The sequence below is a fragment of the Salmo salar genome, chromosome 18 (genome assembly GCF_965601325.2).
Source record: "Salmo salar chromosome 18, fSalSal1, whole genome shotgun sequence".
In the NCBI taxonomy this organism is placed as follows: Eukaryota; Metazoa; Chordata; class Actinopteri; order Salmoniformes; family Salmonidae; genus Salmo; species Salmo salar.
The window spans coordinates 9,322,640-9,466,818 of NC_138308.1; the positions used below are offsets into that span (position 1 = coordinate 9,322,640).

Below are 144,179 nucleotides of genomic sequence, written 5' to 3' on the forward strand. Positions count from 1 at the left end.
AACACAACACTCAAACAAAAACAGTCATCTCAGGCAGAAACAAACTCAGGAAGCGGGATTCCTGACAGGTGCATCCTGTTTCCATTGAGATATTTCTACAACTTGAGTCCACCTGTGGTAAATTCAATTGATTGGACATGATTTGGAAAGGCACACACCTGTCGATGTAAGGTCCCACAGTTGACGGTGCATGTCAGAGCAAAAACCAAGTCATGAGGTCGAAGGAATTTTTTGTAGAGCTCCGAGATAGGATTGTGTCGAACAACAGATCTGGGGAAGTGTACCAAAACATTTATGCAGCATTGAAGGTCCCCAAAAAAACAGTGGCCTCCATCACTCTTAAATGGAAGAAGTTTGGAACCACCAAGACTCTTCCTAGAGCTGGCCACCCGGCCAGACTGAGCAATTGGGGGAGATGGGCCTTGGTCAGGAAGGTGATCAAGAACCCGATGGTCACTCTGGCAGAGCTCCAGAGTTCCTCTGTGGAGATGGGAAAACCTTCCAGAAGGACAAAAATCTCTGCAGCACTCCACCAATCAGTCCTTTATGGTAGAGTGGCCAAACGGAAGCCACTCCTCAGTAAAAGGCACATGACAGCCCACTTGGAGTTTGCCAAAAGTCACCTTAAGCCTGTCAGACTATGAGATACAAGATTCTCTGGTCTGATGAAACCAAGATTGAACTCTTTGGACTGAATGCCAAGTGTCACGTCTGGAGGAAACCTGGCACCATCCCTACGGTGAAGCATGGTGGGGGCAGCATCATGCTGTAGAGATGTTTTTCAGTGGCAGGGATGGGGAGACTAGTCAGGATCGAGGGAAAGAGGAACGGAGCAAAGTACAGAGAGATCCTTGATGAAAACTTGCTCCAGAGCACCCAGGACCTCTGATGGGGCGAAGGGTCACCTTCCAACAGGACAATGACCCTAAGCACAAAGCCAAGACAACGCAGGAGTGGCTTCGGAAACAGGTCTCTGAATATCCTTGAGTGGCCCAGCCAGAGCCCGGACTTGTACCCGATCGAACATCTCTGGAGAGTCCTGAAAATACCTGTGCACCGACACTCCCCATCCAACCTGAAAGAGCTTGAGAGGATCTGCAGAGATGAGTGGGAGAAACTCCCCAAATGCAGGTGTGCCAAGTTTGTAGTGTCATACCCTAAGAAGAAGACTCAAGGCTGTAATCGCTGCCAAAGGTGCTTCAACAAAGTACTGAGTAAAGGGTCTGAATTCTTAAGTAAATGTGATATTTCAGTTTTTTGTTTTTAATACATTTGCAAACATTTCTAAAAACCTGTTTTTGCTTTGTCATTATGGGGTATTGTGCGTGGATTGATGAGGGGGAAAAAAACTTTAATACATTTTAGAATAAGGCTGTAACGTAACAAAATGTAAAAATAGTCAACAGGTCTGAATACTTTCCGAATGCACTGTACAGAGTATATAAAACAGGAAAATCTAGGTTTTTACTGCACTGCATTTGACACCAACACCAGGGTTATTTTACACTAAGGAGTGTTAATTTAACACCTGAACCTACACTAGAAATGTTACACAGAAAAATCAACTCTAGGCCAATTTGCTGTGTATCATTCAGATCATATTTTTTTGTGGGAATTAATTATGACTGTAGAGGTTTTGCGAGTTCTCTTTCAGGGAAAACTGTTTGACTGACTTCCTAAAACTATCCGTGGCATTCTAAAGATAGTATAGATAGATGTTGATGAAGACACCAGATTAGAGTTGGATGAGTTCTTAGAAAAGGACAATAGAAAATCAGCATTATGCATTCCATGTCATATTTCCTTCTCTACATTTCCTGCTCAGATTTTCCTTGAGCGTGTTCTCCCCTACCTCTCTGTATGTGTTCCTGAGAATGTGATGCAACAGAAAGTTGTCAGGGCAGAGCCCCCACTTATGATATACCATGCTGTAACAATAACTCTATGAGATCTCCTCTTACAAACCATACAGACATTATAATTTACAACACACATTCCCCCCCCCACTAAAATATGCAATGAACCCCAAAAATTATACATTTTGAGTTAGTTGAAATGTTGATACATAAAGAGAAATAACATGTTAAAAGTCATATCATGAGACATTATAAAGGATCATACATGCTTATAACAAGTTGCAATGCTTAAAGAAAGTGTTACCGATACTCCTAATATCCAAGTAGTTCTTAAATGTATTCCTGTCTTTAGAACTGAACCGAAGAGCATGGGTCTGGTTCTTTTGTAAGGGGTGTGTTTGTATGTGTACGTGATAGCGTGCGAGAGTCGAGAGATTACAGAGCCCTTGCGTGTTTCTCCCGCTGCGACCTTGCCAATCCAGTTTGCCGTGTTCCATTCCAGCCTGACACATATTCCATTACCTGGTTACATAACAGAATGTAAACTACAAAGAATGTAATGAGCCCTCCTGAAAAAAAAAGGCACTCTGACACATTCTATAGAGCACAAGACTTTTATTAATGGAAACACAAAGTGGGAAAGTATTTTGGTCGCACCATTCATAAATCCACCTACATGTACACAACTATTAGGTAATGTAATCCTGAGCAAACATGGGCCCCTTTAATAGCTGAATATAGTGTGATGAAATCACTGAGCTCTCAGTCATAGTGCAGCCAATAAACATGCTACACAATGAATTGTAGACTATTTTCAATAAACTTTAGCAATAAGTGCATATAGACCAAAATGTAATTGGAATAAATTCACATACACACACACACACGCACACACACACACACACACACACACACACACACACACACACACACACACACACACACACACACACACACACACACACACACACACACACACACACACACACACACACACACACACACACACACACACACACACACACACACACACATGGGGCAGCCTAGTGGTTAGAGCATTGGACTAATAACCGAAAGGTTGCAAGATTGAATCCCCGAGCTGACAAGGTTAAAATCTGTCGTTCTGCCCCTGAACAAGGAAGTTAACCCACTGTTCCTAGGCCGTCATTGAAAATAAGAATTTGTTCTTAACTGACTTGCCTAGTTAAATAAAGATTTAAAAAAAAAATCACAGTGCATTCATGACAGCTTCTCTCTCACCTACAGATAGGAGCCAATCTAAACATTCGGATAGGAGCCAATCTAAACACAGAGACACACACACACACACACAGTGCATTCATGACCGCTTCTCTCTCACCTACAGATAGGAGCCAATCTAAACACAGACACAAACACACACAGTGCATTCATGACTGCTCCTCTCTCATCTACAGATAGGAGCCAATCTAAACACTCGGAAAGGAAGCCTATGTTCCTAAGCATTTAATGTTGTCTGGTGCTGTCACCACACATCAAAGCCTGCTGAGACAGAAGTAATCCCAACTGACAGGCCAACCCTCACCTCCATGCTGGAGTACCAAAGCCATGACAGTCTCTTTATTTTCCCTCTTACTAATGAGAAACAAAACAATCCCATGCAGCACAATCCTTCTTGGCACAACTCTACACACCTTGTTAACCTTAGCAACCACCACAGTCCTAGAAATGAATGGAAATTAAACTGTAACGATAATTGGGCCTGTTAAAAGCAGACATAAATTGAGAGTTTCAAATTTGTCCCTAGACGTAGAGTGCTGTCAGGTGGAGTAGGTGGGTTTTGATTAGGTACTGTAGGGGTATATTGGGAAGTAATGGGTGAGTGTTTGGGGAGGGTCTTGCAAGGGGGTTCCCTCTCCCTTTAATGGGGCCATGCGAGGGGGGCCATGCGAGGGGAGCTGTGTTTATCTTCCTTGCACCCTATTCTATCGACCCTTCTGTCATTCCAGGGGAGAGAGAGGGAGAGACAAAACAAAGCAGAAATCTCATTAGAGATATTTCCAAATTATTAGAGCATGTCTCTTTTTGTGGCTTTGACTGTTAGGAAACCCAAACAATGGCCGATGGTCAACTTAAGTTGGCCTTTCACTAGAAGGAGACATAAACATTTATGTTGTGGATTGGTCATGAATAATAACTTAGGCCTATAGGCTTTGAATAGATCAAAACTGTTGAATAAAATAATGTCCATACATATGGTTATTTAGAAAGAAAACCAGAACATTTGTTGGGTGTCACACCTGCACCCGCTCCCCCTCTCTGGCGCCTGAGGGCGTTAGGCTGCCCATCATTACGCACACCTGTCACCATCGCTACGCGCATCAGCGCTTCATTGGACTCACCTGTACTCCATCACGTTTTTGCTTGCCTCCCCAATATCTGTCTTTTCCTCAGTGTCATCCCCGTGTTAGCATTATTGTCGTTATGTTTCCCTTGTCTACACGCTGTCCTTGTTTTGTTTCATGTCCGTTATTCATTAAATGTTCACTCCCTGTACTTGCTTCTCGTCTCCCAGTGATTTCATAATTGGAGATAAAACAATTCCTGATGGATAAATTCAAATTCTGTAAGTATATACTCTAAGAATTTCCATGCCACATTCGACTTGGTATGCGGCAGTTTTCTTGTCATGAGAGTAGTATTTCCTTTGACATGTACCATTACACAACAAATTACATCATGTTTACGGATACAAGCTTACTGTGCCAATAACATGTGGTTTAGTTTAGTTTCTTAGGATCCCCATTAGCTACTGCACATGCAGCAGCTACTCTTTCTGGGGTCCACATAAAACATAAAATTACATGACAAAGTACAGAACAGTAATCGACAAGAACAGCACAAGATATTACATTAAATTCAATGAATAAAGAGTTATAAGAAAGCTTTAAATAGACCAAACTTGCTTTGGCAGAGCATTCCAAAATGACATGTCTCTGTAAATATTTTCTTAACTCTTCTTGAACTGCACTAAGTAAACATTTCAAGGTAAGGTCTACACTTGTTGTATTCTACACTTGTTGTATGTGACAAATAAAGTTTGATTTGATTTGATCTATACATAACTGAGCGATGCATTAAATCTCTTTTTTGTTTGGGTACTGTGAAGAAACCCATAGTGGTGTGTTTGGTCGGGTATGTCTGTTTAAAGTGTATGCAAATAGATTATACATGCATTTTCAACACGCAAATCTTTATTAAAAAGACTAGAAGAGAATAAGTACATTTCTCCTCATCCCTCACCCATGAAAGACTATCATGCATTTTGTTGATGTTAGTTCTGTGTGTGCAGTTAATGGCAAGGCGTGCTGCTCTGTTTTCAGCCAGCTGCAGCTTTGCTAGGTTTTTCTTTGCTGCATCTGACCATATTACTGGACAGTAATCAAGATGGGACAAGATCAAAGCCTGAACAACTAGTGCAGTTGATCTCCGTGTCAAAAACTCAGAACATCTTTTCATAACAGACATACCTACTCCCCATCTTCACAACAACTTTGTCAATATGACTTCACCATAATAACTGACAATCCAATGTTACTACTAGAAGTTCTGCTTCTTCAACTTGTTCATTGGTCCCACCCTTTATACACAACTCCAGTTGAGGTGTAGGTCTAAGATAATGCTTAGAACCAAATACAATGCTTTTGGTTTGAGATGTATTTAAGACCAGTTTATTGTTAATTACCCATTCTGACACTGACTGTAACTCCTTGCTAAGAGTCTCAGTGAGCTCACTGGCTGTACTGTAGTTGCTGATGTGTAGAGTGTGCAATCATCAGCGTACGTAGTCATTTTAGCCTCTTGTAAGACAAGTGGCAAATAATTTGTAAAAATAGAGATGACTAATTGCCCAAGGCAACTGCCCTGAGGGATACCACACTGTACATACTGTATCTGATGTTAGAGTAGCTTTCATTGAAGAAGACTCTGAGTTCTATTGGATAAGTAACTCTCCAGCCATGTGATTGCAGGTGATGTAAAGCTATAACAAAGGCTGCACTGAAATCTAACAATACAGCTCCAACTATCATCTTACTATCCATTTATTTTAGCCAATCATCAGTCATCTGAATCAGTGCAGTACAAGTTGAGTGCCCGTCCCTATATGCATGCTGAAAGTCAGTAGTTAACTTGTTCTTTAAAAAATAGCATTGTGCAGTGAGCTCCAAAAGTATTGAGACAGTGACAAAGTTGTTGTTTGGGCTCTGTACTCCAGCACTTTGATACAATGACTATTGGGTTCATGCGCAAACCGTCAGATTTAATTTGAGGGTATTTTCATCCACATCTGGTGAACCGTTTATAAATTACGGCACTTTATGTACATAGTCAATTTTAGGCGACCAAAAGTATTGGGACACATTCACTTATATGTGTATTAAAATAGTAAAAAAATCAGGATTTGGTCCAATATTCAAAGCACGCAATAACTACATCAAGCCTGTGACTACAATTTTGTTGGATACATTTACTGTTTGTTTTGGTTGTATAAGGGCACAAGGCGAGACCCAAATGCAGACACAGGAGGCAGATGGTAGAGCTCTGATATTTATTATAACAAAGGGAGTAGGCAAAGGCAGGTGGGGGACAGGCAAGAGTTCATAAACCAGGTCAGAGTCCAAACAGTACCAGGCGATAGGCAGTCTCGAGGTCAGGCCAGGCAGGAGTCAGAAACCAGATCCGAGTCCAAAACAGTACGGGAGAGGCAGGCTGGTAGTCAGAACAGGCAGAGTGGTCAGGCAGGTGGGTTCGGAGTCAGGACAGGCAAGGGTCGAAACCAGGAGGACTAGAAACAAACAGAGACTGGGAAAAATAGGAGCTAGTAGAAACCCTGGTTGACTTGGCAAACAAGACGAACTGGCACAGAGAGACAGGAAACACAGGGATATATACACCTGGGATAATAAGCGACACCTGGAGGGGGTGGAGACAATCACAAGGACAGGTGAACCAGATCAGGGTGTGACAGGTTGTGTTTCAGATTATTTTGTGCCAATAGAAATGCTAGGTAAATAATGTATTGTGTCTTTTTGGAGTAACTTTTATTGTAAATAAGACTAGAATATGTTTCTAAACTCTTCTACATTAATGTGGACGCTACCATGACTAAGGATAATCCTGAATGAATCGTGAATAATGATGAGTGAGAAAGTTACAGACGCACAAATATCATACCTCCCCAAAAATGATAACCTCCCCTGTAATGGTGAGAGGTTAGCATGTCTTGGGAGTATTATATTTGTGTGTTACAGTATGAACTTTAACCTTGTAGTCATTGTGTCATTTCAAATCCAACGTGGTCAAGTACAGAGCCAAAACAACAACAAATGTGTCACTGTGCTAATACTTTTGGAGCTCTCTGTATTTGTTTAAACACAATTCTCTCCATCAGTTTACTAAGAACAGGCAGGAAACTGATTGAGCAGTGGTTAAAGCCAGCAAAGGGTGCTTTACTATTTTTAGGTAGTGGAATTACTTTAGCTTCCCTTCAAGGTGGACACACACTCCTTTAGGCTTTGGTTGAAGATATGGCAAATAGGGGTGGCAATACAGTCTGCTACCATTCTCAAAAGTTTCCCATCTAGTTTGTCTATACCTGGTGGCTTATCATTATTGATGGATAACAATAGTTTCCCATCTAGGTTGTCTATACCTGGTGGCTTATCATTATTGATGGATAACAATAGTTTCCCATCTAGGTTGTCTATACCTGGTGGCTTATCATTATTGATGGATAACAATAGTTTCCCATCGAGGTTGTCTATACCTGGTGGCTTATCATTATTGATGGATAACATTAGTTTCCCATCTAGGTTGTCTATACCTGGTGGCTTATCATTATTGATGGATAACATTAGTTTCCCATCGAGGTTGTCTATACCTGGTGGCTTATCATTATTGATGGATAACATTAGTTTCCCATCTAGGTTGTCTATACCTGGTGGCTTATCATTATTGATGGATAACAATAGTTTCCCATCGAGGTTGTCTATACCTGGTGGCTTATCATTATTGATGGATAACAATAGTTTCCCATCTAGGTTGTCTATACCTGGTGGCTTATCATTATTGATGGATAACAATAGTTTCCCATCGAGGTTGTCTATACCTGGTGGCTTATCATTATTGATGGATAACAATAGTTTCCCATCGAGGTTGTCTATACCTGGTGGCTTATCATTATTGATGGATAACAATAGTTTCCCATCGAGGTTGTCTATACCTGGTGGCTTATCATTATTGAAGGATAACAATAGTTTCCCATCGAGGTTGTCTATACCTGGTGGCTTATCATTATTGATGGATATCAACCGTTTTTCCACCTCTTCCACACAAACTTGACCAAATTCAAAACGGCAATTTTTCTCTTTCATTATTGGATCTTCAATGCACAAATATGATGGTTCACTGTTCAATGTTGTCATTTCACTTCTCAGTTTGTCCACTTGACGGGTGAAATAGTTATTGAAATGATTGGCTATATCAAAATGTTTTGTTATAAATTACCCATCAACTTCAATGAATGATGGAGATGAATTTGGTTTTCTGCCCATAATATAATTTAAGGTGCTCAAGTCTTTTCCCGTTGTTTTTTTATGTAATTTATCTTGTTTTGGTAACACCATTTCTTCCTTTTTTTAAGTTTAGTCAAAACATTTCTCAATTTAAATTATTATTAAAAATATATATATTTTACCTTTATTTAACTAGGCAAGTCAGTTAAGAACAAATTATTATCCACAATGAAGGCCTACCCCAACCAAACCCGGATGACACTGGGCCAATTGTGTGCCACCCTATGGGCACCCAATTGACAGTATGATAACCAATCAGCTGAGCAGCCTGACTTGTTTGCCACCTTCTTTGCATAATTTCTTTGAACCATGCCATTTTTCAATTCATCATCAATCCAGGGGGCTCAACAGTCCACACAGTTAGTTTCTTAACAGGTGTATGTCTGTCAACAATTGGCAAGAATAATTTTACAAATACTCTAAGTGCTGCATCTAGATTCTCCTCCTTATACACATCAGACCAACATAATGTTTTTACATCCTCAACAAAAAAGAGAACATTTTGCATGATCTCTTATGAATAACATTAGGCCCTGCCTTTGGTACTTTGGCTTTCCTTGTTATTGCCACAGTGTTATGGTCACTACAGCCAAATAAGAACTGATATATCTTTGGAGCCAAGCTCTGCAGCATTGGTGAAGATATGATCAATACAAGTGGATGTCACAGGTCCAACACTATTGGTATACCGTCTAGTTGGTTAAATGATAACCTGAGTCATGTTACAGGCATTTGTCAAGGTAAGAATCTAACTATTGAGAGACCAACTAGATGATAACCAGCCAATGTTCAGGTCACTAAGAAAATACATTTCTCTTCTAGCATTAGAGACCTTATCTAACATCACACACATTTTCCAGATACTGACAATTTGACCTTGGTGTCCTATAGCAGCACCCTAATAGAAGAAGCTTCAGATGAGGCGGATGAACCTTCAATCACAGCATTTATACTTCATTTGTCATGAGATCCTCGCTGAGCTTTACAGGAATATGGCTTTGAATATATACAGCAACACCTCCCCCGTAGACATTACTGTCTTTTTAATAGATGTTATATCATTGTGTTCCTACTGTTGTATCATCAAAGGTGATGTCTAAGAGAGTATCAAAAATGGCTAATATATTAATATTTTCTGAGATTAGCAAATTAATAATTTCATTAACTTTGTTTCTGAGGCTACATATATGCATTTATAGGAGCTAACTTTAACATTGCCATCAAACAATTAGTACCTGTGTGAATTATATTATGTTTGGCCCCATTTAATTGGTTGCTTGATATATTTTTTAAAGGCACTTGCTGTTGTTGGGAATCATAGCTTTCTGACTAGGATGCCAGGGAATAGCAGTTTCTCTCTGGGAAATTTCCCTTTGGAGTCACATAAAATGAAGGCCATAGGGCTCTCTGCCTGTGTGCTGCTGTTGTGGGCTGTGGTGTCTGGTGTGATGGTCTTTGGATGGAGTGGGGTAGGGACCACAGGTGGCCTTTCGTTGTCTTCCTCTCTCCTGAGGGTCCCAGCATGGCTCCACTGGCATGGTGTTCTGGGGCTGGGATGTGAGGATCTTGGGGAGGTCTGGTCAGACGTATCTGACGAGGGTAAAGTGCTAGTGTGGGAGGAGTTTTTACTGGGTCTGGTTACTGATCTCATGCTGAGTTTGTGTGCGTTACGGAGGTTCACTATGAGAAGCAGTGTTACTGCCGATGAGGGGATGTGAGGGTTGTGGTAGTGAGGGTTGTGGTAGGCTCCAGTTGTTCTCTTGGACTGTGGACGGTGGTGTCTCTGTGTTGTAGCAACTCTATGACTGCTCACAACTCTCTTTGTAGCTCCACCCTGGTGTCAGCTACCGCTCTCCTCATGATGCTCTCGACCATTGCCAGTTTCTCTCTCAGCTCCTCCTTATCCTGCCTCAGAGCTGTCACCTCACCACAAAGCTCATTCACCTCTACCTCCAGTATCTCTACTCCCGAAGGCCTGGGACAGCTGGGACTGGTTGTCACTCTCCATATCTGCTAGGGTGACTTGGTTAGTTATGAGGGTGGAAATTATAGATTTATCACCAGGTCTGTCTTCTGGTTGAAGTGCAGCAGTTAGAGTGGCATTCTCTTTCAAGGTGTCTGCTAGCTCTTTCAGTGATGTAAACTCATGTATATAGAGGATAAGTCCAGGTTCCAGGCCTTTAATCATTATCGTGCCATTTTTGTAGGTGTTAATGGTGAAGAGGTGGTCTTCCTGAAAACTGTAAACATACGCACCCTAATTACCTGAAGACATGAAATGCTCAGCTTGGAACGTGGAACATTCTCTCTCCCAAGCAGAGCTTCACAGATTTTACATATTGGGATGTGATAAAACATTTCAGATAGAGAAAAGGGCATTTTAGTTCTTGTTTCATGCAAATTCATTATTCAAAAAAACATGTGAAAATGTGATCAGTTAGGTTTCATGAGAGTTTGACATTGTAAATATGTTACCAGCTTATATGCCTCCAGTAATATTTACAGTTGAAGTTGGAAGTTTACATACACCTTAGCCAAATACATTTAAACTCAGTTTCACAATTCCTGACATTTAATCCAAGTAAAGAGTCCCTGTTTTAGGCCAGTTAAGATCACCACTTTATTTTAAGAATGTGAAATGTCAGAAAAATATTAAAGAGAATGATTTATTTCAGCTTTTATTTCTTTCATCACATTCCCAGTGGGTCAGTTTACATACACTAAATTAGTATTTGGTAGCATTGCCTTTAAATTGTTTAACTTGGGTCAAATGTTTCGGGTACTCTTCCACAAGCTTCCCACAATAAGTTGGGTGAATTTTGGCCCATTCCTCCTGACAGAGCTGGTGTAACTGAGTCAGGTTTGTAGGCCTCCTTTCTCTCACACGCATTTTCAGTTCTTCCCACAAATTTTCTATGGGATTGAGGTCAGGTCTTTGTTCTGATCACTCCAATACCTTGACTTTGTTGTCCTTAAGCCATTTTGCCACAACTTTGGAAGTATGCTTGGGGTCATTGTCCATTTGGAAGACCCATTTGCGACCAAGCTTAAACTTCCTGACTGATGTCTTGAGATGTTGCTTCTATATAGCCACATCATTTTCCTCCCTCCTGATGCCATCTATTTTGTGAAGTGCACCAGTCACTCCTGCAGCAAAGCACCCCCACAACATGATGCTGCCACCCCCGTGCTTCACTGTTGGGATGGTGTTCTTCAGCTTGTAAGCTTCCCCCTTTTTCCTCAAAACATAACGATGGTCATTATGGCCAAACAGTACTATTTTTGTTTCTTCAGACCAGAGGACATTTCTTCAAAAAGTATAATCTTTGTCCCCATGTGCAGTTGCAAACCATAGTTTAGCTTTTTTATGGCGGTTTTGGAGCAGTAGCTTCTTCCTTGCAAAGCAGCCTTTCAGGTTATATCGATCAGTGGCGGTTCTAGACCATTTCAATTGGGGGGACCAAGATGGGGCCAGTTGTACTGTTAGAGGGGCCAGTTACATTAGAAGTTATTGTTGTCATATCGTTTTCTTCACTGCATTGCAGGCATTAGCAGGCAAAAGACCATGTTCATAATCATCATCATTGCCACTGTTTAATAACGGATGTAAAAAAAAGAATGATAGCAAAAATTTGTTATGTAAAAATTATTTCATACTCCACATTTAGGGGGGCCACAAGGGGGTCCAAAACTGTTGTCACAGGGAAACTGCCCCCCCCCCCCCTGCACCCCAGAACTGCGAGTGGTGTCGATATAGGACTCGTTTTACTGTGGATATAAATACTTTTGTACCTGTTTCCTCCAGCATCTTCACAAGGTTCTTTGCTGTTGTTCTCGGATTGATTTGCACTTTTCGCACCAAAGTACGTTCATCTCTAGGAGACAGTATGCGTCTCCTTCCTGAGCGGTATGACAGCTGTGTGGTCCCATGGTGTTTATACTTGCGTACTATTGTTTGTACAATAGTTGAACGTGGTTCCTTCAGGCGTTTGGAAATTGCTCCCAAGGATGAACCAGACTTGTGGAGGTCTACAATTTTTTTTCTGAGGTCTTGGCTGATTTCTTTTGATTTTCCCTTGACGACACTGTTTGAAGGTAGGCCTTGAAATACATCCACAGGTACACCTCCAATTGACTCAAATGATGTCAATTAGCCTATCAGAAGCTTCTAAAGCCATGACATCATTTTCTGGAATTTTCCAAGCTGTTTAAAGGCACAGTCAACTTAGTGTATGTTAACTTCTGACCCACTGGAATTGTGATACAGTGAATTATAAGTGAAATAATCTGTCTGTAAACAATTGTTGGAAAAATTACTTGTGTCATGCACAAAGTAGATGTCCTAACCGACTTGCCAAAACTATAGTTTGTTAACAAGAAATTTGTGGAGTGGTTGAAAAACAAGTTTTAATGACTCCAACCTAAGTGTATGTAAACGTCCGACTTCAACTGTATATTGGCCGAGCACAATTGGCCTGTATGATTGCTTATAGTCATGTGTCAACTAACTAATTTAGAGAAACCAGAGAGAACTACAGGGCTACAGCTTGTGTTATGTTCTAACATTTTGCTCAACTTCAAATTATAAGTCCCCTCCTATTGTGCTAGAAAGGTTTCCAAACAAAATATTTGTACACACCGGAAAGGTGACCAAAGTAGCTCATCAATAAAGACATTTCAATAACCTTAAAAGCTTTGATCTGCCGGGACCCCCAGTTTCCCCCTTATTCCATGTACCTCATTTTAAGGAGCTGTGACATTCTACTGATGTTGTGGCAACATTGTGAGAATGTTATGCTTGAGGAGTCACTCCCAGTGTCTCTCTGTTCATTTTGGCCTTTCCATGTGTGGGGCTGATTGGCACGGCTTCCTCCCCACACTACAGGGGAACACAAGGCTTTATTGGGTAATAAATCCAAGGACTCAGAGGAGGCCCTCCTTGGGTACCGAGTGCCCCAAAGTCATGCACCTCTCCCTAATCATACAAACATGATGTTGACTCCCATGCAATGGTGGTTCTAAGGGGCAAATTAGAAATTCAGTGTTACTTTACCCTTAGGGCCACTGTACCATGACCTTTCAGGATATACATTTTGTAAGAGCTTTGTGGTCTTTATTGAAATGCTTCATGTTATAATTCACATAGGTGTCAATTATTGTTGACATCTCCTATACAAGTTGGGTACATTTCCTTTTATGTGTTTTACCTTTTGGGCTGCCAACAGTTCCATAAATATATTGTACTATAAAGCGCATACTACTCCAGGGTAAGCAATATTGAATAAGGACCGAGCACGCCCCCATTCTCATCGACCGGGCTGTAGTGGAGCAGGTTGAGAACTTCAAGTTCCTTGGCGTCCACATCAACAACAAACTAACATGATCCAAGCACACCAAGACAGTCATGAAGAGGGCATGACAAAACCTATTCCCCCCCAGGAGACTGAAAAGATTTGGCATGGGTCCTCAGATCCTCAAAAGATTTTACAGCTGCATCATCGAGAACATCCTGACGGGTTGCATCACTGCCTGCTATGGCAACTGCTCGGCCTCCGACCGCAAAGCACTACAGAGGGTAGTGCATACGGCCCAGTACGTCACCGGGGTCAAGCTTCCTGCCATCCAGGACCTCTATACCAGGCGGTGTCAGAGGAAGGCCCTAAAAATCTTCAAAGACTCCAGCCACCCTAGTCATAGACTATTCTCTCTGCTACCGCACGGCAAGCTGTACCGGAGTGCCAAGTCTAGGTCCAAGAGGCTTCTAAACAGCTTCTACCCCCAAGCCATAAGACTCCTGAACAGCTAATCAAATGGCTAACTAGACTATTTGCACCCCCCCACCCACGCTGCTACTACTCTTAGTTATTATCTATGCATAGCCACTTTAACAACCCTACCTGTATGTACATAATTATCTCAATTACCTCGACACCGGTGTCCCTGCACATTGACACATTGGCTCTGTATATAGCCCCACTATTGTTATTCACTGATGCTCTTTAATTATTTGTTTTTCTTATCTCTTACTTTTTTATTAATTTTTATTTTTTAGGTATTTTCTTAAGCAAGGTTATCAAAGCTCAATGATGTTGAAAACTCACAGTTTGAGCATATGCTGTATTTTTTTGGTGGTTCAACACTGTATTTACTTCTTATGTTCAGTACAATTCCCAGTCTCAACTAGTATTCCAATCGCAAGTGAGTTTAAAGAGAACATCTATGTTCACAGAACAAATTACATCCACATGTGTGTTCCAAAGGCGTCTCTCACTGAGTTTATTAAAGAAGTGACATTTATAGACACAATAACTTCAGACCTTCTTGTTATACAAATCATTCCTAGATTACGTCTACTCCACTTCAAGTTTATGGTGATTTTGAAACTTACACTAAAACCAGTGAGATCATAAATACGCTTCAGAGGATTTAAAATAGAACAAACATTGTAATGCACAACAGTACTACCTGTAGCAGTTCAACACATAACTATGACATCTTTGGTAGATCATTCAGAATGATGTTCCAGCCCTAATCTAACACACTTGGCTTTGTGAATCAGCTGTTCATCGGCACCTTGATTAGCAGGACTGTGCTAGGGGTCCGTGCTATCCGGGATCCTTGGGATGACCCTACCCCATTGAAGTTGAAATGTAAAATGGTTAAGGTAAGGGCTAAGGTTAGGGTTTGGATTAGGGTTTAGGGTAGACCTATCCCAAGGATCCCAGAGAGCACTGACCCTGTGCTAAGTCAGAGAGTCAGGTCAGAGTCAGGTGCCTTTGTATTGAGCTGGAGAAAATACCTGCATACTCAGTAGCTCTACATAAGGAAAGTTCACCTCCAATATAATGAATGGCCTTACATTGTTTCAGCCATAATGTGTCGCTTGGCTATGTTCCTACCCCTCTAACTTCTTCACCCCTCCTCCTCTCATTGGAGTAGCCCCACTGGGGCTCTTTTTATTACTGTCAGGAGTTTCCCCTCCACCCAGGGATGTGGGTGGAGGGGAAGTGCCTTGTTTTTCACTGTGTAAACTGGGATCTACTGAGGTGGGTGGCATTATGCTAGGATGTGTGTGTGTGTGTGCATGTCTTGATTGCGGTAGAAGTGGAGGGTCATTGTCTGACATTGTTTACTATGCAGCTCCAAAAGTCACACAGTTTCCTTCCTGTTGGGACAGGGGGTGGGTAGCTGAGCCATTTTGTTGATATCAACATTATATTGATCTGGGGCCACATTAAATAAATGAACAAAAGACCCCTCCGCTCCTCCAGTCCAATAATGCAAGAAGAGTAGGACAACAAAAATATCACCACAACAACAACACTACAAGCTACCTCTGAAGTCTCAGAGGTCTGCGATTGACCCCTGGCCTAACGGAAGTTTGACCTGAACAATAGCTTTAAGACTACAGGCACTCGGTAAACACTAAGTCTGACCTAATCTTCCACCCCAAGATGCTATCTGATCAACTCTGAATGCCATTATCAGCAGCAACTAACAGCTCAGAGGAAATACCAATCCCTTAGTGGAACAATAAGCTGAGAACATGCAGTACCTGAATGGAGACAGGCTGTCAGCAGGGAGCAGTCTCTTCAAGGGGGTGGGTGACTTAAAAAATAACCAGTTTTCCCTTCTGCTTCTTTACATTTACATAATTTAGCAGATGCTCTTATCCAGAGCAACTTACAGTTAAGTGCATTCATCTTAAGGTCGATAGGTGAGACAACCACATATGACTATGATAGCAACTCAGGAAGAATTTTGGCAATGATGACATTTTACATTTACTTAATTTAGCAGACATTCTCATCCAGAGCAATTTACAGGAGCAATTAAGGTTAAGTGCCTTGCTCAAGGGGACATCAACATATTTTCCCCCGGTGATTTGAACCAGCAACGTTTCAGTTACTGGCCCAATGCTCTTAATGAACCGCAAGGCTACCTGGTGCCCACATCAAGGTTTAATTCAAAAGCAGCACTGTTATCTTTGAATTAACTGATGTCAAAGAAATCCACTGTATCTGAATAATCAATGCAACCATAAGTAGCCTACACATTGCTAAGCTTCCTATCAACACTTGTACTACGCAAAAACTATTCGGAGTTTGTTAAACATTTCACACAGGATTCAAAACATGAATTCCCCCGCAAAAAATGAGCTGGAAGAGACAGAATATTAGTAATGACAATGTCCTGATTGTCGAAGGTCCTCAGTCAGTCGATGCATTTTCCACGCCCAGTATGACCAAAGCAGAGGATTAACAATGAATCAGTAAGCTCTAATATTTGATTTAATATGGAGGTACAATTTTCCTCTCCAATCCCATAAAAAAATCAGCAAACATCTGAGACGGATATCAGAGACCAGATCATGTACTATCACAGGGTCGTCACCTGTATTGTTACTGAGAAGTTGGACGACTCAAAGAGAGTTTGAAGTGAATGTCCCTGGAGTGCAAAAACGCAAAAATACATCCATATCATCCAGGGTGCTGTTCTGAAATAACAAAATGGATTGATGTTATTCCTCTGAATGGGAAAGGAGACCTTCGTTTTCTTCCTCTAGCTCATAGATAAGCAGACCACCATACTAAACCAATGTCACCAATATTGGCTTTCCGCACAGATGATCTTGCATTGATGGCTGCACATTTTATACAGTGTTTGTTTTCACATGAATGGCTAAGTAAGTCACAGTTTACTGCATCAGTAGATTGACATTGTGTCTGTCTGGATGGGTTTCTAAATCCCTAAAATAACTTAAAGGACAAGTTCATAATTTTTCAAACCAAATCTCTATTTTTTGATGTAAATGGCCAGACCCGTTTTTGGTGATTTCACTCATTTTTTTAAATAAACTTACCCCAACCAGCTATAGACTTTCTCATACTCGTTCTGCAGTGCCAGTGCACTGCTAAAACATGAACAAAAGTTTTTTTTAAACACCTTAATACGTCATTTTAGAAACGGCAACGCTCTCAGTATAGTGGTGTTGTACACATGAAATTGTGTCATTCCGAGATTTATCCGCAACGTTATATTCCATTTTGTTGGACTCAAGCGATACTTCTCCGTGTGTGAGCATGTGCGTTCTTTCTCGTTCCCATTGTGGTGATACAAGAAACGAGTAAGAATGTACGTGCTCGCACATGGAAGAATATCGCTCAAGTCCAACAAAATGGAATATAACGTTGCGGATAAAGTTCGGAATGACACAATTTCATGTGTACAACATCTAAAGACCTGCGTCACTCTACGTGCGTACAATATAGGTTGGAGAAAGAAAAAGTTAGATAGATAATGTGTAAATGAAGATGTTCATGTTTTAAGTTTGTTTTTACTGTTTTATCCCATACTGAAAAACCTGGTGCAAACACTGGGCCTTTGTTTAAAAAATATGATAGTATCAAAATCATTTTTGGTAAAACTTTCTATGAAGTACATGCATATTACGCTTTATAACATCCATTATAATGTGTTATAACACTGACTATAAGTGTCCATAATAACTCATAAGCGGGTTGATGTTGTGTAGATAACTAACTACAATGGCTTATAAGACTATAGTGAATAATGTAATATAGCCATAGTAGTTTGAAAACACAGGCAATACCGTTATTACACACATTGTGCTCTTTGGTACACTTTTACAATAGCTCATAATATATTATAAAGCTTTAAAAAGCACTACAAACAACTTTCTCATCTCAAGTACACTGCAGATCGGATCACAGACAAGACGATGCACCACCTTGATTGACTTCCACCTTTGCAGGCCATGGCAGATCGGTCGTGACTGTCCGTCATCATTACCTGCTTGTAAAAACACCAAAGATGGGCCTGGTTAGGGGGTAGAGGAAGGGAGGCTTAGCTTCCCTTTGAGCGCTGCTTCACCTCTGACCTCTCACAGGGGGAGACAGATAAACAGAAGGGGGGAGACAGCTAAGCTTCAGTGACTTTTAATGACAAACTCAGTTAGGGTTAAAATAGCAACACTGTCATCATGCAGAGCCTAGATATGATTAGGGCTCATCAGGCACACTAAAAAGCCTCTCAGTTGCCGTGGAACAAGTTTCTGTGTGCAGAGACGTTAAAAAAGGGTAACCTGCTACGGAGTAGATGTGTAGGTTTTTTATTTCACTTCAAATGGAGTCTGGGGATATAAGCTTTCATAAAACAGGTTTACTGAAATTTGGCTAAGGGCCAAACTAAGATAATTTGGCCTGTAACATTTTATTTGTCACATGCTTCGTAGACAACAGGTGTAGACTAACACCATGCACAGACCAGAGGTGCGCGGGTGCGCCATCGTGCGCAAATTGATTTTGTCCCCCCACACCAAACGCGATTACGACACACAGGTTGAAATATCAAAACAAACTCTGAACCAATTATATTAATTTGGGGACAGGTCGAAAAGCATTAAACATTTATGGCAATTTAGCTAGCTAGCTTGCAGTTGCTAGCTAATTTGTCCTATTTAGCTAGCCCTTCTGTTGCTAGCTAATTTGTCCTGGGATATAAACATAGAGTTGTTATTTTACCTGAAATGCACAAGATCCTCTACTCCGACAATTTATCCACACATAAAACGGTCAACCGAATCGTTTCTTGTCATCTCTCCTCCTTCCCGGCTTTCTCTTCTTTGGATTTTATATGGCGATTGGCATCTAGTTTTCAAAGTATTACCACAACGACTGACCGACCTTAATTCATCACCCACGTGGATATAACCAATAAGGAGATGGCATGTGGTTATCTGCTTCTATGAACCAATGAGGAGATGGGAGAGGCAGGACTTGCACGGCGTTCAGCGTCACAAATAGAACTGAATTCTATTTTAGCTCTTGGCAACATAGACGCTCGTTGGCACTTGCGAGCAGTGTGAGTGCAATGATTGAATAACATATATGTGTAAATGTATTTTTCAACGCTCGCACAAGTGACGAGAGCGGTGTGGTCAGCATGTAACAGTGAAATGTTTACTTACGTGTCCATTTCCAACAATGCAGACTTAAAGAAAAAGAATCTAAATAGTGACACAAGAAATAAATACACAGTGAATAGCAAATAAAAATAACGAGTTAAAAATAACATGGCTATATATAGGGAGTAGAAACCAATATGACTATATAGAGGGAGTACCAGTACCTAGTTAATGTGCAGTGGTACAAGGTAATTGAGGTAGCTATGTACTGTACATATAGGTAGGGGTAAAGTGATTAGGCAACAGGATAGATAATAGACAGTAACAGTAGCGTGTGTGTGTGTGTGTGTGTGTGTGTGTGTGTGTGTGTGTGTGTGTGTGTGTGTGTGTGTGTGTGTGTGTGTGTGTGTGTGTGTGTGTGTGTGTGTGTGTGTGTGTGTGTGTGTGTGTGTGTGTGTGTGTGTGTGTGTGTATCAGTGTAAGTATGTGTGAGTGTGTGGGGAGAGTCCAGTGTGTGCGCATTGCAAAAATGGGTCAATGCAGGTAGTCCGGGTAGCCATTTGAGTAGCTATTTAGCAGTCTTGTTTAGAAGTCTTCTGGCTTGGGGGTAGAAGCTGTTCAGGTTCCTGTTAGTTCTAGACTTGGTGCACTGGTACCACTTGCCGTAGCAGAGAGAACAGTCTGTGACTTGGGGGACTGGAGTCTTTGACAATTTTTGGGGCCTTCCAACACCTCCTAGTATAGAGGTCCTGGATGGCAGGGAGCACGGCCCCAGTGATGTACTGGGCCGTACACACTACCCTCTGTAGCGCCTTGCGGTCGGATGCCAAGCAGTTGCCATACCACACGGTGATGCAGCCAGTCAAGATGCTCTTGATGGTGCAGCTGTAGAACTTTTTGGGGGCCCATGCCAAATCGTTTCAGCCTCCTTAAGAGGAAGAGGCGTTGTCTTCAGGACTGTGTTGGTGTGTTTGGACCATGATAGATCCTTGTGATGTGGACATCAAGTAACTTGAAGCGCTCGACAGCCCCATCGATATGAATGGGGGGGCGTGCTCATTTCCTGTAGTCCACGATCAGCTCCTTTGTTCTACTGACGTTGAGGGAGAGGTTGTTGTCCTGTCACCACACCTCCTCCTTATAGGCTGTCTCGTTGTCATCGGTGATCAGGCCTACCAACGTTGTGTCGTCGGCAAACTTAATGATGGTGTTGGAGTCGTGCGCGACCACGCAGTCGTGGCTGAACGGGGAGTACAGGATTCAGTTGCAGAGGGAGGTGTTCAGTCCCAGGGACCTTAGCTTGGTGGTGACCTTCGAGGGCACTATGGTGTTGAACGCTGGACTGTAGTCAATTAACAGCATTCTCACGTTCTCCCCTGCATTCTACCCTGCATTCTACCCTGTATGATAAGTACTTTTTTGTATCCGACACCAAGCTAACATTCTAGGAAACTGACATTCAAGGAAAATGTAAATATTACTATATTAGCTCAGACTGTTTCATACTAACCTGACTTTATTTTCATAATCAGTTCACAAAGTACATTTACAAAACAAAGTAGTTCTGATCTCATTAGGACCTCTCTTCCATTAACTCTCATTAATCTCTCTACATAGATCTTGTCAGTGTTTTCTAGTAGGACAATAAAAACAATGACTGATGGTAACAGCGAAAAAAGGATCAGTGAGGACACAGCTTTCTTAGTTGACGTGTTTTCAAAAGCGCAATCATGCAGTAGAACACATTCTGTGGCTGGGCTCCCATTCTTCCCAAAGTACCAGGAGTTCAACCGGTTTCCACATACTTGCGACAAAGGTTTTTCCTCCAGTAAAACAAAAGTCTGCACGCCGATTCAGAATTCAGGGGTAAAATGCCCTTTTAGTGTGAGGATGGAGGGAGACGCCTTCACGGGCTGCTGACTACGCTTTGGCAAGGGCCTCAGGAACAGTTGGCCAGACAAAAAAAAAAGACCACGCAGATAGAGGTACCTCAATGAGCACTCTGTTAATCCGCAAAATCATTAGGATACGTCGAGCACTCATTAGCATCGTTCTCTTTTCATTAACTTGGGTAAAATCTGGATTTATAGTCTTCTGGGAAGCTTTGAGGGCGAGCGGGGGTGTTGTGGGGCACTTTGACATGGAGTCACAGGGGTCATTCAGTCGTAATGAGGGGCCGCTGAGCGGGCGGCTTGGCCACCGACTCGTCCCAAGACTAACCTCAAAGCGGCAGGTTTCTTTATCTAATAGGAAGCAATTCACATCTCTAATGGGAAACAATTAACAGGATGGGCAAACCCACTTTGAAGACTGGGGCAAAAATAGAGGCAAGAGAAAGAGAGGAGCAGTTGTAATTGCACTGTGTGTTACAATATGAGCCTTACATCTCCGATAACAGTGAAATTACCTTCCAATAAGTGTGTAATTTTAACAAGCCAACATGAGTAGAAAAGTACAAAGTAAACCACATGCAATGATGTCAGAAGTAGTTATAACTTGGTTACATTGCTTGAGTAGGTACAGAAACACATGCGTTCAACGGTGATGTGGGATACCCTAAAGGTGTATAGGAAATTCTATTAACATGAATGCAGAGCATTCCTACAAGGTAATCAAGGGGGGAAAAAATTGTTTAGGACATCCTTTACCTTTACAATGGAGCATGTGTCAATCTTCAATACACTGCCACCCCAGGTTTAAACAAGAGCATGGGGAGCTCTGCCCAACACATACAGGTTCTTCGTTTCCAGACGTTGCAAGTTGACCAGTTTTATTATTGCCTTGTCCAAAATCCTAGAGTCCAAAACTAAATCACGTGTCAGCCTGGCCAAGACTGTTATTAAATAATCAAACAAACGAAGATACAGGTTCTGGTGCAGATCCGAGGGAAGCACTAACTAACATTTCAACTTAAGTTTTATCGTATCCATACACAGGAACATCAAACAATACCGTCAAGCTTAGCCAGCACTTACCAGACACATGACAAACACTTCCCTCTTACCAGCACCTTTCCCCAGGTGGCTGCACCTTAAACCCCCAAAAGTACAGCGTTTAAAGGAAACAGTCAGCCAAGGAGAATTCTGAATCAATCATTCAACTAACAATGCAGAAGCGTGCATGATAAGCAATTGAGGCTTTTGTCACACCTGTGACACACGCACCAAGGAGGACATCCGGTTGGGGAGAACCCCAGGGGCATCCATAGCCTATCATTCAGGATCCATGACATGGTCAAGCAAAACCAATGTATCCTGTAAGCATTATGTAACAAATTATTTTCATTCAAAACATTATTACACATCTAAGCTATAACTTCATGTGCACATCGACACCAATTTCCAATGCATTTGTGGCCGTAAACATTGTTGCGATCTTAACCCAACATCTAGCAATCTCAAGAGGTTTAGATCTCTTGGTGTAATGGCTAAGGTGTTGGGTTGACAGTCGCCGGACCCAGACTCAAGTCCCGATCCGGTTGCCCCTGAACTCGCTACAATATGTTTGCCAGTTTAGTGGGGAATGATATATACTGTATTTTATTATTTCTCACCACTAAATATTGATTGTATTCCATAAGGCCATGTAGGCTATCCCATGCCTATTTCAACTTGTCTAAAGTGCAGGCTTTTTCAATTGCTGAGAGTAAGCCTACGACATAAGAGTATTTTACCATGACCAGTCTAGTCAACGCAATTGCTCAAAAGGATACAGTGACATTGTATTAACCCTGGCAACTCCACACAACATAGCCCGACCTAGCAGCAGTGTGTTTTAGGGAGGTTGTCAGCGTCTTTTCCCTTTCAGAAGACACCCCCATGATGAACTGCATGTGCGTGACAGCTCCACGGCTGTCCCCTCTGCTCTTGTTTCCCCCAGAAGTTCACTGCATCGATTGAGAGATGAAGATAAGCCTTCTCTAAGCACGGTAAAAGTGTACACCTCTCTTCCTAGGGTGCGTGTACACTTCCACTAATTACTCACATAAATCAAAGTAATGGCCCTTTCTGTATTTTATTTACTGATCATGTATCTTGTTCTCTGATTCAATATAGGCTAGACCAACAGCAAAACAGATTTTTTTTTGTGTGTGTGACATAAGTGACACAAGCCTATAACAAAAGCCAGCACCTGAATATATTAAATGTACGAGATATTGACTTTTTAACCTTGTAACTTGAAGTCTCCCAGCTTAGTGTGGGTCTTGTCATTGCTTGCAGTTCCTCTGGATTCCAAGCACTCCTTCACACGCAATCTCAGCAATAGAAACAGCGAGAAGAAGAAAAATTGACTGTTCTGCATCTGGTGACCTAGTCAGGGTGCGGGTGCTCCTTTAATGAAATGCTGACAAAAGTCAAAACAATTCCTCATAGGCATTCCTAGAAAGATCAGTCAATTTCATTTAAAGGGGCAATCTGCAGTTCAAACAATAACAAAGCGCTGACTTGCCTCTGTTTTGGTAAAGAGCTGAGAGTTGGGGCTGGAGAAATGCAACCGCTCTCAAATTCATAGACAGAGCTATGGATGCAAGGACTGACCATCCATGAGATCGCAATTACTTAAACCATGTTTTGAGCCTATACAGTTTTTGTTTTGAATTACATTGTTTAAAAATGATGGAGTAAAACAACCTTACATTTTGGGTTCTGATGGAGTACGACAGTTGAATAAGCTCACGAATCATTTCTAAGTTATATTCTTGAAGAATCAATGGGTATATACTGTATATCAAAGTCCAAAAATGGATGTAGACGCTATAGCAATTTGTCTCTTAAGTTAAAATAAATAATCTTATATGCATTTTGTGTGTTTTGACACAGAATAAATGACTATAATAAATGATTATGAACTCACTTTCTTGTTCTATCCCAAATGTGCAGATATTAATTTGGCTTTCAAGTATGTGTAGTGAATATGAGCAGTTTTGTCTTTAAAAAAGTGTCTGTCTTTGTAACACGGTGTGTAAGACCGCCTGTGTATCTCTGCAGTGATTGATGTGTTCGTGTGAACATGTGGAGGAGGGAAATCCTTACATGTCATGTTGATTTACTGATGTTGATGTGAAAAGTGGAAGTCTGATTGATCTTCAAAGCCTTTCACAGTAGATCAGCTCAGCACCTGTGTGAAGCAGTCTGTCCGTCTGCAGTCACGAGGGGAGGGACAGACTAGCCAGCCCAGGTATGGGCCAGAGAAGCCACTCAAACCAAATCTCAGCTCTGCATCCGGTCCCTCTGGTCCTCTCCTCTCCCATCTCACTATCATTTCACCAAAGGCCCGACTGTAAGTTTACCTGGTCAGTGGATTACCTGCACTTAAAGGGCAATTGTGCCACTTTTCAACCTCATATTCATAATCTATAGCAGCAAACCAGTGTCTGTGGTTATTAAAAAGATAAGAAAAAAGGTCCTACAAAAAATTGATTCTCTGTGACATTACGGTGTGTGATTAAAAGTAAAAAACTGTGATTTTCAAAACCTGCAACGAGTTTCTAGCCCAAGGGAGTGTGTTTTCTTGCTCCTCACGCCACCGTGGATCTCATAGTGTTTGAAAATCACTGTTTCTGGTAACGATATACTGTGACTAAATATCCACAACTCATTCATTACACATCTCTATGCATTTCATGAACGTGTTATATATAACAGGTCCCAACTGCCTTATTAACGGTAATGAAATATATCCATAGCATATCTATAGCGCATTCATGTAATGCTATGCAAGAGCTCATATTTAAGTATCTTAATAGATGCATTACAATGACAGTGAAGTGTCATCATTATGGCTGTTCTCAAAAGTGTGCTTCTGCCATACCAGTGTTACTGACTATGCCCAAAGGCCAAACCACTTTTTTTAAAGTGAATCCTCAGGGTAAATTTTACGGATCAAATCGTGTAGTTGAGGGTCAAATCATAACTCTTTCGTAACTCATTAACAGCCCTCCTCCACATCACAATTAAGTTGGCAATACTGGTCAAAAAACGCACAAATAAAAGGTACGAATTCTATGCAGTCAAAAGTAAAGTCAAATCTATGTTCCCATTTATAAAGAAAGCATTTATAGCTAAGCACTTCATGGTAATTAACTGTGGCGTTTGCCACTCTGATTTATAACACCAACATTAAAGGTCTATGTATGAATTCTATTAAGTCAGAGTAACGTCATTTATATTTTCCCATTTATAAAGCATTTATAAACATTCCTCACTTATCAAAAGATATGTTTTGTGCACAAAGGTGATGATTGTCTTATTAGGAATTTTCAAATCTGACTTCTCTACGTGGCCGTCTATGGACATTGTCTGTCTGGGCCGGGCGTCAGTTAAACTGCAGTACTGAAGAAAAACTGTAAGAGCAGTCGAAACCGTGCTTCTAGAGTGGAAGCCTAGCCCCTTGATGCAGCTACCCCACTGAGGTATAATAAGAACTGGAGACTGCGTCCAAGATGTCCAACCGTTGTTTTCAAGGTAATATGTTGGCATACGTCGATTCATGGACAGTCTACGGTGCCTTCGGAAAGTATTCAGACCCCTTGACTTTTTCACAAAAAAAATACGTTACAGCCTTATTCTAAAATGGATAAACATTTTTTAAATCCTCAGCAATCTACACACAATACCCCATAATGACAAAGTGAAAACAGGTTTTTACACATTTTTGCAAATTCAGAAAAGATAAAAAAAACAGAAATACTTTATTTACATAAGTATTCAGACCGTTTGAAAAGAGACATGAAATTGAGGTCAGGTGCATCCTGTTTCCATTGATCATCCTTGAGATGTTTCTACAACTTCATTGGAGTCCACCCGTGGTAAATTCAATGGATTGGACATGATTTGGAAAGGCACACAACCGTCTGTATAAGGTCCCACAGTTGACAGTGCATGTCAAAGCAAAAACCAAGCCATGCGGTCGAAGGAATTGTCCGTAGAGCTCTGAGACAGGATTGGGGGGAGGGTACCAAAAAATGTCTGCAGCATTGAAGGTCCCCAAGAACACAGTGGCCTCCATCATTCTTAAATTGGAAGAAGTTTGGAACCACCAAGACTCTTCCTAGAGCTGGCCGCCCGGCCAAACTGAGCAATTGGGAGAGAAGGGCCTTGGTCAGGGAGGTGACCATGAACCCGATGTTAACTCTGACAGAGCTGTAGAGTTCCTCTGGGGAGATGGGAGAACCATCTCTACAGTACTCCACCAATCAGGCCTCTATGGTAAAGTGGCCAGACGGAAACCACTCCTCTGTAAAAGGCACATGACAGCCCGCTTAGTGCTTGCCAAAAGGCACCTAAAGACAATCAGACGATGAGAAACAAGATTCTCTGGTCTGATGAAACCAAGATTGAACTCCAATGCCAAGCGCCACGTCTGGAGGAAACCTGGCACCAACCCTATGGTGAAGCATGGTGGTGGCAGCATTATGGGGATGTTTTTCAGTGGCAGGGACTAGGAGACTAGTCAGAATCGAGGCAAAATTATGCTAAATATACAAGCAGATACATTTTCTCCAGTCTCTGAAAGACTACGAGGCGGATACTAACAATAATCCTTTGGGCAAAACTGAAAGAACTTCAAGTGATTCCTCTCATCAACACGAATTAGATGATGGAGCATCTATTAGCTACATGGTAACATTCAACCGTACATGTTTAAACCGGAATATAGCAAAGAGGATTCTAAACAATGAGTTGGATTTAGCTAACGTTAGAAGCTCAGCTACACCCAAAGCCAGCACCCAGAGGGCAGATGACAAATATGGTGCCTAGCTAAGTAAGTTATTTTTCCTGCAAGCAACCTAGCAAACTTTAGTTTATCTACTGAAACCCATATTGTGTATTGCTGGCTAACAACCTACTGTGTTATTGTGGGGGGATCTAATAATTGTTCTGTTTGCTAATTTAGCTAGCTAGGTAGCTAGCTAGGTAGCACAACTACCGGTATATTTTGTATCTCAATTGTAAAATCTCTTCTCTTTTTAGTCGTAGATATGGCTAGCTACTAAACAGCAAGCTACAACGTTACAACCAGTCACCTAAAGCTAGGTTTACCAACAAATGTTAGCACATGACTGGAGTTGGCTAGCTCATTAGCCTGGCGCCTGTTAACTTATGTGCCACGCCTCGCATTTGTAACTTGCTAGCAAATGTGTCGCATAAGCAACTGTAACTAATTTACTAGCTGGCTACGTAACATAATTGACGAAGGTTGACGTTGGTTATGATTATGACCTAGGATGCATTTCAATCACAAAATCATAGGCATGACACAATATAGGGTTCTGAACAGATGTAAATAACAAGTATTGCATATCCAGCAAGCCAGCTAGATAAGTTTACTAGCAAACAGTGATGAGAAACAATAATACAATAATTTACTGTTGTAAATCTCTAAAACTGAACCTGGTTTTAGTATACAAATATTTGCATAAGCATGCCTGGTATTCATGGTTGTAGGTAGATACTGTCTGCTTTCTTACCTAGGCTCATTTGTACAGTCTGGTCACTGTGCAAAGGTTCAGGGTTATGCCCTGTTTCTTTCTATTAGGCTAGATATTGTTGTACATGTAATCTCTGTGCCTCTGCACATGTATGCATGTTCAAGTAGTCTATCCTAATGTTGCTGTAATGCTGGCATGGTTTAACTGTTGTTCAAACAGTACAACAGAATATAATGCTGTTTATTTTTTGTCTAACAGCCAATACCATGGGTGCCTGGGCTTCTTCCTGAAGTGGATTCTAGATACAGACACTGAATTCCTTTGCCTGTGAGTGTCATTGTAGTAGAACTGTATCCCATGAACTGTATCCCTCTCGTGGGATTAGACATTATGCTCGATTTCAAGCAGATGACTCATGAGGAACTGAATGGCAGTATGATCATAACACTCCTCCCACAGCTCCCAAGTACTCCCTGAACTGTCTTTGGAATGGCAATTTCATCATGACCACCTCTCCCATCATCTGCTTATCAACAGATTGTTGGTATCTATTACTGGGAGTTACAGGATAGGTACTGTTTGGTGTAGCACAGATCATTTTTGACCATGGTGTTACTTGTTTTGTTTTTTCCATTTATATTTTGAGGTTGCATTTTAGCACGTTAGCATGTAGGGCACAGCGATTGGTGTCACCTCATTAGTCAGTATGTGTTACACCTGTGCTGGTTGCCATCTCGTAAGTGGGTGCTACTTAAGAATGGCTGGCCCAGTGCTCCAGTGTCTTGAGAGATGTAGAGGGTCAACACCTTTAGTTGTCTCTCCCGATTTGATTTCTAGAAAACCCAGAGTAGAGGAGCACTGGGTCTTCTGGCAGGGTTTCCAAACTTGGTCCTGGGGACCCCAAGGGGTGCACGTTTTGGTTGTTGCCCTAGCACTACACAGCAGATTAAAATAAACAACTAATCGAGCTTTGATTTTTTGAATCAGCTGTGTAGTGCTAGGGCAAACATCTAAATGTGCACCCCGTGGGGTCCCGAGGACCGAGTTTGGAAAACGCTGGCATAAGAACGTTGTTACGCAATGGTGGACTGACTGGGGAAGCTGAGACTTTTTGTGCTTATGGCGATGGTCTTGTCGTGTCTGCGGTGAATGACCAGCTGGATAAGACTGCTTAAAGTGCTGTAGGGCTTCTTAACCACCAACTGTTTGGTCCTCTTGCAGAATATTTGCTGGTACTGCACATCTTCTGGTAAGACATGATTGTGGTCTTAGTGCAACAATACAAAACAATACACAATTGAACCCCCCCCCCCCCACTAATTGTATTGATCTCTATTAGACTGGCTAGCTAAGCATACCTAACATGGATTTCAATATTTTCAGGTTGCTGTTAACTAACTCACGTCACTAAATTGGCGTCAAGACTGCTAGCCAGCTGACAGTGGCTGAGAACCAACCAACCATAGACGATATATACACATTAATTATTGCTACCAACACACAAACAGAGAGTGACTTAGCTATATCTACAATTCTATTTTTGGTAACGGAGTGTTTTCCAGACAAGGGTGGAATAGATGACTACCAAATTGAGACTTGTTTTTGGTAACATTAGCTAGTTTATGTTAGCTAACATCTGTCAAAGGGAGAACATGTCACACCCTGATCTGTTTCACCTGTCCTTGTGCTTGTCTCGACCCCCTCCAGGTGTCACCCATCTTCCCCATTATCCCCTGGGTATTTTTACCTGTGTTTTCTGTCTGTCTGTGCCAGTTCGTCTTGTTTTGTCAAGTCAACTCCGTGCTTCTGCTTTTTCCTTTTCTATGTTTTTTGCTAGTTCTCCCAGTTTTGACCCTTGCCTGCCTTGACTCTGAACCCACCTGCCTGACCATACTGCCTGCCCTGACCTCGAGCCTGCCTGCCACTCTGTACCTCCTGGACTCTGACCTTGTTATGATCTTTTGCCTGTCCACAATGATTTTCTTGCCTGCCCCTTGGATACTAATAAATATCAGAGACTCGAACCATCTGTCTCCCGTGTCTGCATCTGGGTCTCACCCTGTGCCCTTATAGAACAAACATGTTTACTCTGCTGAAGGTAGCTACCAGTCAAGCAGTGACTACAATGGCATTGGCGAAATTGATTGACAGTGTGCATACCAGAAAAGATAGCTATATGAGTTAGCTATCAGCACTGTAACGTTAGCTAGCTAAATTACGACTGTAACTTTAGCTGTTACCCATCAGTTCAGTCTGAAAATCCCTGATTATCTTTGGTCACCGCATCATTCTTGATAGCCGCAAGTAAGCCACTGGCAGAATCTGGGTGATTTTCTGGTAGGTATAACGGTGAAAGATAACACATTTTCACGTTTGTTTATACTTAGCACAGAACACAACACAGGCATGATGACAAACATTTGTGAAAAACTAACGTTTTCAACAAAAATCTTGCCTAGAGAAGTTCTTAGATTACTGTTTGTTGGTCAACACCATTATTCAAGTTTGTGAGAACGCCCCCTCTACCTAGCGGGCGGTATCAGGATTCGTTATGAATTCCAGACTTTGTGGTTCACTATGAGTGTCACGGTTGTCGTAGGAAGGAGTGGACCAAAGCACAGCGTGTGTGTCGTTCCACATTTTATTTTCACTGTGAAACTATGCAATACATACACAAATAAACTGAATGAACAAAAACAACAAACCGTGACGCAGAGTTGAAACATACACTAACTCAAAGACAATCTCCCACAAACCCAGGTGGAAAAAACACCTACTTAAGTATGATCTCCAATTAGAGACAACGAGGACCAGCTGCCTCTAATTGGAGATCATCCCAACAAACCCAACATAGAAATACAAAACTAGAACATACCAACATAGAAAAACTAAACGAGAAAACCCCCCTGTCACGCCCTGACCTACTCTACCATAGAAAATAACAGCTTTCTATGGTCAGGACGTGACAATGAGCAGACGAATACACAGGGAGTCGACACTTCCCGATTCTACCTGTGAAATGAAAATTTGCTAGTTCTAGCATGTGGTTTGGATAATTGTGATGTTTATGATAAAAGCGTAATATTGTTCATATACTAATGACTATATGCTGTGGCAGAGCCAGAGTGAAATTCCCCTTTAAACTGTCAGATTTTTACGGGGGTATTTTTTATTATGCTAATTGGGGGTGTCTCCTACTATTCATCTGCACTGACTGAAGTGGATTTAACAGGTGACATCAATAAGGGATCATAACTTTCGCCTAGATTCACCTGGTCAGTCTATGTCATGGAAAGAGCAGGTGTTCCTAACGTTTTGTACACACAGTGTATATCAGCATAATATTTTTAAGGTGGTTTGGCCTTTTGACATGTTCACTAACACTGGTATGGCAGAAGCTCACTTTTGAGAACAGCCATAATGATGGCACTACGCTGTCATTGTACTTATGCATGTATTAAGATACCTAAATATGAGCTCTTGCATAGCATGACATTAATGCGCTATAGATATTTTATGGATATATTTCATTAACCTTTAATAATGTGGTTGGGACCATTATAAATGCTTATAGATGTGTAATACATTATTTATGGATATGTAGTCAAAGTAAATTGTTACCGAATTAGTGAAAAAAAAATTTTTTCTACAAAACTGTTTTCACATATGTTGACACTGGTTTTGTGCTGGAGATATTGAAAATGCGGTTGAAAATGAGTTGCCCTTTAACTTTTTCACAACACAAGCTCCAAAGAAGATGCTATCCCTCTCAGCAATAGAGATATGACATGACTGGCCATTTTAATTATGGCATGTGGGGCCGTTTGTGGTGCTGTCTGTAGATTATGGACTGTGTGGTTGTTTTAATTATGGTTTATATCGACGTATGTTAGCTGTCAGTCAAACTGCGTAAAAATGAAACCGATATTTACCTCGACTGTTAAGTTTACATTTTTGTAAAATTTTGTTAACAGGGTTATTAACCTTAGGCATTAATTCCAAATGGTTAAGGTAAGGGTTAAGGTTTGGGATAGGGTTAAAACAAACAAAAAATGTAAACCACTGGAAATTACTGGGATTGAACCCACGATCCTCAGAGCCGTAGCTAGCGGATCGCATAATACTGCGATTGAACCCACTATCCCATTTATAGTGTGTGGGGCCATCTGTGGTGCTGTCTGTAGATTATGGACTGTATGGCCGTTTTAATTAAGTATATTTTGATATATGTTAGCTGTCAGTCTGTCATAGGCGTCGTAAGGATTGGACCAAAACGCAGCGGGTATAGTGCTCATCTTCTTTATTTAGATTAAAGTGAACACTTAAACAAAATGACTAACAAACGACAAAACGACAGTTCCGTAAGGTACAAAGACTATAACGGAAAACAACCACCCACAAACCCAAAGGAAAAAACAGGCTGCCTAAGTATGGCTTCCAATCAGAGACAACGAGAAACACCTGCCTCTGATTGGAAACCATACTCGGCCAAACATGGAAAAAGAAACATAGAAATAGAAAACTAGAACCAAAATCCCCTAGAACCAAAAACCCCAGAACACACAAAACAAACACCCCCTGCCACGCCCTGACCATACTAGAATTACAAATGACCCCTTTACTGGTCAGGACGTGACACAGTCAAACTGTGCAAAAGTGAAACTGAAACAGTTTTTGGTTAAATTTAGGCAACAGGGCATTCATTTTGAGTGGTCAAGGTAAAGGTTTGGGATAGGGTTAAAAAAAATGAACAAGTGCTTAGCACTGCGATTGAATCAGCAATCCTCTGAGTCGTAGCTCATCGCGAGCCTACTAAATGGTAATAGGTGATCGCGTTGCGGCTTGTGGACGGTAGGAAATTGTGTTGGAAATAAAATGTGTTGGTCAATGTAAATTGTCCGGTTGCGATTTTATGAATTGTTCAGCAGTCTAATGGCTTGGGGGTAGAAGCTGTTGAGGAGCCTTTTGGGCCTAGACGTGGTGCTCTGGTACCGCTTGCCGTGCGGTAGCAGAGAAAATAACTTGGGTGACTGGAGTCTGAATTTTATGGGATTTCCTCTGACACTGCCTATTATATAGGTACTGGATGTCATGAAGCTTGGCTCCAGTGAGATACTGGGGCTACCCTCAGTGAGATACTTACACTACCCTCTGTAGCGCCTTACGGTCAGATGCCGAGCAGTTGTCATACCAGGCAGTGATGCAACCGGTCAGGATACTATCGATGGTGTAGTTGTAAAATCTTTTGAGGATCTGGGGACCCATGCCAAATCTTTTTAGTCTCCTGAGGGGGAAAAGGTTTTGTCGTGCCCTCTTCACGACTGTCTTGGTATGTTTGGACCACGATAGTTCGTTCGTGATGTGGACACCAAGGAACTTGAAACTCTCAACACGCTCCACTACAGCCCCGTCGAAGTTAATGGGGGCCTGTTCGGCCCGCCTTTTCCCGTAGTTCTTCACGCAAAAGGCTTGGATCTGGGCCTGTTCCAGTGAAAGCAGGATATCCTTCTCGATGGACTCGTTAAAGGAAAAAGTTTCTTCCAGTCCGCGGTGAGTAATCGCTTTTCTGATGTCCAGAAGTTATTTTCGGTCATAAGGGACGGTAGCAACAACATTATGTACACAATAAGTTAAAAAATAAGTTACCACAAAATGCTAAAAAAATGTTTAAAGAATTGCACAATTGGTTGGGAGAATATAAAACGTCAGCCATGTTCTTCTGCGCCATCTTCAAATTGTGCAAACTATTTAATATAAATTGATGGAAAATGTGCTGACCATTGAATATTTAATATATGTTTCATAGTTATTTATTTATCAGCATTTAATAACAGGTGTTGGCATTTAGGTAAGGAGTCAATTTTGAGAGTAAAATGATGTACGCATGTTAAAATAAAAAATAGAAAGATATTTTCTAGAAGGATATACAGTACATGGCCAAAAGTATGTGGACACTTGCTCGTCGAACATCTCATTCCAAAATCATGGGCATTAATATGGAGTTGGTCCCCCCTTTGCTGCTTTAACAGCCTCCACTCTTCTGGGACGGTTTTCCACTAGATGTTGGAACATTGCTGCTTCTTGCTTCCATTCAGCCACAAGAGGTCGGGCACTGATGTTGGGTGATACGGCCTGGCTTGCAGTCGGCGTTCCAATTCATCCCAACGGTGTTTGATGGGGTTGAGGTCAGGGCTCTGTGCAGGCCAGTCCGATCTCCACACCGATCTCGACAAACCATTTTTGTATGGACCTCACTTTGTGCATGGGGGCATTGTCATGCTGAAACAGGAAAGGGCCTTCCCCAAACTGTTGCCACAAAGTTGGAAGCGCAGAATCGTCTATAATGCCATTGCATGCTGTAGCGTTAAGATTTCCCTTCACTGGAACTAAGGGGCCTATCCCGAACCATGAAAAACCGCCCCAGACCATTATTCCTTCTCCACCAAACATTACAGTTGGCACTATGCATTCGAGCAGGAAGAGTTCTCCTGGCTACCGCCAAACCCAGATTCGTCCGTCAGACTGCCAGATGGTGAAGCATGATTCATCACTCCAGAGTCCGCATTTCCACTGCTCCAGAGTCCAATGGCGGCGAGCTTTACACCACTCCACCCGACGCTTGGCATTGTGCATGGTGATCTTAGGCTTGTGTGCGGCTGCTCGGCCATGGAAACCCATTTCATGAAGCTCCCGACAAACAGTTCTTGTGCTGACGTTGCTTCCCGAGGCAGTTTGGAACTCGGTAGTGAGAGTTGCAACCATTTTTACACACATCCTATGACAGAGCCACGTTGAAAGTTACTGAGCTCTTCAGTACAGGCCATTCTACCTCCAATGTTTGTCTATGGAGATTACATGGCTGTGTTCTCGATTTTATACACCTGTCAGCAGGTGTGGCTGAAATAGCCGAATCCAGTCATTTGAAGGCGTGTCCACATATTTTTGGTCATGTAGTGTATATTGAATAGTGAATGTATGCTTTTGCATTGTATTTCAAGTGAGTGCTCATTAACAGTTATGAGAATGAAATTAAACTACCCATTTCAGTTTTTGATTCCAAACTCAAAAGCATTAGGTTATATAATTTAAATATTAGCTGTCGAAAATAAACACAGTTATCTTGTATGCGCTGTCCGTGGTACTGAAGTCTTAAAACTATAGCCAAAAGGTCCCAATAAAAAAAATGTATAACAAAACAAAAAAAATAAGTGACAAATCTCCTCATTCTGACTAACACACTTTCCACATTATTGTGCTGTGTGATTTGTGAATGGTGCTGTGAGATGAGATGCTCAACAGTGAGTAGAATGGACATAAATCCACAGAAATGTAGTGATGTGTGTTATGCACTTCTCCTGGCGCCGAAGACGTGGATGTCGATTATGTCAGCCCCCCCCCCCCCCCCCCCCCCCACCTCTCTGATTCAGAGAGGTTGGGTTAAATGCGGAAGACACATTTCAGTTGAATGCATTCAGTTGTACAAATGATTAGGTATCACCCTTTCTTTCCTTGAAAATTTTTTTTACAAATAAACAATATGCCTTTATCTCAATCATTCTTATTTGGATTTTTGTGTCAACAAACTTGTAAACTATTATTCCAATAGCTTGTATTCCAAGATAACCGTTCAAATACATGCGTAGGGAAATAGATAGAATACAATTGTAATACAATGTCTTGTAATTAGTGAAATTAAAAAATAAAAGGCATAGGGACAGTCTCCTCTTGGTGGTATACATTGGACATGCAGCCTAATGAACAACGTTTGTCTAATGAACAACGTTTGACAGGCCTATCATAATTTCATATGCTTTGAGAAAAAAAAGACCCATTGACAAATATTAAATATATCAAATGTAAAATGTTTCTTAGATTAAATGGAGGCGGGACATGTGGGGAAACGAACATGCTATGGAACAACTTGATATTTACATACAGTTTACTCTGTGTCCTGCCAAAATTCATGCAGATCTGTGTAATAGCCTAAATGACAAGTTATATATAAATTAAGCACCTATGTTTTAAGATATAAAATATACTTCATCAACAGTTAGTAAGTGATTGCAGGTATGCTTGAAACCCAGCTCCTGTCACGTATCAGGCCTCGATAACGGAATAAAGCATCAACTAATAATGAGGAATAATAAGTCTAATGTTTTATAGACCTCTCATAATTAATAATTCATTATAATTATAAATTAAAACGAACAAATTTTACTTGTTGGAAACTGTATCCCGTAAAGTAAGAAATACAACTATACCAGAAACACTCGGTCAATCTACAAACACGTTTATTTCTATTAATGTGCATGATCCGCACTAGCCTTTATGTAAACACATTAAAGGACATAAAAAACACATGTTGTTAGATCCATTTGGGGAATAATTCACGAAATATAGCATAGCACCAGATAATTCTGGAAAACGTGTCCCCAGCACACACATTCGTATAAATCCTTAATAAATTGCAATATCAAATAATTTGACAGTATGAATGAGTAAAAACACGATTTATTTGCGTAAAAGGAATAGAAGTCGAATAAAGTTCAAATGAAACAAGGAAACTCTCATTTGCTGCATGATAAGACCCACTCTATTGAATTTTAATAAACCATAGGCCTACATTTCCGCAGACACTAATCATCATTTATAAATTAAATTCAATACAATACTATATCTTATACTTTCAAGGTGTAACCGATAATAACTTTATAGTATAATAGTATACCATTTCTAATGATAATTCGAATAATATTAGGTCAAACAAATAATAAATACAAAAAACTACTACTACTACTACTAATAATGTTACATTAATAGTAGTATGGTAGTTCTGTCTTCTAGTATTAGGCTGCTAAAATCATATGATCTTTCATTTTTATTGATATTTCATCATGGTTGTAGTTATTGTTAGGCTATTACCATTAAATCTAAACATATAACCATCTACATATGAGGCTATAGCCTAGGCCCAAATAGAGGCATATTTGGTGAATGGTAACCAAAACAAATGAATACGTTGATTTGATTGGACATCCATAATTCTTTGACAAAACCTATCCAGCAAAGTATTGAGTTTCTAGTGGCTAGTGGTGATTGCATTCTGCCTCCAATTGCAACGAGGGAATGGACAACACAAACAGTTTGACAACAAAAAGTAGGCGCGCTGTGTTTCGATGAGAGAGGGGAGGAAGAGAGAGTGCGAGTGAGCGCGTGCGTGCGCGCGCGTGCGCGCGCGTGCGTGTGTGTGTGTGTGTGTGTCAAGGGGAGGGGGGGAGGGGAGCAGACACCCCTTACAACTAACCACGACTCAGACGTTGACGAGCTATAAAGCTATTTGACACTTCTGTTTGTGATAAATCATTTAACTCAGGACAGCAGAAGGCTATTCACATGTGGAGAGTGGAAGGTCTAGAACTGCACCAAATGACAAATTAAGTTACTGGACGTATAATGGATTACTTGCTTGTCTATTGTGCAGGTTATGAGGATTTTATTCTCCAATAATCCTTACTTTCAATCACTGGATCCGCTATATAAAGACGTGACCTATAATTACCGCGCTTCTTGCATTTATATTAAAATGTAGTCTTACCATCGGCATCGACGGGACAAAGGACAGGAGCTTATTCATCAAAACGTCTATTAGTAACCGACAGACTACAATTAACATAAGGCTGTTCTTTACTTGGAAGAAGCAACGAATTGACTGCAAGGTGGTGTATTTTCATTCCCACTATTTGACCCTTTAAATATAGGATATGTTGTACCATATTTTGTGCTGTAATATTATTACCGCTATATTCTTGATTTTACTTGTGTATTCCCCTAGAATGAGTTAATATTTTTTTTCCCAGAAATAACTTATTGCTTTCTCTCAATATATTATAGGCTTCATAATGGACATACAAAATATATTCGAGGAGATGACCTGGCCATCGCCACGGAGTATATTATTGGCGTCTTTGACTGTTGTCTTTGCCGTGCACCTGTGGCGCAGGATCAGGCGGAACTGGGACGTGTGCAGCCCGCCTGGACCCTTCGCTTGGCCGGTCATTGGGAACGCAGTAGAGGTTGGCAAAACTCCTCACCTCTATTTCTCTCGCATGGCACGGAAATATGGGGATGTCTTTCGAATCAAACTTGGCTGCCGGGACGTTGTGGTGCTGAATGGCGACGCAATCAGGCAGGCGCTCATCAAAAAGGGATTTGATTTCGCAGGCAGACCGGACTTTACTTCTTTTCAATATGTTTCCAATGGCGATGGCATTGCTTTTGGAAAATTCAGCGAATGGTGGAAAGTGCACCGAAAAGTAGCCCAATCTACTGTTCGTATGTTTTCCAACGGCAACAATCACTCCAAAAAGACCTTCGAAAACCACGTTGTCTGCGAAGTTAGGGAGCTGCTCCGTCTTTTCCTGGGAAAAACGAAAGAGCACAAATATTTCCAGCCGATGACATACTTGGTGGTATCAACAGCTAACATAATGACCGCGGTGTGCTTTGGAAAGAGGTATTCCTACGACGACGCAGAGTTTGCGCAAGTTGTGGGACGAAATGATCAATTCACCCAAACAGTAGGGGCTGGGAGCATCGTTGATGTGATGCCTTGGCTCCAGTATTTTCCCAACCCAATAAAAACAATTTTTGACAATTTTAAAGAGCTCAACCGGGAGTTCAGTCAATTTATCGTTACTAAGGTTGTCGAGCATCGAAAGACCATTCAGCCAAGCACAATCCGGGACATGACAGATGCTTTCATCATGGCATTGGACCATTCTCAGGACAGCTCGCCCGGAGTCTCACCAGGCAAAGATTATGTGCCACCTACTATTGGTGATATTTTTGGAGCAAGCCAAGACACACTGTCTACTGCACTGCAATGGATCATTCTGATACTTGTGAGGTAATAGCCTACGTATTCATTTTGAATCAGCTAAAGTGTAATTAAAGTACTCTTTTTCCTATAGGCTATAATATGTTCTATTAACAATGCATTTTATATTTTAGTCATAAAGCCGTCGCTTTTATCCAAAGCAACTTACACTAAGTGCATTCATCAATTCACAATAGCATATATGCTTTATGTTGAGAAAACCTATGCGTAAAACAGAAAAAGCTATTTTGTCTTGGGAAAATGATCCAACCTAATATACTAGTATGCCGCTGTCTCACTATCAACATAAAACAACGAAAGAGTACTATGCTCTGCTCTTTTATTGCTGGCAGCCTACTACTGTACGTGCTCCTGTGTCCCGCACGTCAGTAGTAGAACTAGGATGTTAGGTAATAGTCTTAAATAGCAGAAGTGCCCAGGCAGGTATTGGAATGAGGGCTCCGCTCTACTGAAATTTCGCTTGAGAAAAATAAAGTAATCTCAGCCGTAGAACATCATGATGTGAGTTGCCACTTTGCGCGGGAAAAAATAAAACCGTTTCGATGGTAATTCATGTTTATTTTGTCCAGTATTTGGTACTTACTTAGGATTACTTAGCATGTTGGCAACTGTAACCATGCTACCAAATCCCCAAATAACAAATTGCCAAATAACCTGTAGCCTATATCAACCTGTTGCTCATAGTTACCCATCAAAAAATATTAATGTATTGAGTATGCCCTCAGTGTTGAAATAGAGGTTAGCTTCCCAATAGGAAATTATTATCTCAATGAACAAAGATATCTGTGTTCTGAGTGTTCACCTTTGGCCATTTCCTATATAGGTTTCCTCATATCCAGCTGCGTCTCCAAGAGGAAGTGGACAAAGTGGTCTACCGGAGCCGTCTGCCCACCATCGAAGACCAGTCTCAGTTGCCTTACGTGATGGCCTTTATCTACGAGGTGATGCGCTTCACCAGCTTTGTGCCTCTCACCATTCCCCACAGCACCATCACCGACACTACCATCATGGGCTACACCATCCTCAAGGACACAGTGATCTTCATCAACCAGTGGTCCATCAACCACGACCCCGCCAGGTGGACACAACCAGAGACCTTTGACCCCCTGCGCTTCCTGGACCAGGACAGCTCTTTGAACAAGGACCTGGCCAGCAGCGTGCTCATCTTCTCCTTGGGAAAGAGGCGGTGCATCGGAGAGGAGCTGTCCAAGATGCAGCTGTTCCTATTTACTGCATTGCTGGCACACCAGGCCCACTTTAGTCCCGATCCGGACAAGCTGCCGACCATTGACTACACCTATGGGCTGACCCTGAAGCCCAATAACTTCTCCATAGCAGTAAATCTACGGGACAGCATGGACGTCTTGGAGGAGGCTAGCCAAAAGCCCCTCTATGGGGAGACCCAGGAGGACACAGGCAACTCCAGATCAGACTGAGAATATAGTTGCTAAAAGCATGACAAAAACGGTAAATGAAGCTTTTAAGAAGTAGATTCATGAACTGAAATTCGTCCTCATGTGCTATCAGGTATCAGCTAATATACAGTTAAAAATGTATTTATGAACTGAACACTCAGGCAAAATACCCTTCATATACATTATATTTTCTTTGTTTTACCGGTAATCACTCATATGACTATGGCTCACAAAAATGCAACTTTTAAAGATTTTTGTTAATAGGTTATTGCACTGATGTTTGTATATCTTTCACTGGAACACGCCAGAACATAAAAAAGTGTGCAGTGTTCATCTGAGGGCGATGGCATGTTCTTTTACACTTTTTTGCCACTTCATTTACTGTATTTACTGGAATATTGACCAATTGGAGTTGATTCAGTCATTTTACTTGCACCCACCACCTCAGAGAGCACTGTGTGTACCTTTTATGGCCCAAATGATCTCCCAACAAGGTCAATATGATACAGAGAGAATATTGATTTAAGTAAATATAGGTAAGTAGGTAGATAGTAATACCAACCTTATTACTATTAAAAACAATAATTGTGTTTTAAGTGACATAGTGTTGGTAATTCTAATGAGCAGCCATACCCTAAATTTGACATATGCACTAAGGTTTTACAGAAAACTCAGATTATTGTGCTTTTTAAAAAATTGAGTCAACTTTAAAAAACAAAATATGGCAACCAGCTCTCATCAAGGCAAAGGGTGGCTACATTTAGATTTCTTTATCACTTTTTTGATTACTACATGATTCCATATGTGTTATTTCATAGTTGTGATGTTTTCACTGTTATTCTACAATGTAGAAAATAGTAAAAAATAATGAAAAACCCTGGAATGAGTAGGGTGTGGACAAACGTTTGACTGGTACTGTACATTTGTTAAATTGAAATGGTCATTTTTAAAATCTATATTAGAATAGCATTTTCTTTTTTATTGTCTTTTTGTTCTCTTCAAGTGTGTGTTATGTCTTCATACGCTTGAACGTTCAAAAGGCTGCTCTGCAAAAGTTCTTCATATATACCATATCATTAAGATTCTTCATTTAAGATACCAGTTATCAAATTATTTATTCTCCATGTTGTATTGAATACAGAACATAATCATAGTGTTACTGCAACTCTGATGATGCTCTTGTGAGAGTATTTTACGATATCTATCTGAACTGATGACATTGAGTTGATGAGTAAAGATAATATGTGTGATATTATACAGTCATACTAAATTAAAGGACATTTTATTCTTGCTTGATTTGTAACTAGTGTATTTATTATACTGATATGAGTTGGAGTAACAAGAGATTGCGTTTTGTTTTTATTTTAACACATGCCTCAGAAGAGGAGGTATAACTAACCAGCTTTTGAGTAAGTAGGGGATCATTCGAACCAAAATAAAAAGTAATGTGGGCAGGTAGAAAACAAATAGAATGCTGATTCTGCAGTGTTTAGGAATACACAAAGGTTATACACAAAGTCACTCAACACTTCCATATCTCAAACTCACTATGGATGAGATTTTCTATTTTTAAATGACCGGTTCAATTGTTTCCGAAAATAGAATAACCTTTAATTGTGTATTTTCTGAAATGACATAATTATTATTAGAAATACACTTTGTCTGGTTGTTTGATACAGTAGATTTCATTACTTTCTTATTTCAGCGAACAAATGTATTGTACTGTATTATGGGCACATAGCCATGTCATGTTGCAACAAATGGGAAGTGTTTAGGAGAGCCCTTTCCCTGCCGTACGTTTTATCTCGCTCACCCAGAACATCCTGTATTTCATCAGCGAGATGCTTGCAGCCAGACAGCCAGCTTGGAGTGCGTGACAAATTCAGATGAAGCCAGATGATTACTGATACGCTACTCCCTTAATGCTCACCCAACAGAAAAGGAAGAAAGTCAAAGAAAAAGATTTGCCTCAGATCTCAGTGTGAAGGAAAAGCATAGATAGACAAGACTCGGAAATTCGGCACATGTAAAATAATTGCGGGGTTGTAAGGGTTTGATTTTTGGAAAGGCTTTTTCAAAAACAAGCAAACCATATTCCAACGTGAAGGCAGAACTACGTGTCCAGGGTTCAAAGCTCTCATCAGTCCTCATCCTGCACACATGACCCTATGGATGGTCGTGGACATGTTGAATGCACCTTCAACATCATATTTGGCATGTAAATCTTGGTGGGGAAAAAAAAAAAAAGTGGGATGCATGCCTGCAAAGCCACTAAACAACACAACACTAAACAATACATTAATTGCACTATAATGGTGACAAACGGTGCCCACAAACTCTTAGAGCCTACATAAAGCTGTCCCAACAGCAGCGTCCCAACAGCAGAGTCCCAACATCTTACCACTGCTAAACCTGGCTTTCAGCAGAGCCTTGTCTGGCAGCAAAACAGTTAATTCAGCCTCATTTAGTGCCATAAAAAAAACATAGCTGATATGGCTGACTTGCTTAAATAAGGGGACGACAAGCGGATGAGGCAATCGGTGATTTCGATTAACACATGAACGAACAAGCGACGACGGACTTAGTCAATATAACTATTTCTACAGCACTTTTGAAATGTACTGTACATCGACAGAATTCAGAACATGGGCCATTCTTAACATGGGCCATTCTTAACACGGAACCCAAACCGGCTCTGCGCGTGCGCCATCGTGGGTACATTTATTTTGTCCCCCCTACACCAAACGTGATCACGACACGCAGGTTGAAATATCAAAACAAACTCTGAACCAATTACATTAATTTGGGAACAGGTCGAAAAGCATTAAACATTTATGGCAATTTAGCTAGTTAGCTTGCACTTACTAGCTAATTTGTCCTATTTAGCTAGCTTGCTGTTGCTAGCTAATTTGTCCAGGGATATAAACATTGAGTTGTTATTTTACCTGAAATGCACAAGGTCCTCTACTCCGACAATTAATCCACACATAAAACGGTCAACCAAATCGTTTCTAGTCATCTCTCCTCCTTCCAGGCTTTTTCTTCTTTGGACTTTATATGGTGATTGGCATCTAAACTTTCATAGTATTACTACACCGACCGGCAACACAGTTCGTCTTTCAATCACCCACGTGGGTATAACCAATGAGGAGATGGCACGTGGGTACCTGCTTCTATAAACCAATGAGGAGACGGGAGAGGCAGGACATGCAGCGCGATCTGCATCAGAAATAGAAAGGAGTTCTATTTTAGCCCTTGGCAACGCAGACGCTTGTTGACGCGAGCAGTGTGGGTGCAATAATTGAATAACATAGATTTCTAAATGTATTTTGCAACGCTCGCTCACGACGCAAACGGTGTGGTCAGCCTATTACAGTGTACTCCATGTACCAGTCAGATCCGTAGGATAAATAAATGGCGCATTTAAAACATAATGAAAGCTCTTACAATATTCGATGATTACATTTCTCTAAAACAAGTTATAGGCTATTTGTGCATCACCAAGTTAGAACAGTAGGCAAATTAAGAGGTGAAAATAGAGCAAATTATTAGGGTGAGGCGCATTGGATGGCGTTTGGGTCTTTGCCTGTCAAAAAAGATACATGTCATATAACACTATTTGACATGTCAAATATTTGACATGTTAAATAAGCTTTTAATTTGACATGTCAAATAACACAATTCTACTATAGAATGTTGTGTGTGCTGAATTTGCACGTGCAAGCCAAGCACCACAACTACTAACGTTATGTGTTTACAATACCACGTCGGTGGAAATAGACCAAATTATTAGGGTGAGGCACATGGGCTACTAACAGCTTACTACACAACATACACTTAGTATTACTTTCTTAGCTACATTATACATTTATCCCGTGCATATTACATCATTTATGCAGCAGCATACAAGACATTTTTGGACTCACCTTGTGAAGGTGGCGCAGCGGTCCTTTGTGGGCACATTTTGTCATAAAACTTTGTCATCAAAGTCTGGCATTCTCTGGATTTATGGTGGGAACTCGTAAAAAAAAAACACAGCCACTCCTTTGAATAGCAGGCTAACATTAGTGTTTTCTTTGCAGGCTTGCAGTTAGCCACTGATTCCCTCCAAACAACTCATTGTTGAATTTGCGATTTCCAACTTGTTGTGTAATGTTTATGTGCAATGGCCGATGAGCACAGATACATTTTATATATAATTTCTCTTCATTATTTGTCTTCATATGGCAAGGATTAAAAAGGATGTGCCAGCATATCGTCGACTTAATGACAACTGATGGTGACTGCTAGCTAAGACTTTGAAAGTAAGATGTTGACATAATCAGTCAAATCAAAGCTATTGTAGATATAACGTGATTTGATGTCATTCTATCTGTGGCCAATGACCTTGAGCCTTTTTGGGTGGGCACTTCTAATATAACTTTATGGCAGAATCCAAGGGGCTAAAGTTTTCGAGCTCTAACCTTAGAATTGGGGATGATGTACTGTCCCATGAGTGACAGAAAACCGAGCCAATCATGACAGAAAACTGAGCCAATCAAGCGCAACGCTCTGTATTTTCTGCTGGCTAGCCCCACCACAGAAAAAACTGAGCTAGTGCTCAAAACAGTGCTCAAAACAGGTGGGACTCAGCCCCACCTGCTCTGAATGATGGGTCGCCATTGTCCCCAACAATGTCAGCTTCAGGGTTATTACTGGATCACAATACAGCCCCTGCTAACCCCTCTTGGGTTACAGGAAGGCAGGCAACACTCTACTATTACATTATTACCCACACAAGCCAGGAGAGAGGAATGAGTGTTGACCTGGCAAATGAAAGACGAAGCTTTACACCTCTGAAAATCCAGGCCACTTCCTGAAATGATCACAAACATCTGTGAGGAGGGTGGGAGTCATACAAATCAAGAGAGCACGTGGGTTGGGTGTGTGAGGGATAGGGCACATGTAAAACAAAGTTCTACAACATGATAAGTCCTCTTCTCCACTGCCCACCTCCAGAACAGCAGAACAGCGACTGACCATCTTAAGACTAATACTTACTTAAAGTGCTTTCATAAAGTATTCACACCCATTGACTTTTTCCACGTTTTGTTGTGTACAGCCTGAAATTAAAATGGATTAATTTGAGATTGTGTGTCACTGACCTACACACAATAACCTACGTCAAAGTGGAATTATGTTTTTCAACATTTGTACAAATGAATTCAAAATGAAAAGCTGAAATGTCTTCTGTCAATAAGTATTAAACCCCTTTGTTATGGCAAGCCTAAATAAGTTCAAGAGTAAACATTTGCTTAACAAGTCTCATAATAAGTTGCATGGACTCACTCTGTGTGCAATAATAGTGTTTAATATGATTTTTGAATAACTACCTCATCTCTGTACCCCACACATACAATTATCTGTAAGGTCACTCAGTCACGCAGTGAATTTCAAACACAGATTCAACCACAAAGACCAGGGTGGTTTTCCAATGCTGAATGCAATGTAATGTTTGGGGCAAATCCAACACAACAGATCACTAAGTACCACTCTACATATTTTCAAGCACGGTGGTGTCTGCATCATAGTATGGGTATGCTTGTCATCGGCAAGTACTAGGGACTTTTCTTTGCCAAAAAATAAATGGAATACAGCTAAGCATAGGCAAAATCCTAGTTCAGTCTGCTTTCCACAGACACTGTGGAAAGCAGTGTCAGCATTATAAATGTCATCCATTTTGAATTGGCTGTAACACAACTAAATATGGAATAAATCAAAGGGTATGAATACTTTCTGAAGGCACTCACTGTATTTGTTATTTTATTAGGATGAATAATTTCATAAGGATGGATGTATATGGGTGGGGATTTCTTGGAGCACTTGTCACACCCTGATCTGTTTCACCTGTCCTTGTGCTTGTCTCCACCCCCCTCCAGGTGTCACCCATCTTCCCCATTATCCCCTGTGTATTTATACCTGTGTTTTCTGTCTGCCTGTGCAAGTTCATCTTGTTTGCCAAGTCAACCAGTGGTTTTCTCCTAGCTCCTGACTCTGAACCTGTCCTGACTCTGAGCCCGCCTGCCTGACCATTCTGCCTGTACTTGACCTCGAGCCCTACCTACTGCCCTGTGCCGTTTTGGACTCTGACCTGGCTTTGAACTCTTGCCTGTCCCCGACCTGCCTTTTGCCTACCACTTGGACTATAATAAATATCAGAGTTCAAACCATCTGCCTCCCGTGTCTGCATCTGGGTCTCACCTTGTGTCGTTATAGCACTGGGGAGGATTTATGTACGTTTTGAAAATGATAGACTGTTTGTGATTTGAACGCGTCACCCAAAAAATTATAATAAAAAGTTGCTCACAAAAAAAGAAAAAGAACTGGCTTTCAGATCGTTTTTTTTTGCCATCCGAGAGAGTAAATGTTATTCCGGTTCTTCTGTTCGATTACATTGTTAACAGTTTTGTAACTTTAATGAAGCTTACAAAAATGTAAGAGTTCCTAGAAAGCTTACGCAAATCCCACTGTTGGGAAAGTTACCACTTTGTAACAATATGTAAACAATTATGTAATTAATAATACATTACAATATGTAATGTGTAAAAACGTTTTCATTAAATGTTTTATTTGCAGGGTACCAATTTAATATGATGAACAATAATGACATTTACTGTCACGGGTGGCAAAAAATAGCTATCTGAAAGCCACACCTACTGAAAATAACCTATGGATTACATTAAAAAAGACCTAACTGCTGGGTGAACTCAGCATGAAAGTGAATATAAACCAATTGACGGTTAAATTAACCCATGTTTGGGTAAACCAGACAACCCAATATGTTGGGTTATTCATGCAACACTGGCTGGATCAAAATTACCCAACGTGTGTTCTGTCCAATATTTATCCAGCGCTGGGTTAACAAATAACCCAAATTGTGTTGATTTTAACCCAGCATTTTTTTGTGTATGTGGTGAGGAATATGACCTAATCCTTGATCGCATGACTGATGACAGTTTGGTTTTGTGACTCATTACGTCACAATTTTCCATTAGCCAAAAAGACTGACAGTCGTGTCTGTGATGGCGAATCATAAACTCATGACAGTTCCTCAAAAGTAGGATATAGTTGACCAACCTCCCAGACGGGCAATATACACATTAGCAGAAGTTTTCCAGTAAACCTTACTTTCAAGATGATTAACTACCGCAAACATTTCCAGTTAGGACATTATGAGAAAGGAAAGAAGATCATTTCCCAATTATGTAACATGTAGCTACCCTATATTGTTCAGATGAGATGTTAACCCTTAATGATTTTCCCGAGCCACTGGTATATTTGTTTACAGTACATTAGGGAGAGTTAGTGATTGTGGTATGCAGCAGGGTTGTGGTTAAGACATTTTAGTCATTTAGCAGGCGCTCTTATCCAGAGCGACTTACAGTAGTGAATGCATACATTTAATTTCATGGATTTTTTTGGTACTGGCCCCCCGTGGGAATCGAGCCCACAACCCTGGCGTTGCACACACCAGGCTGGCGTTGCAAACACCATGCTCTACCAACTGAGCCACAGGGAAGGCTTAAGACATTAACATTAACTTTTTAGTCCACTTTGGAAGAGGCATTTGGTAAAAAGTTGCAACAGGATTAGCTCCACTGACATGGAATACTGTAGTTCATTGCTGTGTTGAGGCAAGTTCCATTAATTTGGTACAAATGATAAGGCTAAAGCAACTTTCCAAGGATTTATTTTGAGTTATTTTAATACTGAACAAACACCTGTGTTCCGTTAGGAGGTAATTGAATGAGTCTATGCCATAACAATAACCTGAAACATGACCAGACTGGAGGGAAGTTGGACTGAATTTGATCCAGTGACAAATTTAAATTGGCTCTGGAACAAACTACACAGTCTGGACAAAAAGGGGAATGGAAGGGGGGCTTACAAATAAAACACCACACTTTACCTTTGGTAATCAAGCAAGAACTTGCTTTCATACCTTACTATTCCATTACATTTGGACCGAGACCAGGGTAAATATTTGGATGGTAATAGAATGAAAATGTCCCCATTAGATTTTTATCAAGTGTTGCGTACAAAAATTGTTGTGTGTGCATGTATTCCAGCAACATCTCCCCTCTCTCTCTCACACACACACACACGATTCCACATATTTATTGAAAAATGGCAGACTCAAATAACATTGATCAGTAGTGTCTATAGAATAGTCGTTTCCAGAGCCATGCATTTTCATTTCTAAATACATGGCTCGCATAGTGTATATATAATATTTTATGTACTGTATTTAATTTACAAGACATTATAAACTGGGTGGTTAGAGCCCTGAATGCTGATTGGCTGACAGCTGTGGTATATCAGACCATATACCACGGGTATGACAAAACATGTCTTTTTACTGCTCAAATTATTTTGGTAACCAGTTTATAATAGCAATAAGGCACCTCAGGGTTTGTGGTACATGGTCAATATACCACAGCTAAAGGGCTGTATCCAGGAACTCCGCGTTGCGTTGTGTGTAAGAACAGTCCTTAGCCGTGGTATATTGACCATATACCACACCCCCTCGGGCCTTATTGCTTAAAATTTACTTCACTGGGCACAGACATCAATTCAACATCTATTGCAAGTTGGTTCAACGTAATTTCATTGAAATGACGTGGAAACAACATTGATTCAACCAGTGTGTACCCAGTGGGTACAATGTGTACAACACTAGATCAAACAAAATCATACATTCATATTACTGGAACATAGACAAATCTGAGGCAAAATAAATGATAGCATTCCTGTATTTCACCTCTCAGATAAAGTATGCACCAGTTAATGGTTTCCAGAAGACTTGATAGGAAAGAAAACTTGACTCCTAGGGAAAATCTCAATTTCATACTCCTCGCGTCCTTTTTCCTCGCCTCATTTTCAAAACCCATTGAGAAGGAGAAGGGGAGAGAGGACGCGATGAGTATAAAATTGAGATTTTCCCTAGGAGTCAAGTTTTCTTTCCTATCAAGTCCTTCATCTTATCCGATGGGACCATCATCTCAGTCTATGTACAAACAGTGACAGGAACACAAAACCTGCCAACCAGCAGAGCTACACTAGTGGTCCACTCAGTGCAGGTCAAAGAATACAAAAAAAATGTCCAAGTCCGCATCTGAAATGGCTCCATATTCCCTATTTAGTGCACTACATCTGACCAGAGCCCCTATTCTATATTTAGTGGACTATGGCCCTGGTCAAATGTAGTGTACTTTATAGGAAATAGGGTACCATATAGTTATAGTGCCTTCAGAAAGTAGTTAAACCCCTTGAATATTTCCACTTTGTCACATTATAGCCTGAATTTAACATTTATTTAGAGATTGAGTCACTGGCTTATTAAGTATATTTTTAATATTTTTATTTTTTTAACAAATTAATTAAAAATGAAAAGCTGACATTTTTTGAGTCAATAACTATTCAACCCTTTCGTTATGCCAAGGCTAAATAAGTTCAGGAGTAAAAATGTGCTTAACAAGTCACTGTGGTCAATAATAGTGTTTAACATGATGTTTTGAATGACTTCCTCATCTCTGTACCACACACATACAATTATCTACAAGGTCCCTCAGTCGAACAGTGAATTTCAAACAGATTCAACCACAAAGACCAGTGACATTTTCCAATGCACTTATTGGTAGATGGGTAAAAACAGAAAAAACAGGCATCAACATTTTTTTTTAAAGCAGTTCTTAGGCTAGGCTATTTCAGTGTAATAAAAAAACAAATCAATAATCATTATTGATACATATGCAGTTTACAGGGGACCATATTCATTTCTGAAACTAATAGGGTGAGTATAATTAAAATATTTTCTAGCTACAGTATTGCCTGGTCCTCCACACTTGTCTGCAGATTGCTTCAAGGTGAGATGGTAGATAATATATATCCCATTGAACACCATTGATTGACTTACATCAAAGATAGGAACAGCCATTGAAATTGGATTCTGGGTGTGTAACTGCTTGCTGATAGGTCACAACTGTCCCTTTTACCACAATCTCTTTAGCAAACAGACGTCAAAGAATTTTGATATCTGCTTTTATAAGACATCAAGATGTGTCTGTGATGAACTTGTTCTCCAGAACACTGTTCCCTAGCATGCACAGCAGATCCAGTCAATTCCAATCCCAGAGAGTATTAGCAAAAGTCAGGTATTTCAAAAATGTTGAAGCCCCCATTGAAGGTACTGTCCCATCAGTAATCAAAGAAGACATGGACTTGGATTCCATTCATAGTGTGGCTTCCAGTGAAGAGGATCATTGGGTTTCTCCCTAGCGAGAGGACGTAACCATTTCAAAATGTCCTCAATAAACACCTAGCGCAGGGAGAAGGTAGTCAAGCTCCTTCTGTGCCTCCTCATCCTTGGAGAGAGAGAGAAATAAAAAGAGACAATCAATCTCTTTTTGAACCACAACAATGACAAACGTGAGAAAACTTAGACTTTAGAGCACAAGAATAAGCCAGTGACAATACAGTCAGTACCCACCTCTTTGGAAACGGTTTCCATTGAGGCAGCAGCATCCCACATCTTCCTGGCCTGACCTTTCTGCCCCAGGTCTCTGTAACACTGACCAATCAAAGACACATTCCTCCTCCTCATCATTATCACCATCGGTGCACATACAGAGTCCTTTGATTATTGGATATACTGTAGATTAATCTAAGATGCAAACATTACAACAACATGGGCAGTCCGACTTACCTTGGCTAAAAACACATAGTTTAATTTGGAGTACTTGGGACGTATCTCCTCCACCTGTGAAAGAATGAAAATATTATAAAACATGAGAAAACTGCACTTGCTGATAATCAACTCTTTCTGGAGTTCAGCTTCCTGAGGCTGGGACAAAATGGCTTCTCCTTGTCCAGAATCTCTGTATTCTGATTAAGTCATACTCTTGTGAAAAGGTAGCCCTGCATTGTAAGCACAAATCTCCCCCTCAAACCTTGAGAATGTCCGAGTTAAGTGTTACTATAAGGCCAGAGGAGGCTGGTGGGAAGAGCTATAGGAGGATTAGGCTCATTGTAATGGCTGGAATGGAATAAATGGAAGTGAGTCAAACGTGGTTTCCATATGTTTGATACCATTCCATTGATTCCATTCCAGCCTTTACAATGAGCGTGTCCTCCTATAGCACAATAACATGTCTGTATTCTTCCATTGGACCGGCACCAAAAACACAACCGCTGACAAAAACACTGCCTCACAGTTTACGTTCTAATGGCATCAGATCAGTCCAGGACAGGTACGGGGTTGGTACGGGATTTGGGCAAATGACTGCAATTGAAACATAGAACCTTCTCAGCACACACAATTACAGAAAGGACTAACCATAGAATTATTCTGCCTCTAGCCGTAGACAATTCTATTTCACTTGACTCAACCTTAAATTTGGACCCTATATAGCCTGAGCATTAATAGTACAGTGAGAAGAATACTAGGGCAACACCTGGGCACTAGGTAGTGTGTAGTCACTGTTCGTGTACTTGGTTATAGTGGTACAAGTTGTATAACAGCAGGATGTGTTTGTTGAAGCTAAACAGCCTCTACCAGAGTCCTTGCGGCCAGAAGAAACAAGTTACAACAGAGACCACTTAAATTCAATTGATGGGTGAGATACACAAGACGTGAGGAAGAGACATGAAGCAAGAGAATCTTGGCCGGGAACAATTTCACATCTCTCTATATAAACATGTGAAATGTGGGAACACAGATTAAGCCTCTAAATACTTGGGGTTTGGGTCTTTCAATCTGGGTGCAGAAGTGACCTCTGGGCAAATCCCGACTCAACACAAAACCAATAGGCTGCTGCGCGCTACATGTTCCAATGGGTTGGAGAGAGAGCATGAAAGAGAGCAGAGGATCTAACAGCAAGTGCGCAGAACACAGGGAAGAGTTTTCCGAGTTTAAATGTGCAGTGATCAGGAAAGCTGAGTTAAAGAGAGAGAACTTGGGGTGGCAGGTAGCCTTGGTGGTTAGAGCGTTGGACTAGTTAACCGAAAGGTTGCTAGATCGAATCCCCCGAGCTGACAAGGTAAAAATCAGTCGTTCTGCCCCTGAACAAGGCAGTTAACTCACTGCTCCTAGGCCGTCATTGTAAATAAGAATTTGTTCTTAACTGACTTGCCTAGTTAAATAAAACTAAAAAAAAAGTTTTTTTTAAACTTGACAGGACCGTATGATTCTAACAGGCTAAAGTATACAGTGCAGAACTATGAAAGTAACAAACAGTGTAGCTGTCCATATTCAAATCTTGCAGTTGGGCAAATGAGAAATGTACTGGTAAATTACATTTGCAGTATTTGCAAGGCCTGACATGCTTTACTCCACTAACATGTACTGCCAAACACCACAATCTATGGTAGCAAGGAGAATCCCAACACCTTGAGGAAGTTCTTCAGCGCATCTTGGACCGTGGCACTTGGAGGCTCTCCAAACAATGTAGCAGCAATTTTCCTCTCGATCCAGGACAGCTGAGCCACCTGAACAGAACCAATGTATAGAGCCCTTTCAGAACATGGTAAATCAGATCAACATTTAAAACAACACGGTGTGAACATGACTCTCACACTACAGTGTGTAAACATTGCGAGTAGCATTTAAACAAGGGGAGGGTCATGGGAGTAAAGGATCTGAAAATGACTTTTTTACATTTTTTTCACTATGGAAAGGCACTTCCAAAATACTAACCAATGTTGCTAAAGCCCCGTCACTCAGGATGCGGAGACAACATAATCCGCGATGGAAGCAGTTTCTAATCCTAACACAAACCAACCCATCACGATAAACAGTCACACACACACACCTTTTCCATAAAACTTGATTACAGGAATAAGATAATGGGCCTAATGTGATGGACTTGCTGGGTCAAACGCACGCACTTGTTCCTTCCCCGCCCCATTCATCTTAGAAATGTGCGACTGTAGGTGTAGCACTGCCTTGCCGTCACCGCGGGCCCTTTCAAAGAGGGGCCCGCTGCCTGAACGTAAGCAGTGGATCAATGTTTAACGTGAACACGGAGCAGAAAGCCCTTTAAATTCACTCTCACAAAACATCAGGTGGTGTGACTTTTTCTCCCTTCTTCTGAGAAATAGCCACTCATCTTTGACTGCAGCTAGCTACACATGGGAGGGTATGTGGACGGTGTTTGTGTGTGTGTGTGTGTGTCAATGAGCGTATCTGTGTGGGTTGACCACCACCATTGTTCCATAGGCTAATGACTCCTTCTCAAAGCTCACTTTTCAGGGAGTGTATTCCTCACTGCATGGTTGACTTGGGTTAGTGTGTGTGTGTGTGTATGTCACATACAGCATAGCACCAGCGGCCAAGCAGGTAGTAAGACATAGGATCCTGTGGTTTCAGCTCGATGGCCTTATCCAGATGATCCTGAAAACAGAAGAGGACAGACAGCATTAAGTGTTGATTCATGACACCACACATTTTCCTCTGACCTGATCTGTCCTGCTCCACATACACAGCTACCCACAACTATGCCACAAAAATCTCTCACACACGCACATGCATCACAAGCTCCTATTTGTCATGCAACCCTCTCCCTTTTCCCTCCCACTGTTCTTTTCCACTCAATCGCAAAATCATCTCTCTCAACATAAATGCTGCGTGCGGTTGCCCCAGTCTCAGCCGTTATGCAACCCATACATCTGGGTGTTTTATTTAACCCTTAATTTAGGAGGTTCTCATTAACAGCAACAACCTGGGGAATAGTTACAGGGGAGAGAAAACAGCCAATTTTAAGCTGGGGATGATTAGGTGGCCATGATGGTCAGATTGGAAATTTAGCCAGGACACCAGGGTTAACACCCCTACTCTTACTATAAGTGCCATGGGACCTTCAGTGACCAGATAGTCAGGACACCCGTTTAACGTCTCATCCGAAAGACAGCACCCGTCACATGGCAATGTCCCCAATCACTGTCTTGGGGCACTGGGATATTTTTTTAGACCAGATGAAAGAGTGCCTCCTCCGAAAGAGTGCCACTTCCAGCAGCATCTGGTCTCCCATCCATGGACCAACTCTGCTTAGCTTCAGAGGAAAGCCAGCAGTGGGATGTAGGGTGGTATGCTGCTGGACAGTGAGGGGAGTGATCTGAATAGAGCCCACAGTCAATAAGGTTAACACCTGTACAGCAGTCAGTGTATATAAGCACTGACAATAACCGTATGTATAGGACCATTTTTTGACATTTAATTTGAGGGATACCTGACCTAAATAAGACTGAGGGAGATTCTTCAGCTGTCAACTTGTGGTTGTATGACAGGGGAGGACCCTCGCCATAGCTGGGAATCAACACGGACTGAGTGAGACCACAGGGGAAGTTCTGGGAAAGCACACGCCCCGACCTCACCTCAGTTACCCTCTCTTATTACTGCTAAATTCCCCCATTCCATCTGTGTGCCTGCCACCACCTCAGGTGCTGCTATTGTAAGGTAAGGTCTGACATCCTTCAAGTACACACAAAACAAACACTTGAATCAGTGACTACATAAAAGATATGGCTTTATGTGTAGACGGTCTGTCCAAAAAAAAATCACTTACTTTGAAGATGTAGCCATTCTTTATCCTGTTCTGCACAGTCTCGTACTCTGTCATGATTCCACACATGATGGCATACCTAGAGAAACAGAGACAGAGAATTGAGAAAATTGCTCGACAATGTTGCATTGGCAATATGAATGTCATTTTGTCATGCCAATAAAGCCTTTTGAAAGTGTGAGAAAGATACAGTGCCCTCAGAAAGTATTCATACCCCTTGACTTATTCCATATTTAGTTGTGTTACAACTGAATTAAAAATGGATTAAATATATTTTTCTCTCACCCATCTACATTTACATTTACATTTAAGTCATTTAGCAGACGCTCTTATCCAGAGCGACTTACAAATTGGTGCATTCACCTTATGATATCCAGTGGAACAACCACTTTACAATAGTGCATCTAAATCTTTTAAGGGGGGGGGGTTAGAAGGATTACTTTATCCTATCCTAGGTATTCCTTAAAGAGGTGGGGTTTCAGGTGTCTCCGGAAGGTGGTGATTGACTCCGCTGTCCTGGCGTCGTGAGGGAGCTTGTTCCACCATTGGGGTGCCTGAGCAGCGAACAGTTTTGACTGGGCTGAGCGGGAACTGTGCTTCCTCAGAGGTAGGGGGGCCAGCAGGCCAGAGGTGGATGAACGCAGTGCCCTTGTTTGGGTGTAGGGCCTGATCAGAGCCTGAAGGTATGGAGGTGCCGTTCCCTTCACAGCTCCGTAGGCAATCACCATGGTCTTGTAGCGGATGCGAGCTTCAACTGGAAGCCAGTGGAGAGAGCGGAGGAGCGGGGTGACGTGAGAGAACTTGGGAAGGTTGAACACCAGACGGGCTGCGGCGTTCTGGATGAGTTGTAGGGGTTTAATGGCACAGGCAGGGAGCCCAGCCAACAGCGAGTTGCAGTAATCCAGACGGGAGATGACAAGTGCCTGGATTAGGACCTGCGCCGCTTCCTGTGTGAGGCAGGGTCGTACTCTGCGAATGTTGTAGAGCATCTACACACAATACCCCATAATGACAAAGTGAAAACACGCTTCTAGAAATTGTTGCTCATTTATTGAAAATGAAGTACAGAAATAATCGCATTTACATAACTATTCACACCCCTAATTCAATACTTTGTAGAAGAAGCACCTTTGGCAGCGATTACAGCTGTGGGTCTTTCTGGGTAAGTCTGTAAGAGCTTTCCACACCTGGATTGTGCAACATTTGCCTCTTTTTTTTCTCCCTGAAATTGCTTCAAGCTCTGTCAAATTGTTTGTTGATCATTGCTAGACAACCATTTTCATATAACTTGCCATAGATTTTCAAGCAGATTTAAGTTAAAACTGTAACTTAGCCACTCAGGAACATTCACGGTCTACTTGGTAAGCAGCTCCAATGTAGATTTGGCCTTGTGTTTAAGGTTACTGTCCTGCTGAAAGGTGAATTAAACTCAGTGTCTGGTGGAAATCAGACTGAACCAGGTTTTCCTCAAGGATTTTGTCTGTGTTTAGCTCCATTACGTAATTTTTTTTTCCTGAAAAACTCCACAGTCCTTAATGATTACAAGCATACCCATAACATGATGCAGCCACCACTACGCTTGAAAATATGGAGAGTGCTACTCACGAATGTGTTGTATTGGATTTGCTACAAACATAACACTTTGTATTCTAGACAAAAAGTGAATTGCTAAGCCACATTTTTGGCAGTTTTACTTTAGTGCCTTGTTCCAAACAGGTTGCATGTTTTGGAATATTTGTATTCTGTACAGACTTCCTTCTATTCACTCTGTCATTTAGGTAAGTATTGTGGAGTAACTACAATGTTGTTGATCCATCTTCAGTTTTCTCCCATCACAGCCATTAAACTCCGTAACTGTTTTAAAAAGTCACCATTGGCCTCATGGTGAAATCCTTGAGAAGTTTCCTTCCTCCGGCAACTGAGTTAGGAAGGACGCCTGTATCTTTTGTAGTGACTGGGTGCACTGACACATCATCCAAAGTGTAACGAATAACTTCGCCATGCTCAAAGGGATATTCGGTGTCTGGTTTTCAAATCATTTAAAAATGTTAAACACTATTATTGCACACAGAGTGAGTCCATGCAACTTATTATGTGACTTGTTAAGCACATTTTTACTCCTGAACTAATTTAGGCTTGCCATAACAAAGAGAGAAATTTGGGGGTGCTTATATTTGTCCTGTTACACACAAGTGTGCAATTGAAATGCGTTTCTTTGCATATCTCAACTTGACCCCACTCCTACACATGTCTCAGGGCACGGCCAGGGTCGCCATTTTACAGCGCCCATGTAGCAATTAGGGCTAAGTGCGTTGCTCAAATCAAAAATACCTAATAATAATAATAATTAAAGAGCAGCAGTAAAATAACAATATCGAGGCTATATACAGGGGGTACACGTACAGAGTCAATGTGCGGTGACACCGGTTAGTCGAGGTAATTTGCACATGTAGGTAGAGTTTTTAAAGTGACTATGCATAGATAATAACAGAGTAGCAGCAGCGTAAGAGGGGGGCGAGGGCAATGCAAATAGTCTGGGTAGTCATTTGATTAGATGTTCAGCAGTCTTATGGCTTGGGGGCAGAAGATGCTTAGAAGCCTCTTGGACCTAGACCTGGCGCTCCGGTACCGCTTGCTGTGCGGCAGCAGGGAGAACAGTCTATGACTAGGGTGGCTGGAGTCTTTGACAATTTTTAGGGCCTTCCTTTGACACTGCCTAGTATAAAGGTCCTGGATGGCAGGAAGCTTGGCCCCAGTGACATAATGGGCTGTACGCACTACCCTCTGTAGTACCTTTATGTCGGAGCCCGAGCAGTTGCCATACCAGGCAGAGATATAACCCGTCAGGATGCTCTCGATGGTGCAGCTGTAGAACCTTGAGGATCTGAGGACCCATGCCAAATCTTTTTAGTTTCCTGAATAGGTTTTGACGTGCCCTCTTCATGACTGTCTTGGTGTGCTTGGACCATGTTAGTTTGTTGGTGATGTGGACACCAAGGAACTTGAAGCTCTCAACCTGCACCACTACAGCCCCGTTGATGAGAATGGGGGCATGCTCAGTCCTCCTTTTCCTGTAGTCCACAATCATCTCCTTTGTCTTGATCACGTTGAGGGAGAGGTTGTTGTCCTTGCACCACACGATCAGGTCTCTGACCTCCTCCCTATAGGCTGTCTCGTCATTGATCAGGCCTACCACTATTGTATCATCGGCAAACTTAAATTATGGGGTTTGGAGTCGTGCCTGGCCATGCAGTCATGAGTGACCAGGGAGTACGGGAGGGAACTGAGCACGCACCCGAGGAGCTCCCGTGTTGAGGATCAGCGTGGCGGATGTGCTGTTACGTACCCTTACCACCTGGGGGCAGCCTGTCAGGAAGTCCAGGTTCCAATTGCAGAGGGAGGCATTTAGTCCCAGGGTCCTTAGCTTAGAGGGCACTATGGTGTTGAACGCTGAGCTGTAGTCAATGAATAGTATTCTAACATAGGTGTTCCTTTTGTCCAGGTGTGAAAGGGCAGTGTGGAGTGCAATAGAGATTGCATCATCTGTCGATCTGTTGGGGCAGTATGCAAATTGGAGTGGGTCTAGGGTTTCTGGGATAATGGTGTTGATGTGAGCCATCACCAGCCTTTCAAAACACCTCATGGCTACAGACGTGAGTGTTACGGTCAGAAGTATTTAGGCAGGTTACCTTAGTGTTCTTGTGCACAGGGACCATGGTGGTCTGCTTGAAACATGTTGGTATTACAGACTCAGACAGGGAGAGATTGAAAATGTCAGTGAAGACACTTGCCAGTTGGTCATCGCATGCTTGGAGTACACGTCCTGGTAATCCGTCTTGCCCTGCGGCCTTGTGAATGTCGACCTGTTTGAAGGTCTTACTCACATCTTCTGCGGAGAGCGTGATCACACAGTTGTCCGGAACAGCTGATGCTCTCATGCATGTTTCAGTGTTACTTTCCTCGAAGCGAGCATAGAAGTTATTTAGCTTGTCTGGTAGTCTCGTGTCACTGGGCAGCTCTCAGCCATGCTTCCCTTTGTAATCTGTAATAGTTTGCAAGCCCTGCCACATCCGATGAGCATCGGAGCTGGTGTAGTACAATTCAATCTTAGTCCTGTATTGACGCTTTGCCTGTTTAATGGTTCGTCAGAGAGCATAGCGGGATTTCTTATAAGCTTCCGGGTAAGAGTCCCACTCCTTGAAAGCGGCAGCTCTACCCTTTAGCTCAGTGCGGATGTTGCCTGTTATCCATGGTTTCTGGTTGGGGTATGTATGTACAGTCACTGTGAGGACGACGTCATCAATGCACTTATTGATGAAGCCAGTGACTGATGTGGTGTACTCCTCAATGCCATCGGAAGAATCCAAGAACATATCCAGTCTGTGCTAGCAAAACAGTCCTGTAGCATCTGCTTCATCTGACCACTTTTTTATTGACCGAGTCACTGGTGCTTCCTGCTTTAATTTTTGCTTGTATGCAGGAATCAAGAGGATAGAATTATGGTCAGATTTTCCAAATGGAGGGCGAGGGAGAGCTTTGTACGCGTCTCTGTGTGTTGAGTAAAAGGTGGTCTACAGTTTTTTCCCCTTCTGGTTACACATTTTGCACAACAGGAAATTAGGTTAAATGGATTTAAGTTTCCCTGCATTAAAGTCACCGGCCACTAGGAGCGCCACTTTTGGATGAGCGTTTTCCTGTTTGCTTATGGCCATATACAGTTCATTGAGTGCCAGCATCGGTTTGTGGTGGTAAATAGACAGCTACAAAGAATATATATGAAAACTCTCTAGGTAGATAGTGTGGTCTACAGCTTATCATGAGATATTTTACCTCAGGCGAGCAAAACCTTGAGACTTCCTTAGATATTGTGCACCAGCTGCACCAAATATACATAGGCTGTCACCCCTTGTCTTACCAGAGGCTGCTGTTCTATCCTGCCGATACAGTGTATAACCCGCAAGCTGTATGTTATTCATTTCGTCATTCAGCCACGACTCACTGAAACATAATATATTACAGTTTTTAATGTCCGGTAGGTAGGATATACATGCTTGTAGTTCGTCCACTTTATTATCCAGAGATTGTACATTGGCCAATAGTACCAATGGCAAAGGCAGATTAGCCACTCGTCGCCGGATCCTTACAAGGCACCCCAACCTCCGTCTCTTTCTCCTGCGAATGACGGGGATGAGGGCCTGTTCTGGTATCTGGAGTAAATCCCTCTCATCCGACAAGGGCACAGCGAAAGATTTCTTCCCCCACCTTGTCGGCTCTGGTATTCGAACCAGCAACCTTTCGGTTACTGGCCCAACACTCTAAATTCAAGGCTACCTTCCGCCCCTGACCACACCACCCAGGAGGGGCTGGAAGCCAACAAATCAAATTGTACACATTTAGCAATGTTTTTGCGGGTGTAGCGAAACCTCCCAGACAAGCTCCTCATTAAACAACTTGAGAAAGAGAGATAAGATCAGCTGATTTCCCTCTTTTCCGTTGTTCTCTATCCCAATTAAAGCTCCAATCTACACTTTGGGAGGCTGTTCAATGGTCATTTCAATTCTAGAATGGTTTCCAGTGTATAGCTCCAAAATATGGTCAAAACAATCTCTTGGATTTCATGGATTGTTAGTCCAAAACAAGTGAAATGTTGTGTTTAGTTGTTTATCGAATCCCAGAATGCAGCTTTAATATACAAGGGACACTGGGAACAAGGAAGGGGCTAAATAAAACAGTGGAAGATGGTGTGTTTTATCCCCAGCCTGTAGCTGTGGGTTCTGAGAAAAAATGTGTTGTGCCAACTGCCAATGTTCAAATTCTGTTGCCTGATTAGCAGGAAAGTATTAGGATTGTGTGTATGCTCTGTGTACCGGTTTTCGTATGCTCCATGTGATTCGTACATTCATATGTGCTTTAAAATGTATACCACCTATACAGTGGATGTTGCAAAATAAGACAGTGAGAAATCAAGTGCCACCCACACCACACTCACAAAAGCATCTTTATCTATTATCTGCCAAAGCATTGGTGGGCGAATTGTATATAACTGTAACAAAACGGTACTTGTTTATTTTCTTATGGCAGCGCGAGGTGCGGCTACACCACCGCTGGTTGGCGAGCGATGAGATAGCGGAGATGCTATCTGCAGCTTTTAGCCGACTGGCTTCCAATGAAAACATTCTGCTGTGTGATGATATGTTTTAGCAAGTCCTACACCACTGACCGACTAGCTACCTGTTAATGAATAAATACGGACGGTGGATGGATGATAAATGGTTTGTTTGTCCCCTATCTGACCTAAATAGATCTTAGGCATATGTATACACTGAGTATACCAAACATTAGGAACACCTCTCGTTTGCCCCAATTCGTCAGGGCATGGACTCCACACTCTACACCGCCCATGTTGACTGCAATGCTTCCACAGTTGTGTCAAGTTGGCTGGATGACCTTTGGGTGCTGGATCATTCTTGATACACACGGGAAACTGTTGAGCATGGAAAACCCCAGCAGCGTTGCAGTTCTTGTCACAAACCGGTGTGCCTGGCACCTACTACCATTACCCCATTCAAAAGGCACTTAAATCTTGCCACACATACACAATGCATGTCTCAATTGTCTCAAGGATTAAAAACCCTTCTTTAACCGTTCTCCTCCCCTTCATCACCGCTGATTGAAGTAGATTTAACAAGTGACATCAATAACGGATCACAGATTTCACCTGGTCAGTCTGTCATGGACAGAGCAGGTGTTCTTGATGTTTTGTAGACTTAGTGTATGTATTGATGTGTGGGTAAATGTCAGTAATGTGGGTAACTGTCAGTAATGTGGGTAACTGTCATTAGGACTTTTATCTGGTTTTATTCTTATTTTAAATTTGTGCAGTTCTGTCCTTGAGCCCTTCTTGTCTATTGGTGTTGTGCATCATTTCATGTTTTATGTATTGTGTGGACCCCAGGAAGAGTAGCTGCTGCTTCTGCAACAGCTAATGGGGATCCGAAATAAAATACTAAATACTGTTCCGACTTCCTACATCATGTGAGTCGTCCAAGGACAAGGAGTTATTACAGTGCAACTGAAAGTGAATGAACAGTGACCACAGCTAGACTAAGAGAGACAAAACAATGCCTTGATGATTCCAGCTGCAGTGGCCCTTCATATTCTTATTAGAGCGGGTAATATGGACCTAACCTACTGACTATTAAGGTTAGGGGAGGTAAAGTAGTCTGCCAGATGGCCTAAAAGGTCCCAACAGTTAGTATCTAAGGAGCCACGAGGGTAACACCTTTCAGAGCCAACATGCCCCAAAACCCTATAACCCATGCATAACACATTTATAACCACAAGTTGTTGTAGTGACAGTGAATAACAAGCCTGTAAAGAAGCAGTGTCTAACCACCTAGAATAAACTGTACAAATTATAGTTTTAGTCGAGGAACATTAGCGATTGTCAGGAGTGCAAACACTGTAGGGAAAAACAACAACTCTTCAATTTGTTTTTATGTAGTCCTATTCAATATAATATGATTAACAGCTATAAATCTAAAGTGAAGTCAGGGGAGTGGAGTGGAGTTGAGAAACACAGAGTAGCATAACAGAGGTGTGTACTAATCACAGTTCATATGGAACATCTCACAGGTGAGGGCTGTGAAGGAGCAGGATGGATTTCTCAATATTAACCGCAGGACATTTTTCCTGTCTCTCAGTGGTTAGGCCAAGTTAAGTATTATTACTCATCATGTAACTCTGCTCTGGCATAGCCAACTAAACTCAACTCCATGATTTACGATGGAGTAGCGACTAGCGTGGGCGGACTGGAGCTCTGACGTCACATAAAATGAAGTTAGCAAAAACTACTGATTTCTCCTCCCGAGTGGTGCAGCGGCCTAAGGCACTGCATCGCAGTGCTAGAGGCGTCACCACAGATCCCGGGTTCGATCCTGGGCTGTGTCGCAGCCGGCCGCGACCGGGAGACCCATGAGGCTGCGCACAATTGGCCCAGCGTCTTCCGGGTTAGGGGAGGGTTTGGCCGGCCGGGATGTCCTTGTCACATCGTGCTCTAGCGACTCCTGTGGCGGGCACGCTGACACGGCGGTTGACAGTTGGACGGTGGTTGCCACCGCTGCTAAAAAAAAAAAACTTGGGAAAGACTGTTATGCCAACAAAAGTGAAGGTCCGATCCCTATATACCCCTACCCCCCTGTCTTTCTGGATATGACTGTCCGATAAAGGTCTCTAGGATGTAGGTTAGAATGTGTCAAAGAAGGGTATTTGCACCTGCCATTTGAGATTCCTTTTTTTTTTTACGAGTCTGGCAGAAGCTCTACCTTAAGCCAATTTCTCAAGTAGAAATATAAGCCAATGCTTACATTTGCGATGTGTGAAGCAGCACCTTGACTCCAGAGGCAGAGATTGGGGGAGGAGAAACAGAGTGGATGCGAGGGTGAGAAGTGGTGTGCCTGGCCCCAGGGGACTGCCTCATGTTGGTTTTTTTTTTTTCTCCCCCTGCTGAAACAATATCTCCCATAACTTTTTACAGAAAGGAAGCGAGGGAGGGAGAGATCAAGAGAGGTGGAGGGCGTCACAGGAAACAGAGAAAAGCACTGTCCTCTGCCAGGATATTGCGCAAGGTTATTACAATCCAGTTCTTCCTTGAAATCCCCCACTCCACTGGCCAAAGACAAAAGGGGGGGGGGGGGGGGGGGGGGGCACGTGTCAACTGCTTGGCGGAAGCAGCAGATTAATTTCAGCCATCAGATCCAAACATAGAGAACTCATTGAAAGAGAGAGGACCAGCAGGTAGACAGCACCACAGGCTAAACCTAAACAGCACAGGGGCGGAGGAACTCTGAATCCTGGGCAACCTGTGTGTGGGAGTAGCTGAGCTAATGTTCTTAGAAAATAGCAATGGAACAAGTGGATAGTGTTTTTGTAATTTTTTGGGGGGACACCATGACAGTCGTTTTATAGTGTGAGGAAATGTAAATCCTATTTAACAAGCATAAACCAACACCTGCCAAGGGGAAAGTTTGAGAAGTCTGAGGAACGACAATAAGTTCTCACGGAAATGGTAAGTAGAATAAACAGTGTTAACCCAGATTTATAAACTATCTTGCAACACCGGAATTGTTTGGCCCTAAGTGCCCGTCCCCCACACTTACGCACGCACTGCAACCTTAAACTGGGAGCTTTATCTAATTTCCCATCTGTCCATTAAACCGAGGCACGGACCCAAACTGCTTTAAGTTTCTTACAAACTCCATTAGTGGACATAGGATTAAGCATAAAGCTGTTGTTCTTAATTAACTAAACAAACACAGAAATGTCTCCCTCTTTTACTTGACAACAGTGAGCTGTGGTATGTGTGAATGAGCTAATGCTAATTATTTCCTAACGAGCAAGGCAAACAGGACTGTTGGCTCACAGAGCAGGCACAAGGCACCCTGTGACACTTTTCCATGGGAAAATACACACAGCAATTTAAAGAGGCCAATAACATTCACCGAAGAGAGGTTTGGTTCACAAATGACAATTTCACTGGTAAATCCTAGAAAATGCACACACTGGGGAAAAGATTAGCCTTTGTAAAATAATGCGTTTGCAAGTACACATAACATACTGCAAGTTACAGTCCTCGCCATATGTATTTGTACAGTGACTAACATTTTTATTTTGTCTCTGCTCAAGCATTTTTGATTTGAGATCGAATGATTATTATTCCCTTGTTAAAGTATTTTCATACATATCTTCTTTAGACATAAAAGCACTTTATGTATTGTGGTAAACCGTGGGTTGTTTGGTTTGAGCGCACAGAGATGGACACAGAGACAGGGAGGCTCTAGTCAGGAAAAACACTCTTCACTGGGCAACATAAAATAAACGTAACAAAATAAAGTCTCCCTCCTGGTCCGACTCGGGCCCAGCGGAGACCTCTCGCGGCTGGGCATGGGTTGCACAGGCGACAGTGCGCGGAGGGCATGGACTCCTCCCGGCCAGGGCAGCTCCACGCAAGCTTCACGGCCACGGCTGGTTCCGTCTGGGCCCCATTCAGCCCCTCATCTCTCTCGGGGCCCTTTCAGCAGGTCCTGGGTGTTCTGGTGGGTTTCCACCGCAGTCAGCAAATCCTCCAAGCTTCGGGGGTCCTGCATGCTTGTAGGAGAGGGCCCGAACGTACCGATCCAGGACAACCTTATCGATTATTGGGAGGGACAGTACGTCAGTCAGTAGACAGCCCTTGGGTAAGGTGACTCAGGATCTGGCGTTTGAGTCCCTCATAATTCTCTGTCTGGTCAGCGTTCAAGTCGAAGTAGGCCTTCTGGGCCTTCGCGGAGAGGTAGGGTGCCAAAAGGCTGTCCCACTTGGGCTTGGGCCACCCTTCACGCTGCGCTGACCTTTCGAAGTTGCACAAATACGTCTCCACGTCATCTTCCTCCGTTAACTTGACCAGGAATGTAGTCGGGCTAGACTCCTGGGCCGTACCACCTTTCAGCTGGGCTACGTCCGCTACTAATCGGAGGTTTTGTTTTGGTTGACACGCTCCCCTAATTGGTGCCGTCAGCATCGGGGTGCCCAGCACAGGTTCTCCCAGCAGAGGGAGCCAATGTCGCGGCACGTACCTCCCCTCTATCACCAACCTCCGTGGGTAGACCTCCCGGGATACCACAGTATCTACTCCCCTTGTTTGACAAAATCACAAGTATTTGGACAAATTAGTGTATTAAAACCTGTTGGGGCTAGGGGGCAGTATTGACAATTTCGGAAAAAATATGTGCCCATATTAAACTGCCTCCTACTCAAACTCAGAAGCTAGGATATGCATATTATTAGTAGATTTGGATAGAAAACACTGAAGTTTCTAAAACCGTTTGAATGGTGTCTGAGTATAACAGAACTCGTATGGCAAGCAAAAACCTGAGAAATCCTACCAGGAAGTGGAAATCTGGATGCATGGGCTCTCTTCAAGTCGTTTCCTATTGAATACACAGTGACGTAGATGTCGACAGTCTTTACAAAGTTGTTTGAAGGTTCTACGATGAACAGAGCCCGAATGACAAGGAGGGGAAGTTGTTGAGGCAGGGGGTGACATCACTTCTTGGGGCGCGTTCACGAGGGTGGATCCTCCCGTTCCAAAACCTTTTTCAAGACACAGGAATCGTCCGGTTGAAATATTATTGAATCTTCACGTTCTGAAGGCCCTAAAGATTGATGTTTTACAACGTTTGACATGTTTGAACGAACGTAAATACAACTTTTTTTTACTTTTCGTCGCGACATCGTCCGCGCGCTTTCTACACTTGGAGTAGCTTACTGGACGCACGAACAACAAGGAGTTATTTGGACATAAATTATGGACTTTATCGAACAAAACAACATTTGTTGTGGACCTGGGATTCCTGGAAGTGCCTTCTGATGAAGATGATCAAAGGTAAGGGAACATTTCTAATGCAATGTTTGATTTTAGATGACTCCAAGATCTGTATAGCCTAGTGTATTTTTCTGAGCTCAGTACTCAGATTATTGCAAAGCGTGCTTTCCTCGTGAAGCTTTTTTGAAATCTTTCATAGCATTTGCATAAAGGAAATGTTCATCTATAATTCTTTGAATGACAGTTTGATTTTGTATCAATGTTTATGACAAGTATTTTTGTATATTGTGGCGCTGATTCACCGGCAGTATTTGAGGGAAAATATTTTCTGAACGTCACGCGCCGATGTAAAATGCTGTTTTTATATATAAATATGAACTTTATCGAACAAAAAATGCATGTATTGTGTAACATGATGTCCTAGGAGTGTCAGCTGATGAAGATCGTCAAAGGTTAGTGCTGCATTTAGCTGTGTTTTGGGTATTTGTGATGCATGCTAGTTGCTTTGAAAATGGCTGTGTGATTATTTTTGGCAGGGTACTCTCCTAAAATAATCTAATGTTTTGCTTTCGCTGTAAAGCCTTTTTGAAATCGGAACAACGTGGTTCGATTCAGGAGAAGTGTATCTATAAAATGGTGTAAAATAGTCATATGCTTGAGAAATTGAAGTTATAGCATTTTTGAGGTATTTGTATTTCGCGCAACGCGATTCCACTGGCTGTTGACTAGGGAGGGACGCAAACGTCCCACCTTGCCCAGGGAGGTTAAAGTAATCAAAATCTGAGTATATGGTCTCATATGCCATGCACTCAATGACTACATCACGCTTGCAACTCTACAAACTCGGTAGGTTCATTTGCCGTTTGTTTAGGGGTCATGACAAAATTGGTGAGGACCGTATAGCAGGTTTGATCGGTTCCTTATGCTATCTGTGAGGGAGATGAATAACTAGCAATATTCAGGTCAACAAAATATGATGAACATGTATAGCACACACCATTTATATTGGTGGCAATTTGTATATTTCAGCAATGCATTATGGGAAAAAACTTTACAGTTTCAGGAGAATCAGAGGGCTTAATCTAGTACAATCTACTATAGCTGTAATCCATTCGCTGGTCTATGATGAGCAGTCAAGTCCAGACAGGCCCCAGTGTTTCAGATGAGGAATGCAGCAATGGGGCCTCCACAAACACAAACAGGACCAATGCGGTTACTTTATACTCCAGAGAACTAATTAAAAGCAAGGGGATTTTTCTCTAAATCACCAAGCAAGGTGGTACACTTTTTAATCAAAACCAGGTGGGGGTTTACGTCTACTTTAGCTTTTCAGGAAGTGATGTGCCACAGAGGTGATATAAGGAGAGGTGATTCAATTTACAGAACTAATTGTGGAGTGTTCAATATAAACATCAAAAACTTTTCTTGAGGAGGACTCTCTTTGAGAAGAAGGTAGATGACATGGGAGCCACTATAAGGCTTATGAACATGAACCAATAGAACTATCACCAAAACAACAAGTATAACCACACAACATTAAATCACGCGGGTGCCATTTAGCCAATGCCTTCAGAAACTGCTCATACCTCTTGACGTATTCCACATTACAGCCTGAATTCAAAATGGATTTAATATATTTTTCTCCTCACCCATCTACACACAATACCCCATTATGACAAAATTAAAACATGTTTTTAGAAATGTTTGCAAATATATATACAAAAGTAAGTGGGCACCCCTTAATTAGTGGTTTCAGGTATTTCTGCCACACCTGTTCCTGACAGGTGCTTAAAATCGAGCACACAGCCATGCAATCTCCGTAGACAAACATTGGCAGCAGAATGGTTTTTACTGAAGAGCTCAGTGACTTTCAACATAGCTCTTTCCAACAAGTCAGTTCGTCAAATTTATGCCCTGCTAGAGCTGCCCCGGTCAAAGTGCTGTTATTGTGAAGTGGAAACGTCTAGATGCAACAATGGTTCAGCCGCGAAGTGGTAGGCCACACAAGCTCACAGAACGGACCGGAAAGTGCTGAAGCGCGTTAAAATTGTCTGTCCTCGGTTGCAATACCGAGTTCTAAACTGCCTCTGGAAACAACGTCAGCAGAATAACACTTCATCAGGAGCTTCATGAAATGGGTTTCCATGGCCAAGCAGCCGCACACAAGCCTAAGATCACCATGCGTAATGCCAAGCGTCGGGTTGGGGTGGTGTAAAGCTCGCCCCCATTGGACTGGAAATGCGGCCTCTGGAGCGATGAATCACACTTTACCATCTGGCAGTCCTACGGACGCATCTGGGTTTGGCGGTAGCCAGGAGAAGGCTTCCTGCCCCAATGCATAGTGCCAACTGTAATGTTTGGTGGAAGAGGAATAATGGTCTGGGGCTGTTTTCCATGGTTTGGGCTAGGCTCCTTAGTTCCAGTGAAGGGAAATCTTAAACAGCGTACAATGACATTCTAGACGATTCTGTGCTTCCAACTTTGTGGCAACAGTTTGGGGAAGGCCCTTTCCTGTTTCAGCATCACAATGCCCCCGTGCACTAAGCGAGGTCAATACAGAAATGGTTTGTCGAGATTGATGTGAAAGAACTTGACTGGCTTGCACAGAGCCCTGACCTCAACCCCATCGAACACCGTTGGGATGAATTGGTACGCCGACTGCGAAACAGGCCTAATTGCCCAACATCAGTGCCCGACTTCACTAAAACTCGTGGCTGAATGGAAGCAAGTTCACACAGCAATGTTCCAACATCTAGTGGAAAGCCTTCCCAGAAGAGTGGAGACTGTTATAGCAGCAAAGGTGGGGACCAACTCTATTAATGAACATGATTGTGGAATGAGATGTTCGACGAGCAAGTATTTACATACACTACATGACCAAAAGTGTCACATTTACATAAGTATTCACAACTTTGATTCAAATTTTTTAGAACTGCCTTTGGCAGTGATTACAGCTGTAATTCTTTCTGGGTAAGTCTAAGAGCTTTGCACATACAGTTGAAGTCGGAAGTTTACATACACTTAGGTTGGAGTCATTAAAACTCGTTTTTCAACCACTCCACAAATTTCTTGTTAACAGACTAGTTTTGGCAAGTCGGTTAGGACATCTACTTTGTGCATGACAAGTACATTATCCAAAAATTGTTTACAGACAAATTATTTCACTTACAATTCACTGTATCACAATTCCAGTGGGCCAGAAGTTTACATACACTAAGTTGACTGTGCCTTTAAACAACTTAGAAAATTCCAGAAAATGTTGTCATGGCTTTAGAAGCTTCTGATAGGCTAATTTACATAATTTGAGTCAATTGGAGGTGTACCTGTGGATGTATTGCAAGGCCTACCTTCAAACTCAGTGCCTCTTTGCTTGACATCATGGGAAAATCAAAAGAAATCAGCCAAGACCTCAGAAAAAAAATTGTAGACCTCCACAAGTCTGGTTCATCCTTTGGAGCAATTTCCAAATGCCTGAAGGTACCACGTTCATCTGTACAAACAATAGTACGCAAGTATAAACACCATGGGACCACACAGCCGTCATACCGCTCAGGAAGGAGACGCATTCTGTCTCCTAGAGATGAACATACTTGTGTGAAAAGTGCAAAGCAATCCCAGAACAGCAGCAAAGGACCTTGGAACGATGCTGGAGGAAACAGGTACAAAAGTATCCATATCCACAGTAAAACGAGTCCTATATATAACAAAAATTGAACTGTTTGGCCATAATGACCATCGTTATGTTTGGAGGAAAAAGGGGGAGGCTTGCAAGCCAAAGAACACCATCCCAACCGTGAAGCACGGGGTTGGCAGCATCATGTTGTGGTGGTGCTTTGCTGCAGGAGGGACTGGTGTACTTCACAAAATAGATGCTATTATGAGGAAGGAAAATTATGTGGATATATTGAAACAACATCTCAAGACATCAGTCAGGAAGTTAAAGCTTGGTCGCAAATGGGTCTTCCAAATGGGCAATGACCCCAAGCATATTTCCAAAGGTGTGGCAAATTGGCTTAAGGACAACAAAGTCAAGGTATTGGAGTGGCCATCACAAAGCCCTGACCTCAATCCTATAGAAAATTTGTGGGCAGAACTGAAAAAGCATGTGCGAGCAAGGAGGCATACAAACCTGCCTCAGTTACACCAGCTCTGTCAGGATGAATGGGCCAAAATTCACCCAAACTTATTGTGGGAAGCTTGTGGAAGGCTACCCAAAACGTTTGACCCAAGTTAAACAATTTAAAGGCAATGCTACCAAATACTAATTTAGTGTATGTAAACTTCTGACCCACTGGGAATGTGATGAAAGAAATAAAACCTGAAATAAATCACTCACTTACTTATTGACTTTATTGTCCCCATGGGGAAATGTTGTTGCAGTGTCATGTACACGTTTAAAGTGGCGTTTAACTACAAAACAAAATTGACAATACAACTTTCATAACGGTTACAAACCAATAAAAAAATGTTTTAAAGACTAGCCTGCTGGCCTTACTGAGTCGATTGGAACATTATTCTACTATTATTCTGACATTTCTTTCACATTCTTAAAATAAAGTGGTGATCCTAACTGACCTAAGACAGGGAATTTTTAATAGGATTAAATGTCAGGAATTGTGAAAAACTGAGTTTAAATGTATTTGGCTAAGGTGTTTGTAGACTTCAACTGCATATACCGATTATTCTTCTAAAATTCTTCAAGCTCTGTCAAATTGGTTATTGATCATTGCTATACAACCATTTTCATGTCTTGCCATAGCTTTTCAGCAGATTTAATTAAAAACTGTAACTCGGCCACATAGGAACATTCACTGTCTACTTGGTAAGCAACTCCAGTGTAGATTTGGCCTTGTGTTTCAGGTTATTGTCCTACTGAAAGGTGAATTCATCTCCCAGTGTCTGGTAAAAAGCAGACTGAAGCAGGTTTTTCTCTAGGACTTTGACTGTGCTTAGCTCCATTCAGTTTATTTTTCCATCCTGAAAAACACCCCATTCTTTAACCATTACAAGCACACCAATGCAGGGTTCATACATATTTTGACAGATGAAATTTCAGGACTTTTCCATTACTTTTAACCACATTTCCATGACCAATCATTGGTGGCATCTCTATGTGTATTGGTATTGACACTAGTCAATGAGTGTCAAATGATGCAAAGCTTATAACAGTTTGATTAAAATAATAAACACTTATAAATTAATTGTGGACAAGAAAACCTTAACAGATACAACAGGAAAAACTGGAGAGAAAAAAAAGTACATAACAAGTGCTTTCTTTTTATGGTCTGACAGTTGGAGTTAAAAACACACGCAAACCTGAAGAAGTTGTTTCACATTTAAACTTAACTTACTATTCACATTTTTGACTGTCCTGGATAGTGCAGGAGATATTTTCACACGCACAAACGCTGATGACACAGCATGGGGTAGGGTTATGAAAAACCTCATGCTCCTGGAACTCTCCCCCCCCCCCCCACACACACACACACACACACACACACACACACACACACCTGAACAATTTGTTTGTTTGACATTGAAACTAAGGAGCTAAAATGGAACACACACACACAATGCTGAGGACACAGCAGGGATAGGACAACCCTCATGCCCCTGGAAAACACACACGCATACAACTTTCAGTCTGATAAACTGGACACACACATTCCATAAGTGCTTTTTTCTTCTTGAATGTCCAGAGATAAACTGAACAGTATTTTGCCAGCTTAGTTCTTCATTGCTACAAGTTTCTCTGTTTTTCAATCTCCAGCAGAGATGTCTTCTCTTTTGCAGTGCGTCAGAAACGGATGGATTTTGCGATGCAAGTCAGCTTGCTTGTAGCATTTGCCTTCTCTGCATATTCCTCAACTGATTTTTCAAGAGCACTGATATCAGCTCCCAACCTGGCCCTCTTCTTGAAGTCGTCCAGCTCATCAATGATACCCTTTCTCTTCAGGTCGATGACTTGTCTCTCCTTCAGTCTTTTCTGCTCATCCAAGCACCCATGATACCTCAGCCTTGCTCCTGCGGCTGACATCAACAGCTCTTTGGTGATCTGTAGATTACTTTGTCTGTTTACAGAAACGTACTCTGTGTACAGAAAATGTCCAAATCAAAAGAGACATGGCATAAACAGTTGAAACAAACAAACAACTCATGAAAACGACAGCTTACCTGTAATTTGGTTACACCCCCAACGTCTCTGACGTGATCAACAATGAGCCTCAGAGCCACTCCTTCTGATTCTCTACCACAACCTCCTTATTGATTGAGAGTCACCTCTTCACACTAGCCTGTCCATGAGACAGGACAAGCTGCATCTGAACAACATCCCACAGCCTGGAGAAGGCATCTTTTAACCCCTGGTCTCCTACAGCAGTGTCCACCCAGTTTGTCTTGGGGTCAAACTCTCTGAAGCTGGCTTGGAGTGCAGCAGCATCACAAAACTCTCTGAACTCTCTCAGAACATCGTCACACACGAACTCCTCCACATGTTTGGCAGTAACGAGTGTAAGCAGTATTCTCTTTATCTGTGGTACGCACAGCTGTTTGGATATTGCCATCCGTCTTGGCTCAAACCACTGCATGCTTCTCACCATATGGTGGTGCACTGGAGCCTTCTTCATTACCTTCTCCAGCAGTGTGATCAGGAGCCTCTTGCAGTCCATCTTGAGCTCCAGCACATGCCTCTCTGTAATCTTTCTGGAAGATTTCAGTTGATTGAGGGTTGTTTCTGGTGCAAATCCAGTGTTAATCATTGAACTGTCCTTGCGCTGACTGTTGTCCTCAAATGGAACTTGGAGGAGCTTCAGTGTTGAGGTGGCTTCTTTCAGGGTGTTTTCCTTCACAACCGTTCCATGAGCTGTGAGCTAATGAATATTGTTCTTTAGTTTAAGCTCGGATAGGAAACTTGGATTCTAGATTGTTAAAATGTATAGGTTTCATTCCATTAATGTACACATAAAACAGCCCAAATAAATCACAATGTGACGATTGTTTGATTAATACGTTATTTTAGTAAACAGCACTAGGAATGATCCTTTCTGTCCCATGTATTTTGAAGACAAAGCAGCATAAATACTGTATCAATCGTATCACACGCATACAAAATGTGGTCAACTTGTCAATAATTATCCATATTTCTTTACCTTTCATCATTTTTAACATGTCCTCACTCAGGAAGGGCAGTATGGGTTTGTCCGTTTGGTACATGGTGAGGAAAAGGGTGATTTGTCTGGCTACGCCATTGAAGATGTCCACTTTCACAGGGAAAGCAGCACAGCTGTCATTCACTAAGTCAAAAGACTTGTACTTTGGATCGGGTAGTTCTCCTTTTCTCACCATCTCCACGTACTGTTTCCCGTGAGGCCAGAGCAGCAGTCTGCGGCCTGAAACGTTTACATTTTCTATCCAGTGCTCGCAGAACCGAAGCATGCTAGTGCTACAACCTGTGGCTCCTTCAAAGTCTACGTTACGTGCAGGGAAATCGTGAAAAAGACTTGTGTGTGTGTGTGTTCTACATCTCAGTCAGCGGCTTTGCATCCATCCCGGAATGCGTTACGCAGGATGTACAATACACAGGACCCAATGTTGATCCGTGATTTGTTGACATCTCTCAACATGTTCTTCTGTAGTATGTTGAACACCTTCCAGTTGACATTGGGACTGCCAAGTGAAAGTTACAGCAAGTTCTTAACTCCGATCTCATTTTGCTAAGTATATCAACAGCAGAGGAATGTCCCATGAATTCGGACCCAATGCATTTCGTTTTCACCTCTTCACATGACTTTTAAGAATAGTGGGAGTTCGCCACTTTCAGGGCCCACCATACGTTTGGCTGCTAGCACTTCATTCTTGTTTACCACGATCGATATTTGCTTGGTAGCAGAGGTGGTGGTGGATACGGTAGCTGATCCTGCTGCTAACTCCGGGTTGAAGAAGCTAGTGATGGGGGTCAGTGACGAGTTCGTCATCTTGCGCGCAACAGCATTGAGGTGTTTCTCCTCCCCCCCTCCATGTGGCTAGTTACCGCTGCCTTCCCCATGTTCGAAATGTACAAATCTTTACTGCACGTTGCATTTTGCATGTGCTGGGTTTTGAACTTTCGCCAGTCACAACTCTTACTTTGGCATGTGTAGCCAAGCATTGTTGAAGGAACATTTATTTACCCGGCCTGGCTAGCTAGTTGGTTTGTTAGCAAGCTAGAACTATCTACGAAGACCAGCTAGACCAACATACACGAGCGTGAGACGGGGGAAACGCGCAACCAAAAATCGCGCCAGAGCATTGATCATTGTGTTTCATTCTGATCATGTATATTTTCACTTTATTGATAAAATATTTAAAAGTGTGCCTTAATGAACTACATGAACATAAATGATTCAAATAACTCCCATTACTTTTCTAAAACTTTTGTGATATTATTTTCCAAAACATATCAAGGACTGGAAAACAAGATTTTCAAATTCCATAACTTTTCCATGACCATACGAACCCTGCCATAACATGACGCAGCCACCACGATGTTTGAAAATATGAAGTGTGGTGCTCAGTAATGTCTTGCATTGAATTTGTCCCAAACACAACACATTGTATTCAGTACAAAACATTAATTGCATTGCCACACTTGTTGCAATATGACTTTATTGCAAACAGGATGCATGTTCTGGAATATTTTTTAAATTCTGTACAGGCTTCCTTCTTTTCACTCGGTCAATTAGGTTAGTACTTGGAGTAACTACAATGTTGTTGATTCATCCTCAGTTTTCTCCTATTACAGCCATTAAACTCAGTCACCATTGGCCTCATGGTGAAATCCCTGAGCGGTTTCCTTCCTCTTCAGCAACTGATTTAGGAAGGACACCTGTGTCTTTGTAGTGACTGAGTGTATTGATACACCAACCAAAGTGTAATTAATAACTTCACCATGCTCAAAGGGATATTCAATGTCTGCTTTTATTTTTTTTACCCATCTAACAATAGGTGCCCTTCTTTGCAAGACATTGTAAAACCTCCCTGGTCTTTGTGGTTGAAATTCACTGCTCGACTGAGGGACCTTACAGATAATTGTATGTGTGGGGTACAGACACGAGGTAGTCATTCAAAAATCATATTAACCACTATTATTGCAGACAGAGTGAGTCCATCCAACGTTTATGAGACTTGTTAAGCAAATGTTTTACTCCTGAACTTATTTAGACTTGCCATAACAAAGGGGTTGAATACTTATTGACTTAAGACATTGCAGCTTTTCATTTTTTCTTAATTTGTAAAAAATAAACAATTCTACTTTAACATTATGGGGTACTGTGTGTAGGCCAGTGACCCAAAAAATTATATATATATTATAGTAAATGTTTAATTCAGGCAGTAACAAAATGTAGAAAAAGTCTAGGGGTGTGAATACTTTCTGAAGGCACTGTATACAGTGCCTTTGGAAAGTATTGAGACCCGTTGACTTTTTCTAAATTTGTTTACGCTATAGCCTTATTCTAAAATGGATTAAATAAATAAAAAAATCCTCAGCAATCTACACACAACACTGCATAACACAGAGAAAACAGGTTTTTAGACATAAAAAACAGAAATATATTATTTACATAAGTGTGAGCGTGTGAGTCCTTAAAGAGATGGGTGGGGCTAAGGCTTAAGAGGGTGTGAACGATGCTGAATGGGTGTAGACAAAGAAGAGCTCTCCAGTAGGTACACCAAAACATTCAAGGGCCATTTTCTCAAAAGTGGGGTTACAAGTTTATAAACTTTCAAAGCAGAATTACTTTCCCATTATTCCTTAACTGCATTGTATGATATATAATTTTCTTATCTCTGAATCTCTACTTTCATCCAATGTAAAAAAAAATAAACATTTCAAATTTTGCTACATAAGACCGAATCGAGGATGTAGGTCACATAGTTGGGCGGTTGCGATTGGGTTATTAGCAATTGCGGGCGGGTGAACAAACAGCTGACCCACGCACCACTAGAAGATGCATACCTATTAGGGCTGGGAATTTCCAGGCACCTCACGATACAATATAATCACAATACTTAGGTGCTGATATATATGATGTCCTATGTTTTCAGGATATAGAGAAGAAACTGGTGCAAAAGGAGACAGAAACATGAACCATCAGAGACCAAAAATGATATGATACATGTTAGATGTTATAAAATATCAGCTTCTACAGTGCAACAGGAACATATTCAGACCCCTTCACTTTTTCCACGTTTAGTTACTTTAGCTTTTTCCCCTCATCAATCTACACACAATACCCCATAACAACAAAGCAAAAACATGTTTCTAGACATTTTTGCAAATTTATAAAATAAAAAAAACTGAAATATCACATTTACTTAAGTATTCAGACCCTTTACTCAGTACTTTGTTGAAGCACCTTTGGCAGCGATTACAGCCTCAAGTCTTCGAGGGTATGACGCTAAATGCTTGGCACACATGTATTTGGGGAGTTTATCACATTCTTCTCTGCAGATCCTCTCAATCTCTGTCAGAATGGATGGGGAGCGTCGCTGCACAGCTATTTTCAGGTCTCTCCAGATATGTTAGATCGGGTTCAAGTCCGGGTTCTGGCTGGGACACTCAAGGACATTCAGAGACTTGTCCTGAAGCCACACCTGCGTTATCTTGGCTGTGTGCTTAGGATAGTGGTCCTGTTGGAAGGTGAACCTTCGCCCCAGTCTGAGGTCCTGAGCACTCTGGAGCAGGTTTATCAAGGATCTCTGTACTTTGCTCCGTTCATCTATCCCTCGATCCTGACTAGTCTCCCAGTCCCTGCCACTGAAAAACATCCAAGGCATGATGCTCCCACCACCATGCTTCACCGTAGGGATGGTATTGGCCAAGTGATGAGCAGTGTCTGGTTTCCTCTACATGTGACGCTTGGCATTCAGGCCAAAGAGTTCAATCTTGGTTTCATCAGACCAGAGAATCTTGTTTCTCATGGTCAGAGTCCTTTAGGTGCCTTTTGGCAAACTCCAAGTAGGCTGTCATGTGCCTTTTACTGAGGAGTGTACATACTTCCATCTGGCCACTCTACCATAAAGGCTTGATTGGTGGAGTGCAGCAGAAATGGTTGTCCATCAGATTCTTGGTCACCTCCCTGACGAAGGCCCTTCTCCCCCTGACCGAGCGGCCAGCTCTAGGATGAGTCTTGGTAGTTCCAAACTTCTTCCATTTAGGAATTACGGAGGCCACTGTGTTTTTTGGGACCCTCAATAATGCAGAAATGTTTTGGTACCCTTCCCCAGATCTGTGCCTCGACACAATCCTGTCTCGGAGGTCTAAGGACAATTCCTTTACCTGATGGCTTGGTTTTTGCTCCGACATGCACTGTCAACTGTGGGACCTTATATAGACAGGTGTGTGCCTTTGCAAATCATGTCCAAACAATTGAATTTACCACAGGTGGACACTAATCAAGTTGATCAGGATGCACCGGAGCTCAATTTGAGTCTCATAGCAAAGGGTCTGAATACTTATGTAAATAAAAAGGTATTTCTTATTTTTTTACACATTTGCAAAAATATCTAAAAACATGTTTTTGCTTTGTCATTATGGGGTATTGTGTGTAGATTGATGAGGGAAACAAATTATTTAATACATTTTAGAAAATAAGGCTGTAACGTAACAAAATGTGGAAAAAGGGAAGGAGTATGAATACTTTCCGAATGTACTGTATGTTATTTTGAGATATAAACACATCACTATATTATTATCGTGGCAAAACATGTCAGCTGTATCAAAATTTGCCCTCATTTGCAAGATGTCATTTTTAAGTCTTTATTAAATACTACACAGAGTGCACCAGTTTCACTAAATTAGATTATCCTCAAGATTAGCTCATACAAAATCAGACAATCTCCTGCCATGGCCTGGTGTGCTTTGGCAGCATAACGAAGACACGCACGCACACACAATCTTAAATGAATCTGTCTGGGGAATATTTTCCTGAATCTGTGGAGTGATGATTGGCCTTGTCCTATTTTAACTGGCAGGGATTGCAATGCACTCTAAACCCAGATGCTTGTAAGGACAAGATTCCGGACACACATTGCAGCGCAAAAAGGCCTGTCACCATTCTAGGGACCGCAGGACAACTCTGTCACTCACCCAAAACCATAGGCTTCTGAACTTCTGTCCTGATGCAACTCAAGCTGCATGTTTTCACTCCGTCTCATTGGCCTTTATTAACATAGGCTTTTCCACTCACAGCCTGTCAGAGCTCAGTTTCTCCGCTTCACAGCGCAGTATGGTTTTTGACTGACAGACGTTATAAACTTCAGCACCGCACATGACAAGATGCCCCTATCCCTCCCACTAATTGGGTTACTTTTGCACATTTGTTGTTGACAGAGAGGGAAATGCTGTAAATTGAGAGGAGTCAATGGGTTCTGAAAGATGAGATGTTGAGGATTATAATAAATACCGCTGACGTTATACAAGCAAAACCCCAAATGGGGTCCAAATGTGCATTTCATATTTCCAAACTTATGTCATTTACAGTATCAACGTTCATGATCATTATGTTTGATTCACAGTTACAAGGATAAAATGCGTTATAATCAAATCATTTTATTGGTCACATACACATATTTAGCAGATGTTATTGCAGGTGTAGCGAAATGCTTGTGTTCTTATCTCCAACAGTGCAGTAGTATCTAACAATTCACAACAACACATCTAATAGTAAAATAACGGAATTAGGAAATAAATAAATATTAGGACGAGCAATGTCAGAGTGGCATTGACTAAAATACAGTAGAATACAGTATATACATATGAAATGAGTAAAGCAGTATGTAAACATTATTAAAGTGACTAGTTATTCCATGTCTATGTATATAGGGCAGCAGCCTCTAAGGTGCAGGGTTGAGTAACCGGGTGCCGCCTAGTGATGGCTATTTAAAAGTCTGATGGCCTTGAGATAGAAGCTGTTTTTCAGACTGGCTGCATCACCGCTTGGTATGGCAACTGCATGGCGCTACAGAGGGTAATGCGCAGTGGTGTAAAGTACTTAAGTAAAAATACTTTAAAGTACTACCTTAAGTAGTTTTTTTTGTTGGTGTCTATAGTTCACTATTTTTTGGCAACTTTACCTTTTATTTCACTACATTCCTAAAGAAAATTATGTACTTTTTACTACATACATATTCCCTGACACCCAAAAGTACTTGTTACATTTTGAATGCTTAGCAACACAGGAAAATGGTCCAATTCACACACTTGTAAAGAGAACATCCCTGTTCATCCCTACTACCTGATCTGGCGGATTCACTAAACATATGTCTGAGTGTGCCCCGGCTATCTGTAAATTAAAAAAACATGAAAATCGTGCCGTCTGGTTTGCTTAATATAAGGACATTTAAATGATTGATACTTTTACTTTTGATACTTAAGTACATTGATACTTAAGTACATTTTATCAATTACATTTACTTTTGATACTTAAGTATATTTAAAAACCAAATACTTTTACTCAAGTACTATTTTACTGGGTGACTTTCACTTTTACTTGAGTCATTTTCTATTAACGCATCTTTACTTTTACTCAAGTATGACAATTGGGTACTTCTTCAAATCAAATCAAAGTTTATTTGTCATGTGTGCTGAATACAACAGGTGTAAACCTTACAGTGAATTGCTTACTTACAGGCTCTAACCAATAGTGCAAAAAAGGTATTAGGTGAACAATAGGTAGGTAAAGAAATAAAACAACAGTAAAAAGACAGGCTATATACAGTAGCGAGGCTATAAAAGTAGCGAGGCTACATACAGACACCAGTTAGTCAGGCTGATTGAGGTAGTATGTACATGTAGATATGGTTAAAGTGATAATGCATATATGATGAACAGAGAGTAGCAGTAGCGTAAAAGAGGGGTTGGCGGGTGGGACACAATGCAGATAGCCCGGTTAGCCAATGTGCGGGAGCACTGGTTGGTCGGCCCAATTGAGGTAGGGGGGGCACACAATGCAAATAGTCCGGGTAGCCATTTGATTACCTGTTTAGGAGTCTTATGGCTTGGGGGTAAAAACTGTTGAGAAGACTTTTTGTCCTAGACTTGGCACGCCGGTACCGCTCTACATGCGGTAGTAGAGAGAACAGTCTATGACTGGGGTGGCTGGGGTCTTTGACAATTTTTAGGGCCTTCCTCTAACACCACCTGGTGTAGAGGTCCTGGATGGCAGGCAGCTTAGCCCCAGTGATGTACTGGGCCATACGCACTACCCTCTGTAGTGCCTTGCGATCAACCACCCACTCCACGGTTTTGACTGTGTTGAGATCCAGGTTGTTGTGATTGCACCAGACAGTCAACCTGCCATCCAGGACCTCTATACCAGGCGGTGTCGGAGGAAAGCCCTAAAAATTGTCAAAGACTCCAGCCACCCATATCATAGATTGTTCCGTCTGCTACCGCACGGCAAGGGGTACTGATACACCAAGTCTGGAACCAACAGGACCCTGAACAGCTTCTAAGACTGCTAAATAGTTAGTTAATTAGTTAACCAATAGTTACCTGGATGTTCTGCATTGACCCTTTTAACTCATCACATACGCTGCTCCTGTTTATAATATATCATGTTGATCACTCATTGGGTATTTATTCCTCGTGTTATGTTTGTAAAAATTATTTTTATTTTCTTCTCTTCTCGCCACGGGGCCCGTAAGTAAGGATTTCCACAGCTAGCTGAAACCTTCGCTTGAAAAAAGTCACAATAGTACTGTTTGTCCATTTTGAGATACTATAGCCATAACCAAAGAACTCTGTCATTCATTTTGACGTTTTTGCCAACGCAATCTTAGTCGCACAATTTTACATCTAACTACTATAAGATGTTTGGTCAATGAAAAAATGTGCATGCAAACGAGTTGTCTCTCGTTGAATGACAACAAAGACTTTAATGAAGAATCACTACTGTTGGCCAATCACCGACGAAGGGGAGTAGACGTCGGATCCGAACTTCAGCTTGCCTCCAGAAAATTTTTTGTGTGCCCGAACGTCACCGATGTCCAAAACATCAAAACGTAGTCAAAATATATGCACGAACTCTACCAAACTGTTTTAGCTGGGAAGAAAGCATACACCTTTAGTCTACACCTGTTGTTTACGAAGCATGTGACAAACAACATTTTATTTGGATAAAGTTCCAGGGACACACAGTTGTTCAAGGGAGAAGGAAGACACACACAAACACTTTGGCTACTTCACGGACCATGCTTCAAATAGATCGTAACACTAGCCTCGGTTTCCCATCTCAATGTCCTTGTGCTTGCACATGGCTGCAAGTGTGGGTGTGTGCACAGTACACACCACACAGCCAATGTGGTCATGGATGGGTGTTGGAGGAAGTGAAGGCCTGGTAGTCTAGGTCCTCATGCGGACACAACATTAAGGCAACAACAACGCATGAAGTCAGTGGAGCGGACACCCAAGAAGAGGTAACAATGTTCACTCTTTGGCACTTAAGTGGCTAGACGGACATGGCACCTTGCCACAAATGACATAACCGAATGGCTACAAACTAATTGAGTTGCCCAACTACGACTGGAACATAGGTTTAAGAGGATGTATGTGTAACGTATGGCTATTAGCAAAAAAGACTCACCACTGATGACTTTCGGCACACATAGGGTTCATCTTCACGGCTTCCTCGCCAACTTTCTTCCCTGAGGGGAGAAAAGAGGGAGGACATGAACAGAGCTACTGCACTGAAACATGAGCTCAGTATACACAATACTGGCAGCACATTTGTTAACGTCATACAGTATACACAAACATATAGGAATGTACCTACATTTAACAGATGAGGAGATTCAACAGAACCACACAGATGACATGGACATCATTCAATGACACACATCACACGAAAACAAAAAGACGCCACACAAAACGAGAGAAGAGACTGGGCATGAGATGATGAACAAATAAAATCAACAGTGATATGAAAGATAATCCAGAAAGACAGCAGGGCCATAAACTTGATGTCTTTATTGCTTTAAAATAGCTAACACTGCATCGCCCTGTTTCCTTCTGTGTTTCCAAACCACTTGACAATGGTGCCTTTTGCGGAAAGCACCTGGCCAGCCTTGATTAGAGGCCCATTAATGAGGAAGTATTACTGTATGAAGAAACAGGTCAAGCCAGTCTGTACTGTTCAGCACAATCACACAACAGTCTCTGTTGAGAAAAAAGAAAGACTCTAGATGGTAAATGGTATAGTGCTATACGTAATATGCCGAGGCTCATGGCCAACATAATGTTACAGTTACACGAGACATGCAAAGAGTGTTGTGAGTTATTGTAACTCTGCTTACAAGCACTGCAGGGGATGGAGTATTTGAAAAAGGCAGGGAGAAAATAAAAGCATGCAAGCTGAATGCTAAAAAAAGTATAAAATAACTAGCGATTTGAGTGAACACCTACACTACCTTACAAAAGTTTGGGGTCACTTAGAAATGTCCTTGTTTTTTAAAATAAAGCACATTTTTTTGTCCAGTAAAATAACATCAAATTGATCAGAACTACAGGGTAGACATTGTTAATTTTGTAAATGACTATTGTAGCTGGAAACGGTTGACTTTTAATGAAATATCTACATAGGCGTACAGAGGCCCATTATCAGCAACCATCACTCCGGTGTTCCAATGGCACATTGTTAGCAAATCCAAGTTTATCATTTAAAAGGCTAATTGATCATTAGAAAACCCTTTTGTAATTATGTTAGCACAGCTGAAAACTGTTGTGCTCATTGAAGAAGCAATACACCTGGCCTTCTTTAGACTAGTTGAGTATCTGGAGCATCAGCATTTGTGGGTTCGATTACAGTCTCAAAATGGCTAGAAACAAAGAACTTTCTTCTGAAACTCATCAGTATATTCTTGTTCTGAGAAATGAAGGCTATTCCATGCGAGAAATTGCCAAGAAACTGAAGAACAGCACAAACTGGCTTTAGCCAGAATAGAAAGAGTGGGAGGCCCCGGTGCACAACTGAGCAAGAGGACAAGTACATTAGAGTGTCTAGTTTGAGAAACAGATGCCTCACAAGTCCTCAATTGGCAGCTTCATTGAAAAGTACCTGCAAAACACCAGTCTCAACGTCAACAGTGAAGATGTGACTCCGGGATGCTGGCCTTCTAGGCAGAGTTGCAAAGAAAAAGCCATATCTCAGACTGGTCAAAAAAAGAAAAGATTAAGATGGGCAAAAGAACACACACTGGACAGAGGAATTCTGCCTAGAAGGCCAGCATCCCAGAGTCACCTCTTCACTGTTGAAGTTGAGACTGGTGTTTTGCGGGTACTAGAAAATGAAGCTGCCAGTGGAGGACTTGTGATGCAATAGGCTATGCAATTGCGTGAGAAAACAGTGAATGGGCTCTATTCAACGTTAATAGAGGATCCCAGAGGATCCCATCAACGTTAATAGGCTTACTATATTTATTTTCAACTTTCCTAATATTAAGCACATTGCTTCTCTTTACAACAGGAGTATTAGCCTACCTGGCTGGCAGGAAAATTAACCACAGGGAATATTAGCCTATCACTTGTGAATGATATATCATCACCAGCTTGTGTGCAGTAAGGCAATAAACGAATACCCTTTAACAATTTAAAAAGAATCCTAGTTGCACACCTCATGTATAGGCCCATAGACCTATATGTTTTGATACGGTTTGTATCACAAATAAAGTTGCCAAATAGTTTAAAGATGTTAAGCACATTAATCCGCTTTACAACGGGTGTAGAGCCTAAATGGCATACATACGCAACACGTGAGTTTCAAGTTTGGGGAAGATAATTTCAACTGTAAAAATTAACTTTTATAATAAAAGCATTACATGCATAAATCACTTTTGCGGTCACTTTTGAGAATGGGGTTTTCCCGCTAATGGAACATTTGCGCTTACTGCCATGTGCGCATTACTGCGCTTATGTGAAGAAATAGCCTAATAGTTATCAACACTTAAAGCTAAACATTCTGATCCGTTGAGTCAACCTCATTGCTTAAAAAAGTTTTGGGATGCTAGTGGTTGTATTACTTTGGGATCTATCCCATCCCACCACTGTCCCAGACAATGTTTGTAATATTTCTTTCTCGCACAGAATAGGTAAACTTTTGTACTATGGGGGATAGTAGATTGACATAGGCTAGTGCTTTTGCTGTTTGTTAGGCCTACTCATCTTGTTGGCTGATGAAAAATAAAATGTGGACAGTTCTTCCAATATCTTTAATATGTGCAAATTGGATACGGAAGCGTGCAGTTTCGTTCCGGATGTGTTGGTCTTCACTTGTAGCCTGTGAGAAAGACCCAATCACGTGACGGAGAGCCATTTGAGTGAGAGGTGATTTGGAGCATGCAGCCGGGAGAAGGGAATTATAATTATTATATTCAACCCAAGGGCACAACGGCCACAAAAGACATGGATTTTTTTTAGGGGGAATTATCAAGTGCTTGTCAAATTGTGAATGAGAGACAGATGAAGTGTGTACAGCCTGCGCAAAAAAAAAGCATGACTTTCATGAGACTTTAAAATCATCATTAGAGTTGCATCAAGCAGCCTTAGGATGTATTTAATAAATCTAAACATACAGCCCAATGTTTGTTTCACAACTAAAGTTACATAAATAACTCTAAATTAAGCATATAAGAATGCCTGTTTCTTTGTTAACCGCTCAACACAGAATAGCCGCATGTGCGCACTCCCTCAAATCGTTTGGAGAAAATATTATTTATATTTTATTCAGCTATGTTCAATTGTATTCTTCATACTATAAAATAATGCCATGGAATTCTAAGAAAATCTTGTCTGCTAAATGAACTAGTGTAGCTCACAGCCATATGGCATAGCCAGATCAGGGCCTAACATAAGAACAACTCTGAGCATGCTATTCTGTTCTTCTGAAATAGACTACATTTCTTCATATCATGTTTCTTTTGACCTGACCAAAATAAAAAATGTATTTATTGTGATAGTGAAGGCTATATTACATGGATTTATTAGACTTTTTGTTCCAAAGGTCTGCATCAGTGGCTTGTAGGCTATGCGTGGAAGCCAGAAGATACTAAATGTGTTTGTTAATTAAACGGTCAATTATCGTGAGACCGGCAGTTATTTGATTGCCAATCACCGGCTGACAAAATTTCATGACCGCCACAACCCTATATGCCACCACAGCTGTATGGTACAAACATTATGGGCAAATGCAGTATAATGCAGATTAGTATTTCAGGTCATTGATGACAAGGTGCAGTAGTCAGTCCAATGCAAAGTCACTTAATCCCTATGAGCCCGATAGCCGGATGATGAGGGCCACAGCATGGGGGAAGAAAAGGTTAAAGTGGCGGACCTAAACCGTCTGCCAGTCTTTGAAAGACAGGTGTTTGGGGTGGGCAGGGTCGGCAATGGTCTTGTACTGGAGGCGTGCAGGTCCGTCATGGAGGGAAGGTGACAGCCGATGACCTTCTCCGCAGACCGGACGATGCGCTGCAGTTTGCCCTTGCAACAGGCAGAACCAAACCAGACGGTGATAGAAGAGGCGAGGATGGACTCAATGATGGTGTAGAATCTAACCAGAATTGTCAGAAAGATTGAGTTTCCTCAGCTGGCACAGATGGTACACATCCTCTGTTGAGCCTTCTTGGTCACCACTGATGTTGTCCTCCCCCTTGAGGTTGTGAGAGATGATGGTCCCCAGGAATTTGAATGACTTGGCCGTGCTGACGGCTGAGCCATCAATCTCGAGGGACAAAGATGGTGGGGGGAATTTCCTGTAGTCAACCACCATCTCCATGGTTTTGACTGTGTTGAGTTCCAGATTGTTGCGATTGCACCAGGCGGTCAACCTCTCCATGGTACTTGGATTTTTGTCGTCAGAAATGAGTCCGACCAGGTTGGTGTCATCAGCAAACTTGAGTAGTTTGACGGATGTGTCGTTGGAGGAGCAGTCATTCGTGTAGAGTTAGGAGAGGAAGGGAGAGAGCATGCAACCCTGTGGCGCCCCAGTGTTGAGAGATGTTTTCCCATCTTAACGTGCTGTGTCCTGTTGGTCAGAAGTCGGTGATCCACCGGCAGATGGAGTCAGATACGTTCAGCTGTGCTCACAAACTTCGCCAAAGCTCACCACAGATCCTGCCAGTTATCTTTGTGGCCAGATTTTAAATTGGCTTACTTATCAATACTAGAGTTTCACAGGTGTCATTCAGTTGCTGATTTTCACCAGGACTACCTCCAGGCCACTCCAAGGTGTGGATACTGCCAACAAGTGGGTGGCCTGCAGAACCAGTTGTGCAAATGAACATACATGTCTCCAATACCAGGAACTGTTATGGTTGCATATTTCCAGACACTGAAAAACCTGGGCATTTTGGGAAATAGAAACCTTGGCATTTTGGGAAATTTGGGGAATTGTATAACCCTAATCTTTGGTACATGCTGTGAATACTGGAGATCAAGGGGTCCGTATGTGGTTTATTACCAGTCTCTGCATGGGTCTTCTTCTGCTCTAGGTTGGTAGTGATGTCGTGGACATCCACATAGGCCCGAACTAGTCTCCATAAGAAAGTAGTGTTCTGTCCAAACTGTGAAGAAAAGAGGAGTGTCATTAAACTTCACATATTGACTTTAATTTGGAGGCAGGCTTCACCAAGTAACTTCACTGCTCAGACTTGGATTCAAATAGTATTTGTTTTGCTCTTTTGGAAAAATATAGATTTCTTCTATGCAATATTCCATCTAATTATTGTCAGCATTGAGCAAATTTCAGATTTGAGCGGAAAGTTAAACGTTGTGAGAATTCCGTGCAACCTCCAGCATGTGCTTACTGTGAACACTGAGGCTGTAACTCTTTAAGTTACAGAGACTTAAAAATAATTATGAAGGGCTTGATGTTAACCTTTTGACAAGAAGGAGATCTTTTTTACTTGGTCTGTAACAACATGGGCCAAATAGGTGAGTGGAAATCGCATTGTATTATGTTGTATGATGCAAGAAACTGCTTTACAAAATAAAAGTCATTATTATTACCATAGAGAGAATCAAAGAAAAATGTAGGCTACCCTCTGCCTATTGGCTTCTTTGCATATTCAAGCCTGTCTCAAAATACAACACAGGCCCTTTAAGACATATAAAAGCTATTTACCTGACTTGCTTTTCAAAGACAGCTAGAAATGTACAAGTTGTGTGCTCTTGTAGGAAGCAGTCACTCCCCCATTGCTGACCAATAATTAGCTATATCCTAACTGGGCAAATAACTCTCTAACTAGCAAAGAATATTAATAAATGTGCATGTGGCTCTACACTTTGACCTGAAAAGCGCATCTACTCGCAACCTCGGGTGATGGAAAGACGGCTCGTAGGCTACCCGTTAATAGAATTCTACTCTGTTGCCTTCAGCAAAGTCACCGACTCAATATTGCAAAGATTAGTTTTGGTTGATGCATTTAAAAAGGGGGATGATATTATGTTGATTCACAAGTCTCACAGGGAAACGTTGATCTAAGTATAGTGTAAAATAACGGGGCAAACTAATAAATTCAGTAATGTTTCAATATTGTGCATTTCTGGCTGCGCGGGCTGGCATTTCTTCTGTGCGGCAGTCTTGGACATTGCTTCTAGGCATAGGACATCCAAACTAAAGACTAAGGACTGTTGGTTTAAGTGGCCCACCTCTGTCCTCTTATCCAGCATGGTGCGGAGGCACTCCCTCTTGTCTCCATCCGTGCCATTGTGTAGAGCGTCCACCCTCTCCAGGAGGGCTGAGAACTCGTCCAGAGGCTCGATCACTGTCACTTCCTCCTGACTCTCATCAGCCTCACTCTTCTCTTCTTCCTCAGAGTCTGTCAGAGCCGTAATGTACCTGGAACACATGGGGAAGCATTCATTAGGGCCACAGCCTAAATTCTCAGTTTCCTTGGCATGTGTTGTCATATTTAAGATAAGTGGGAGGAAGATAAACAAAGTGTGGGTGGTTAAAACTTAAAATCCCTTGTGTGGTTGCTTCAATTCTACTCTACTGGGTTATCATATAAAATGTAGCCTATAGGCTACGCCTTAGTGTGCCAAGACAGTACAAACTGTACTGGCATCAGGCTATTCATATATAGTGAAGAGGGGTGGGAGTATCTCCAGAATAGGATCCCTCTGGTAATGACTCAGAGAGTGAGTCTTAGTTAACAAGTGCCTTTAATTACCCCCTCTCTGCCAGATGCTGTCAATAACAGATGAACATTCCCTGTTGGTTTACATGCAAACAGCAACACGTTTGATTACACAAGCTGGTTACTTAATTGTGTATAAACGCTGCCTAGCAGTTAAGAAGTCTTGACACAGATACCTGAAGGGTTTCCAGTACCGAACACAGAGACTTGTTTGTCTCTGTCATGGCGTGGCACATAATGTCCCAGCATTAGCCCCGGTTTACCGCTTCCAAAAAAGTCCCCTTTCAATTACTGTAAGTACATACTAACACCCTCAGCTAACACTTGAGTAGGGGAGGTGAAATAGGTGTGTATTAATGACATAGGTAGAAATTCAAAGAAATAGAAGACTGAAAGTGAAAAGGTTTAAACATGAAAGGCCTCCATTAAGTGCTGGCAACAGCTACATCATCGGTGGTTAAGGAAACGTTTGGGTCTGCGAGCGATGGTTCTGGGCAAGGGGGAGGTGTGTTGGAGCGGGGCCGCTGACCGGCACACCGTGGGCCCACAACAGGTGGTGGAAGCCCCATCTTAGATACCTCCCAACTCACAACACTTAGGTCAGGCCCAAATAGCTGATTACTTAAAGATGCACTACGCAGAAATCGCTCTGCCATTTCCTGGTTGCTAATTTTTTTTTTTTATAGTTTGCATAATTTTGTATAAAAAGAAAGTAAAAAACAAAACTTTTGGCTATACCAAAAGTCTATGCACCGCAAGAATATCATGGCTATAGGCCTATTTTCCCCCATTTTCCAATCTAATTGGACCACTGAGTAAAAATGGAAACCAGTCATAGAAGTGCTTTATGTAGGGATTATGCTGCTGTCAATCTCTCTTCTGCCATTTGTGTGGCCAACGAGCCCAGCATGTTAGCTCAGACTCCCTGTGCTTGTTGCTTTAATGCCGCTGTTTGCTCGAGACCACAGCTCTTAATCTGTCCACACACACCTCTCAGCAGAAGAAAGCAAACACACTGCGGCCCTAGCCAAGAATCTGGCCCACTCACTCACTCACTCACTCACTCACTCACTCACTCACTCACTCACTCACACACACAACACACAGTGAAAAGCCCGGCCGATTGATTCACAAGACATTCATTCTAAAAGGAATTATCTTGTGTTACCAAAATAGGGTAAGATTTGTTAAATACAACATCTAAAAATTCTAACAAAAATGTGGGGGCAACACACGAAGAGGGAATGAATGAATCTGACAAGAAAGACAATCCATGATCTTTATCCTAAAAAACGCAGATTACAACATTTTAATTAATAGACATAGAACCGGTGTACCACAGGGTACAGTTCACTGGCCATTGGCGTTCCTGGGATCTGGAGCTGTGGCCTTGTTTACAAACCCAGATTCCTAATCTCTGCACAGTGACCTCAGAGTAAGCTCCAAACCTGCAGGCTGGTGCTGAACCCATTTACAGAGCATTCGGAAAGTATTCAGACCCCTTGACTTTTTCCAAATTGTTTTACGTTTCAGCCTTAGTCTAAAATGTATTGAATACGTCTCTCGTCAATCTACACACAATACCCCACAACGACAAAGCAAAAACAGAAATACCTTACTTAGAAAAGTATTCTGACCCTTTGCCATGAGACCCGAAATTGAGCTCAAGTGCATCCTGTTTCCATTGATCATCCTTGACATGCTTCTACAACTTGATTGGATTCCATCTGGGGTAAATTCAATTGATTGGACATGATTTGGAATGGTACACACCTGTCTATATAAGGTCCCACTGTTGACAGTGCATGTCAGAGCAAAAACCAAGCCAAGAGGTCGAAGGAATTGTCCATAGAGCTCCAAGACAGGATTGTTTTGAGGCACAGATCTGGGGAAGTGTAGCAAAACATGTCTGCAACATTTAAGGTCCCTAAGAACACATTAGCCTCCATCATTCTTAAATGGAAGAAGTTTGGAACCACCAAGACTCATCGGGGGAGAAGGGCCTTGGTAATGGAGGTGATCAAGAACCCAATGGTCACTCTAACAGAGTTCCAGTGACAGAAGGACAATCATCTCTGCAGCACTCCACCAATCAGGCCTTTATGGTAGGTACATGCCCACTTAGAGTTTGCCAAAAAAAGGCACCTAAAGGACTCTCAGACTGTTGCGAAAAGAGATTCTCAGACCGTGATGCAACCAAGATTGAACACTTTGGCCTGAATGCCAAGCGTCACATCTGGAGGAAACCTGCACCATCCCTTCGGTGAAGCATGGTGGTGGAAGCATCATGCTGTGGGGATGTTTTTCAGCGGCAGGGACTGGTAGACTAGTCAGGATCGAGGCAAAGATGAACGGAGCAAAGTACAGAGAGATCCTTGATGAAAGCCTGCTCCAGGACCGCAGACTGGGGGCGAAGGTTCACCTTCCAACAGGACAACGACCTTAAGCACACAGCCAAGACAACGCAAGAATTTCTTCGGGACAAGTCTCTGTATGTCCTTGAGTGGCCCAGCCAAAGTCCGGACTTGAACCCAATCGAAAAACTCTGGAGAGACCTGAAAATAGCTGTGCAGCGACGCTCCCCATCCAGCCTAGCAGAGCTTCTTAGATTCTACAGAGAAGAATGGGAGAAACTTCCCAAATACAGGTGTGCCAAGCTTGTAGCGTCATACCCACGAAGACGAGGCTGTAATCACTGCCATAGGTGCTTCAACAAAGTACTGAGTAAAGGGTCTGAATCCATGTAAATGTGATATTACCGTTTTTGCTTTGTCATTATGGGGTATTGTGTGTAGATTGATGAGGGGGAAAAAATGTTTTAATCAATTTTTGAATAAGGTTGAAACATAACAAAATGTGGAAAAAGTGAAGGTCTGAATACTTTACGAATGCACTGTATGGGCAATACAGGACTTAAAATTCTGAATGGACTTGCATTTGTGGTGAGCAGCAATGGCCATTCTCCAAATTGTTGTGCATTAGTTTTTTTTGCACCTGCACACAATGTACTAGTACAGGGTTCGATACTGCGACCAAAACAGTCGTATTTGCGACAGTTTGACTTTGCAGTGCGACACTGATTTTAAGTGGTCGCAAGAGTGCCATTGAACATTTTCCCTGGTCACGTTAGTTTTTAGCTCACAATTCGCTTTTTTAATCATCATGATTTATTCAAACAGTAAATGTGCAAATGACCAAAAATAAACCAACTTTATGAAGAGGCAACAACAGTACGGAAATGCCCGTCTGTGTCAGTGCTCAACATGGGATGTTTTGGAAACCCTCCGGGTCAGTCGATCATCCCGTCAGTGGCCAGCTTGAAGAGGTGCTGTTGCTTCTTCCCCACCCTGTCTGTGTGGGTGGACCATTCAGTTTGTCTGTGATGTGTACGCCGAGGAACTTAAAACTTTCCACCTTCTCCACTGCAGTCCCTTTGATGTGGATAGGGGGGTGCTCCTTCTGCTGTTTCCTGAAGTCCACAATCATCTCCTTTGGTTTGTTGACGTTGAGTGAGAGGTGCCCTCACCGCCAACCTGTATGCTGTTTCGTCATTGGTGATTTAGCCCACTACTGTTGTGTCGTCTGCAAACTTGATGAATGAGTTGGAGGCATGCATGGCCATGCAGTCGTGGGTGAACAGGGAGTACAGGAGAGGGCTGAGCACACACCCTTGTGGGGCCCCAGTGTTGAGGGTCAGCGAAGATGTGGTTTCCTACCTTCACCACCTGGGGGCGGCCCGACAGAAAGTCCAGGACCCAGTTGCACAGGGAGGGGTTGAGACCCAGGGCCTCCAGCTTGATGATGAGCTTGGAGGGTACTATGGTGTTGAATGCTGAGCTGTAATCAATGAACAGCATTCTTACATAGGTATTATTTTTGTCCAGATGGGATAGGTCAGTGTGATGGTGATTGCGTCATCTGTGGACCTGTTGGGGCGGTATGCAAACTGAAGTGGGTCTTGGTGGCAGGTAAGGTGGAGGTGATATGATCCTTGATTAGCCTCTCAAAGTACTTCATGATGACAGAAGTGAGTGCTACAGGGCGGTAGTCATTTAGTTCAGTTATCTTTGCCTTCTTGGGTACAGGAACAATGGTGGCCATCTTGAAGCATGTGGGGACAACAGACTGGGATAGGGAGCGATTGAATGTCCGTAAACACACCAGCCAGCTGGTCTGCGCATACTTTGAGGAAGCGGCTAGGGATGCCGTCTGGGCCAGCAGCCTGCGAGGTTTAACACGTTTAAAATGTTTTACTCACGTCAGCCACGGAGGAGAGGGGGCGCAGTCTTTGTTAGCGAGCCGCGACGGGGGCACTGTACTATCCTCAAAGCAGGCAAAGGTGTTTAGTTTGTCTGGAAGAGTGACGGTGTCTGTGATGTTTTTGTAGTCCATGATTTACGTCTCGTGTCTGAGCCGTTGAATTGCGACTCCACTTTGTCCCTATACCGGCATGTTGCTTGTTTGACTGCCTTGTGGAGGGAATAACTACACTGTTTATATTCAGCCATATTCCCAGACCTCTTTCCATGGTTAAATGCGGTGGATCGCACTTTCAGTTTCAGGAAGGCAGCCATCCATCCACGGTTTCTGATTAGGGTAGGTTTTAATAGTCACAGTGAGTACAACATCTCCAATGCACTTCTTTATAAACGCACTCACCGAGTCAACGTATAGGTCAATGTTGTTCTCGAAGGCTGACCGGAACATATTACAGTCCGCGTGATCAAAAAAGACTTGAAGTGTGACTTTCAATTAGTCAGACCAGCGTTGAATGGTTCTCGTCACTGGTACATCCTGTTTGAGTTCCTGCCTATAAGACGGTAGGAGCAAGATGGCGTCATGGTCAGATTTTCCAAAGGGAGGGCTTTGTATGCATCGCGGAAGTTAGAGTAGCAGAGGTCGAGAGTATTAGCCCTGCGTGTCATGCAATCAATATGCTGACAGAATTTAGGTAGCCTTGTTCACAAATTTGCTTTGCTAAAATCCCCAGCTACAATAAATGCAGTTTGCAGATATATAGTATCCAGTTTACATATAGTCCAGTAAAGTTCCTTGAGGGCCGACTTGGTGTTCGCTTGAGGGGGAATTTACACAGCTGTGACTATAACTGCCGAGAATTCTCTTGGTAGGTAAAATGGCCAGCATTTGATTGTAAGGAATTCTTGGTTGGGAGAGCAGAAGGACTTGAGTTCCTGTATGTTGTTATGATTACACCATGAGTCGTTAATCATAAAGCATACAGCCACGTGCTTCCTCTTCCCAGAGAGGTGTTTCTCTCTGTTGGCGCAATCACAGATTACAAAAGGGAATAGACGAGCCTACCAGACAAGCTTAATGCTTTCTATGCTTGCTTCGAGGCAAGCAACACTGAACCATGCGTGAGAGCACCAGCTGCTCCCGACGACTGTGATCACGCTCTGCGTAGTTGATGTGTGTAAGACCATTAAACAAATCAACATTCACAAGGCTGCAGGGCCAGACAGATTACCAGGACACATACTTTGAGCATGTGCTGACCAGCTGGCAAGTGTCTTCTCTGACATTTTCAACCTCTTCTTGACCCAGTCTGTAATACCTACATGCTTCAAGCAGACCACCACAGTCCCTGTGCCCAAGAAAAATTACCATTGTTGCACTCACATCTGTAGCCATGAAGTGCTTTGAAAGGCTGGTCATGGCTCACATCAACACCGTCATCCCAGACACCCTGGACCCACTCCAATTCGCATACCGCCCCAACAGATCCACAGTTGACGCAATCTCTATTGCATTCCACACCACCCTTTCCCACTGTCCTTTCCCAAAATTCTGTTTATTGACTACAACTCAAAGTTCAACACCATAGTGCCCTCCAAGCTCATCACTAAGCTAAGGACCCTGTGATTGAACAACTCCCTCTGTAATCGGATCCTTGACTTCCTGACGGGACTCCCTGTTCACCCACGACAGAGTGGCCGCACACGTCTCCAACACCATCATTAAGTTTGCCGAAGACATGACGGTGGTAGGCCTGATCACCAACAATGATGAGACAGCCTATAGGGAGGTGATCAGAGACCTGACAGTGTGGTGCCAGGACAACAACATCTCCCTCAACATCAGCAAGATAAAAGGGGATGATCGTGGACTTCAGGAAACAGAGGGTCAAGCACGCCCCCATTCACATTGATGGGGCTGAAGTGGAGCGGGTCAAGAGCTTCAAGTTCTTCGGTGTCCACATCACCAAGGATCTATCATGGTCCAAGCACACCATTGAGAGTATCTTGACTGGCTGCTTAAACGCTTGGTATGGCAACCACTTGGTACCAGGCGGTGTCAAAAATTGTCCAAGATTCCAGCCACCGAAGACAGACTCCTGAACAGAATCTACCCCCAAGCCATAAGACTGCTAAATAGTTTGTTAAATAGTTAACCAAATAGCTACCAGGACTATCTGCATTGACCCATTTAACTTATGACACATCGCATATGCTGCTGCTACTCTTTACTATCTGTCACGTTATTAGATATACAGTATGTATATACAGAGATTTCGGAAAGTATTCAGACCCATTCACTTTTTCCACATCTTGTTATGTTACAGCCTTATTCGAATGGATTAAATACATGTTTTTCCTCATCAATCTACACCCAAAGCCCCATAATGACAAAGCAAATACTGGTTTAGACATTTTTGCAAATGTATTAAAAATAAAAAACAGTAATAACTTATTTACATAAGTATTCAGACTTTGCTAGGTGACTCGAAATTGAGCTCAGGTGCATCCTGTTTTCATTGATCATCCTTGAGATATTTCTACAACCTGTGGTAAATATGATTGACTGGATATGGTTTGTAAAGCCCCACACCTGTCGAAGGAATTGTCCATAGAGCTCCGAGACAGGATTGTGTCAAGGCACAGATCTGGGGAAGGGTACCAAAACATTTCTGCAGCATTGAAGGTCCCCAAGAACACAGTGGCCTCCATCATTCTTGAATGGAAGAAGTTCGGAACCACCAATACTCTTCCTAGAGCTGGCCCCCCGGCCAAACTGAGCAATCGGGGGAAAAGGGCCTTGGTCAGGGAAGAGACCAAAAACCTGATGGTCACTCTGACAGAGCTCTAGAGTTCTTCTGTGGAGATGGGAGAACCATCTTTGCAGCAATCCACCAATCAGGTCTGTATGGTAAAGTGACCAGAAAGAAAGCCATGCCTCAGGTAAAGACACATGACAGCCCACTTGGAGTTTGCCAAAAGTCACCAAAAAGGACTCTGACCATGACAAACAAGATTCTCTGGTCTGATGAAACCAAGATTTAAATCTTTGGCATGAATGCCAAACATCATGTCTGGAGGAAACCATGCACTGCTCATCATCTGGCCAATACCATCCCTTCGGTGAAGCATGGTGGTAGCAGCGTCAGGGTTGTTTTTCAGCGGCAGAGACTTGGAGACTAGTCAGGATCGAGGCAAAGAAGAATGGAGCAAAATACAGATAACCTGCTCCAGAGTGCTCAGGACCTCAGACTGGGGCGAAGGTTCACCTTCCAACAGGACAAGCCTCAATGTCCTTGTGTGGCCCAGCCAGAGCCTGGACTTGAACCTGATCAAACATCTCTGGAGAGAACTGAAAATAGCTGTGTAGCGACGCTCCCCATCTAACCTGACATATCTTGAGAGGATCTGCGGAGAACAATGTGATAAACTCCCCAAATACAGGTGTGCCACGCTTGTAGCGTCATTCCCAAGAAGATTCGAGGCTGTAATCGCTGCCAAAGGTGCTTCAAAGTACCGAGTAAAGGGTCTCATGTAAATGTCATTTTATTTTGAAAAAAAAAATACTAAAAAATGTTTTTGCTTTGTCATTATGGGGTAGATTGATGAGGGGTAAAAATATTTAACACATTTTAGAATAAGGCTGTAAAATGTGGAAAAAGCCAATTTATCGTTACTCATTGTGTATCTATTATTACTTTTATTATGTGTTTTACTTTACAATTATTTATTTTCTTTCTCTCTGCATTGTTGGGAAGGGCGTGTAAGGAAGCACTTCACGGTTAGTCCACACCAGTTGTACACAAAGCATGTGACAAATAAAATGTGATTATAATGGAGCATAATAGGGAAGCCTGGAGCCAAGCACGTTAGTGTTACGCTAAAAGAGAACTGAAAGGAAACTGTGACAATGGGGGAGGGGGAGTAGTGGGTGGTCACAGTCGAAGTGGTACAGTATGCAGGTGGAGGGTAGAGGAGGAGTCTACCATGCCCTGCAGACATACTTACTATACGTAGAAGGTAAACTGCCGGAAATTCACAGGAATGGGGGTATCAGAACGTCAACAGTGATTTGGGTGCAAGATTTTCATCTAATAACATGTAGGCCTACTTTCTAGGGGAAAATACTGCATCTCCGGTACATCAGTGACTTCCATGAAGTTCCAAATGCGAAAGACGGAGAGAGACAAAATGTGACTGGCCTGGACACTCATCACTAAATCATGACATTTTTTTATATTCGAAGCTTTTAATTACAAAAGACAGACAAGGTCATTTTTCACTTGAAAAACCTCTGTGTGTGATCAGACATGCCCGTTACTAAATAAACAAAAGTCTTCTCCTTAAAATAAGCAACTATCCAATGCCAAACGCTATCATTTTAAACACAAAACGTTATAATATCCTCTAGCCATGGGCAAACAGCATGACGTGGATAAACGGCATTGGGAACTGTTTGAGGAATGACAAGTTCCGACATGACACTTTACAATGAGACCTTTGACAGCTCGGCATACAGACTGGGAGATTGACGGGCCTGCTCGGTTGAGGTGGGAAGTTCGAGGAAGCGGTTTTGACAAATGAAAAGTGAACGGTGCAAACTGCTTGAGCTTTCCACCTTGCGAATGCGTGTTGCTAAACTGAGCAAACACAATCCTTATCAACTTTGACCTGCTCCATAATTGAGCCGCCTTCTTCGTGGTCCTTTGTAGCTCAGTTGGTAGAGCATGGTGCTTGTAATGCCAGGGTAGTGGGTTCGAATCCCAGGACCCCCTATACGTAAAATGTATAGATGCATGACTGTTGGGAGATTTAGAAAAAAACATCTGCTAAATGACATATATATTGCCACACGGTGCGGTACGGCGTATTGTCTGTACCCCATTATAGCCGCTTCATGTTTCAGCAAGACCCAATACAACCTGCAAATATATCACTGCTGGTCATGGTCTGTATATCATATATTTTTTACCCCGTTTTTCCTCCCCAATTTCGTGGTATCCAATTGGTAGTTACAATCTTGTCCAATCACAGCAACTCCCGTACGGACTCGGAAGAGGTGAAGGTTGAGAGTCGTGCGTCCTCTTGAAACACAACCAAGCCGCACTACTTCTTGACACAATGCCCACTTAACCCGGAAGCCAGCCACACCAATGTGTCGGAGGAAACACAGTGCACCTGGTGACTGTGTCAGAGTGCACTGCGCCCGGCCCGCCACAGGAGTCGCTAGTGCACGATGGGACAAGGATATCCCTGCCGCCCAAACCCTCCCCTGATTTTAGAGTGTTTTTTGACCAAAAACAAAATGTTTTTATTTATTTTATATATAAAAACATTTTTTTGGGGGGGGGATGGGCTCAGCTGTAGGACTTGCCTCTAAACTACATAAATCATTGCATTCCAAACTCCATAAATCATTGCCTAAAAAAATATATAAAAAATATCAGCGAGAATGCTAAAAAGCATGAAGCCTGCCACACCCACCATAGATAGCATGGTTTTCTAATAAAAATATCTCAGCAGTGAAGGATACAGTCAAGTGCTGTTATTTCCTACAGTTCCAAGCCACGGTGCAACAGACAACCAAAACACTTTAAATGAAGGTGATGTGAGGTCTATGAGTGTAGCTAGCACCACTGGGTGAGTACCAAGCATTCCCTAAGGGCTAGAAGCTAGAATTTGTCCATTGCACCATCACCCCCTTCCCGCTCTAACAAATCATGGGGGAGAGGGAAAGGCAATTTAATTACAGTAGGTGTGTGCGTGATTTGATTTCTTTCAAACCATAATAACCCGGGATGTAATTTAGAACATTTGATGGGGCCGACAGCTGCCACTCAAAGCAAGTTGCTGGAGCTGCTGGAGGGCAGGCTGAGGCACCATACTTCGGTTTGCATCTCTTTCTCCAACAGGGAGAAAAATAAACGAAACTCCATTGATTACAGAGTTAGGAGAACCGATGACCTGATATAACCTAGTCCTCATGTGGTACAGTAATTTATATTAGGCCGAAAGTTCCAGTCTATGCGCTTTTTCACTACAAAGATAGGAGAGTAGTACGCTTCACAATAGACCACCTGATTATTGTATCACTCAAGTATGGCCTGATTCCTTCAGTCTAACTACTACAACATACCGTAAGTCATGGCCTGAGTAAGAATGCAAATTGAAGGACCTCAAAGTCCGTAAACTGAGAGGCAAAGCCAAAGAGACAGATACACTGAAGACAGTAAAACACAAAACAGTAATTAACTACCCAGAGTGTTCAGGCTGGCTGTTAGCCTGCTTGTTATGTTGTTACTAGAAATGCGCCCAGGCGACTGCTGCTAGATTTCTGCCAGGATACAAATCTGGAGCAAACCTAACTGGGGGAGGTGCCATGATCCAGCTCTGATCTGCAGCCCATTACACTCCTCTGCCCCGCCCACTTTGCTGGGTTTGGATGCCAAGCCAGGTAGGGTGCTTCTTTTTCTTGGCACACTAATTTACGCATGCTTAGTGAAAGTACAGGAAAAGTCAATCCAGGTGATGCTCTCCTAGTCAGAGTAAAGTCCTGCAACGCTATAACAAGTTATTAATCCACAGCATTCTTGTTTCAGGAGAAGTCTCAGAACATCCCTATCGCTTTACTCTTTTTATATTCACCACTACAAAACATCAGACACGCTTTAATATGTGTTTTTCAGAGATCAAGACCATTCTGTGAATACGCCTAACAGAATAGCCTCACACATCTTTTCTGTTCTGTTTTGTGTAAATGGGACATAGTGTAAGACTGCAATTATGCTATTAGAAACCATCTGGTGGTGGCTTGTAGTTACAAAAATCATGTACGTTTATTGGACATGAAAAAGGGAAAGCCATAACTTGGATGGCCGTTAGGTCATTCTTGTCGCAACGTCAGAGTAATCCTCATACCCAACCGAGACTGTGCTGGAAGTGGTATTGGAGGGCCAGTAGGAGGCCCTCCAATATATACCAATGACCCAGGGCAGAGATTGGGATCATTGCCCTGTGTTGGGTTCCGTCTTTCAGATGGGACGTTAAATGGGTGTTCTGACACTGTGGTCACTAAAGATCCCATGGCACTTATAGTAAGAGTAGGGGTGTTAACCCTGGTGTCCTGCCTATCTATCTATCTATACGCACACACACACACACACACCACAGTTGAAGTCAGAATTTAACATACACCTTAGCCAAATACATTTAAACTCAGTTTTTCACAATTCCTGACATTTAATCAGAGGAAAAAATCCCTGTCTTAGGTCAGTTAGGATCACCACTTTATTTCAAGAATGTGACATGTCAGAATAATAGTAGAGAGATTTATTTCAGGTTTTATTTATTTCATCACATTCACAGTGGGTTAGACGTTTACATGCTACCAAATACTAATTGAGTGTATTGCCTTTAAATTGTTTAACTTGGGTCAAACGTTTTGGGTAGCCTTCCACAAGCTTCCCACAATAAGTTGGGTGAATTTTGGCCCATTCCTCCTGACAGAGCTGGTGTAACTGAGTCAGGTTTGTAGGCCTCCTTGCTCACACACACTTTTTCTGTTCTGCCCACAAATCTTCTATAGGATTGAGGTCAGGGCTTTGTGATGGCCACTCCAATACCTTGACTTTGTTGTCCTTAAGCCAATTTGCCACACCTTTGGAAATATGCTTGGGGTCATTGCCCATTTGGAAGACCCATTTGTGACCAAGCTTTAACTTCCTGACTGATGTCTTGAGATGTTGCTTCAATATATCCACATCATTTTCCTACCCCATGATGCCATCTACTTTGTGAAGGGCACCAGTCCCTCCTGCAGGAAAGCACCCCCACAACATGATGCTGCCACCCCCGTGCTTCACGGTTGGGATGGTGTTCTTCAGCTTGCACGCCTCCCCCTTTTTCCTCCAAACATAACAATGGTTATTATGGCCAAACAGTTCCATTTTTGTTTCATCAGACCAGAGGACATTTCTCCAAAAAGTACGATCTTTGTCCCCATGTGCAGATGCAAACCGTAGTCTGGCTTTTTTATGGCGGTTTTGGAGCAGTGGCTTCTTCCAGGCTGAGCGGCCTTTCAGGTTATGTCGATATAGGACTTGTTTTACTGTGGATATAGATACTTTTGTACCCGTTTCCACCAGCATCTTCACAAGGTCCTTTGCTGTTGTTCTGGGATTGATTTGCACTTTTCGCACCAAAGCACGTTCATCTCTAGGAGACAGAACGCATCTCCTTCCTGAGCGGTATGACGGCTGCGTAGTCCCATGGTGTTTATACTTGCGTACTATTGTTTGTACAGATGAACGTGGTACCTTCAGGCATTTGCAAATTGCTCCCAAGGATGAACCAGACTTGTGAAGGTCTACAATTGTTTTTCTGAGGTCTTGGCTGATTTCTTTTGATTTTCCCATGATGTCAAGCAAAGAGGCACTGAGTTTGAAGGTAGGCCTTGAAATACATCCACAGGTACACCTCCAATTGACTCAAATTATGTCAATTAGCCTATCAGAAGCTTCTAAAGCCATAACATCATTTTATGGAATTTTGCAAGCTGTTTAAAGGCACAGTCAACTTAGTGTATGTAAACTTCTGACCCACTGGAATTGTGATACAGTGAATTATAAGTGAAATAATGACTTGTGTCATGCACAAAGTAGATGTCCTAACCGACTTTCCAAAACTATAGTTTGTTACCAAGACATTTGTAGAGTGGTTGAAAAGTTTTAATGACTCCAACCTAAGTGTATGTAAACGTCCGACTTCAACTGTATATACCCCAAAAATATATGGGGGATTAGAAATGATGCAGACAATTACATTGATGGAAGCTGATCCAGCACCTAAAATAAAAAATAAAAGCAACAGTAGCCTATGTGAATAATATGAATATCAAGTAATAGGCCGGAAATTTCCCATAAAGCTTTGAGACAAGAAGACATTCTGAATGCATTCATGTACAAGAAAAGCTGTGCAAGTTAGGCCTGACTGTTAACACAAGTGCCTTGTTTTAATAGTACCTACTTACCTGTTAATATATTGTTTTCATAAAGAGGAATTTTAAGAGGGAGAGCATTTAAAAGCAGACATCTGTTGTTTATGTTATTCAAGCCTGGCGTGTGATCCAAGGTATTTGGCTGTAGATGGAGGATGACTGTGCGTGTGGCGCTAGATTCCACTCTCTGACACCCCAGGCACATTCACATACAGTACTTCTTATTTTACCACAGATAACGACTGAGCAAATCAAAAAGTCTGGTGATGCAGGGTGAGCATGTGACTTGGGCTTATTAAGATATTGATCAAGTACAGGTGGGATAGTTAAGGTGGTGCAGCTGGCAAAGAGGAAACCAGAATTTGAGTATAAAAGGCCAAAGGGTGTGGTGGATGCTTGGACAGAGACGATTAGGTAGCAAACTACAATCATATCATTATGAGTGAATATGAGTGTATCGTTGTAGGATATTTTAAATGAGATCTCATGCCAAAACAAGTCAGAGTTTTGGAGCTGTTCCATTGAACATCGAAATAAAGGCATTTCAAATACTATGAACATTTCCTTGTTTTTTTCTATGAAATCATTCTGATGTGTGAATTTCCCCCTTGTATCTGAAACAACCAACATGTGACGATGCCAGAGAGAAAGATGGGACTCACCCTCCTTCACTCTCAGCCCCCTCCTCTGAGCTTTGGCCTTCAGCTCTGGCTACTCTCCTCCGGCGTGTGGGTATAGTGCGGTTTGGTGGGCCTGCCCTGATGCGAGCCACGCCCCCCTCGGCCCCGCGTCCTCTCAGCTCATCCCTCACGTGGTCCTGCAGCTTTGGGATGGCACTCTTTAGCGCCCGCACCTCATCTTTCAGTTCTGACACACACTGGATCAGGGCTCCGAGACGATCTAGAACCTCAGCCTGACCCAGCATTCCCCCCACCACCATACTGGCTCCAGCCGCCCGCTGGTCATTACTGCTGAGGTACTGCTCACTGTGTCCACTCTGTGGCATGGCCCTCCGGCTGTTGTACAATGCCACGGCACCCAGGCTGAGGCCAGCTGCTCCAGCCAACACACCCAGGACCAGAACCTTGTTGTCTGATGACTGGGCCATCGTGCCAACCTGGAGAGAATGAGGAGGAATGAAAATGATGCATATTAATAATGAATTTGCTCTGTTGTGCAGGGACAACTTCTGATTTTAGGAATTGTTTACTTGAGTATCCCGCAGCAGAGAAAGTAGCATTGCAAAAAGTTCATCAGAGTTGACTGAGCAAGGAGCTGAGTTGGTCGGCCCTTAGCTCGTTACTTGCAGAGTTTGACCTCTTTGATCTTAAACCAATCTGCACCTCCATTCTAATCATTAACACGTCCAATGTCCATTTCCTACTAGTCTACATGACAACTGATTTGATAGTTCCTGTCACACGAGCAGCTAAATTCTCTGTGCCTATTAAATAATACAATTTAGGCCATTTGGCTAAGCTCTTAACTGTTTCCACAAACACTGGGCAAAGACCTGCGGATAAGGCCTACAGCTAAAGGGGACCTCAAGCCCATTAAGGACACTTAATCAACAGACAAATCAGGGCATTGTTTAGGACAGTATAGTAAGATAATTGATTGGGTTAGCTGTCAAATGTGGAGAGCCTCAGCTGAAAAGTCAAGCAAACTAGTTTGAGGTATAGAAATGTAGCAAAGTAAAAAGCCACTTAACTTCTGAAACCCACCAGCCAGTGACAGATTGAGAAAGTGACCTAGTGACTAGTAGCAAGCTGTCAAGATAAAGCTGGCAACGTCATGGGGAGGGATTAGTCACTCTCCTGTTGGATCCTCCCATTCATCTCAGTGTTAGACTAGCTAGTTACGTTTCCACGAAGGACTAACGTTAACAGGATTAGTTAGCTAGCTAACACTTGAACCAGTACCTGGGCTTGAAGAGACAAGATCTCATCTGACGCCCAGGGATCCTTCAATTCAAAGTCCCATCAACCAGCTCTGCAAACGTTATGTCAAAATACGTTCGGTACTCACCAGAATATTGAGTTTTGCAGAGCAACTATCGTCAATACCGCCGTTCCGTACGGGATGTAGTTCCAAAAAAAAGGTCTAAATAAAATTAAATCAATGACCTTTCGGGATTGTGGAACCTAGAGCCTTAGATTTGGCGCATGCGCACTTGGTCAAAAACAATAATTTTAATGTAGACCTTTTTCGGAAGTAACGGCAGTAATGACAATAGATGCTCGGCGAAAGTCTATATTTTGGTGAGTACCGGTCGTATTTTCACGTCATAACGTTTGCAGAGCTGAATTTAAGGATCCTGGATCTCGTCTCCTCAAGCCTACTGGTTCAGCTAACACTCAAGCTAGTCAGTTAGCGAGACAGAATAATGTCAAAGAAAGGGCATGTAATGGCATGGACAGAGCCACCAAGCTTGCGAACTAATGCCTGGCAATGGTGTTCACGATGTGTTGTTTAAATAACTACACAGAGAAAATAGATCGCTAGCTTAAGTAGCTTTAGCTCAACATTAAGCAGTGTATTTGAGTGTGGCACCCTTATGCTATCGCATAGTTGTGGACTTGACTATAGTTAAATGTAAAACACTTTAATTAAGGTTCAATAAAATAATATTCATTAAACTCCAAAAAAAGGTAGAAATTGTAGCTGTCATTGACCTTACTGCGGAGAAGCGAGCAGTCTCTGTACACCTGTAGTTTGAGTATTATTTATGTGCAACAACCAAATATTCCGTCTTATCAGGAGAGGTTGATACACCATCGAAATGTTCCGACCTCAACCGCAATGACTGTGTCAGTTTACCGATCAAGGTAGGGTGATATGGTGATACTTTTTAACGCATCAAACCTGTCAAGTCCTTTGATGATTATGGCATTTGCAATGGAACAAAGTAACAACCTGAAAACCGTACTACATGTGTTCCTCTACAATTCAGATAGAAGCGAGTAGCCACACCATTTTTATTATTGTTCACTACCCATCACGGCCGATTGTGATACAGCCGGGGATCGAGGAATCGAACCAGGGTCTGTAGTGACGCCTCTAGTACTGAGATGCAGTGCCTTAGGCCACTGTGCCAATTCTGTAAAAAAAAACATTGATTGGGTAGTCATTGGGAGTAAGCTATCCCTGATATTAAATGTGTTTATATTTAGCTGTCTGCTATATACATTTTCTGGATATTATTAACCCCAGATATCTCACATAATTATTGTATCATTCATTCAACCCACTGGACAGTGGGTACAGATGCCAGTTCAACGTCTAGTTTTGATCGAGTTACCAACTAACGTGAATTAAACTTAAAATCAACCAAACATTTTCCCATCTCATTGGAATTTGTTTAAAAGTTTGTTGAAAAAAAATACTAAATTCCCCTACATTGATGACTTTTTGAAAATCCAATCCGTTTTCCACAGAACATCATCACATTGAATTATTTTTGTTGAAATGACGTGGAAACCTTGATTCAACCAGTTTTTGCTCAGTGGGAAGGGTCCATGTGGCGTTTAAACTAACAATAATATTGTGGTCTTTGATCCTACAATGATGGACTATTGCGTTTCCAAAACATTTCAGAGGTTGAGGTTTAAAGATCTGCTGGAAAACAGAGACTGTCATGTAATAGATTTGAGCAAAAGACTAATCCAGTGGCTCAACTGAACGGCCAAAGTACACTCCAACAACAACAACCCCCATGTACCTCTGTGTTAACTAGGTTGAATACCAGACTGCACCCTGAGAACAGTCAATGAGATCAGTCTCTGAATCCATTGACAAATCAGTGTAATATTATCTTAATGAAAATAGCATTTTTACAGAATAAAGTTATTTCAGAATATAGGTTCAAGGAAGCCTACAGCTGAAATTCCATAATCACAAAAATCAGTCCCCATTAGGCCATGCTTTTTTCATGTTATTGACCAACTTGAAAAACACCCCTTATTCATTTAAACTGGATAAGAAGATGAATACATTGCAAAAAACAATGGCAACTCACCTCCAAAAGGGATTTTTGTCTCTCTGTGGGAGCTGTTCTCACACTGTGCCCAGACAGAGTGTGTACGAGGGAGGATCACAAATGCAGTTAATCTGATCAACTTTGAACCTGCAGTCAGTTCAAGCGGCGCTGTCCTCGTCAGCTTTTCCTTTCAGGGTTATAAAAGGGTGTTTAATTTCTACCTTTATTTAACTAGGCAAGTCAGTTAAGAATTAATTCTGATTTTCAATTACAGCCTAGGGTTAATGGTGGGTTCTGCCCCTGCCTTGTTCAGAATGACTGATTTTAGTTTTTTGTTAACAGATTCTTTGTCAGCTCAGGGATTCGATCTTGCAACCATTCGGTTACAAGTCCAACGCTCTAACCACTAGGCTACCTATGCGGTGCTATAGCAGTAAAATTGAAATGTTGGTATTTCAAACAGATTCTGTACAGTAGGAACATTATGTACTGTGAAACATCAGACACAACAGAGTGGTAGGATCAGATTGTAAAAAGTGTAGTATTTAAAAATAATAAAAAAAATATATATCTTTTTTTTTTTGGTGCAAAATAGCCCACACGATTGTTCTTTGTCTGTCACAACATCACTTCAGTTTGCTTATCTCCTGGATAATCTGCCCACCATATTTACATTTCACCTGCACCACGGTAATGCTGCTACAGGGCTCAAAGTACTCATTGGAAGATTTCAATCAAGCCCCTTTAAAATTATATTTACATAATACATACAGATACACAATTGCCTGTCTCAATTTGATGACTTAACCTTTTTTTAAATAATTTGAATAACATGGATTTCATAACCATAACCTTGAAAGATAATGTGCTTTGTTTAACCAACCCAAAATGATTTTGGAGGTTGTGTGATTCTACAGAAGTGGTGCAAATTGCAATCCCACCCCTACAAAAACTTTATGTTATACCCTTCCCCAGATACATGCCTATTTTAAAAAAACAGTTAAGTCTCTTAATTAGGACATGTATTTACATACTAGGTTCTAATTCAATCAAAGGCAATAACAAATATATATTTTAATTAATATAGTACAAAGTCATTGTTTATACATCTATTTTTATTGAGAGGTGTGTGTCCGAAACCCTAACTCTTCATGTTAATAAAAGATAAATAAAGCAATTCATGATTTTTGAAGAAAAAATAAAATGCATTATTATTTCAATAGATCATCTTGAGTTGTTCTATTATTACATTCAAAGATACTGATCTATTTAGTAATTTTGTATATCTTTCAAACATCTTTCTCCAAAAAATGCTGTCACACCTTTTGATGTCATTACCAAAACACACACATTAAAAGACGATAGAATGAATGTGCCTTAAGCCACACCCTTACAAATGTCACCAGGTAATGGGATTGCACCCCTTTCCAGGATGGCTATATGGTGAGTAGTCTGTCTGCAAACATTTTGGAGACAGTTAGTGAACAATTTGGTAAATCTTCATATATTTTTAAGAACTGTCACTACCGAACATTTAATATATCAAGAATATGTAAAGTACGTTGTCAGGACTAAAATATATGTTTTCTTGGATGTACAGTGCCTTGAAAAAGTATTCATCCCCCTTGGCATTTTTTCTATTTTGTTGCATTACAACCTGTAATTTAAATGGACTTTTATTTGGATTTAATGAAATGGACATACACAAAATAGTATATATATATATATATATATATATATATATATATATATATATATATATATATAATTAAAAAATGGAAAAGTGGTGTGTGCATATGTATTCACCCCCTTTGCTATGAAGCCCCTAAATAAGATCTGGTGCAACCAATTACTTTCAGAAGTCACATAATTAGTTAAATAATGTCCCACTGTGTGCAATCTAAGTGTCACATGATCTGTCACATGATCTCAGTATATATACACCTGTTCTGAAAGGCCCCAGAGTCTGCAACACCACTTAGCAAGGGGCACCACCAAGCAAGCGGCACCATGAAGACCAAGGAACTCTCCAAACTGATCAGGGACAAAGTTGTGTAGAAGTACAGATCAGGGTTGGGTTATGAAAAAATATCAGAAACTTTGAACATCCCACGGAGCACCATTAAATCCATTATTAAAAAATGTAAAGAATATGGCACCACAACAAACCTGCCAAGAGAGGGCCGCCCACCAAAACTCATGGACCAGGCAAAGAGGGCATTAATCAGAGAGGCAACAAAGAGACCAAAGATAACCCTGAAGGACCTGCAAAGCTCCACAGCGGAGATTGGAGTATCTGTCCATAGGACCACTTTAACTTCTCTAGGGTAGGGGGCAGTATTTTGACGTCTGGATGAAAGGCGTGCCCGTAGTAAACTGCCTGCTACTCAGGCTCAGAACGTAGGATATGCATATTATTAGCAGATTTGGATAGAAAACACTCTGACGTTTCTAAAACTGTTTGAATGATGTCTGTGAGTATAACAGAACTCATATGGCAGGCAAAAACCTGAGAAACATCCAACCAGGAAGTGTGGAAATCTGAGGTTTGTAGTTTTTCAAGTGATTGCCTATACAGTATGCAGTGACTTAGGGTTCATTTTGCACTTCCTAAGGCTTCCACTAGATGTCAACAGTCTTTAGAAACTTGTTTCATGCTTCTACTGTTACTGGGGAGAGAATAAGAGCTGACTATGGAATCCAAGATGGCGTAGCAGTCAGACATCTTTGTCCTTCGTCCTGTCGTGTCCCATGTATATATATTTTTATATATTTTTTCTTCACATATCTTTTTATATTTTTCTAACCCCTTACTTCAAAATACTCTCCTGCAACCCGCCTCACCCAATGTGGTGTGGACCTGCTTTTTCTCTAAAGTATTTTTCTCTACCTCTATTACTGAAATCTCCAACATAAGCTAGCCAGCTAACGGTCATCAGCTAACCGTTAGCTCGGAAAGCTCTCACCAGTTTGTACAACGCGATTCAACCAGAGCATACCGGACCTATTTTTCTCTCCATATCCCCGGATTCCTACCGCAAGCTCTGAACCTTCTCACCTTCCGACCTTCGCAGCTAACGTCCCCTGAATGCTAGCTGTCTAGAGCACAACGGACTGTTAGCTTAACGAGGCCCATTGAATACATTCCGAAGCTACTAGCTAGCAGTCAGCTATCGTTTGCTAGCGGTCAACAGCTACCTTCATCCCGGACAACTCTCGCCAGTCTGTACAGCGCGACTCAAACCAGAGCTAGTCGGACTTATTCTTCTCCATATTTCCGGGTTCCTACCGCAAGCTCTGAACCTATTTTTTGTATTTTTTACTATTATATATCTTTTTTTTCCCACCTAGAATTATAGCAGCTAATGTCCCCTGAACGCACAGCCGCTAATCCACGGCCTGCTAGCTATCTAAAGCACATTGGACTGCTGGCTTAAGAGGCCCTTCGGACATATTTCTTTGGCCACTATACATATTTTGCAAATTGGCCTGGTTTACCACACGGAGCCCTGCTGATCCGTCCGCTGATGTAACTGCATGAGAAGGCCACAACAGACTTTCCTCCGTCGCCTCGCCCCTCTAAGGCCTTTCTGTTAGCCTGCTAGCCCGCTGCTAGCTGCCTGAAGCCACGCACTGGACTCTTATGATCACCCGGCTACGCATGCCTCTCCCTAACGTCACCATGCCTTGTCCATTGCTGTTGGTTTGTAACTATTGTTTTATTTCACTGTAGAGCCTCTAGCACTGCTCAAAACCCCTCGGCTAACAATTTAGTTCCACCTCCAGCATACGCAGTGACATCACCTGGTTCAAATGCTATTTCTAGAGAAAATATCTCTTTCATTATCACTATATGCACAGGTTTCCCCCGACTGTATTCACATCCTACTATACCTTTGTCTGTACATTATGCCTTGAATATATTCTACCGTGCCCAGAAATCTGCTCCTTTTACTCTCTGTTCTGAATGTGCTAGACGTCCAGTTCTGTTAGCCTTTAGCCATACCCTTATCCTAGTCCTCCTCTGTTCCTCTGGTGATGTAGAGGTTAATCCAGGCCCTGCAGTGTCTAGCTCCACTCCCATCCCCCAGGCTCTCTCATTTGTTGACTTCTGCAACCGTAAAAGCCTTGGTTTCATGCATGTTAACATTAGAAGCCTCCTCCTTAAGTTTGTTTTATTCACTGCCCTAGCACACTCCACCAATCTGGATCTCCTAGCCATGTCTGAATCCTGGCTTAGGAAGACCACCAAAAACCTTGAAATTTCCATCCCAAACTATAACATTTTCCGACAAGATAGAACTGCCAAAGGGGGCGGTGTTGCAATCTACTGCAAAGATAACCTGCAGAGTTCTGTCTTACTATCCAGGTCTGTACCCAAACAATTCAAGCTCCTACTTAAAAATTCACCTTTCCAGAAACAAGTCTCTCACCGTTGCCGCTTGCTATAGACCACCCTCTGCCCCCAGCTGTGCCCTCGACACCATATGTGATTTGATTGCCCCCATCTATCTTCTGAGCTCGTGCTGCTAGGTGACCTAAACTGGGACATGCTTAATTAACACCCCGGCCATCCTACAATCTAAGCTTGATGCCCTCAACCTCACACAACTTATCAATGAACCTACCAGATATAACCCCAAATCCGTGAACACGGGCACCCTCATAGATATCATCCTAACTAACTCGCCCTTGAAATACACCTCTGCTGTTTTCAACCAAGATCTCAGCGATCACTGCCTCATTGCCTGCATCCGTAATGGGTCTGCGATCAAACGACCACACCTTATCACTGTCAAACGCTCCCTAAAACACTTCTGCGAGCAGGCCTTTCTAATCGACCTGGCCGGGGTATCCTGGAATGACATTCACCTCATCTCGACAGTAGAGGATGCCTGGTTGTTTTTTAAAAGTGCCTTCCTCACCATCTTAAATAAGCATGCCCCATTCAAAAAATGAATAGCCCCTGTGATATGCAACTTTTCAGGGAAGTTAGGACCCAATATACACAGGCAGTTAGGAAAGCTAAGGCTAGCTTTTTTAAACAGAAATTTGCATCCTGCAGTACAAACTCAAAAAAGTTCTGGGACACTGTAAAGTCCATGGAGAATAAGAGCACACCCTCCCAGCTACCCACTGCTCTGAGGTTAGGAAACACTGTTACAACCGATAAATCCACTATAATTGAGAATTTCAATAAGCATTTCTCTACGGCTGGCCATGCTTTCCACCTGGCTACCCCTACCCCGGTCAACTGCCCGGCACCCTCCACAGCAACCCGCCCAAGCCCCCACCATTTCTCCTTCACCCATATCCAGATAGCTGATGTTCTGAAAGAGCTGCAAAATCTGGACCCCTACAAATCAGCCGGGCTAGACAATCTGGACCCTCTCTTTCTAAAATTATCTGCCGAAATTGTTGCAACCCCTATTACTAGCCCGTTCAACCTCTCTTTCATATCATCTGAGATTCCCAAAGATTGGATAGCTGCCGCGGTCATCCCCCTCTTCAAAGGGGGAGACACTCTAGACCCAAACTGCTACAGACTATCTATCCTAACCCTGTTTGTATGCTCACTAATGCTGTGGGGTACAGACGGGTATCCCCATGAATGCACGTAACACTGATATCCTGACTTGTATCCAGTTTATGCGTCGGCACTAGGTTTGCAACGACCAGAGTTAGCATACTGCCGGAATCCAGTAGTGCTTCAAGCTGTTTCTGACAGGAGCTGTGTGTTTGTTTCGCTGTCCTGGTCCACGCAGGCCACAGGTAAGGTCAAGGATAGCAGTGTTACGTGCATTCATGGGGATACCCGTCTGTACCCCACAGCATTAGTGAGCATACAAACAGGGTTCGGTACACAAATCTGGTTCTCGGTAGGTCCAGGTCTAAACGCCAACAGGTAAGTCCAAAACAGTCCAGCTCGTACACGGTAATCCAGCCAATGTAGATTGTCTCTTTCTCTATGGTTCATAGATCCTTCCCGCCCTCTCTCTCTCTTCCTGGTTTTTCTTGACCTTTTATCTGTGGGTCGGCTCCACCTTCTGAGGGTTCCCCTTGCTTCTGGGAATTCGTCCCATTTTGTGATCTGTAGTTCTGATCAGGGTGGCCATTTTAGTGATCGGGCAGAGCCCGTTTATTAGTTCTGCCCTCACATATCTGCCATTTATCACTCGACCCCCTTCTTTGCCACAATAAATATGAACTTTATCGAACAAAACATACATGTATTGTGTAACATTGAGTCCTGGGAGTGTCATCTGATGAAGATCGTCAAAGGTTAGTGATTAATTCAAACAGTCCATTTATATATATTTTTAAAGGTAAGGTTATGCTATACATCAATGGAATGAGTGTGAGCATGCTTTCTCCCAAACACAGAGAGGAAGAAATATAGATCATAAAATGCTTGTAGTGATACAACACCTGCCTGGCACATCCTTATGGCTAAATGAATACCTCCATTACATGGCAGGCAAGTGATGCTGAAGTGATTGGTCAACTGAGGTAACCCACCTAATGTAAGTTGGTGAAACCCCAATATGTAATTCTGAGGCGGGATTTTCAACCTAAAATTTTGTGGTCTCTCACCAGGCAACTGATAGCAATGGCTGAATTCATCCTCTTATATGTATATTGTTTGACAACAGTTATGAGCCTATTTCTGTGCATGAGGCGAATCAGACTGCTTTCTCTCCCCCTCAGTGGCATGAGGCCTTGGCCAGCTGCCTGCCGTGGATGGATAATAGATGTCTGTTGACGATGGCCCCTTATCTGCAGACTTTGACCCGATGGAGGCGAGGCCACGGCTGGATGCCTCTCTTCTTATCGGTCCATCTGCGTCTGTGGGGCAAGTCCAAGGCCAGGCTTTTTTTTTACGCCATGCCTCTGAGTTTCAGGTGGGGGTTTTGTTCCCTCAGACTGGAAGAATGCAGGCTGTGGGCCTGGAACAAAACTCTAGTGCAGTGGTTCCCTACCTTTTTATAGTCCCGTACCCCTTCAAACATTCAACCTCCAGCTGCATACCTCCTCTAGCACCGGGGTCAGCGCACTCTCAAATGCTGTTTTTTTGCCATCATTGTAAGCCTGCCACACACACTATACGATACATTTATTAAACATAAGAATGAGTGTGAGTTTTTGTCACAACCCAGCTTGTGGGAAGTGACAAAGAGCTCTTATAGGTCCAGGGCACAAATAATAATAATCAATAATTTTGCTCTTTATTTAGCCATCTTACATATAAAACTTTATTTGTTCATCGAAAATTGTCAATAATTCACCACAGGTTAAAACCTCTTTGGGATAGGCGTACCGCTAGCGCCCGACCTCGACAACATCTGGTGAAATTGCAGAGCGCGAAATTCAAATTACAAAAATCGTAATATTAAACATTCATCAAAATACAAGCGTCATACATCATTTAAAAGCTTAACTTCTTGTTAATCCAGTCGCTTTGTCAGATTTCAAAAAGCGTCATGAAAGTCTGTAATAGCTATAAAATAAATCACTTACCTTTGAAGATCTTCATCTGGTTGCAATCACAAGGGTCCCAGCTACATAACAAATGGTCCTTTTATTCGATAAAGTCCTTCTTTATATCCCAACAAAGTCAGTTTAGTTGTCGCGCGTGACTCAGTAATCCATCGGTTTCCCTCGTTCAAAATGCATACAAATGAATCCCGTAAATTACCAATTAAGTTTGTCCAAACAAGTCAAACAATGTTTCTAATCAATCCTCAGGTACCCTAATATGTAAATAAACGATACAATTTAAGACGGAGAATAGTATGTTCATTACCGGAGATAAATAACGAAGTGCGCGCCCTCAACGGAACGCGCTACAAACACTACAGCCAAAATGGGAGCCACTTACAAAAACTTCAAATTCTAGCTCAGTTTTCAAAAAACAAGCCTGAAACTGCAATCTGAGAGGTATTCCTTTTATATTCCCATAGACAGCCATTATAATTAGTAGTGAGCCCCCTAAAAAAAAAATCCCGGATGGATTCTCCTCGGGTTTTCGCCTGTTATATCAGTTCTGTTAAACTCACATACATTATTTTAACAGTTTTGGAAACTTTAGAGTGTTTTCTATCCATATGCATATGCATATCCTAGCTTCTGGGCCTGAGTAACGGGGCAGTTTACTTTGGGCACCTCATTCATCCAAACTTCCGAATACTGCCCCTTAGCCAGAAGAAGTTAATGAGAATGGTGTGCTTGAAAGGATGCACATAACTCTACAATGTTGGGTTGTATTGGAGAGAGTCTCAGTCTTAGATCATTTTCCACACACAGTCTGTGCCTGTATTTAGTTTTCATGCTAGTGAGGGCCGAGAATTCACTCTCAAATAGGTATGTGGTTGCAAAGGGCATCAGTATCTTAACAAACTCGATGATCTTAGCCTTAGTTTAAAGCTGCTTGTTGGGTAAAGCTGCTAGAGCAACCATTACCAAAACAAAAATCAACATTAAAAAAACTTGATTTTAAATGTCATATACAGTATGTATCTAAGCAGCAGAAATATTAACTTTAGCACAAAGGCAGAGGAGGTGACCATTTTAGCATTACTTTGACATTTGATAGTCTCTTGATTGATGGATCAGGGATATCTTTTTTTTTTTTTTACAGATGTAGGAACTTCATTTGATTACTTTTTTGTTGCTGAGAATTGTCCTGCAGGGCATGAAATGCGAACTTGCAGCATATTACAGGTTTAAAAAGGTTTAAAAAGGAAATTTCCACTTTAAAATGACAAACTTGATTTTCCCTAATGAAAAATGTATCAAACCCTACAAAAAATGTCCATTAATTAATGAAACGAATCTGGGTTTGACGTATGCAAAGATCTTACCTATGGCAAAATGCATGGTTTTCCATCATATTTATTCACATAGATGTAGGAGTTCACACAGAGCACAGTGGGTCCAATTGTCTATGATCTTGTTTTAACTGCCACATCCAGACACTGCAGTAGATTCGCCTTGCCCCTGACCAATGACTGCATAAATTAGGGGCCCTGATTCTTTGTGTCACATGACCCAAGGAAAAGTGTGTTTATTTGCCATCTCTCCATTACCGGGGCACATCATGCGTGTAATCCCGACCCTAACGCCCACTGCACAACTTGGCACAGCTCGGTGTGGCAGGTCGCCCCATGCCACCCCTGCATATTATCAGACCCCATGTGTCACAGGACTTTTTCAGCCCCCGTGTGTCACAGGGCTGCATGTTGTATTACTCAAGCATCAACCAATGGAACACTGTTAGCTTCTACATGAAAATACTATTATTAAATAGGAGTGTGTATGTCACAACTACATGTCAATCAAACTATAGACCATCAAGCTGTGTCAATAACATAGGTCCAACATGATGAAGCAGAAATGGCACGTTAAAATAGCATGTTTGTCAGTAAATTCTTCTGACAGCTCCTGACAAGTGTTTGATTGATACTGTATCTCTGGAGTGTCCTGAGAAAGAAAATTCAATGCTGTGACTAAAGACAACACTGCCCCTCAGTGTTTATGGCTGCATGTGGCATTGCATCTATGTATCTGTCTCACGCACGCAGACACACAAAAACACACAGATACATGTACACAGAAAGCTTTATTTTTACACTACCTTAAACTACTGCCAGTGCCAATCTCCTGTTTTCTCTTGCCAGACAGTTACTGTTAACACGTGACACGCGGAGATGCAACGAAAAGGAAGACAGGTTAACTTGTTATCATGCAGATGGTGAGGCTGACCGAGAAGTAGAGTTATACACTATCTACTCTTATCGCACCACATGCCAATAAGTGTTCATATAGGTAAACTCAGATAATGTCATTATGAATCGCTGAGGTGACTATTTCAGCGGCAGCTGCTTAAAGTCATTTATTGTAACTCCACTGGGCACGCTTTTGTCATCTATTGGTATTAGTAACAATACGTTTAATTGAAGTACCGAATGAACGGTGGTTAATGTAGGGCAGCCAGATTGCATCAGAGTCCTCACCGTGACTTTTACATGCGAGTGGCCTTACGCTGACATCACCAGACATAGACAAGGGACGGAATCCTGTTGGCAGCAGGCCTTTAGGGGATGGAGGAGGCTTATATTTCCCTTTGCTCCAATGGGTCAGGGACGGTGGCCTTGCATTTCTCTTGCAGCATTAAACATCAATTACGTATGCCACACTTTTGATTTTGTGAGCTCCCCATGACTCTCGCTCTGTCTGTCTGTCTGTCTGTCTGTCTGTCTGTCTGTCTGTCTGTCTGTCTGTCTGTCTGTCTGTCTGTCTGTCTGTCTGTCTGTCTGTCTGTCTGTCTGTCTGTCTGTCTGTCTGTCTGTCTGTCTGTCTGTCTGTCTGTGTAAATCACACACACATGGATATACACACGCACACACACACACACACACACACACACACACACACACACAGGGAGAGAAGGAGAGAGAAGCAGCAGCACTTGGTTGTGGTAATTTGTGCAGGTTTGCATTGTTTTTTTAAGAGATTTTAAACAATAAGAGATTTTCTTTTAACATCATCTTCCATGCTAACACATTGCTAGCCATACACATTCCTAGCCATACAACGGAGAGCATGTGTTTATAACTGGCTCTTTGGACCAGCCAGAGATGGCTCTGTCATTCATTTCTAAACGAATATGGACTTTACACCCAGAGCATGCACAGACCAGCTGGCTGTTGTGTTTACGGACATATTCAATCTCTCCCTATCCCAGTCTGCTGTCCCCACATGCTTCAAGATGGCCACCATTGTTCCTGTACCCAAGAAGGTAAAGGTAACTGAACTAAATGACTATTGCCCTGTAGCACTCACTTCTGTCATCATGAAGCGCTTCGAGAGACTAGTCAAGGATCATATCACCTCCACCTTACCTGTCACACTAGACCCACTTCAATTTGCCACAATAGGTGACAATGCAATCACCATCACACTACACACTGCCCTATCCCATCTGGATAAGAGGAATACCTATGTAAGAATGCTGTTAATTGACTATAGCTCAGCATTCAACACCATAGTACCCTCCAAGCTCATCATTAAGCTTGAGGCTCTGCGCCCTGTGCAATTGGGTCCTGGACTTCCTGACAGGCCGCCCCCAGGTGGTGAAGGTAGGAAACAACATCTCCACTCCGCTGATCCTCAACACTGGGGCCCCACATGGGCGCGTGCTCAGCCCCCTCCTGTACTCCCTGTTCACCCATGACTGCGTGGCCATGCACGCCTCCAACTCAATCATCAAGTTTGCAGACGACACAACAGTGATAGGCCTGATTACCAACAATGACGAGACAGCCTACAGGGAGGAGGTGAGGGCCCTGGCAGAGTGGGCCCAGGAAAATAACATCTCACTCAATGTCAACAAAACAAAGGAGATGCTAGTGGACTTCAGGAAACAGCAGAGGGAGCACCCCCCTAGCCACATCGATGGGACAGCAGTGGAGAAGGTGGAAAGTTTTAAGTTCCTCAGCATACACATCACGGACAAACTGAAATGGTCCACCCACACAGACAAGTGTTGTGAAGAAGGTCCAACAGCGCCTCTTCAACCTCAGGTGGCTGAAGAAATTTGGCTTGTCACCTAAAACCCTCACAAACCTTTACAGATGCACAATTGAGAACATCCTGTCCGGCTGTATCACCGCCTGGTACGACAGCTGCACCGCCGACAACTGCAAGGCCCTCCAGAGGGTAGTGCGGTCTGCACAACGCATCACTGGGGGCAAACTACCAGCCCTCCAGGACATCAATGACAACAACCACCCAAGCCACTGCCTGTTCACCCCACTACCATCCAGCCATCCAGATGGGGAGGTCAGTCCAGGTGCATTAAAGCTGGGACCGAGAGACTGAAAAATAGCTTCTATCTCAAGGCCATCAGACTGTTAAACAGCCATCACTAACACAGAGAGGCTGCTGCCTACATACAGACTTGAAATCATTGGCCACTTTAATAAATGGATCACTAGTCACTTCAATAATGCCCCTTTAATAATGTTTACATATCTTGCATTACTCATCTCATACAGTGGCAAGAAAAAGTATGTGAACCCTTTCAAATTACCTGGATTTCTGCATAAATTAGTCCTACAATTTGATCTGATCTTCATCTTAGTCACAACAATAGAAAAACACAGTGTGCTTAAACTAATAACACACAAATGATTGTATTTTTCTTGTCTATATTGAATACATCATTTAAACATTCACAGTGTAGGTTGGAAAAAGTATGTGAACCTCTAGGCTAATGAGTCCAATCAATGAGACAGGATTGGAGATGTTGGTTAGAGCTGCCCTGCCCTATAAAAAGCACTCACAAAATGTTTGTTTGCTATTCACAAGAAGCATTGCCTGATGTTAACAATGCCTCGAACAAAAGAGATCTGAAAAGACCTAAGATTAAGAATTGTTGACTTGCATAAAGCTGGAAACGGTTACAAAAATCTTTAACAGCCTTGATGTTCATCAGTCCACGGTTAGACAAATTGTCTATAAATGGACAAAGTTCAGCACTGTTGCTAATCTCCCTAGGAGCACACCAACATCAAAGCCTCACCCCAACTGTAAAGTATGGTGGAGGGAGCATCATGGTTTGGGGCTGCTTTGCTGCCTCAGGGCCTGGACAGCTTGCTATCATTGACTGAAAAATGAATTCCCAAGTTTATCAAGACATTTTGCAGGAGAATGTAAGGCTATCTGTCCGCCAATTGAAGCTCAACAGAAGTTGGGTGATGTAACAGGACAACGACCCAAAACACAGAAGTAAATCAACAACAGAATGGCTTCAACAGAGGAAAATACGCCTTCTGGATTGGCCCAGTCAGAGTCCTGACCTCAACCCGATTTAAAATGCTGTAGCATGACCTCGAGAGCGGTTCACACCAGACATCCTAAGAATATTGCTGAACTGAAATAGTTTTGTGCAGGTCTGATCCGCAACTACAGAAAACGTTTCGTTGAGTTTATTGCTGCCAAAGGAGGGTCAACTAGTTATTAAATACAAGGGTTCACATACTTTTCTACCCTACACTGTGAATGTTTACATGGTGTGTTCAATAAAGACATGAAAACGTGTAATTGTTTGTGTGATATTACTTTAAGCAGACTGTGTTTGTTTGTTGTTGTGACTTCGATGAAGATCAGATTCAATTTTCTGACCTATTTATGCAGAAATCCAGGTAATTCCAAAGGGTTCACATACTTTTTCTTGCCATTGCATGTATATACTGTATTTTAGACCATCTATTGTATCTTGCCTATGCCGCTCTGTCATTTCTCATCCATATATTTATATGTATATACTCTTAGTCCGTTCCTTTACTTAGATTTGTGTGTATTAGGTAGTTGTTGTGGAATTGTTAGACTACATGTTAGATACTGCTGCACTGTCGGAACTAGAAGCATAAGCATTTCGCTGCACTCGCAATAACATCTGCTAACCATGAGTATGTGACCAATACAATTTGATTAGACTTTTCAGCATTTTGCTGAACAATAAATACATCTTTAAATTGCATTATCTTATAAACCATGACTACCAAATATTTTTTGGCTCTTTTTGATTTCTAATATAATTGCTGTTGGAATAATCTACTCATAATTCCTCAGAAATATGAATAGTCCATATTATTTTAAACCAAGTTTTTTTTTTACCTACTGTACACTCACGTAACATAAGAGACAAGTCAAGTTGACAAGGGGTGCTTTTCGTTGTGGTCCAAACTTTACCACCAGGTGGCGCCTACAGAACTGACTTGAGAAAACTCACCTGCTGGGACCACTATGCAGAGCACACAGGACACCTTAGAGGAATAAACAATTTAAAGAGGGATGTTACAATTTTGTGGGTTTCTGTCTTTTCCCCTCCCTTTTATAATGTGCATGTCTTTCAAAAGATCATAATTTTGTGATCACTATTTCTCAGATCAGCCCCTAATTTGACATGGTTACGCTATGTCTGGGTCCAAGGCAAGACAACAATTATGGTAATCTGATATTACACACAAACCAGATAGGCAACTTGTTAGGTTTCTACATATCTTTCTTGGCATCTCTGTATTGTGTCTCATTTTAGTCCAAAATGAGAAATATCTGTCTGCCTGTGTGGATTAAGAAGACCTGAGTCATCTGATCTCACAGGGTTGTTATGTCTCCACTCATCAGGTAGATAGGACTTAATTAGACATTACAAAACAGCAGGGTCATATTCATTTGGCAGCAAACAGAAGAAAACAAACTGAAACAGGGAGGGACTACCTACACCTGTCCAATTACAAATGCTCTTCCATTTTCCATTGCACGACACTTTGAAACATTTTGCTATGGTGCGCCCTAATGAATACGACCCAGACAAAACCTTGCCTGAGTGAAGGAGAAGGGGCTGTCATGAACACTAGGGCAGCTTTGCGTCAGCATAACTCGTTAACTGCTGTGTTCCACATGCAGTCCGAGGTGAAGTCATGTCTACCCGCAACCCAAACTGCTCCACGTAGCGTTGTGAAGACATGTAAAAAAAATAATATTTGAGCTAATTGTCTTTGACACTAAGCAAAACATCTTCCAAAAAAAAAACAATTTCAGCTTGAAGTGTCAACGGCTAAAAGTGTCCCAATGCCTACACACAAAACATAATGTGCCCATGTGAATTGAGAAAATAATGTTCTTTCCGCAAATGATTTCTAGTAATGCTGTTACATGTAGTTAATGTTTTTCCCTCACTCGCTCTCTTTCTGTGGTTGCTGAGCAGAACTACCACAGTGGCAGTGAGGCCCGGGATAGCAGAGGGTGGATAAGGGCTATATACTTGCATGTGGGCCACTGATTTGGTTCTCTTTAGTGTTTCTCAACCATACTCTGGCCAGTGGAATGGAGGCTGCTGCTTCCTCATGCATGCCAGTGGTCAGTGCCCTGCCTACACACCCACCGCTATTTCTGTCACTTCCTCTCTCTCCAAGTTCAGCTGCACTCCCTCCACACAGATAATGAACTGGTAAGACATTTCATGGACCTTAATGTTCCTGATAACAGTCACAAAGTGATTTAAGACTACTCTGACTAATAAGCCTTCAGGAAGAACAGAGCAGAGAGCCACATCATTTCAAAGAAATGTAAAGCATGCCTTTTGTTTAAACATGGAAGTGGCTCATTGAATTAAACCAAATGGAACATATTCATTCACAATCAGGCAAAGGGAGAAGATTGTTAAGTGCTTGAACTTTGCACAGAGCAGTATTGTTTGAACTGAGCGAACATTTGTATAATACTCAAGCATTCCTGAGTGAGTTAAATGTGTTGTATGGTTCTGAAAAGAACGGCGAGAACATTAGAGTGAATTTTTCTGCTTCATGTCCACTCAGATAAACTCCAGACTTCCAATGACGCACATACACAGACAAACAAGATTTACAGGCTTGCATCTACAGTATGTACACACTTTGAAACACACACATACATACACACCCACAGTCACTGGTACCCTGTGTATATAGCCTAGTTATCTTTATTCATTATGTATTTATTTTTCTATTATTTTAAAATTTCTCTCCATTGTCGGGAAGGGCCCGTAGGTAAGTACTTCACTATTCGTCTACACCTGTTGTTTACTAGGCATGTGCCAAATGAGATTTGATTATGATTTGATTTAAAAGTCACCCCCCCCCCCCTTCAACCCCTTAACACACACACACACATTCTCACAGGCTTGAAATGAAACTCTCTCTGTATAAAATACATTTCCAGAGATCCCTTTCTTTGTGTCAGTGGTGACGGTGTTGACTGACAGCATCTCTTGGATCCAGAGTTCCAGATAACCAGGTCCAGATGGAGCAGGTCGGATGTGTCTGCCCCACTGATTTACGCCCGGGCCTTGGACAGGACAGGGCGAGGGGACTAGACCAGCACCCATAGCGCCACACCCCAACCCCCAGCCCAGGGCAAATCCAAACCACATGGGAGAGGTTTAGATGTCCTTTTGATCTGTCCTGTGGGAGAGTCAGGATATCCCATCTAGCAGCTCCCTTCCTGCCCGGGTTGTGGCAGATTCTATGAACAGTCAGCTTATGAGGTTGTGATAGTTTACACTGTAATAAACCCATAATGGGACTTCCAGACATGATCTGTTTATAATAAGACAGATGGAAACTGAGTCATGGATGACTGGGCATTTTATAAGGCATCTCTACATGTGGACTGTAGCTGACTGACTAACAAAGTATCCAGATGGTAGCTGAATGACATACACTATATATACAAAAGTATGAGGACACCGCTTCAAATGAGCGGATTCGGCTATTTCTGCCACACGCGTTGCTGACAGGTGTATAAAATCGAGCACACAGCCATGCAATCTCCATAGTCAAACATTGGCAGTAGAATGGCCTGTACTGAAGAGCTCAGTGACTTTCAACGTTGCACGGTCATAGGATTCCACCTTTCCAACAAGTCAGTTGTTCAAATTTCTGCCCTGCTAGAGCTGCCCCGGTCAACTGCAAGTGCTGTTATTGTAAAGTATAGAACGTCTAGGAGCAACAACGGCTCAGCAACAAAGTGTTAGGCCACACAAGCTTACAGAACAAGGCCGCCGAGTGCTGAAATGCGTAGCGCGTAAAAATCGTCTGTCCTCGGTTGCAACACTCACTACCGAGTTAGAAACTGCCTCTGGAAACAAAGTCAGCACAAGAACTGTTCCTCGGGAGCTTTGTGAAATGGGTTTCCATGGCTGAGCAGCCGCACACAAGCCTAAGATCACCATGCGCAATGCGAAGCTCTGGAGTAATGAATCATGCTTCATCATATGTCAGTCCGATGGACCAATCTGGGTTTGGCAGATGCCAGGAGAACGCAACCTGCCCCAATGCATAGTGCCAACTGTAAAGTTTGGTGGAGGAGGAATAATGGTCTGGGGCTGTTTTTCATGGTTCGGGCTAGGCCCCTTAGTTCCAGTGAAGGGAAATCTTAATGCTACAGCATACAATGACATTCTAGACGATTCTGTGCTTCCAACTTTGTCCCAACAGTTTCAGCATGTGAACAAAGCGAGGTCCATACAGAAATGGTTTGTTGAGATCGGTGTGTAAAAACTTCACTGGCCTGCAAAGAGCCCTGACCTCAACCCCATCAAACACCTTTGTTCCACACCGACTAGGCCTAATCGCCCAGCATCAGTCCCCATCTCTAATGCTCTTGTGGCTGAATGGAAGCAAGTCCCCGCAGCAATGTTCCAACATCTAGTGGAAAGCCTTCCAAGAAGAGTGTAGGCTGTTAAATAATGGCCATGATTTTGGAATGAGATGTTCAACGAGCAGGTGTCCACATACTTTTGTGTATGGTCCTGTGTGGCTCAGTTGGTAGAGCATGGTGTTTGCAACGCCAGGGTTGTGGGTTCGATTCCCACGGAGGACCAGTACGGGAAAAAATGTTATGGAATGTATGCATTCACTACTGTAAGTCGATCTGGATAAGAACGTCTGCTAAATGACTAAAATGTAAATGGGTGTGTGAATACTGTAGAATAAACCTATGGTTCTCAACTGGTTTTGCCTCGGGACCCCAATTGAACCAGGTTGTCTCAGTTGTGATCCAAATTCGGATCGCAATTTTTTATGGTTGACAAAATGCAGTCTGTAAAACTTTTTAATGCTATATTGATAATATGACATGTACCAGTTATATGACAAGGGAACAACAGTGTCACCTTTTTCATTGTCAATCATGAAATTTTGCCCATTTTCTTGGTGAAGAATGTTATGCTCATAAATCAACAAAATCCGTTAAATAGCGCTCCTAATATCTGTATATTGAAAATACTGTGATTGAAGAAAAATTGTTAATAGATGAAATAATGAAATATATACTGTACAGTACCAGAACACCTACTCATTCAAGGGGTTTTCTTTATTTTACTATTTTCTACATTATAGAATAATAGTGAAGACATCAACACTATGAAATGACACATATGGAATCATGTAGTAACCAAAAAAGTGTTAAACAAATCAAAATATATTTTTATTTGAGATTCATCTAATAGCCACCCTTTGCCTTGATGACAGCTTTGCACACTCTTGGCATTCTCTCAATCAGCTTCACCTGGAATGCTTTTCTAGTCTTGAAGGAGTTCCCACATATGCTGAGCCCTTATTGGCTGCTTTTCCTTCACTCTGTGGTCCAACTCATCCCAAACCATCTCAATTTGGTTGAGGTCGGGGGATTGTGGAGGCCAGGTCATCTGATGCAGCACACCATCACTCTCCTTCTTGGTAAAATGGCCCTTACACAGCCTGGAGGTGTATTGGGTCATTATCCTGTTGAAAAACAAACGATAGTCCCACTAAGCCCAAACCAGATGGGATGGAGTATCGCTGCAGAATGCTGTGGTAGACATGCTGGTTAAGTGTGCCTTGAATTCTAAATAAATCACAGACAATGTCACCAGCAAAGCACCCCCACACCATAACACCTTCTCCTCCATGCTTCACGGTGGGAAATACACATGCGGAGAACCTCCGTTCAGCAACACTGCGTTTCACAAAGACACAGCGGTTGGAACCAAAAATGTCCAGTTTGGACTCCAGACCAAAGGACAAATTTCTGTTGGTCTAATGTCCATTGCTCGTGTTTATGGCCAAAGCAAGTCTCTTCTTATTATTGGTGTCCTTTAGTAGTGGTTTCTTTGCAGCAATTCAAACAAATGCTATAATTTAATTGCTATATTGTAATTACTTCGCCACCATGGCCTATTTATTGCCTTACCTCCCTTATCCTACCTCATTTGCACACACTGTGTATAGACTTTCTTCTACTGTATTATTGACTGTATGTTTGTTTATTCCATGTGTAACTCTGTTGTATGTGTCGAACTGCTTTGCTTTATCTTGGCCAGGTCGCAGTTGTAAATGAGAACTTGTTCTCAACTAGCCTACCTGGTTAAATAAAGGTGAAATAAAAAAATTAAATAAAATGAAGGCCTGATTCACACAGTCTCCTCTGAACAGTTGATTTTGAGATGTGTCTGTTACTTGAACTCTGTGAAGCATTTATTTGGGCTGCAATTTCTGAGGCTGGTAAGTCTAATGAACTTATCCTCTGCAGCAGAGGTAACTCTGGGTCTTCCATTGCAGTGGTGGTCCTCATGAGAGCCAGTTTCATCATAGTGCTTGATGGTTTTTGCGACTGCACTTCAAGAACCTTTCAAAGTTCTTGAAATGTTCCGTATTGACTGACCTTCATGTCTTAAAGTAATGATGGACTGTCATTTCTCTTTGCTAATTTGAGCTGTTCTTGCCATAATATGGACTTGGTCTTTTACCAAATAGGGCTATCTTCTGTATACCCCCCTACCTTGTCACAACAAAACTGATTGGCTCAAACCCATTAAGAAGGAAAGAAATTCCACAAAATAACTTTTAAGAAGGCACAGCTGTTGATTGAAATGCATTCCAGGTGACTACCTCATGAAGCTGGTTGAGAGGATGCCAATAGTGTGCAAAGCTGTTATCAAGGCAAAGGGTGGATATTTGAAGAATCTGAAATCTAAAATGTATTTTGATTTGTTTTTTGGTTACTACATGATTCCATATGTGTTATTTTATAGTTTTGATGTCTTAACTATTATTCTACAATGTACAAAACAGTAAACATAAAGAAAAACCCTTGAATGAGTATTTAAAAAAAAATAAGAACAAATTCTTATTTACAATGAAGGCCTACACCGGCCAAACCCAGATGACGCTGGGCCAATTGTGCACCAACCTATGGGACTCCCAATCACGGCCGGTTGTAATACAGCCTGGATTCGAACCAGGGTGTCTGTAGTGACGCCTCTAGCACTGAGATGCAGTGCCTTAGACCGTTGTGCCACTCGGGAGTAGGTGTTCAAAACCTTTTGACCGGTAGAGTAGATGTATATGATTGGATTAGACCAAATCTGAACCAATCATAGACGTCTGTGTTTGGGCCAAATATGGGCCAGTCCGGACTGAATCAAGGCCGGTCCGGGCAGGACCAAAGAAAGACGTAGCCATCAGAAAATGCTTAGTGGGTTACCTGTCTAACATCAGTTCGCTTGCACTGAGGGGGAAGAATTGGCAAAATATGAGGTGTGTCTTTAAAAACAAACGCAAAAGTGACAATTTCATGGACCACTAATGGGAAGTTTTAAGACCCACAAAACGCTGGTCTTAACGATAACGCAGTTGATAATGGCTTGGATTTTGAGAGCGGAAGCGCAGCCTATCCAGCCATGACGCACAGTACCCATGAACGAGAGATCATGGAGGTGAATCTCGTATTTAGAAACATAAAAAAAAAGATTGGGTTCCCCCCATTTCCTTTAACTTGATAAAAAGAAACAAGTATAACCTACCTTCCCCTTAATCTCATAAGTGTATATTTTTATCCTGGTCATAGCCAATTAGCATATGAATAAAGGGGTTTTAAATTGTCAACTGAGACTGCTTTGAAATATTTGTAAGGTTTTTTCCCTCATGCTTTTTCATTATTCACAATTCACATACCTGCATACTTCATTTTGTAGGCAAGTAGGATCTCCATCCCCATTTCATAGAGTGCCCCTCGTCCGATTACCAAAGGCACGCTACTCCAAACCATTCAGTCCTCCTATAATGCCATATCAACACCAGATTTTTTGGGAGAATCTACCTAGCACATAGGCAACGATACAATTGACAGGAGCCTAGTATTTTGCATAGACGTGTGAATGTTATGTGTAAAGACATTTAGGCCTACCTGTGCACACAGTGCCATGGAACGAGAAAAGCGAGTATGAAATCATGCTTTTGACCCCATTTAGAAATGGGCCTATTCTTGTTGTTTTAAAAAACAGATTGCTTGTTTTCCATAATACCATGAAACGTGACACTTTTATAACCTAAACGTCAGTGTTTAAAACTTAAACGTTAGGTATTTAGATTTGCCAATAAGTGTTCTCATCTTAAACACTGGCGTTTAGAATGCAAGATTAAACATGGTTAGTCCATTTTTCCAGTCAGTTTCCAACCAGGAGAACACCTATATCACCTAAGTGTTAAGATTTTGTATTTACTTTTTTGTGTTTTGTGTTTACTGTCTTGTTTAGAGTGCATTTAGTCATTTGAAAAAGTATGTGACTTTCCATGCCTTTTATTCAGATCAGTGTTAGGAATGTCTGTCACCTTACCTACATTTCAGCACAACTGAACAGGACATTTGATTCAAGAAATATTTTCAATCGCATTGCGTTGTTCCTCGACTGTGTTGAGTTCATTTCCATTAACTCTCTGAGTGAAAAGACATGGAAGGGGCCTCATTATCATATTTCCCAGCATGCTTTGTTGCAGGTTCATTTCTAGAATAGTTTGTTTTAATATCAGTTTCCTCATGCACATTGATTCATTCATTGAACTTATGCTACACAAAGATAAATAACAAAAATGTTTCTAAATTAATCCAATCTGTAAATGGTTGGATCAGGGGAGAATGACTGCCCCCTCGCATTAAGGATTTCATATTCAAGGCCGACCGTGTTACTTCAGACATTTGTTTCCAGAAAACAAGATCCCCCATTATAGTCAATTGGAGTATGGTGATCTTCATGCAGATACAATTTTTTCCCAAAACGTAATCATATACCAATACTTGCTTTTATCTCACCAGATGTATGTACTGTATGTCCTTCAACTGATTACTTTAAAATCACACACAGACGGAGTTTGAGGCTAATTTAGTTGCTACCGGCAGCAAATTTAGATGTCACAAGCCTGTGTATATTTTGCTTACTGTGTGCGTCACATACAATACAATTTACGTGAGCTTAGTTTTTTTTATTTTAAGGGAAGTGCGAGGCGTAAAGATATGTAGGCTAGGCTCGTTGAAGCCAATTACTACACTGTTGACTGCCAACACTCCAAACATAGGCTATTGAGTAACCACTGGAGTGTTTTTTATTTTTACTGTTGCTATGTTTTTTAATAAACTGTAGCATCAATCCACAATGGACCAGGACGAGAATAGTCCGTGCCCCCTGTCGAATTAGAGTTGATGACAATGCAAAGACCGTCAATAACCTGCAGAAGTTGAGACAAACGCATGCAGTATTAAGCCATGGAATGCGTTGATTGACCAGTAACATGTTTATTCATCAAAACCCAGCTCTGTCGCGCCACCGCAAAATATTGCACTTATAATTCCAGCTGTGAAAATAGCAAAAATATTTTGGTCACACCCCTGGACCTATAGCACTACCGCCAGCACTTACATTTACCATTGCTTTAGGTTTGTTAAAATAGAGCCCTGTATGTCTGTTTTCATGTTATTGAAAACAGACATATTGCCTTCAAGAGAATATTTGACCTCTGTCCATTTGGACAGTTATGCTACTACCTTTTGATTAATATTGATGGTTCACTACTTAGAGCTGTCTTCTCTTGGTAGGATATGCACACCATGGAACTTGTTGATATACTGTATGAATGTTCTTGAGCACATTCCTTACCTGTGCCTAAGGGAGTGATTTTGAACCATTAAGTTAACTGTGATTGTTTGTCACTGGGCCTAGTGTACTAAAACAAACTATAAAAGTGCAATCCCTGACCCACCCCATCATAAATACCACAAAACCACAGTTAACTAAGGCCTGTATTTATAAAACGTCTCAAAGTAAGAGTTCTGATCTAGAATCAGGTCCCCCCCTGTCCATATGATCTTATTCATTATGATTTAAACAGCTAAACTGATTCTAGATCAGCCTTCCTACTCTGAGATGCTTTATGAATGCAGGTCCAGGGTTTTCATAAAGAGATGGTGTAAGCCTGATAATGGGATGCTTGGATGAACCATTGGATCTTGGGTTGAATAATCAAATTATCTTTATTCTAATAATATAACTCAATGAACAGTTCTAATATTGTAAGTCAGATAGTGAAGATAAGAACGTATTTGTCTCTCAATTATAAGACAGACTTGCTATCAATGCCCCCTTTCATGCCCTGCGTTGATAACCTACGCTAATGCCCCTACCCAGTGGGCACACACTCGTTTAATCAAACATTGTTTCCATGTGAGCCAACATGGAATAGACGTCGATTTGACGTCTGTGCCCAGTGGGTACCCATCAAATCCCCTTACTTGTGCATGATCAGTTCATTTGTATGCCCTCTCAGTGCTCCTGTCTTTTGCACACACTCAGTTTCACCGCACGTGCTCAGTGTCTCTGTTCTTCTGCACACCCTCACTGGCTCTGAATACAATAAAGGCTGAAGTATCTGTGGCATGCGCCTAGTAGCCCCCGCTCAGATTGCCTCTGACACATACTGGAGTTTGAGGAAAACACATTTACACTTCTGTCCCAGTCTCGATTGAGTAATAATGACATGCTTTGTGAATAATGTACGATCGTTCGAAAAATGTAGAGTTCTTGTGTCTGCCTATCAGCTTATACTACATTTGAAAGATAATATTGGTCTGTTCGTTTCGCGGGTCAGGACAGAAATAACACCACTACAGCAGTAAACTGAAAGTGTCTATTGTCTATTTAGGTAATGGCTGTTCTATAGGTCATGTGGTCCTTTTGAGTGTTCTTGGGTGCACTAGACAAGTTAGGGCAGGTACAACCCCCCCCCCCCATCCAAAATATCTCACTTTGTTTTTGTACAAGTCCTTTTTTATGCATCTACATGTACATGGTAGATTAGCAGCCCTGGGAAGTGAACACCCAGCGTCTCACAGCAGCCTGCTGGAGATGAATGTAGGAGATAGAATGCACTAACAGTAATGGATGGCTGCATGTTGAGTCATGTTTAGTAGGGGGCTCCTGAGTGGCGCAGTGGTCTAAGGCACTGCGCCTCAGTGCTAGAGGTGTCACTACAGACCCTGGTTCAATTCTAGGCTGTATCACAACTGGCCATGACGGGGAGTCCCATAGGACGGCACATAATTGGCCCAGTGTCATCCAGGTTAGGGTTTGACCAGGGTAGGCCGTCATTGTAATTAAGAATTTGTTCTTAACTGACTTGCCTAGTTCAATAAAAACGAAATAAATACAATTAGTAGTCTATATAAATGAGTGAATATCACAGAAACCTAATGAGGGGAGGATGGCTCATAATAATGTCTGGAATGGAGTTAATGGATTGGTATCAAACACATGAAAACCATATGTTTGATACCATTCCATTCACTGTGTTCCAGCCGTTATTATAATTTCCTCCCAAGCTAAGGTGCCACCGGCCACCTGTGGTGAATATTGCCTACTCCCCAATTAAGACCACTGCTTATGGAATGTAAACTCCTACAGTATACGTACACAGCAGACGCTGCTTTTTCTTTGCTCAATTTAATTCAATAGTACTATAATCCCCAAGAGACAATTAATTACAAAGGCATTGTCAGTGCATGGCAACAACATGGAATACATTTGGAGATTGAATATATGCATTTAGATTAAAGCATATTTTGTGGCTCCAATATTTCCATACCTTTTTTTTTTTGTCAATCCTGTCTGAGACAGTAATCTAATTTTGTGATATGAAACATAAAACAAACCGTTTTTGGAGATTGTGCATGACTTTCTCACATAACACAAGCCCATGGTTAAAAAGGACAGAAGGACTAAAAAGTACCAAGTTTAATAAATGTGTCTGTGAGCTGGCAGCTGGAAGCCATGACTGCTAATGAACTGTTGAGCCCTCTGCCTGAGTCGAAGCGGCTGAGGATACAATACCAGATGTCCCAGGCATATTGCTTTACTGCGAGTGAAACCACACAATACGGCAATCTAAAGCAGATGAGGCATACATGGAGAGCGTCTGATGAAGTTCAGGTTGGACAAAATGTGAAGATGGTGGATATGGCCCACTAAGTTTGAATGTGCAGTATATGGAGGAATTCATGGATTTCTGTTCAAGATTACCTGATGGCACAAGTGATACCAGTGGTTGTGCTTTAGGTCAGGAAGGAATTTAGGGAGAGACTGCAGAAACAAAATTATCAAATCAAACTGACTTTGGAGTTTCCCATGGTCATTTTTCTCCATCCTTGGAATTATTTACTGACCATACTGATAAGAGGGGGGGGGACTTCCGTAAATACCAACTGGAATGACACATGAGGTCCCCACGGACATCCTAGCATGCTTGCAGAGAAACAGGAAGCCTCAGTATGATCATATCAGGGGTGACTCCAGACAAATGTATTTCAGGAGGGTCCATAAAACAGTCAGCTTAACCAAAACAATGTTTTGGATCTGTTTGTGCTGTCTTGGCAACAATTACCATAAGATGCCACTAACAGAGGAAGGAACAGCCCACTGGGCACAGACGTCAATTGAACGTGTATTCCACGTTGGCTCAATGTAATTTCATTGAAATGATGTGGAAACAACATTGATTCAACCAGTGTGTGTGCCCAGTGGGAGGCCTGACAGTAGTTTGTCCAACATCTCAATATAAACAAAATTCCTAAACTGAAGAATGTTAGAAAAGCATGTTCCCTGAGACTTTAACACATATCTAATGAGAACCAGACTTTGCTTGGGGCCAAGAGTTTACAGAAGTAAATCACGACCCACCGAAGGCACCTTTAACTCTCTGCAACAGCTTACCAGCTTCCAGATTTCCATGGTTCTCTGAGTCAGAGCTAAAGTCAGAGTCTTGGTTTGGCCTCACTCTGACACTAGCCTGAAGCCTCACTTAGCCTACTGCACTGTCACCACTCTACCATACCCTCAAGACTATCCTGCCAATTCCTAAGGCAAAATAGCAGTTATGGGGTGGTACCACCGGACAACCACAGTCATTCTTATGGGATGGCTCACTCATTCATTTTACAGATTACTACTGTATTTCTTTTTTCTCTTGCAGATGTGTGCCAGACATCACTATGCCATCTTATACTGAACAAAACTATAAACGCAACATGCAACAATTTCAAAGATTTTACTGAGTTACAGTTCATATAAGGAAATCAGTCAATTTAAATAAATTCATTAGGCCCCTATCTATGGATTTCACATGACTGGGAATAAAGATATGCATCAGGAATTGTGTACAGATCCTTGCGACATGGGGCTGTGCATTATCATGCTAAAACATGAGGTGATGGTGACCGATGAATGGCATGACAATTGACTTCAGGATCTACTCCCTGTATCTCTGTGGATTCAAATTATCATCGATAAATTGGAATTGATAGTTGTCCGTAGCTTATGCCTGCCCATACCATAACCCCACCACCACCATATGGAAATCTGTTCACAACATTGACATTATCAAACCGCTCGCCCACACAACGCCATTCACGTGGTCTGTAGTTGTGAGGCCGGTTGGACGTAGCGCATTGTGCTGTGTGACAAAACTGCACATTTTAGAGTGGCCTTTTATTGTCCCAAGCACAAGGTGCACCTGTGTAATTATCATGCTGTTTAATCAGCTTCTTGATATGCCACACCTGTCAGGTGGATGGACTGTGTTGGAAAAAGAGAAATGCTCACGGACAGGGATGAAAACACATTTGGGAGGAATGGAATAAGCTTTTTGTGCATATGGAACATTTCTGGGATCTTTCATTCCAGGTAATGAAACATGGGACCAACATGTTGAATTTTATATTTTTGTTCAGTATACTTTAGTAGCAATTAGCATAGTTAAGGACCGTCAGTAAGAAAGCTGAGATAAATTGTTACCTTCTCAGCTTTAAATCAACATTCACAACTGATCACATCAAAACTGTAACTACAGTAGTACAGTAGCTCCATTACTGTAGTACTGTAGATAGATATACAGTAGCTTGCGAAAGTATTCACCCACTAAGGCATTTTTCCTATTTTGTTGCCTTACAACCTGGAATTAAAATGGATTTGGGGGGGGGGGGGGGGTTGTATCATTTGATTTACACAACATGCCTACCACTTTGAAGATGCAAAATATTTTTTATTGTGAAACAAATAAGAAATAAGACAAAAAAATTAAAACTTCAGCATGCATAACTATTCACCCCCGCAAACTCAATACTTTGTAGAGCCACCTTTTGCAGCAGTTACAGCTGCAAGTCTCTTGGGGTATGTCTCTATAAGCTTGGCACATCTAGCCACTGGGATTTTTGCCCATTCTTCGTGGCAAAACTGCTCATGCTCCTTCAAGTAGGATGGGTTCCGCTGGTGTTGAGCAATCTTTAAGTCATTGCAGACTCTGGGGCCTTTCAGAACAGGTGTATATATACTGAGATCATGTGACAGATCATGTGACACTTAGATTGCACACAGATGGAATTTATTGAACTAATTATGTGACTTCTGAAAGTAATTGGTTGCACCAGATCTTATTTAGGGGCTTCATAGCAAAGGGGGTGAATACATATGCACGCGCCACTTTTCTGTTTAGAATTTTTTTTAAATAAGTACTTTTTTTTCATTTCACCAATTTGGACTATTTTGTGTATGTCCATTACATGAAATCCAAATAAAAATCTATTTAAATTACAGGTTGTAATGCAAAAAAAATTGGAAAAACGCCAAAGGGGATGAATACTTTTGCAAGGCACTGTAGGTCACAATGGACAGTTATAACATGGCAGATCACCATGCAAATCATTTTGGGATATGGCCGCAAAGCAAGATAGTGTTTACTACACGCAATGCCCCCCTCTCTCCAGACCCTCTTACAACTCTTTGCTCCTCTCTGCTCACTTTTAGAGAATTGACCAATAACCACATTGTGTTGGTCCCTCCCTAAGTACAGTACAGTGGAGAACATTGTGAAATGTTTACTCTCAGCCTGAGCATGAATGTGCACATTAGACCCTCCAGTAACAGAGGCCGGGGGCAGAGCTGGCCTTCCAAAGCTGGCCTCAAGCCTATATACATTTACAAACTGTAAATTTAAGACAGACAGAGAGAACACATTGCACATGTAAAATAAATCCTAACTTATTCAGGAATGTCACCATAACTCTCAGTAATTTTTTTTAAAGCATATTTCCCTGAACCCCCAGAGAGTAGAGATTGTGGGGGAATGTTATGTTAGGCTTAATCCCTTGACATTTCTGGTCTCTTATAAAGAGATCCATCCCCAAAACCAGACACTATAAACCAGATCCTAGTGTAGAGCAGCACTCCTACTCTGTGTTGTTTTAAATACGGGCCAAGGCTCTTTGTTATTGTTTCTGCCTTACTTTCCTTCTTTTCCTCCTCTAGTCTGATAATAATGTGCCAACACTGGTACAGGTGTAAACATCGGCGTCGTCACAGCATCTGGAGAGAGACGTTGGGAGAGTGGCAGGGATGTGTCAGAATGCTTGATAGAAATTCTGTCGATGTCACCATCAGGATATTGACTAACTGGTGCTATTCCCTATCTGTATATAGCAAAACTTCAGTAGAAATATAAAATGGAAACAAAGACTGGCGCTTGGGAATGAACAGAGGTTCATTAGGTTTACCCACATAACATTTCAAGGCTAAATGGAAATGGCCTTATCTTAATTTTTTTAACATTAGGGAGTAAGAGAAACATAACACATGGTGGAAGAAATGTGTCAAATAAACATGTTGACTAAAAATAGACGTTGAAATGTAGGAAGATAGAGAAATACTTTATCAAAATGTTTGCAAGATGAAGACATGGGCATTTTAGTTGAACTAAAGAGGCCTTGTTCAAATCAAATGTTACTTGTCCTATGCTTCGTAAACAACAGGTGTAGACTAACAGTGAAATGCTTACGTATAGGCCCACAATGAGTAACGATTACTTGGCTACATGCACGGCAATGGTGGTTAGTGATGTTTAAGATGAGGGAGGATGATAAAAAAAAATGTATGAGCATGGCCTTATTTGTATTAGAGCACATTAGATGACTGTCAATTATATTCCATTCACCCAGCTCAATGTAACATCGATAGGTTTAGGTTACTACATGACACTCAAATTTTCTGTATGCCTATCATGAGGTTGCTACATCCTAGCCTATGAATGAAAGTTTACTACATAGGTGCACATATTGAGAGAACATTTTTAGTAATCAAGGTGACAGACAGTGAGACATTCAATACCGCCTTGCACACTCTTGCCTGCATCTAGCTGATCTAGTGTGGAATCATTAGTCCAACAGTTGCAAACGAGTTTCTATTGGAAAAATTCAGGTATATTTATCCCTGTTTCATTTTGTTTGCTTCTGTTTAAGAAGGGCTTGAAAAACACGAGCCTCCTAGGAATTGTATTGAAGTCAATGTACCCAAATGAGGATGTACCCTAGCTATCGTCCAACTACCCCATGGTGCTACCCTATAGAGTGCTGTTAAGGCTACTGTATACATTCATTGCAAATCAGTGTTTTAATCAATTATTTGGTTGACATGAGTATATTACTAGAGTTCTATATAAAAATGATAACTTTAATGTTTCATTGTTTTTATTTTTATGAAATTCACTGAGGAGGATGGTCTTCCCCTTCCTCCTCCGAGGAGCCTCCTCTGATACATGGGTACCAGTACCAAGTCGATGTGCTGATGTACAAGGTAATTGAGGTAGATATGAGCATATAGGTAATGGTAAAGTGACTAGGCAACAGGATAGATAATAAACAGTAGCAGCAGCGTATGTGATGAGTCAAAAGAGTTAGTAGAAAAAAGGTCCATGCAGATAGTCCTGGTGAAGTATTTTTTTTAAATGATTATGGCTTGAGGGTAGAAGCTGTTCAGGGTCCTATTGCTACTAAACTTGGTCCATCGGTACCGCGTGCCATGCAATAGCAGAGAGAACAACCTATGACTTGGGTGGCTGGAGTCTTTGACAATTTATAGGGCCTTCCTCTATAGTGATGTACTGGGCCATATGCACTACCATCTGAAGTGCCTTGTATACGGATGCCAAGCAGTTGCTATACTAAGTGGGGATGTAGCCAGTCAAGATGCTCCCAATGGTGCAACTGTAGAACGTTTTGAGGATCTGAGGGCCCATGCCAAATGTTTTCAGCCTCCTGAAGGGGAAGAGGCATTGTTGAGCCTTCTTCATGACCGTGTTGGTGTGTGTGTGGACCATGTTAATTCCTTAGTGATGTAGACACAGAGGAACTTAACTCTCGACCCGTGGTGTGCTCGGCCCTCCGTTTCTTGTAGTCCACGATGGGCTCTTTTGTCTTGCTGATGTTGAGGGAGAGGTTGTTTTCCTAACACCACACTGTCAGGTCTCTGACCTCCTCCCTATAGGCTGTCTCATCGTTGTTGCTGATCGGGCCTTCCACCGTTTTGTCGTTGACAAACTTAATGATGGCGTTGGAGTCGTGTACGGCCCAGCAGTCGTGGATGAACGGGGAGTACAGGAAGTTACTAAGCACGCAACCCTGAGGTTCCCCTATGTTGAGGGTCAGTGTGGCGGATGTGTTGTTGCCTACCATCACCACCGGGGGTCGGCCCATCAGGAAGTCCAGGATTCAGTTGCAAAGGGAGGTGTTCAGGCCCAGGGTCGTTAGCTTAGTAAGGAACTATGGTGTTGAACACTGAGCTGTAGCCGATGAACAGCATTTTCACATAGGTGTTCCTCTTGTCCAGGTAAGAGAGGGCAGTGTGGAGTGCAATAGAGATAGCAATATCTGTGGAACTGTTGGGGTGGTATGCGAATTGAAGTGGGTCCAGGGTGTCTGGGATGATGGTGTAGCCTTTCAAAGCATTTCATGCCTACTGATGTGAGTGCTACGGGGCAATAGTCATTTAGACAGGTTACATTGGTGTTCTTGGGCACAGGGACTATGGTGGTATGCTTGAAACATGTAGGTATTACAGATTGGATCAAGGAAAGGTTGGAAATGTCAGTGAAGTCACTTGCCAGCTAGTCAGCGCGTGCTCTGAGTACGTGTCCTGGTAATCTGTCTAGCCCCGCAGCCTTGTGAATGTTAACCTGTTTAACCTCACTAGGGTAGGGGCACTATTTTCACCTCCGGATGAACAGCGTGCCCAAAGTAAACTGCCTGCTACTCAGGCCCAGAAGCTAGGATATGCATATAATTGGTAGATTTGGATGGAAAACACTCTGAAGTTTCCAAAACTGTTAAAATAATGTCTGTGAGTATAACAGAACTGATATGGCAGGCAAAAACCTGAGACAAATCCATCCAGGAAGTGGGATTTTTTTATTTTTGTAGTTTTCTATTGAATGCCATTGATTTAGGACTCAAATTGCCATCAGTGTCCCAGAGGTTTTTCATGTGCACGACCGAGAGCACGTCTTTCTTGAACAAGAAGTTCATCTTTAAACCGATGTATAACACTTGTATGTTTTATGAATTTTTATAATGAGTATTTTTGTTTTTGAATTTGGCACTCTGCAATTTCACTGGATGTTGGCCAGGTGTGACGGTAGCGTCCCACACCCCCTAGAGAGGTTAAAGGTCTTACTCACATCGGCTACGGAGAGCGAGATCGCACAGTCATCCGGAACAGCTTGTGCTCTTATGCATGGTTCAGTGTTGCTTGCCTCGAAGAGAACATAGAAGGCATTAAGCTCATCTGGTAGGCTTGCGTCACTGGGCAGTTTGTGGCTGGGTTTCCTTTTGTAATCCATGATAGTTTGCAAGCCCTGCCACATACGACGAGCATATGAGTCGGCGTAATAGGATCCAATCTTAATCCTGTATAAACTCTTTGCCTGTTTGATGGCTCGTCGGAGGTCGTAGCGAGATTTCTTATAAGCGTCAGGATTAGTGTCCTGCTCCATGAAAGCAGCAGCTTAAGCCTTTAGCTCTGTGTGGATGTTGCCTGTAATCCATGGCTTCTAGTTGGGATATGTACATACAGTCACTGTGCGGACGACGTCGTCAATGCTCTTATTAATGAAGCAGGTGACTGACGTGTTAAACTCCTTAATGTTAGTTGAATCCCGGAACATATTCCAGTCTGCTACCGAAACAGTCCTGTGGCTTAGTATCCACTTTATCAGACCACTTCCGTATTGAGCGCGTCACTGGTACTTCCTGTTTGAGTTTTTGCTTGTAAGTAGGAATCAGGAGAATAGAGTTATGGACAGATTTACCAAAGGAAGGGTTAGGGAGAGCCTTGGATGGGTTTCTGTGTGTGGAGTAAAGGTGATCTAGAATTTTGTTGACTGTAGTTGCACAGGCCTAGCTAGAATGTCACTGCAATGGAGAGCTTCACCACGCTGTCTGTGTGGGTGGACCATTTCAGTTGGTCCGTGATGTGTACGCCGAGGAACTTAAAACTTTCCACCTTCTTCACTACTGTCCCGTCGATGTGTATAGGGGGGTGCTCCCTCTGCTGTTTCCTGAAGTCCACTATCATCTCCTTTGTTTTGTTGACATTGAGAGAGAGATTGTTTTCCTGACACCACACTCAGGGAGGAGTTCCCTCACCTCCTCCCTGTAGGCTGTCTCGTCGTTGTTGGATCAGCGAAGTAGAGATGGTATTTCCTTCCTTCACCACCTGGGGGCGGCCCGTCAGAAAGTCCAGGACCCAATTGCACAGGGCGTGGTTGAGACCCAGGGCCTTAAAACGTCTTACGGATCAGTGGGACGCTGGCATCCCACCTCGCCAACATCCGGTGAAATTGCAGAGCGCGAAATTCAAAATACAAAATTCGTAATATTAAACATAATGATATTAAAAGTGTTTTACATCGTTTAAAATCTTAACTTCTTGTTAATCCAGCCGCTTTGTCATATTTTAAAAAGGCTTTACGGCGAAAGCATACCATGCGATTATCATGAGGACAGTGCCCCGCGTACAAAAGCATTACAAACATTTTCCAAACAAGCAGAGGCGTCACGAAAGTCAGAAATAGCAATAAAATAAATCACTTACCTTTGAAGATCTTCCTCTGTTTGCAATCCCAAGGGTCCCAGCTACATAACAAATGGTTGTTTTGTTTGATAAAGTCCTTCTTTATATCCAAAAAAAGTCAGTTTAGTTGGCACGCTTGATTCAGTAATCCACCGGTTTCCCTCATTCAAAATGTATTCAAAGGAATCCCAAATGTTACCAATAAACTTCATCCAAACAAGTCAAACAACGTTTCTAATCAATCCTCAGGTACCCTAATATGTAAATAAATGATAAAATTTAAGACGGAGAATAGTATGTTCATTACCGGAAAGAAATAACGAAGTGCGCTCCCTCATCCACGCGCTCCACAATACTACAGCCAAAATGGGACCCACCTAGTTAAACTACAAATTCTAGCTCATTTTTCAAAAAACAAGCCCGAAACTCTTTCTAAAGACTGTGGACATCTCCTGGAAGCCCTAGGAACTGCAATCTGGGAGCTATTCCTTTGATTTTCCCATAGACAGCTATTTCAATGAGTGGTGACCTCAAAAGAAAAATCCGTATGGCTTCTCCTCGCCTGCCATATCAGTTCTGTTATACTCACAGACATTATTTTAACTGTTTTAGAAACTTTAGCGTGTTTTCTATCCAATACTACCAATTATATGCATATCCTAGCTTCTGGGCCTGAGTAACGGGCAGTTTACTTTGGGCACATCAGTCATCTAAACCTCTGAATACTGCCCCATCCCTAAGAAGTTTTAAAGAAATGTAGCCAATTTATTCATTACTAAATGTATTTAACATTAGATAGTTATTCCAAAGATTCTTACCTTTGCCTCGATTCGGCAGTCTCGTCCAGATCACCATGGTATTTGTAGTTCTTTATGATATCCATATTAGCAGCTATTTGACATTTCATTTTTTGTGGGTAAATACAGGCGAATAAATTGATTAAAATCACCTTGTTCTAGAGAGATTTACATGGTTATCAAAACGTCACACCAGGGTAAGCCAACACAAAACACAGCCCTTATTTTAACTGTTTATAAAATCCCCTATGGGAGAAATTAATGGTGGACATTTTTTTGGAACCATTTCCCTGTTTGACTGCTAGGTTTTATTGGTAGTATGACTTATACTGTGGTACTCTATTTCCTACCATGTATCATCTCCATTGCTTGATTCTATAAATTCTTAAACTGAACTGCATCTCTGCCACCGCCTGCTCTTTAACTGGAGTCCACAGTCAATGGGCACCACCATAAACCTCAATTGGTTACAGTCTGCTGGTTTGAGGTCCAGGCAGCTTATTGGCAGCGCCCTCTAATAAGGTCACTCTTTTAAATACAATTTTGTATTTCTAAAACATCTATTGTTTATGTAAATGCAGTGGTTAACTGTTTTTTCTTGTCTACCATCAGAAGACAGTGTTTTTGTCACTGTTTTTGGTCATCTTGTGAACATAGTCAGCTGAATCTTTGCGAAAGCACTGTTGTATTTCAGAAAGCCATCTAGTGGAAGTAACAGATCTAACAAGTCATTTGGTGTACTCTTGTTAATGTGTTATTTTTCAAGCAAACCTAATCCTGTCACAGGCGTCGAAATGAGTAGACCAAGGTGCAGCGTGTATAGTGCTCATTTTTAAACTTTTAATGAAGACACTTGAACCAAAACAATAAAACGACCGACAACAGTTTTGTAAGGTACACACTGACAAAACGGAAAACAACTACCCACAAAACCCAAAGGAAAAACAGGCTGCCTAAGTATGGCTTCCAATCAGAGACAACGATAGACACCTGCCTCTGATTGGAAACCATACCCGGCCAAAACATAGAAAACAAAACATAGAAATAGAAATCTAGAAAAAGCCCACATATAAACAGAAAACCCAAAAAACACCCAAAACAACCACCTGTCACGTTCTGACCACTCTACTGTGGAAAATGACCTCTTCCGAGGGTCAGAACGTGACAAATCCTCTAAGCTTTAAACTGTGCTTGTTCTTTAACTGCCTCTGTACTGTTTCCCTTTAATGGGCCTGGAACCTGTGTAACGTTTAAATGTACAATTTGTATATTTTGTTTATGTTTTAGCTATGGCGTTGTCTGGTCTGTTGCATTGCTCAGAACTGTTGATCCAACTGAATAGATGGCCTATCATGAACCTTGGTGTCTAATGTTCTGGTTCTGGTTTCCCCTTTTTAAACAGTAACTGGTGCAGTTTGGTAGTTGTGCCATGTTGGCTAACCCTAGTGTAGTATTCAGTCATCTCTTCAAAACCACTACAGTGAATACTACAAAAACCACTACAGTGAATACTACAAAAACACTACTGTGAATAGTATACTACAGTGCGCATGCAGTAGCCTGAGACTGCCGTGCAGCTCCCTGGAATTGCCTGCAGAAATGTCCGCCCACCTAGAGAAGCAGGAGATTGAACTTCACTCAACTTTCTAGAGCAGTGGTCACCAACCGGTCGATCGCGAAACTGTTGCCACTTTTGAACCATTTCATGTGTCTGAAGGTACAAAGTCTACCTTCCTGGCGGGCCCAGAGAGCAAATTACCGCTGGCCAATTGGATGGCTCAAATGATTGTCTGCAGTAACGTAGCAGGCATAACAGAAAGCTACAGTAAAGTTGATACTGTGAGATTACAAAACGTTTAAAACCATGACTAGAGAGAGACTGTCAACGAATATAGCAAAGAGCTGCTGTTTTTATGAGTGAGTTAATGTTTAAGTTCTTATTCAGCACTGTCAACACTTTGTATTCAACACTTTTATAAGCCATAAAATGCTTGTTCTTCCTATTTCCACTCAGCGCTACAACGAGCACTGCAGCAGTAATGAATGAGTAGGAAAGTATATCTACAGGCTTGTGTTATTATTAGAAGCTTGTCTTTTTTAATTTCTGAATATTTTACTTTCTCTGTTCATAGGAGTAACAACATCAATTTGAGCATGAGGCAGAAATAATGTGGTGCGACTCGAGTTTCACAACCAGCTGGAAGACGGTGTGTCCCTTTTTGGTCAGTGTCAGTGGAGGAAAGGGAGAGTTGAGAGGCGGAGGGCTTTTGAGAGGCGGACCCTCAGTCTGCTGCTCTCTCCCTCTGCTGAGACAAACCATCAGATGCAGGCACCATCAGCCCAGTAAAATACATATAAAAAGCAAATTATTTAAATGTATGCTCACTCAGCTGTGCTTCACAAGTAATACAACAATGGATCTATTACCGGTGTGACCATATAGCTTACCACACATTTTGAAATATAATTTAAAAAAATGTCCCGAACAACAATGCATACATTCATTGTCAGGGCAATTCAAGCAAAGCCAATACACAGTGATAATGTATTGGGCCTATAGCTTACTGCACAAACCTCATTGCTACAGTACTGTTTTTAATTGGTTAATGTTGCATAGGCTTACGTTTTTTAAGTCATGTTAAAGAAAAATCTGAGCGGTAGGTCTCAGCTTGCATTTTGACTGAAAGTGATCTTGACTTAGAAAAGGTTGGTGCCCACTGTTTTAGATGTTTTTCCTGTTAATACTATCAACGTTTCCTTTTACTGTGGCAATTGTTATTGAATCAGCGCAATTTTAGCCACATTCAATTGGAGTAGAATTATATTGCATTGACATGCACTACCCAGCCCATACTTTACATAGACCGGTGTGGCATAAAAAATCAGAGCTGCAGTAGGCCTATATGCAAATAGACCCTTGCCATATGTGGATCTATGCCATTTACTTTGAACTAGACTGTGTTTACAGCATGAGCGGTTGTGAGTAGATGCGCTTGTTTTGAAATCAAAGCGAGAGCTGCATGTAGCAACGTGTGCACATTTTGTGCATATCCTTAGCTAGATAGTGAGTTATTAGCCCAGTTTTAGATCATTTGTAGTCAGCAAAAGGGGAGTGATTGCTTCCTACAAGAGCACAAAATGTGTAAAAAATGTTGACATCTTTGAAATGTGAGTCAGGTAAAGAGCTTTTTTTTGTCTTAAAGGGGCAGTGTTGTACTTTGAGATAGCTTATTCAAGCCTAAGTAGCCAATAGGCAGAGGGTAGCACAATTTGTCTGATTCTCTGTAATAATGTTATGGGAATAATGCATTTAGTAAAGTGGTTTCTTGCATCAAACACTACATTTTCAGTCACCACCTTGTCTGAAGGACAAGTGGATAAATAGGTTAATGTCAAGCCCTGCATGTTTTTTTTCTTCAAGTCTCGTGGAATGTAAGCCTACATTGAACACCACACATTGGCTGCTACTGTAGGCTGAATGATAGAACAGCTATTTCCATGTTACAATGTATTGGGATGCATTTTTTCTGCTGTTCTTTTATGGCAGGGCACTCTGGTAGGGCTACATTATGATCAAATAGCCACAGTAGGCTACATGGCCACTGTTTAAACTGTAACTTAAAGCGGGTACAGCCTCAATGTTCACAGTAAACGCGCACTGGAAGTTGCACAGAATTTTCACAATGTTCAACTTTGCGCAGACTTGAAATTTGCTCAGTGCCTACATTTTTTTGAGGGAATATTGCTAGTCATGTCTGCAAAAACACTACAGTGAACACTAAGATTTGGCATGGGTCCTCAGATCCTCAAAAAGTTCTACAGCTGCACCACCGAGAGCATCCTGACTGGTTGCATCACTGCCTGGTATGGCAACTGCTCGGCCTCCGACCACAAGGCACTACAGAGGGTAGTGCGTACGGCCAAAGACATCACTGGGGCCAAGCTTCCTGGCATCCAAGATCTCTATACCAGGCTGTGTCAGAGGAAGTTGTCAAATATTCCAGCCACCCTAGTCATAGACTGTTCTCTCTGCTACCGCATGGTAAGCAGTACCGGAGCGCCAAGTCTAGGTCCAAGAGGCTTCTAAAAAGCTTCTACCCCCAAACCATAAGACTCCTGAACATCTAATCAAATGGCTACCCAGACTGTTTGCATTGCACCCCCCCCCCCCCCTCCCCACCTCTTTTACGCTGCTGCTACTCTCTGTTATTATCTATGCATAGTTACTTTAATAACTCTACCTACACGTACATATTACCTCAATTACCTCGACTAACCGGTGCCCCCAAACATTGACTCTTTACCGGTACCCCCTCTATATAGCCTCGCTATTGTTATTTTATTGCTGCTCTTTAATTATTTGTTACATTTATTTATTTATTTTTTTAGGTATTTTTCTAAAAACTACATTGTTGTTTAAGGGCTTGTAAGTAAGCATTTCACTGTAAGGTCTACACCTGTTGTATTCGGCGCATGTGACAAATACAATTTGATTTGATGTTAGAATCACCTTTGGCAGCAATTACACCTGTGAGTTTTTCTGGGTAAGTCTTTAAGAGCTTTGCACACCTGGATTGTACAATATTTGCCCATTATCCTAATTTAAATTCTTCAAGCGCTGTCAAATTGGTTGTTGATCATTGCTAGACAACCATTTTCATTTCTTGCCATAGATTTTCAAGCAGATTTAAGTCAACTGTAACTTGGCCAATCAGGAACATTCATTGTGTTATTGATAAGCAACTCCAGTGTAACGCCCTGGCCATAGAGAGGGGTTTTTTGTTCTTTATTTTGGTTAGGCCAGGGTGTTACATTGGGTGGGCGTTCTATGTTCCTTTTTCTATGTTTTGGTATTTCTTTGTTTTGGGCCATGTGTGTGGCTCCCAATCAGGCACAGGTGGTGCTCGTTGCTGCTGATTGGGAGTCACACATAAGGAGCATGTTTTTCCTTTGGGTTTTGTGGGTAAATGTTTCTTGTTTAGTGTGGTTGCACCTGACAGGACTGTTGGCTGTCAGTTTCCTTGTTTTTGTATAGTGTTCTTTCCAATTAAATTGAAGGATGAATACTAACTCTGCT

At 42.0% G+C, this 144,179-nt stretch overlaps 2 protein-coding genes across 2 annotated transcripts; one reads left to right on the top strand and one right to left on the bottom strand.

Annotated features, from left to right (window-relative positions):
* The first annotated feature begins 37,159 nt into the window (after nucleotides 1-37,159).
* Nucleotides 37,160-41,431, top strand: LOC106576803 (cytochrome P450 1B1). Its single transcript, XM_014154233.3, has 3 exons — nucleotides 37,160-37,544; nucleotides 37,720-38,734; nucleotides 39,549-41,431. The coding sequence occupies exons 2-3, from the start codon at nucleotides 37,728-37,730 to the stop codon at nucleotides 40,159-40,161; spliced, it is 1,620 nt and encodes a 539-aa protein (XP_014009708.3). The 5' UTR covers nucleotides 37,160-37,544; nucleotides 37,720-37,727; the 3' UTR covers nucleotides 40,162-41,431.
* Nucleotides 41,432-48,281: 6,850 nt separating this feature from the next.
* LOC106576802 (regulator of microtubule dynamics protein 2) lies at nucleotides 48,282-104,224 on the bottom strand. Its single transcript, XM_014154228.3, has 11 exons — nucleotides 104,204-104,224; nucleotides 102,186-102,640; nucleotides 87,782-87,971; nucleotides 86,592-86,694; nucleotides 81,723-81,783; nucleotides 54,741-54,816; nucleotides 53,492-53,569; nucleotides 52,567-52,665; nucleotides 50,885-50,938; nucleotides 50,669-50,749; nucleotides 48,282-50,543 (listed from the first exon to the last, which is right to left on the bottom strand). The coding sequence occupies exons 2-11, from the start codon at nucleotides 102,629-102,631 to the stop codon at nucleotides 50,487-50,489; spliced, it is 1,245 nt and encodes a 414-aa protein (XP_014009703.1). The 5' UTR covers nucleotides 102,632-102,640; nucleotides 104,204-104,224; the 3' UTR covers nucleotides 48,282-50,486.
* Nucleotides 104,225-144,179: the final 39,955 nt, after the last annotated feature.

Coding starts and splice junctions, on each gene's coding strand:
- LOC106576802 (XM_014154228.3), bottom strand. CDS start 102,631: ATGGCCCAGTCATCAGACAACAAGGTTCTGGTCCTGGGTGTGTTGGCT. Junction 53,570..54,740: donor AGAATGGCTACATCTTCAAA/GTAAGTGATTTT, acceptor TTCTGTTTTCAG/GATCATCTGGATAAGGCCAT. Junction 50,750..50,884: donor ACTATGTGTTTTTAGCCAAG/GTAAGTCGGACT, acceptor TTGATTGGTCAG/TGTTACAGAGACCTGGGGCA.
- LOC106576803 (XM_014154233.3), top strand. CDS start 37,728: ATGGACATACAAAATATATTCGAGGAGATGACCTGGCCATCGCCACGG. Junction 38,735..39,548: donor ATCATTCTGATACTTGTGAG/GTAATAGCCTAC, acceptor TTTCCTATATAG/GTTTCCTCATATCCAGCTGC.